The following is a 144179-nucleotide window of genomic DNA, read 5'->3' as shown; positions in this document are numbered from 1 at the left end:
CCAGTTGCCTGTGAGTCCTGCTCCTCTGCAACTGAGCCTGAGCCTGTCCTGGGAACACAAATACAGTTGAAGTTAAGACTTTGGAGTGGCCTAGTCAAAGTTCTGACCTTAATCTGATTGAGATGCTGTGACATGGCCTTAAAAATGTGGTTTATGCTCGGAAACCCTCCAATATGGCTGAATTACAACAATTTTGCATAGATGGGTGGGCCAAAATTGCTCCAGAGCGTTGTAAAAGACTCATTGCCAATTATCGCAAACGCTTGATTGCAGTTGTTTCTGCTACGGGCAGCCCAACCAGTTATTAGGTTTAGAGAGCAATCACTTTTTCACACAGAGCCCTGTAGGTTTGGATTTCTTTTTCCCTTAATAATAAAGACCTTCATTTAAAAACTGTATTTTGTGATTACTTGTGTTATCTTTGTCTAATATTAAAATTTGTTTTGTGATGTGAAACATTTAAGTGTGACAAACTTTCAAAAGAATAAGAAATCAGGAAAGGGGCAAACACTTTTTCACACCACTGTACTCCTGACCTCCCTGTACAGCTCACCAAATGTGGGACTGACCCACTGGATCCGAGCACGGTTAGGAGCTATGCATATGTACTGTTTATGATTGAAATGTTGTCCGTTAGGGACATGCCCTATATAAGGAAGGGCATTTTTTCTAGCACAATAGGCATCAATGTAATCCTTACAAACTCCTTTTTTCAATAAGGGTTCATTGAAAGGCTAACGTGGTGAGGAACATAAATGTACTTCTGGGCGGGCCTGTAGGCAGGATCTTTCCTTGGTGCTCTAGGCCAGATCAGCAAAATAAGACCTGCCCAGAGGTCCGCCCTGAGGCAAAAGTATGTTCCTCATCATACAGACAGCCAGAGACAGATAGGGGTGGGCCTGTGGGCAGATCTTATCTTGCTGATCTGGCCTAGACCACCAAGGAAAGACCTTGCCTACAGTCCCACCCCAGAGCACGGGCATATCATTAACTCAAAACTGCAAGCACTGATTACACAAGAGCCGCAAGATGGATTTCTTCACCTCAGGTATCATGTTAATCAGTGCAGCAGCCCCAACATGACAGTGCCTGTAGTTTACTTAGCAAAATCCCGCTGACAGGTTTGCTTTAACAGCTTTTTCCACCTATTAGCTCTTTCAATTCCAAAGAAACAAAAAAAATCAAAACCACTCTGATGTACTTGAACAAAATGCTTGGCTGCACCAGAAGGAAGCTTGCCCTTGATTATGTCGGCAACATGTTCAGAAATACATGATTTTAGCTTTCTAATGATGCATTCTCATTTATAGTGCCAGTGCCAGTTTACACAAAATTCTGAGTCTTTGCTATACACAGTAGTGTCAAAAAAGAAGCCCTCAAAAATGATAGTGGTAGCAGAATGTACCCATTTAACCAGTGTTGTTGTTAAGCAATGAAGTGGTTATTGCGCACACCTTACTTCATCTTTACATTGTCATCCTAGGTAATGTCTTGTTTATTCACAAACCCGTTGGTGAACAAACAAACCATACTTTTTCGCGATAGCTACACACCTTTCCTCTGGAATAATGTCTGGCAATATACTATGACTACTACCCACAAGAGAACAAAGCCTTTCCACCATTATAGCAGTGTGTGCACATGCGGTATGTGACGCTGAGTCACTTTTCACAGCCAGGCCGTGAGACGGGATAGTCAGGGAGTCCGAAGTCAATGCCAGGAGGGTACATCATAAACAGAGGGAAGAGGCACAGGCGTAGTGAGGTTACGCACAGTTGGTCAGAATTCCAGGAGGACAGCAGATGAGAGCAGAAGGGGTTAAACAGACGGATGGACAGAACAAGGTCAGGCAGCAGAAGATCAATAAACAGAATGCAAGGCACAGAGAACAAACCACACACACTAGCTGAATGTACGTCTGGCAGAGATCTGGGACAAACAGTTCAGTTATCCTGGCATTCACCTGGGATAATGAACACCTGAAGATATCCAGTGCTTCCCAGTCTCAGATTGGACAACTGAGCTGTCTATCACTACACTGAAAGCTATTGCACGCCCCTGTACCAGATTGGATGGTCGAGCTGTCAATCACAGTACTGACAGCTCCAGCACGCCCCTGTACAAGATTGGATGGCTGAGCTGTCAGCAACTGCGTCCCAGACACAGTGAAGGGTGGAACCGTGACAGGTATGCAAGCTTCCAGTGAACCCAGTTTTACCACAACATCTTTAGTGTTTTTGTGCAGCATTATCTCTGTTTATTGTTGCTGTATTACAATATCACTATTTATTTTCCTAGTTGTAAAATATGAGGAGCTGGACATGTGCACCTGCTTACCAAACAGCCACACAGAGGATGTCAAGCAAAGCATTGCCTCATCAGAGAGCAAGAGGGCTTCAATTCTAATGTTACCTACTGAATGTAGCAACCCCAAAAAAGTCATTATCAAATAATGAGCCTTGCCAAATGGCTTAGGATAAAGTGATTTTAGAATAAAATACCGTTTATACAGTACATAAATATGTACATACAGTGGGTGAAAGAAGTATTGATACGTCACCAATTTTCTCAGTAAATATTGTGACATGCAGAAGTAGTGCTGTTGCTTCAAAAGCATCCAGCAACTGTTACAAATAACACAAGCACAGGAAACTGGAAGTGTGCTCCAGAGGCATCCAGCAACTAAATGAGTTAACACAGTCACAGGAGACAGGGAGTGTTTTAGCAGAGCCCCAGGGGGATTGTGGGGAACTTGTTATTGTAGTCTGGCTGAAGCCAAAGAGAAAGGTGGTGTGTTATCTGGATCTGAGAGAACGCTACTGAGCAGAATTCAGATCAGGAGAGAAACTAAACACAGGTCAGATAAACTCCCTGAACTAACAGTGCCGAGTATTATCGGGCAGGAAGATAAGGACTGGAAGGAATTGTGTCACAGGGATCATGTCCCTCATCAAACCCCCCCCTCCATCTCCATGCAGGATAAAGAATGCTGTGTACTATTGTGTCCTTGTGAAGGAAAAGCCTGTGGTTGTGTATGCATAGAAGTGTGCTGCTAAGAGATCTAATCTATACTGAATTGTGCTACTGAAGAGACTGTAATACTGTGCCTTGTGAAGAAACTACTGTATTGTTACTGGAGCCGGTTGCTCATGAAACTCAGACTGTACTGAAATGAAGATTGTTGCTGTAATATCCCTGAATTGCACTGGCCATGCTTTAGATTAAATTCCACTGTTAAACTGTTGAAAAAGACTGTTGTCAGATGTGTCTGGTCAGCAACTGAATCTATCGTGTGCCTGATAGAAGCTGCAGCATATGGTCGCCCTGAGTAACTGTTCCCCCAGGATTCCAAAGAATTAATGAAACCCGTCTCGCCCTATCTGAACCTAGCGGCATGCATGTAACATTGATGGCCCGTACGGGGAATCCTGAGCGGGAATTAGCTCGTAGAAGGAGCAGAGGAAAAGTGTCTGGAAAAACACAGCAGCGCATCACCTCAATTCAACTCTGCTACACCAGTTAAAGAAACCAGCCCTAAAGAAAACTCACTAGCAGCAATGGATGTGGAAATACAAATGACAGAATTAGTGAGCTGCTTCTTCAGTTAACCTGTGAAGAATTGAGAACAGTAGCAGAACATATAAAGATGTCAGAAGAACAGATTTCTAAAGCACACAACCGCAGGCAACTGTTAGCTGCCATTAATGCAAAAATGGATGAGCTGGGGGAGAAAGAAGCTGAAGATGTCATGGGCACATTCCTCCAGGAGCTAACACAGTTTCTAACCAGGTTGAAGTTGGGGGATGGAGGGGCGGCACCAATTACCAAAAGCGGGAATCTCCATCCTCAGATAGAACTGCAGGAATTGAAAGAACAATTCAAAGCCCTGACAACAACAGCCCTGCAGGAATCGACCAAAACCTCTGAACGGGTGACCGACTCAGACAGAACCTTTACCCTGCTCAGGTTAGATAAATCAGGGAGACAGTCCTCTCTAATACCACAAATCACCATAAGGAAAGAATTCAAGATCCCTGGACAGATTGGAGAGTGTGAGCAGAAAGAGAAACTGTCTTATATGAACTTGTTGCACCAGATCAGTGCAGGATTACAGAAAGGCTACCAGCCAGATGAGATCATTGAGGGGGTGGTGAAAGCGATCAGCCCAGAACTGAACCTCCGTAGTATGCTAGAAATGAAAAGTCAATTGACCTTGCCACAACTGAAGATGATTTTAAAAGGGCACGATAAAGAAGAGAGTACTTCAGAATTGTTCCACCGACTCATTAACCTCTCACAGAAAAATAATGAATCACCCCAAAGTTTCTTGTTCAGAGCAATTGAACTGAAGAATAGACTGTTGTTTGCATCCAGAGATGTAGAAGCGGAGGAGAAGTTTGATGTTGGACTAGTCCAGAAGAAGTTCTTGAGATCATTGGGAACATCGGCCAAGACATCAAGTTACAGCTGAAACAGTACCTAGAAGATCCTGGCATTCCAGACGAAGTCCTAATTGAAAAAATAAATGAGGCAGCTAGTTTGGAGTCAGAGAGCAAACAGAAGTTAAAGAAAGGCTCTGCTTCTAAAATCACCAAAATGAGTCAGCTGAAGTTGGAGACCCCCGGTGGCCAGTCCGAAGATCATCATGGAGACCCTCCAGTTCCACCTCCGAGAGGGAACCTTAAATCACCAACAAAAGAGAGGACCACCAGCGCTGACTGGGAGGAAGTAATAGGAGAACTGCAAGCCGAGTTGATTGAGGTGAAAAAGTTGATTTGTTCCAGGCCAGAACCTGTATCCCTCAGACCCAGGAGTGGGTTCCAAAACAGAAAATACCTGGCTTGTGAAACGTGCCGTTCATCAAATCAGAGTACGGTGTGTGTCCACTGTCTAAGATGTGGTGAGGAAAACCATTATGCCAAGGAATGCCAATGGTCACGGGAATTTGGGTTAAAAGACAGGAGGTTGCCAGTGCAGGGCGACTGGTAACCGCGACACATGAGGAGGCCCCAGAAGCAAATCCAAATCTCACTAAACCCCAGAACGGCACATGAGGTAAAACGGCTGCGTCAGTACTATCCCCAAGTGTGTTCCCGTCTACAACAGCTGCAAGAGAGCCAGGGGCATCAGTTACTTAATGCCCAGTGCGGAGGTCAAACAATTTACTCCTGGGAGGAGGATTCCTCGGTCAGTAAAGATAGCCTCATCAGCCTAATCGGTGAAAGGTGCTTTATACAGTGGCAGCTAAATGGACTCCTGGTAAAAGCACTGTGGGACACAGGAACCCAAGCGAGCCTTTTAAATGAAGAATGGAGAAGGCGCTACCTGCCACATACCTGCCTTCGGTCGCTAAAAGAGCTCTTAGGACCAGTGGAAGTCCACGGCAAAGCTGTCAGCTAGACCGAAATCCCTTTCATAGGCTGGGTGGAAGTGATTTTCCAACTGAGGGCCACGAAAAACAGCAACACCATTGAGCTTTTGGTACCTTTTCTCGTGACCAGTGATTAGAACGTGGCAGAGGATTCTATCCTGGGTTATAATGTAATCAGTGAGGTCATCACGAAACACAAGTCAGGGACGCTGGTGGTGGATGCAATTGCCACATCACTTGCCATACCCAAAGCCGTGGCGGAAAATGTGATTCATAGAGTAAAGAAAGCGCAGAATACAATGGACCTAAAAGAAGTCAAGGTAGGCTGGTGCCCAACCATCATCCCTGCAAACCAAATGATGGGGGTGAGGTGTGGAGTCCGGGTAGAACCGGGAAGAAAAGTCCAGAAAAGACTGTTCGTGCCAAAAGACTCCTCAGAACTTCCGGAAGCCCTAGTTCAAGGTAAGACTGTGCTTACAATTCCTACTGGTGGGTTTGCTCGAGTGACAGTACCGGTGATGAATACTACGAAACACGAAATTAGACTGGATCCAAAGACTGTGTTAGGTCACATTGAAACAGTTAAAATGGTGTATCCAGCCAGTGTGAGACCCGCCCAGGGGTCTACCATGAATTAAGTCTCCCCACCAAGGAACAGGAGTTGATCAGGGGAGGAAATTGCACGACCCACCTCAGGGTCCTGGGATCCCCCAGTATCCCTGGATCACATGTATGCTGAAGATCAAGCGGTAGCAAAACAGATGCTGAGAGAAGAGTGTCATGCATTCTCTAAAGATGACTCTGATATAGCCTGTATCCCGTCGTTGCAATTGAAAACCAATTTGAAAGACACGACCCCAGTAACCAGAAGTTACATGTCTGTGCCGAAACCATTACACCGTGAAGTGAAAGAGTATTTACAAGATCTAATCAACAGATGTTGAGTCCCAAAATCGAAGTCGTCTTATTCCTCTCCTATTGTTTGTGTTAGGAAGAAGGACGGTACGTTGAGACTCTGCTGTGATTACCGGGAACTAAACCAAACGTCAGTACCTGATCGGTACCCGATATCAAAGATTCAAGATATGCTGGATAGCCTATCAAGAAGTACCTGGTTCTCTGTCCTCGATCAGGGTAGAGCATACCATCAAGAGTTTGTTGAAGAGTCCAGTTGACAGCATTCTTCACACCGTGGGGGTTATATGAGTGGATCCGCATACCGTTTGGGCTCAGTTCAGTTCCAGCAGAATTTTAGAGGAGCATGGAGACCTGTTTGGAAGGTTTGAGGGACGATATCTGCCAGCAGTACTTGGATGACAATGTGGTACACAGCAAAATCTTCCAGGAGCATGTTGAATACGTGAGGACCGTATAACAGCGGTAACAACAACACAGAGTTAAGTTGATCCCAAAAAAGTGTAAACTGTTCAAAAGGCAAGTCCGATTTCTAGGGAAAATTGTGTCCGGAGAAGGATATACCATAGACCCAGCAGAAATCGTTCCGGTACTGGCCTTAAAAGACAAGCGGCCCTCTACTGTCTGGGAGTTGAGGCAGATCTTAGGATTCCTCTCCTACTATCGTACTTACGTTCGGAACTCCTCCTGGATTGCCGCCCCGCTATACCTCCTCTTGGGGGGAACGACAGAGTCAACAACACACACGGAGAAAAAGAAGAACGTGGGTAGGACCGGGCTTAAAAGAAACAACGCCGTTTCGTCCCAACAGCCCATTCTCTGGACAGCAGACCACCAGGAGGTATTGGAAGAACGAAGTAGACTACCTGGTAAAACCACCCATCTTGGGATATCCTGATTTCAACTTACCATTTGTTCTTCATTGTGACGCTTCTCAAGTTGGACTGTGAGCTGCCCTGTATCAGCATCAAGATAGAAAATTGAGAGTCATCGGTTACGGTTCTAGAGCGTCGGCAGACGCCAAGAAGAATTACTATCTACATTCTGGAAAATTGGAGTTCCTGGCATTGAAATGGGCTATCTGTGAACGATTTAGAGATTATCTCTTCTACAGCAAAGAGTTTGAGGTATACACTGACAACAACCTTTTGACCTATGTCCTTACTACAGCCAAACTGAATGCAACGGGTCAGAGATGGGTCGCTGAACTAGCTGACTTCAATTTCAGCATCAAGTACAGGCCAGGAAAATGCAATGTGGATGCTGATGAATGGTCAAGAATGCCACTACAGCCTGAGGATTTCATGGAAGAATGCTCGGAGGAAGTCAGTCTGGAAGCAATTGAGAGCACTATCCAAGCAGTGCAAGCTTATCAAGAGGAAGACACACCATTGTGGGGTCCGTTGACGGTGGAAACCACCGTAAAAGCAAGAGAACAAAATCACCCCCTGTCCATTCAACAACTACCAAAAGGAAAAATCCGTAGAGCACAACGGGAAGATCAGATAATTGGTAGAATACTACTTTATGTGGACCAAAATCGGTTTCCAAGTAAGCGGGAGAGAGATAAATGAGTCACCAGCAGTATCTGTTTTAGTTAAAGAATGGACGAAGCTCTACCTCAGTGAAGACGGCATCCTGTATCGTAAAGGAGGACAAAACCGGCAGTTTGTACTACCCAGAGTATTCCGTAGGTTGGTCTACAAAGAACTCCATGACAACATGGGACACCTGGGAGTGGAAAGGACAAACAGCTTGATCCGTGAACGTCTCTTTTGGCCATACATGCAGAGAGATATTGAGAGGTACGTGATCAGGGAGTGTGGGTGTCTGAAAGATAAATGTCCCAACACATCAACCCGGGCACCTATGGGCAACATCCAAACTACGTATGCGTTTGAGATGGTCTCAATTAATTTTCTACATCTCGATACGTGCAAGGGTGGTTGTGAATACATATTGGTGGTGATGGACCATTTTACTTGATTTGCCCAAGCATATGCCACCACCAATAAAGCTGGTCGAACAGCGGCAGAGAAGATCTTCAATGATTTTGCTTTGAGGTTTGGGTTCCCTAGGAAGTTACACCACAACCAAGGAAGTGAATTTGAGAACCAGCTCTTTGGCAAGCTAGGAAAGTACTGTAGAATTCAGAGATCCCACACAACGCCCTATCACCCAGAGGGTAATGGACAAGTGGAATGTTTTAACCGGACATTATTGTCGATGTTGCGCACTTTAACAGCTGATGAGAAGAAAGACTGGAAGAGTTCTCTGTCAAAAGTGGTGCATGCAAGTGTGTACAAAGAGCGATGCAACGGGTTACTCACCCTTCTTTCTATTGTATGGACGATCGCCAAGACTGCCAATCGACATCATGTTCAATACGCCGGTGTCAAAGACTTGCAGAACGTATCCGGAGTACGTTCGGAAATGGAAGAAACGGATGGCAGAGGCATACAACATAGCGTCCAAAGTGGTTACGCAAGGACAGAGCAAGAGTAAGGAGTACTATGATCGAAAATGTTATGGAGCAGAATTGGCACTGGGAAGCCGGGTGCTAGTCAAGAACGTACGTGAGAAAGGCGGTCCAGGAAAACTTAGTTCGTACTGGGAAGACAAGGTGTATGTGGTCATAAGGAAGAAAGCTGATGACAGCCCAGTGTATGAAATCCGATTGGAAATGGGAGACAAGAAAACCAGAATAGTCCATCAGAATTTACTACTACTTTGTGATTATCTCCCACCACAACAAGATTTCCCAGAAGTAGACTGACATCATCCGAGATCGACTAAGGGACCACCACAGACTGAAGCTCCGGAGGTGGATAGTGACCTTGAAAGTTCCGATGATGAAGAACACACCGTTGTATTTCTCGGACTTGCAAGGAGAGGGATGTACCATCCTCAGGAGTGTGAACTAAGTTCCAAGGCTCCAGAGTTTTTACCAAGGAGTACAGATGAAGTCCAATTCAGATCTGATGATCGAACACCTTTCCCTGAAGAGACGGATCGACACTCAGGAGGAGCGGAATTACCAGACCGCGCGGAATCAGGCGATTCAGGTGAAGTACAGAAACTTACAGAGGCAACTCCAAGAGCATCTGTGGAAGCACGGGAAATGAGTGCGGCGGAAGAAACTCCTGTGACTGAAGAACCTGTCGTATCTGAGGAACAACCCACCAGGAGGATGTCGACTCGAGAAGTGAAGAGGCCCGTGATGCTGACGTATGATACACTTGGTGAACCGAGTCAAGTGCCAAGGACTTTTACTGGAGAGACTTGTTTTCATGGTTTGATTTTCCTTAAAAGAACTGTTAAAGCCTAGTGAGAGAGAGCTGGTTGAAGACGTACGAAAAGCTCCAGCTGAAGAGATGCTGATTGTTTTAATTTTGTTCATTGTTTATTTCTTACAGGCGTCCTACAAGTAAAAGGTCGTAAGAATAGGTTGTTATCAATGTTTATGAACATTATACCAATTTGACAATGCCAATCTGTATCTGAAGTTATTCAACTTTCACCACTGTCTCAGAATTGGTCAGATTGACCAATTAAGACAAATGTCGAGGACAACATTCAAAAAGGAGGGAAGAGTGTGACATGCAAAAGTAGTGCTGTTGCTTCAAAAGCATCCAGCAACTGTTACAAATAACACAAGCACAGGAGACAGGGAATGTGCTCCAGAAGCATCCAGCAACTAGAGGAGTTAACACAGTCACAGGAGACAGGGAGTGTTTTAGTAGAGCCACAGGGGTATTGTGGGTTACTTGTTATTGTAGTCTGGCTGTAACCGAAGAGAAAGGTGGTGTGTTATCTGGATCTGACAAAAAGGCAACTGAACAGGATTCAGATCAGGAGAGAAAGACAGGTCAGATAAACTCCCTGAACTAACAGTGCAGAGTATTATCAGGCAGGAAGATAAGGACTGGAAGTGAGAGTGCATGCAGACCATAAAGCTTGAGTGAATTACTTATTGTTTTCTTTGAAACGATTGTACCTGCTGATTGCAAGTCTTTCTGTAGCACTCCTTGACTCTTATACAAGACAATTCTTCTGATAATTCTTTTCACTCATCTGTCTGAAATATTGCGGGGAGCACCTGGTTAAGGCCAGCATATGGTGAAATGATGTTCTTTCCACTTCTGGAAGATGGCCCTAACAGCGCTTACTGGAACTTTCAGTAGTTTAGAAATTCTTCTGTTACCAATGACATCAATATGTTTCGGAACAATAAGGTTGCGTAGGTCTTGAGACAGCTTACTGGTTTTACCCATCATGAGATGTTTCTTGCATGGCATATTGGTAATGAGACACATTTTTATAGGCCATTAGTTGAACCAGCTGATATTATTTTTCATTTAGTGGCACGATTGCTTTCTAATTACTGTTAGATTTCAGCTGGTATCATGTCGTTTCAAGGCTTTTTGGACCTCTCTTTCTTTATGTGTTCAATACTTATTTCACCCGCTGTAAGTGAAAGGGTAATTTGTATAATTGAAGGAAAATTAGGCACAGTAGGCACTGGGCCTGGTTTGCCAGATATTGACACTGGCCAAGCATGAGCTATGTTATAAACGTCAAAGGCGTAGTCATGGGTTTAGCACTCATTAGCAGAGTTTACAGCAAAGATAAATTTGACTTCTCACATTTCCAGTTCCGTCTCATCTATTCCCAACCTCACATACAGTAATAATGGCCGGTGACTTTATCCACGCCCTTTAGTCAAACCAAATACAGTAATATTGACCTCTTAAGCATGATTTAACCCCTTCCTGATAGGGTGATTGTCTGTTTTTGCGTTCTCTTTTTTTCCTCTTCTTCATCCAATAGGCATAACTTTTTATTTTTTTCTGTTGGCATAGCCATATGAGACCTTGTTTTTTGTGAACAAGTTGTACTTTTGAATGACACCTATTTTTTTCATATGATGTAGTTGAAAGAAGGAAAAAAAATTCCAAGTGCTGGGAAAAATACACAATTCTGCTATTGGTTTTTGGATTTTGTTTTTACAGTGTTTATTATATGGTAAAAATGAGCTCACAATGTGATTCTCTAGGTCAGTAAGATTACAGTAATACCAAACCTGAATTTGTTTGTCACCATTTTCCAAGACTTTTTTCAATTTTTGGTCGATGGGTTGTGTGACGGCTTGTTTTTTACATTTTAAGTTAACGTTTTTATTTAAACCATGATGTTTTGATCGCTTCTTAAAGCATTTTTTTGCAGTGTTGCAGTGGCTGGAAAACCACAGTTTGATTCAAACTTTTATCGTTTTTTTTTATTAATTTTTTTATTTACAATTATTTTACTTTGAACACGTATTCATGTGATCGCTTGTGCTGTATACAGCAATTCCCAGTATTGCTGTATGTAAGAAAAATCACATTCTTCTATGAACGCCAGCCACACGCTTTCAGAGGAGCACCATCAAGACATACACAGGGGTCTTCATTGGACCCTTCACTGCCCTCATGGCAACCTATCAGCACCGATGGGCAATTAGAATAGCACAACCTCCCTAGGTGTGTACTGTAAATGCCACTGTCACAGATTGACAGTGGTGTCCAACAAGTTAACAGCCGCGAGCAGAGCTCCACTCACAGCCGTTAGAGGCACATGATGGCTGAATAACATAGCCATCATCTGTCGGCAAAGATGTGGACTCAGCTCCTAAACCCACATCAAAGAAAGGGAGCTAAATATGACATGCCATTGCATCATGTATCAGTAATGGGTTAAAGAGTAACTAAACCTTTGAAATGTTTTTTAACATTTTATTACCCTAATAACGATAAGCAGATCAGTGAGGGTCCATGTCCACAGACCCACACTTATCCTTCAAAAACCCGTGAGAAGTGCGCAGCTCAGGAGACAGGAGCGCACACCTCCTGGTTGACATCACACACACACAGTGAATACAGATGCAATGGAAAGCTTAGGCTTCGTAGCTTATGCTTTCTATTGAATCCATACTCCAGGCTTTGTGCTCTCTTAGGCAGTCGTGTTCTTCTGAGCTGCGCACCTTTTGGGAGGAATTTAAGTGAACAGTGGGGGTCTCAGGACTTGGACTCCCACTGATTTGCCTGTAATTATTAGAGAATTTAAATGTGACAAAAAAACATTTCAAAGGTTTAGTTACTCTTTAACCCCTTAAGCCCCGCGGGTGGTTTGCACGTTAATGACCGGGCCAATTTTTACAATTCTGACCACTGTCACTTTATGAGGTAATTACTCTGGAACGCTTCAACGGATCCCCCTGATTCTGAGACTGTTTTTTCGTGACATATTGTACTTCATGATTGTGGAAAAATTTCTTCGATATCACTTGCGTTTATTTGTGAAAAAAACGGAAATTTGGCGAAAATTTTGAAAATTTTGCAATTTTCAGAATTTGAATTTTTAAGCCCTGAAATCAGAGCGATATATCACACAAAAGAGTTAATAAATAACATTTCCCACATGTCTACTTTACATCAGCACAATTTTGGAACCAAAATTTTTTTTTGTTAGGGAGCTATAAGGGTTAAAAGTTGACCAGCGATTTCTCATTTTTCCAACAAAATTTACAAAACCATTTTTTTAGGGACCACATCACATTTGAAGTCACTTTGAGAGGTCTGTATGACAGAAAATACCCAAAAGTGACACCATTCTAAAAACTGCACCCCTCAAGGTGCTCAAAACCACATTCAAGAACTTTAGTAACCCTTCAGGTGCTTCACAGGAATTTTTTGAATGTGGAAGAAAAAAATGAACATTTAACTTTTTAAACAAAAATGTTACTTTAGACCCAATTTTTTTTATTTTCACAGGGGTAACAAGAAAAAATGGACCCCAAAATTTGTTGTGCAATTTCCCCTGGGCACGCAGATACCCAATATTTGGGGAAAAAACACTGTTTAGGCACACGGCAGGGCTTGGAAGGGAAGGAGCGCCATTTGACTTTTTGATTGTAAAATTTGCTTGAATAATTAGCGGACGCCATGTTGTGTTTGGAGAGCCCATGTGTGCCCAAACTTTGGAGCTCCCCCACAAGTGACCCCATTTTGGAAACTAGACCCCCCAAGGCACCTTTCTAGATGCATAGTGAGCACTTGGAACCCCCAGGTGCTTCACAAATTGATTCTTAACAATGAAAAAGTGAAAAAAAAAAACACTTTTTCATTTTTATGAATCAATTTGTGAAGCACCTGAGGGTTCCAAGTGCTCACAATGCATCTAGATAGGTGCCTTGGGGGGTCTAGTTTCCAAAATGGGTCACTTGTGGGGGAGCTCCAATGTTTGGGCACACAGCGGCTCTCCAAACGCAACATGGTGTCACTAACAATTTGAGCCGATTTTCCGTTAAATTTGTTAGAGGACACCATGTTGCATTTAGAGAGTCCCTGTGTGCCCAAACATTGGAGCTCCCCCACAAGTGACCCCATTTTGGAAACTAGACCCCCCAAGGCACCTATCTAGATGCATAGTGAGCACTTGGAACCCCCAGGTGCTTCACAAATTGATTCGTAACAATGAAAAAGTGAAAAAAAAAACACTTTTTCATTTTTATGAATCAATTTGTGAAGCACCTGAGGGTTCCAAGTGCTCACTATGCATCTAGATAGGTGCCTTGGGTGGTCTAGTTTCCAAAATGGGGTCACTTGTGGGGGAGCTCCAATATTTGGGCACACAGCGGCTCTCTAAATGCAACATGGTATCCGCTAACAAATTGAATGGAAAATCGGCTCAAATTGTTAGCGGACACCACATTGCGTTTGGAGAGCCCATCTGTGCCCAAACTTTGGAGCTCCCCCACAAGTGACCCCATTTTGGAAACTAGACCCCCCAAGGCACCTTTCTAGATGCATAGTGAGCACTTGGAACCCCCAGGTGCTTCACAAATTGATTCGTAACAATGAAAAAGTGAAAAAAAAAAAACACTTTTACATTTTTATGAATCAATTTGTGAAGCACCTGGGGTTCCAAGTGCTCACTATGCATCTAGAAAGGTGCCTTGGGGGGTCTAGTTTCCAAAATGGGGTCACTTGTGGGGGAGCTCCAATGTTTGGGCACACAGGGACTCTCCAAATGCAACATGATATCCGCTAACAATTTGAGCCAACAATTTGTTAGCGGATATCATGTTGCATTTGGAGAGTCCCTGTGTGCCCAAACATTGGAGCTCCCCCACAAGTGACCCCATTTTGGAAACTAGACCCCCCAAGGCACCTATCTAGATTCATAGTGAGCACTTGGAACCCCAGGTGCTTCACAAATTGATTCATAAAAATGAAAAAGTGTTTTTTTTTTCACTTTTTCATTTTTACGAATCAATTTGTGAAGCACCTGGGGGTTCCAAGTGCTCACTATGCATCTAGATAGGTGCCTTGGGGGGTCTAGTTTCCAAAATGGGGTCACTTGTGGGGGAGCTCCAATGTTTGGGCACACAGGGACTCTCCAAATGCAACATGATATCCGCTAACAATTTGAGCCAACAATTTGTTAGCGGATATCATGTTGCGTTTGGAGAGTCCCTGTGTGCCCAAACATTGGAGCTCCCCCACAAGTGACCCCATTTTGGAAACTAAACCCCCCAAGGCACCTATCTAGATTCATAGTGAGCACTTGGAACCCCAGGTGCTTCACAAATTGATTCATAAAAATGAAAAAGTATTTTTTTTTTCACTTTTTCATTTTTACGAATCAATTTGTGAAGCACCTGGGGGTTCCAAGTGCTCACTATGCATCTAGAAAGGTGCCTTGGGGGGTCTAGTTTCCAAAATGGGGTCACTTGTGGGGGAGCTCCAAAGTTTGGGCACAGAGGGGCTCTCCAAACGCAATGTGGTGTCCGCTAACAATTTGAGCCGATTTTCCATTCAATTTGTTAGCGGACACCATGTCGCGTTTGGAGAGCCCGTGATGTGCCTAAACAGTGGAGCTCCCCCACAAGTGTCCCCATTTTGGAAACTATACCCCTCAAGGATTTTATTAAGGTGTATAGTGAACATTTTGAACCCAGAGGTACGGCACATTATTTGTTTACATTAGGTCATCATATTGAATAAGTTGTCATTATTCTTGAGCGCAAGTGCTCGCTACTTGAGTTTGCATCGGGTACTCAGGTATGCACCATGTACAGCGTGTGCTCGAGTGACATGCTCGAGTCCCTGCTCCGCATGTTTCACGGTTATTAGACACCCAAAAAAAAACATGCGGGGATCGCTCGTGCATGGCAGGCAATCCCCGTAAAGTTTTTTGGCCGCGAAGCATATGGGGCAGAGACTCGAGCATGTCACTCAAATACCCACGATACTCAATGCATACCAGAGCACCCGATGCAAACTCAAGTAGTGAGCACTTGCTCTCAACACTAGTCGCCATATCATCATCTTTTTTTCTTACTTTTGAAAAAAATCCCAACCCCAGCCCTAACCCTAGCACAACCCTAGCCCCAGCACAACCCTAGCCCCAGCACAACCCTAGCCCCAGCACAACCCTAGCCCCAAACCCAGCCCTAACCCTAGCCCAATCCTAACCCTAGCCCAATCCTAACCCAAGAGTTTATTTTTGACGCCGTTCCTTGTGCGGTATAAGTGATTAGACGACTTTATTCTTCGGGTCGGTGTGATTACAGCAATGCCAGAATCATATGGGGTTTTTATGACTGACAGCTGTCACACACTAAAAGACGCATTTTTTGTAAAATCTAATTTTTGCATCGCCATATTTTGAGAGCTATAATTTTTCAAGATTTTGGCAGACAGTCATGTGACGGCTCGTTTTTTGCGGGATGACTTGACGTTGTTATTGGTGCCATTTTCAGGCACGTGACATTTTTTGATCGCTTTCTATTCCGATTTTTGGGAGGCAGAATAAACAAAAACCAACAATTCAGGAATTGTTTTTTTTTTTTTTTTTTTATTCTGTTCCGCGTGTGGTAAAATTGATGAGGTAGCTTTATTCTTCGGGTCAGTACGTTTACAGCGGTACCACATTTGTATCATTTTTCTATGTTTTGGCGCTTATACACAATAAAAGCTATTTTATAGAAAAAAATATTTTTTAGTATCGCTTTATTCTGAGAGCTATAACTTTTTTATTTTTCGGCTGATGGAGCTGTATGGTGGCTTGTTTTTTGCGGGACGAGATGACGTTTTCAGCGGTATCATTTTTATTTATATGCGTCATTTTGATCGCGTGTTATTCCACTTTTTGTTTGGCGGTATGGTGATAAAGCATTGTTTTTTGCTTCGTTTTTTTTTTTTTTTTTTTACCGTGTTCACTGAAGGGGTTAACTAGTGGGACAGTTTTATAGGTCAGGTTGTTCCGGACGCGGCGATACCAAATATGTGTACTTTTATTGTTTTTTTTTAATTTTTTTTATAATAATATTTATTGATGGGTACATTATATTTTTATTTTTGGTGTATTATTTTTTTTATTTTTTTATAATATTTTTGCACATTTTTTTTTTTTTCCACTTTCACACAGTTTATACACTTTATTACTTTGTCCCACTCTGGGACTTTCACTTTTTTTTTTCTGATCGCCTGCATGGCACAGGAATGAAGCACCATCCCTATGCCATGAAGGCTGTCAGAAGTGCACAGTGTGAAGATTGCTTGGAGATGCACTGCGCATGTCCAAGCAATCTTCCTGCTCTCTGGTGACCCGGATGTTGTCATGACGACATCGGGTCGTCATGGCAACACCCGGGAAGCCTTTGCAGACTGCGCTGGAAGCCGGAAGAGGAGGTGAGTATCGCCGATCACCTCCCCTTGCCCCCGCAATGCCGCGATCGACTTCGATCGACTTCGATCGCAGCATCGCGGGGGTTAATGTGCTGGGAGCGGTGCAGGACCGCTCCCTGCACATAGTACCGGGTGTCAGCTGTGACAATCAGCTGACACCCGGCGGCGATCGCGCCCGCACAGCCTGTGTGCGCGCGATTGCCATGACGTACTAATACGGGTCTGGGTATTAAGTCCCAGGGCACAGACGCGTATTAGTACGTCAGATGTCAGTAAGGGTGTTATGCACACGCCCGGGCTAAGCGGCGTGTGCGAGTGATTGGTAGTGATTCCACTGGACCGTGCCGGAGAGTGAATGCCTGGAGGGGCGTGACTAGGTATTCACCCGATCCGACCAGGGTCGCACGACGGCATACGACGCCAGTGCACCAAGGAGGAACCGAGCAGAGGGACCAGGTGCTACTCCAGGACAGACCCCGGACACGGCTGTTGACCCACACAGGGGAATACAGGAACAGGCTGGTAGGCTGGCACACAGACTGGTGGGTATAGGCAGGCACGACTGGTATGCAGGCAGGCGGGTATGCAGGCAGGGGGGTAAAGACAAGCACAGCTAGAGTGCAGACAGGGAGGCACTAGCAGGTAGGAACACAGGCGGGATAGGACCCAGTACACACCGGGACTCAGGAACAATACAGGCAGAGGGTTACAGGCAAGCACAGCTAGAGTGCAGACAAGGCTGAGCAGGGAGGACAGGGCTCTGTTCACACGGAACAGACAGGAAGGGAAAGACAGAGCCAGATACTCACACAGTACTTGCAGAGACAACAAGCAGGAGTTAGGTACGAGTTCAGACTCTGCAGAAAAAGGAAGGGAACGGACATAGAGGCAAAACAGGTAAAGGACAGGAAAGAGTTCAGACTGGAACTGAGTGTACGGAGGAGACCGACACTGCAGAGGGATACAGGAGCGGGTCTGGGAATACGGCCCCCAGAGAGGCGGAACGAACAGGCAAGGAGCGTGTTCAGACAGGACAGACCAGACACAGGAGCGGGTCTAGGAAATCGGCCACTAGAAGGCGGAACGAACAGGCAAGGAGCGTGTTCAGACAGGACAGACAAGATACAGGAACGGGTCTAGGTAATCGGCCCCTAGAAGGCAGGAGGAACAGGCTAGGAGCGTGTTCAGACAGGACAGACAAGAGAACACAGAAAGGACTCAGTTCAGACACGGGAGCTGATACCGCAAAGCAGGAGACATACAGGACTCAGTTCAGACACGGGAACTGATAAAAAGCAGGAGACAAGAGACGGGACCTGGCACCTTCAGAGTGCAAGCACACACTGAAGGAAACACTATGCTCAGGCAGGGATAGAAGGGAGCTGCTGAGCTATATACCAAGTGACAGACAGCAATAGGCTGAGGACGCACAAGGGGTGTGACCCACAGCAGGTACAAAAGGCAGGAAGTGATCGGGCGCCGCCCTTAAGCAGCAGAAACAGACACAAACAGACAGCATGGAGGGAAGCCAGAGAGACATTCTGGACAGGAGATCAAGTGCGCCCTCTTGCACAGTGGGAGATGGACCACCATGCAAGGACGCCGCCAGGTATGTTACAGTACCTCCCCCCTTACGCCCCCTCTTCTTCAGGCCTGCCAGAATCTTCCGCAGGGAATTCGAGGGCCAGTCGTTCACTGGGTTGGAGGGGGACAGAGACTTAAGGGTAATCTCTGCTTCGAGGTACATCTTGTCAAGCTCACAGGAAGAAATAGACGGGTTATCAGGTACATAATGAGGAAAAGTCACTGTCTCTTTGTTATCTGGTGATATCCCGGAGGATTCAGGAAACAACTGGAGGTCCTCCGCCGGGTCAGAAGAGTGCAGAGGCTCAGAGAAAACAACTGCTTCAGAGTACACTAGGTCGGACTCACTGGAGGAAGCAGGCGAGGTATCGGGTACCGAGTATAGGAAAGTCTCTGTCCATTCACCACCAGGTGGCACCCCGAAGGGTTCTGGAGACAGCTGGCGGTCCTCCGCCTGGTCAGAGGGGTGTAGAGACTCACGGGTAACCTCTGCTTCAGAGTACACTAGGTCGGACTCACTGGAGGAAGCAGGCGAGGTATCGGGTACCGAGTATAGGGAAGTCTCTGTCCATTCACCACCAGGTGGCACCCCGAAGGGTTCTGGAGACAGCTGGCGGTCCTCCGCCTGGTCAGAGGGGTGTAGAGACTCACGGGTAACCTCTGCTTCAGAGTACACTAGGTCGGACTCACTGGAGGAAGCAGGCGAGGTATCGGGTACCGAGTATAGGGAAGTCTCTGTCCATTCACCACCAGGTGGCACCCCGAAGGGTTCTGGAGACAGCTGGCGGTCCTCCGCCTGGTCAGAGGGGTGTAGAGACTCACGGGTAACCTCTGCTTCAGAGTACACTAGGTCGGACTCACTGGACGAAGCAAGCGAGGTATCAGATCCAGGATATAGGAAAGTCTCTGTCCATTCACCACCAGGTGGCACCCCGAAGGATTCTGAACACAACTGGAGGTCCTCCGCCTGGTCGGAGGGGTGTAGAGACTCAGGAGTAACCTCTGCTTCGGAGTACACTAAGTTGGACTCACTGGACGAAGCGAGCAAGGTATCAGGTACAGAGTATAGGAGAGTCTCTGTCCTTTCGCTACCAGGTAGCACCCCGAAGGGTTCAGGAGACAACTGGAGATCCTCCGCCTGGTCGGAGGGGTGCACAGACTCTGAGGTAACCACAGCTTTGGAGCATCCTTGGACATGCACACCGGTTAAAGAGAAAGAAGCATCTGATGCCGGGTGCAGGAAGTTCTCTTGTGTGGAGTCTGGATGGGCAGAAGTCTCTTCGGCCAGGAGAACTGGTGCACTACCCACGCACATTACCCATTGGGGTTTCTCCGGGATACAGGGAGATGAAGCTTCAGTAGGGACTCCAAGGCTGGGGTCAGGAGGTCTCAGGGAGGACAGACCCTGGCGTGACGGCTTGCCTCTAAGTCTAGCACGTCTGGACTGCCTCTTGAGGTTGAGAGAAGTATTCCGGAAAGCGTAGTCACCCTGTGAGGATTCTGGGTGGGCAGTAGTCTCATTGGGCTGGAGGACTATTGCGCTACCCACACACATTACCCGTCGGGGCTGCTCCGGGATATTGGGAAGTGAAGCTTCAGCAGGGGCTTCAGAGTTAGGGTCCTCGAAGACCATACGAAAGGCCACCAGGAAGGCCTGCAGGTCAAGGATGACAGGATCCCATGCTTCCCATAGGGGGGTGACCCATTTCAAGGCATCACCCGCTAGGTAGTCAATCATAAAGGCCACTTTAGCCCAATCGGAAGGAAAATAGAGAGGGTAGGCCTTAAAGTGTAGCATGCATTGCTCCACAAATGCACGACACTGTCTTGGATCCCCATAGTAACGTGGCGGATCCGCAGGAACGAGAGCTGATAGATCCATCTGGACGGGTGCGTAATTCGCCTGGAACTCAGCTAAAGGGGGAAAAAAATTTATTTATTTATTTTAATGCATGTATTCGCTGGAAAAACTTCTCAAAGAGCGAAGGCCGTGGGGCTCAACGGGAACCATGGCCTGAGCATGCTGTTATGCACACGCCCGGGCTAAGCGGCGTGTGCGAGTGATTGGTAGTGATTCCACTGGACCGTGCCGGAGAGTGAATGCCTGGAGGGGCGTGACTAGGTATTCACCCGATCCGACCAGGGTCGCACGACGGCATACGACGCCAGTGCACCAAGGAGGAACCGAGCAGAGGGACCAGGTGCTACTCCAGGACAGACCCCGGACACGGCTGTTGACCCACACAGGGGAATACAGGAACAGGCTGGTAGGCTGGCACACAGACTGGTGGGTATAGGCAGGCACGACTGGTATGCAGGCAGGCGGGTATGCAGGCAGGGGGGTAAAGACAAGCACAGCTAGAGTGCAGACAGGGAGGCACTAGCAGGTAGGAACACAGGCGGGATAGGACCCAGTACACACCGGGACTCAGGAACAATACAGGCAGAGGGTTACAGGCAAGCACAGCTAGAGTGCAGACAAGGCTGAGCAGGGAGGACAGGGCTCTGTTCACACGGAACAGACAGGAAGGGAAAGACAGAGCCAGATACTCACACAGTACTTGCAGAGACAACAAGCAGGAGTTAGGTACGAGTTCAGACTCTGCAGAAAAAGGAAGGGAACGGACATAGAGGCAAAACAGGTAAAGGACAGGAAAGAGTTCAGACTGGAACTGAGTGTACGGAGGAGACCGACACTGCAGAGGGATACAGGAGCGGGTCTGGGAATACGGCCCCCAGAGAGGCGGAACGAACAGGCAAGGAGCGTGTTCAGACAGGACAGACCAGACACAGGAGCGGGTCTAGGAAATCGGCCACTAGAAGGCGGAACGAACAGGCAAGGAGCGTGTTCAGACAGGACAGACAAGATACAGGAACGGGTCTAGGTAATCGGCCCCTAGAAGGCAGGAGGAACAGGCTAGGAGCGTGTTCAGACAGGACAGACAAGAGAACACAGAAAGGACTCAGTTCAGACACGGGAGCTGATACCGCAAAGCAGGAGACATACAGGACTCAGTTCAGACACGGGAACTGATAAAAAGCAGGAGACAAGAGACGGGACCTGGCACCTTCAGAGTGCAAGCACACACTGAAGGAAACACTATGCTCAGGCAGGGATAGAAGGGAGCTGCTGAGCTATATACCAAGTGACAGACAGCAATAGGCTGAGGACGCACAAGGGGTGTGACCCACAGCAGGTACAAAAGGCAGGAAGTGATCGGGCGCCGCCCTTAAGCAGCAGAAACAGACACAAACAGACAGCATGGAGGGAAGCCAGAGAGACATTCTGGACAGGAGATCAAGTGCGCCCTCTTGCACAGTGGGAGATGGACCACCATGCAAGGACGCCGCCAGGTATGTTACAAAGGGGTTAAAGAGAATTTGTCACCAGGTTTTTGTTATGTAATCCGAGAGCAGCACAATGTAGGGGCTGAGACTTTGATTTCCACAATGTGTCACTTACTAGGCTGGGTGTTGTTGATTATCACTACAGGACTAGGTGTCTCTTGCCTCCTAGTCCTCCTGCTCTGTGTAACCCCGCTCCCACTACTTGTTTAGCATCTTTTTGTGAATGTACAGTGTACACAGAAATCTGCCAATCAGTGGTGTTGGTGGAGTTATACAGGGCTTAATTAAGAGCACTGCTACATCTGCAGCAGTGAAAACTGTGATTTTATCACAACTGATGCACCCAGTAAACTAAGTGATACATCGCTGGAGTCAGGGTCTCTGCACCCTACATCATGCTGCCTTCAGATATTCAGATGAGGTAGCAAAAACTTGGTGACATTCCTTTTAAAGCATTTTCACAAATTATATATTCTGGACCAAATTCCCTGTAGAATCCTCAATAAATGTAATCAATCAATCAAGTGATGCCACTAATCTAAATTCCCTGCAGTTAGTCTCACACTTACCACCCGCTGTCTTCATCTGCTCTTGGCGCCGCTCCTTTCAGTCTCCAGCAGTTTGTGACCTGCTGGATTGCTGCAGTGTTGCTCGGTGAGCCGGAGGACACATCTAAGGCCATGGCCCCACTATCAGTATTTGGTCAGTATTCGGTCAGTATTTTTTCTCAGGAGTGGGAGCCAAAACCAGATGAGGAAGAATCAGAGAAAAGGTATAATAGAAACAAGTCACCAATTCTGCATTTATCACGCACTCCTGGTTTTGGCTCCCACTCCTGACCGAATACTGACCAAATACTGATAGTGGGGCCGTGGCCTAAGTCTAAGAACCAGAACGAGGCTCAACAAGACTTACATTGAGAACTTGTGACCGTTACTTCTGACTTCTGGTCAGTCAGAAGTTGCGGTCACAAGACGATGTCCTAGTAACATGCTCCAAAAAAAACGAAAGTTATATAATAACATGTATTGTAATCCATAGCCGGTTCATTATTCATGCAAATTCTGTGCTGAAATGTCATGGCTTAGTTCCATTAAACTTCAGTGGAGCTAATCTGAATGCAAATCTGAAAAAGAATTCCAAGTTTAAGGCAGGTTTAACACATCCTTGAAACACGGACCGTTATCAGATTGGAAAACCTCCGGGTCTCCCTACCTAACCTGTTTCATAGTTAGCTCAGGTCAGGAAGGGTCTTCTGATGCAAGAACAATGTTTCAAGGATGTGTGAAACCAGCATAATGGTATGTAAACAGAACGTCTTTAAGACGCCAGCGGACCCAGCGAGTTTTCTTAGTCAAAGCAGCTTCAGGATAAAGCCGAAAGTTTTAGTGTGTATTTTCTTCTTCCTCGTTGTACTTTCCAATGAATAGGTGTACTGTTGGGAAGTATAGGTTATGTATTACTTTAATGTTTACTTCTCGGCTGTTCCTGCCTGTGGTTTTCATTTTTTGCTTATTACGGTATGTATTAAACAGTTGTTTTTTCTACCTAAATTTAAGGTATATCACTTTACCTTATGTTTATGTGTATATGTCTATATAGCTGTATAGGTGATATTTTAATACTAAGCTTCTGTCATCTCTATTTGGAGGAGAGCACTTTTCTGTTCCCCTTCTAGGTTATGTATTGTGCTCAGGCCCAGTATGTCTGAAGGTTCAGGCACATACCAACTTGCATGGCAGCATTGTGGCTTAGTAGTTAGCACTGTTACTTGCATTGCTGGGGTCCTGCATTCAGATCCCAATATGAGGGTTAGACTTTGTTGGTTCTCCCTGTTTGCATTAGGTTCCTCTAGATCCCATGCCTGCATTGCTGTTCTACAGACAGATTACATTTTTACTGCACATGTTCTGTTCTGATATTGTCCAAACATGGTTACGGGGTGGTCGGTGCTGATGCTGTACTTGCATTACTGACATTCTGTAGGCAAAATTTTCACTCAAATGGTGGAATTTTCAGCAGATATCCATTCTGCCAAGCTATTTTATTTTTTCACTTTCAAATAATATGTATTGAATTATTTTTGGTGTATGGTCACACTGAGTTTTTTATTTTGATTTTGAAGTGGATCGGCTACAAAATCCAAGTCGAATAGTATTTGAAGCTGCTGTAGATGTAGATTTTGAACTGGATCCTCTTCAAAATCAATGTTAAAAAACTTTGTAAATATACCTTTGAAGTATTTTTTCCCCAGTGTTTTGGAGCCTTTCGTCTTAAGATTTTCAACTTTTGAGCCCATTCCAGGATGAATCCACCTCACAGAAGTGACTTTTCACTTCTTTTTTTCTGTTGCCAGGTATTAAACATTTTGTTGGAAAAACTCTAAAAAAAATGGTATTGAAGGTAATATCTATTATGTACTATGCACTCACTAGGAGTTTATGACAATCCTACCTTTTGGTATGTTTTGACCACTAAGCGGCTAACTTGGGGCAGCTGTTACATTGTAATTCATGTACACTATTGGTCATTTATTACAGGATGCACTGACTATAAATTCACATGTACTATGATATTTATATATATTGTGACAAAATCACTGACAAAGTACTGGAGGGAAGATGTGTAGCAGTGAGATTGTTAGCTCAAGTAAAATAAACAGAAAAAGTGTTCCAGCACACGAAGTATAGAAAGGGGTTAATCAGCCATCTATAGTGCTAGGGTGATTCAACAACTGTAGAAAGGGAGTGGCTAGGCCACTTCAGGACCTTGAAATGCTTTTTATGGAGCCACTCCTTAGTTGCCCTGGCTGTGTGTTTAGGGTCATTATCATGCTGGAAGACACAACCACGATTCATTTTCAATGCTTTTACTGAAGGATGGAGGTTGTTGGCCAAAATCTCGCGATACATGACCCCATACATTGTGCCTTCAATACGGTGCAGTCGTCCTATCACCTTTGCAGAAAACCACCCCCAAAGTATGATTTTTCCTCCACCATGCTTCACGGTTAACACTTATTTGGGGATTGTACTCATCCTTCTTCTTCATCCAAACACAGCGAGTGGAGTTGATACCAAAAAGTTCTATTTTTGTCTTATCTGACCACATGACCTTCTCCCATGCCTCCTCTGGATCATCCAGATGGTCATTGGCAAACTTCAAATAGGCCTGGACATGTGCTGACATGAACAGAGGGTGCTTGCCTGCACTGCAGGATTTTGATCCATGACGGCGTAGTGTGTTCCTTACGGTAATGTTTGAGACTGTGGTCTCAGCTCTCTTCAGGTCATTGACCAGGTACTCCCGTGTAGTTCTGGACTGATTACTGACCTTTCTCAGGATCATCCTTACACCACGAGGCGAAAGCTTGCATGGAGCCCCAGACCAAGAAAGATTGACAGTCATCTTGTGTTTTTTCCATTTTCTAATAATTGTGGCCTTTAGCCCATCCCAGTCTTGTTTAGATCTACAATTTTGTCCTTGGTGTCCTTAGACAGTTCTTTCGTCTTGAGCATGGTGGACAGGTTGGAGTGGGATTGAGTGAGTGTGTGGACAGGTGTCTTTTATACAGGTAATGAGTTCAAACAGATGCAATTAATACAGGTAATGAGTGCAGAGTAGGAGGGCTTCTTAAAGAAAAACTAACAGGTCTGTGAGAGCCAGAATTCTTGCTGGTTGGTAGGTGATCAAATACTTATTTTATGCAGTAAAATTTATTATTTAAAAATCATGTAATGTGATTTTGTGTTTTTTTATTTTTAGATTCTGTCTCTCACAGTTGAAGTGTACCTACGATAAAAATTACAGACCTCTCCATTCCTTGTAGGTGGGAAAACTTGCAAAATCGGCAGAGTATCAAATGCTTATACTCTCCAATATATATATATATATATATATATATATATATATATATATATATATTACTTACCCGGGCGGTGCTGCGTGTTTGCAGTCCACGAGCTGGAAGTCCGTGGTCACTTGCTGAATCGGGGGTGGGTCCAGGACGTCATGCGCCACTTTGCATTGATGCTAGGTTGCTCGGCCCTCCTCGTTATGTCTTGTGAGTAGATACTAGGATCCCATTGACTACCAATGTATATTTAATTAGGACAGCGCCCTCTATGCCACATTCCCCCTGAAGAAGTGGTTGGCATGAAACGCGCTTTGGGGCTGTGAGACAGGAGACCGCACCATACACAGGACGTGCACCATTGTTCCACACATTAATATGTAAGTACCCACATGATTTTTGTTTGATGCTTTCTCCTCAGCATTTTGTTCTCATGGCATATGTACTGGGCTTTACATTGCACTAAGAGAAGGTATCATTGCATCTACAGAACATTCTAGCCTATTTTGCTTGGTAATTACTAGGGTATTTTTTGAGAGCAATATAGGCTAATAATTAATTTATTATTGAGAATATGCTCATAGCATCTTGAGAATATGCTCATGGTTTATATTTTGTGTGGACATGCATATATATAATTAGTAGAGATGAGCGTTGTTCTACTCGAACTGTTCGCCAATCTCAAATTCGAGCTGTTTTGGGCGGTGTTCGAGCCGTTCGGCGAACACGAACAATTTGAGAAAAATTCGGCTGTTCGAGGTTATGTTCGATAACTGTTCGTGCACCAAAATCATAACTGGATTTTTTCTCAGTAATGATGAAAATTAATGTTAATACGCAGTTTGAGTGTACAGCGGGGAGGGGGGAGGGGCAGGGGATGGATCTCTGCAGGAACAATGAAGATCTCCATTTTTTTTTCTCTTTCCCGCATTTGCAGTGGGGAGGTGCAATCTGTCAGCCTATCAGCAGCGCACACACGGAGCGAAGTGCTTTTTTTCACACAAGCAAGGGCATGTGTCATTGGCAGTGTATGTCACATGTCCTTGCCCTATAAGACCAAGCCATTTTCCCCGTCGCCACCATTTTCTCACTGCTGCAGCTGCGTGTTAGACGGCACCGCTGTTGCTGTGTGCGCTATACCTTGTTAATTTCAAGCCAATTTTCGCACAAATATACAGATAGCTTGGGAGTAGGGAATAGTTGTGATTGCAGTCCTTTTAAGGACTAGGTTACAGCATTTCCTACGACTTTTATCAGGGAGGTCTGTGCTCTTAAATAGATAGGTTGTGGGAGTAAAGACTAATTGTAATTGGAGTCCTTTTCAGGACTAGGTTACATCAGTTCCTATCAGTTTTTGCCAGGCAGGTCTGTGCCAGTGCTGTGCAAGTTTTTTTCACAGCATTTGGCTGAATCTAGCAAAGCTAATCCTTTTTGGCCTATTGCAGAGTGTGTTAGTCAGTGGAGTAGCCTATCTGTGTTGCAAGATATACCACCTGTGTATAGAATACCAATTTTTTTACTGCACCTAGTGAAGTAAAATCTTTTGGGCATAGCATCATTCTATTAGTCCATCTATACTGACCTCCATCAGGTTGCAAATTAAAACTAATTTTTATCTGCATCTACAGTACCTCTGAAAAAATATTTGGGCTTCTACCTGTGTGTGGGACTTGTTGTATTAGTCCATCTATACTGACCTCCATCAGGTTGCAAACTGAATATATTTTTTTCCTGCATCTACCTCTGAAAAAATATTGGGCTTCTAGCTGTGTGTGGGTCTTGTTCTATTAATCCATCTATACTGACCTCCATCAGGTTGCAAACTGAATATAATTTTTTTCTGCATCTAGCTCTGAAAAAATATTTGGCCTTCTAGTAGTGTGTCGGACTTTCTCTATTAGTCCATCTATACTGACCTCCATCAGGTTGCAAATTAAAACTAATTTTTATCTGCATCTACAGTACCTCTGAAAAAATATTTGGGCTTCTAGCTGTGTGTGGGACTTGTTGTATTAGTCCATCTATACTGACCTCCATCAGGTTGCAAACTGAATATATTTTTTTCTGCATCTACCTCTGAAAAAATATTGGGCTTCTAGCTGTGTGTGGGACTTGTTGTATTAGTCCATCTATACTGACCTCCATCAGGTTGCAAACTGAATATATTTTTTTCTGCATCTACCTCTGAAAAAATATTGGGCTTCTAGCTGTGTGTGGGTCTTGTTCTATTAATCCATCTATACTGACCTCCATCAGGTTGCAAACTGAATATAATTTTTTTCTGCATCTAGCTCTGAAAAAATATTTGGCCTTCTAGTAGTGTGTCGGACTTTCTCTATTAGTCCATCTATACTGACCTCCATCAGGTTGCAAATTAAAACTAATTTTTATCTGCATCTACAGTACCTCTGAAAAAATATTTGGGCTTCTAGCTGTGTGTGGGACTTGTTGTATTAGTCCATCTATACTGACCTCCATCAGGTTGCAAACTGAATATATTTTTTTCTGCATCTACCTCTGAAAAAATATTGGGCTTCTAGCTGTGTGTGGGTCTTGTTCTATTAATCCATCTATACTGACCTCCATCAGGTTGCAAACTGAATATAATTTTTTTCTGCATCTAGCTCTGAAAAAATATTTGGCCTTCTAGTAGTGTGTCGGACTTTCTCTATTAGTCCATCTATACTGACCTCCGTCAGGTTGCAAACTGAATATAATTTTTTTCTGCATCTAGCTCTGAAAAAATATTTGGCCTTCTAGTAGTGTGTCGGACTTTCTCTATTAGTCCATCTATACTGACCTCCATCAGGTTGCAAATTAAAACTAATTTTTATCTGCATCTACAGTACCTCTGAAAAAATATTTGGGCTTCTAGCTGTGTGTGGGACTTGTTGTATTAGTCCATCTATACTGACCTCCATCAGGTTGCAAACTGAATATATTTTTTTCTGCATCTACCTCTGAAAAAATATTGGGCTTCTAGCTGTGTGTGGGACTTGTTGTATTAGTCCATCTATACTGACCTCCATCAGGTTGCAAACTGAATATATTTTTTTCTGCATCTACCTCTGAAAAAATATTGGGCTTCTAGCTGTGTGTGGGTCTTGTTCTATTAATCCATCTATACTGACCTCCATCAGGTTGCAAACTGAATATAATTTTTTTCTGCATCTAGCTCTGAAAAAATATTTGGCCTTCTAGTAGTGTGTCGGACTTTCTCTATTAGTCCATCTATACTGACCTCCATCAGGTTGCAAACTGAATATAATTTTTTTCTGCATCTAGCTCTGAAAAAATATTTGGCCTTCTAGTAGTGTGTCGGACTTTCTCTATTAGTCCATCTATACTGACCTCCATCAGGTTGCAAATTAAAACTAATTTTTTTCTGCATCTACAGTACCTCTGAAAAAATATTTGGGCTTCTAGCTGTGTGTGGGACTTGTTGTATTAGTCCATCTATACTGACCTCCATCAGGTTGCAAACTGAATATATTTTTTTCTGCATCTACCTCTGAAAAAATATTGGGCTTCTAGCTGTGTGTGGGACTTGTTGTATTAGTCCATCTATACTGACCTCCATCAGGTTGCAAACTGAATATATTTTTTTCTGCATCTACCTCTGAAAAAATATTGGGCTTCTAGCTGTGTGTGGGTCTTGTTCTATTAATCCATCTATACTGACCTCCATCAGGTTGCAAACTGAATATAATTTTTTTCTGCATCTAGCTCTGAAAAAATATTTGGCCTTCTAGTAGTGTGTCGGACTTTCTCTATTAGTCCATCTATACTGACCTCCATCAGGTTGCAAACTGAATATATTTTTTTCTGCATCTACCTCTGAAAAAATATTTGGCCTTCTAGTAGTGTGTCGGACTTTCTCTATTAGTCCATCTATACTGACCTCCATCAGGTTGCAAATTAAAACTAATTTTTATCTGCATCTACAGTACCTCTGAAAAAATATTTGGGCTTCTAGCTGTGTGTGGGACTTGTTGTATTAGTCCATCTATACTGACCTCCATCAGGTTGCAAACTGAATATATTTTTTTCCTGCATCTACCTCTGAAAAAATATTGGGCTTCTAGCTGTGTGTGGGTCTTGTTCTATTAATCCATCTATACTGACCTCCATCAGGTTGCAAATTCAAAATAATTTTTTTCTGCATCTAACCCAGCCAATAGTTTTGGCCTAATACCACAGTTTGGCCACTCAGCTCTGCTCGGTTACCATCCATTGTTTTTTTGTGCAAACAACTCCAGAGTTGTGAATTAGTTAACCACCAAAATGAGTGGAAAAAGGCCTGCTGCTGGTGGAAAGGGGAATAGGCGTGTTGGGAAGGGGAAAAAAGGTTGTGTCCGTGGGGTAGGTGTTAAAGCAACAGTAACATCTGCAGAAGAAAGACCATCTTCCAGCCAAACTAAAATGTCTACTTCTTTTAGCGGACAATGTGATAAGATCCCTTTCTTACGGCCACGCCAATCGCTACAAATTCCAGATGAGGCACAAAAACAGCAGGTGCTTCAACGGATATCAAGTGCTCCTTTAAGTGGGCTCTCCTCCACATCAACTTCAACATCACAAATACTCCAGTCCTCAAAGGTGTCACCCAAATCGCACTTGCTTCCTCACAGCTCCCAAATCTCCAGCTGCCCGTCTGAGTATGAGGTAGAACAGATGGTTGAGTCTGCAGAGCTGTTTACTCATACTATAGCCTGGGAATCAGAGGTCGACTCCAGCGCTTCTGTGAATCCAGACGAGGAAATGATCTGCACTGATGCCCAGAATCTTTATGAGTCGGATCCAGGACCAGACGCAGAAGGTTCTGACCATAATGTAGACCCTCATTCCCAAACTGTAACTCCTGTTGGTGGAGACAATGAGGAAGACGATGATAAGACTCAAATACCTGATTGGAGCGACAACTTTAGTTTTTTGTCAGGGCAGGAACAGGTTGGCTCTGAGGACGACGGGTGTGATAACGCACAGGGTGATGATGATGAGGTCGGAGATCTCACTTACTGTCAACCCACAGTCAGCCAAGAGATGAGGTCAGCAGAGGAGGTGGAGGAAGATGCTAGTGACGACGAGGTCAGGTTGCGCCTTCCTGGACAGAGACGTAGTACTGGAAGCACGTCAACAACTGCATCCTCAAACACAACTCTGCCTCTCACCACAAGTCGTGGTGGCTCTTCAGGTCGCATGGGTGCTAAGCCTTGCATAGCCTGGGCATTTTTTCAGATCGATAAAGATGACCCAACTCGTGTTATCTGTAACATTTGTCAGCAAAAGCTAAGTAGAGGCCAAAAAATACATAGTTTGAGTACTTCATGCATGAACCGGCACATGGACATGAAGCATAAGTTGCAGTGGGAAGCTCAGTGTGCTACAATGCGGCCTAGCCGGCCGGGCCAACCACCGTCTGCCATATCTTGTGCATCCGCGGCCTCTTCATCCTCTGTGACTGGGGGGACAGCAGTCACACCTGTTTTGGGGCGCAGACCTGCCACCTCTTTACCCGCAACAGCCAGCGTGATTGGCAGGTCATCATTTTCTTTGGAGGTGGTAACACCAGCTGGTGTTGAGCGCTGTCCGACATCGATAGCACCACCTTTGGATCAAGGCAACCTAACATGTCCGCCTGCATCTTCCTCACAGACCGGCAGTTTGCCGGGGACACCCTTATCAACCCCGTCTAAGCACAATAGCCAGCCCTCGGTCCCTCAGATGTGGACAAGTAAAAGACCATTTCCTCCTAGCCATGAGAAAGCTAAGAGGTTGAATTTCACCATCTGCAAGCTCTTGGCTACAGAAATGCTGCCTTTCCGCCTGGTGGACACAGAGGATTTTCGAGACCTTATGTCCGTCGCAGTGCCCCAGTACCAGATGCCCAGTCGGCACTACTTCTCAAAGAAAGGTGTGCCTGCGCTCCACCAGCATGTCGCACATAACATCACCGCTTCTTTGAGAAACTCTTTGTGTGACAGGGTGCATTTCACCACAGACACTTGGACGAGTAGGCATGGACAGGGGCGTTACATGTCGCTGACTGGGCACTGGGTAACTATGGTGACAGCAGGACAAGGGGCTGCTGTCCAAGTCTTGCCGTCCCCACGAGTTGTGCGTCAATCCTCTTTATGTCAAAGTTCCTCCACTGCTTCTGCCTCCTCAACCTCCTCTCGGTCTTCCACCTGCACCCAAAGCCTGTCTGGTCATGCCACAAGCTTTCTAACTGCGCAGAAGGGATCCTGCACACCTCCTTACTATGCTGGCAGTAGGGCTCAACGTTATCAGGCGGTTTTTACATTGAAATGTCTGGGAAATGTGAGTCACACAGCTGAGGAGTTGTGGTCAGCTCTGGAGAACCAATTTCATGAATGGTTGTCTCCACTGGACCTGAAACCAGGGAAAGCCGTGTGCGACAATGCTGCAAACCTGGGTGCGGCCCTTCGCCGGGGCAATGTCACACACGTTCCTTGTATGGCTCACGTGTTGAACCTGGTTGTCCAGCAATTTTTAGCCCACTATCCCAGACTAGATGGCCTTCTGCAGAGGGCACGGTCGCTGTGTGCTCACTTCCGCCGTTCGCATCCCGCAGCTCAGCGACTTACATCTCTACAGAAGTCGTTGGGCCTGCCACTTCACCGGCTAAAATGCGATGTGCCTACCCGGTGGAATTCAACTCTGCACATGTTGCAGCGACTGTGGCAGCACCGACAAGCCCTGGTGCAATACGTTCTGACGTATAGCCTGGGCCAACGAGATTCAGAGGTGGGGCAAATCACGCTGGAGGAGTGGTCTCAGATCAGGGACCTATGCACCCTTCTGCACAGTTTTGAAATGGCGACGAAGATGTTTAGTGCTGACGATGCCATTATCAGCATGACTATTCCGGTGATTTACATGCTGGAGCACATGTTAAACAGAATTCGGAGTCAGGTGGTGGCACAAGAGGAGGTGGAGGAAGTAGAGGAGGAGGAGTTGTATGCGGAAGGGCTAACATCTGCAAGGTCCAGACGGTCGGCAGCACCAAGGCGGCAGGCATGTGAGGGTGGGGGAGATGGTTTTACCAGGGCGCATGGTAGCAGCCAAACTAGTGAGGAAGGTGCAGGAGCCCAGGAAGAAGTGGAGGACGAACTGATGGAAGACTCATCAGATGAGGGAGACCTTGATCACATTTCTGTTGTGCGAGGTTGGGGGGGGAGGACAGAGGAAGGAAGCATGATTGTTACCTCGCCACCAACACAACAGGGACTTGGTGCTCCTGGATGCGCAACACACATGAGTGCCTTCTTGCTGCACTACCTGCAACATGACCCTCGAATTGTGAGAATTAGAAATAATCCTGACTACTGGGTTGCCACACTGTTAGATCCCCGGTACAAAAGTAAATTTGCAGAAATTATTCCTGCCATAGAAAGGGATGCACGCATGCAGGAGTATCAGCAGAGACTGTTGCAGAATCTTACATGTGCTTTTCCACAAAATACCAGTGGTGCACGTAGTGAATCTCACAGTTCCAACTTGCCAACCGTGGGACCGTCAAGTGTTCAGCACTCAAACCGTAACAGAACCACAGTATCTGCTGGTAACATCAATTTTGCAGAATCATTTCACCACTTTTTTAGCCCATCCTTTGCAAGGCCACAGGAGACAAGAAGTCTGACACATAGTCAACGCCTAGAGACGATGGTACAGGAGTATCTCCAAGTAAACATTGAAGCCACGACTGTGTCACTGGACCCTTGCTCTTTTGGGCTTCCAATCTGGATAAATGGCCGGAGCTAGCCACTTACGCCTTGGAGATCTTGTCATGCCCCGCAGCCAGCGTTCTGTCTGAACGTGTGTTCAGCGCTGCTGGTGGTGTGCTGACAGATAAGCGCACGCGGCTCTCCACTGATAATGTAGACAGACTCACGTTCATAAAGATGAACAAATCATGGATCCGAAACGACTTTTCTACCCCTGTGTCATCCTGGGGAGAGTAAAAGCTTGATGATTGGTTAAAATCACCCTACCAACCGTTTTAAGCTTTCAAATTACTAATCATGTTTATCTGTATCTTGACTGGAAAATAATTTGGGCTTTGTAGCAGTGTGCAGCACTGATCCTATTAGGCCATCTATACTAAAGCTTCACCAGATTTAAATTTTTAGCTGCATCTAGCCCGGAAAATAATTTTGGGGCTCCGAGATGCGCAAGGCACATAAGTGCCTTCTTGCTGCACTACCTGCAGCATGACCCTCATATTGTCAGAATTCGAAGTAATCATGACTACTGGGTTGCCACACTCTTAGATCCCCCAAACTTTTCGATCAACCTTTTCATTTTAATAAAGACCAAAAAAATGGTCATTTTTGAAATTATAAGCATTAGCAGGTTGTTAGAAACTGAAATCAAACAGTTTTCAACTCAAAACTTTATTCTAGGTGATGTTACATTTTCACATAGGACCCCTTGTTCGAAAGGAGCTTCTGAACTCTCTCGTCCATTGAATTTGTCAGGTTTTGGATGGTTTATGCTTCAATTGTTTTGCATGAGAACAGAATACCCTCCCAGAGCTGTTGCTTAGATGTGAACTGCCTCCCGCCATCATAGACACTCCTTTTAATGATGCTCCAAAGTTTCTGAATGGGGTAGATGTAAGGGGAGCATGGGGGTCACACCATAAGTTTGTCCCCTTTTATGCCCATATCAGCCAGAGATGCAGATGTTTTATGTGCAGCATGAGATGGTGCATTATCATGCAGAAAAATGATCTTGCTGTGAAATACACGGTTCTTCTTCTTGAACCATGGCAGGAAGTGCTGTTTGAGAAAATCCACATACATTATGGAGTTCATCTTTAGCGCCTTCAGGGATCCTAAAGGGGCCGACAATCTCTCTCCCCATGATTCCAGCCCAAAACATTACTCCACCTCCTCCTTGTTGGCGCTGTAGCCGTGTTTGCGTGGGGTGTCCATCAACCAGTCATCCTCCACTCCATCCATCTGGACCATCGAGCGCTGCACGGCACTCATCCGTGAACAAAACAGTTTTGAAATCAGTCTTCATGTAATGTTTGGCCCACTGGAGCCGTTTCTGCTTGTGTGAAGTGGATAGAGGAGGTCGACAGGATGGCACATGCACAGCTGCAAACCTCTGAAGGACCCTGCATCTTGTTGTTCGGGGGACGTTGGAGGCACAAGCAGCTTCAAAAACTTGTCTGCTGCTATGACAAGGCTTTTTTGCCGCTGCTCTTTCAACCTGACGTAATTGCCTGTAGGAAAGAGTCCTCAATTTGCCCTTATCAGCACGCACACGTGTGTACTGTGAATCAGCTACATACTTCTTGATTGCCAAGACACTTCATCCTGATCATCGCACAATGTTGATTGTAGTCATGCCTTGACCTAAACACTCCACAATTTGTTGCTTCTCAGCAGCCGACACATCCTTTTTCTTTCCCATTTTGGCAGAAAATGTAGGCTGCTTAATAATGTGAGAGAGCCTTCTTAAGTAGTCTTGCCTTTCATTGGACACACCTGCCAAACTAATTAGCACAGGTGTCTGCAATTGCTTACAGTGATATAAAGAGCCCTGACACACATCACCATCAATGAGTTTAACTGACAAACAAACAAATTCTTCCCTTATCACTCCTAAACACTTTTTGCATAATAATTTGGAACGCAGTGTACATGTGCTTTTCCACAAAACACCAGTGGTTCACGTAGTGAATCTTACAGTTCTAACTTGCCAACCGTGGTCTGTATGGAGTTGTTCAATAAAGGGCCCAAAATTAAGATAACATAGATGGGAGAGGTCTCTATGAATAGGAATTCCTAAGTATTTGATACCCTGTGAGGGCCAGGCAAAGGGAAAGTTGGACTGGATGGAATCCTATATGGATTTGGGGAGGGAGACATCGAGGGCCTCAGACTTCGCTGCATTGATTTTAAAATTTTACCATGTAACAAAGTGATCTATTTCAGCCATAACAGCATGGATGGATATATGTGATTGAGTGATATATACTAGGACATCATCAGCAAATAGAGAGCACTTGTACTCGGTGCCTCCCACCTCAATCCACCTAATATTGGGGTTATGGCGAATTGATGAGAGCAGGTGCTCCGTCACTAGGATGTATAAGAGAGGGGACAGAGGACATCACTGCCTTGTCCCATTGGTGATTGTGAAAGGTGATGAAAATGTTCTGACGCACCCCCTGGGCCTTGGGACACCCGGAGCCGGACCCTTTTTGGTGGATGCTGGTGGTTGTAGTCTTCGTGGCGGCGACCCGGTTCCGTGGCTCAGGGCGGTCAAACCAGTGGCGGAACTATTTATGTGGTTTTGATGTTTAAATGTCCGACTACGCCACCCGTGGATTGCGGTCAGAGTGAACCGCCGCTACAGTGCAGACCGCTGAGACTGGTGTTGTGGGTGCAGCAGAGCGTAGCATAACTCCCCACGGGAGGAGTATAGCCTCAGGGCAGTGTATGCGGAGGATGGGGGTGATGGTGCAGGGCAGCAGCAGTAACGACACGGAGTCAGTGATGTAGTTCAGGGCCTTTACTCACAGTTCTTATTATCCAGACCACGTCTGCAGGTAACGGCTGCCCACGTCGTACTGTGCTCACCAGGTGAGGGGCTCAGACAACTCCCAGATAACTTTGGAGCACTTCACAGGACCCCCTTTGTGTGTCCTTTGTCTGGCCTTTCTTACCAACACTTCTGTCCGGCTGCCTCGGGCCTCCTCTTGGTAAACTTGGCGCCAGTTTCCCTGACCCTATGTGGTGCCTTCCTAGCGGGTGTAGCGAGGGGCTGCGCCACATAAAATGTCAGAGCCTCCGGTTTCTAGCTGAGGGTCGTTTCCTGCCTCCACTATTTCGGGGACCGGTCTCCCCCTTTGGCCTGACCCCTCCACGCAGGTGGATTCGGGCGTGCGGTGGCGACTCGCCCGTCCGCACCCCTGGGATCCCTTCATTCCTCGTTCCTGGAGCCTTCTCCGCTCCTCTTCCTTCCTTCTCCCTCTTCCAGGCCTGGGCCTCTGTTACTAGGCCCGCCTCCGGAGCAGAGCTCATGCAGAGCCCCTGCTCCCTGCCACGTCTGCTCAGACTCCTCTGCACTGAACTAAGATGGTGCCCACCTTTTATACTCCCTTCTCAATGCACCCAGGAACTGCTTCCTCCCTGCTCCTGCACTACAGGGTTCCCCTTCCTCAGTGTTCCCTCCCCCCACTCCAGCCAGGGACAGGGACTGTCGTGCCCATCTCAGGGGCATATTGGTCGCCCTGCCCCACGGCAATGTGGTGTAATGCATGCAGGTGTCGGGTCCTGATCCACACTCCATCCTTACCTGAGAGTGAGATATCACACCTCTGGGTGAGGTGCAATACGTCTGTAGCAACCGAGCCCTCAGGGTGCTACAGTTCCATTTATCTTCAGCCTAGGTGATGTATTGCGATACAGGGCCGTGATTTTGGCTATAAAAGGGTCCCCTAGACCCCTACCCCAAGCTTTTTAAGAGAATCATATATGGCGTGCCAGGAGACTCTATGGAATGCTTTCTCAGCATCCAACGAGAGTATCTAATTACAAATTTTTAACTGCATCTAGCCCAGGAAATACTTTGTGCCTAGTAGCAGTGTCTGCTAGTCAGCGGATTATCCCGGCTGTTAAGCAAGCTGCACCACCTGTAGTTTAGACACTTAATTTTTTCAAAGGAAATGCTTCGGGACCATGGGATACTTAGTGAAGAGCATCAGGAGGCACCCCAAGGCATAGGGGCTGGGACTGGCAGTAGGATGCCTTGCGGTGGACAGCCGAGCTCGATCCTTATAAAAGCTTTTTAACTGCAGCAGCTTTAGTGGACGCTACTGGAGCTGAAATTACCGCGGCTGCTGGCATGAGACTTGCCCTCCAATAGATCCTTGTAAATGGATTTAAACTGTATTCATTCAAATTAGAGAGACAATTTAAATTAAAAAGCTTAGAGCTGCCTCCACCACAGGGGGGCTCGCTCGACCCACCAGCGGACAGGCACCAGTATTGGGAGAGGGGGGCTGGCCGTCAGGGTTCACCGCGGCTCTGGCACAAACCCGGCGACACGGAGGTGGCACGGGTAAAAGCGGACTGGCCGTGTCGGCTTCTCACTTTTTGGATTTTAGAAGGGCATGACATGCCTATATCTGTGTCTCCCCCTCCTTTTACTCCTCCACCTCTTTTATTTTCGCATGACTATATGTACTTGTCACTTTTCCATGTGTTAGTTATGTCTTCTGAGCAGTTTGTCAGCTTTTGGACACCTTTGAAGGTGTTTTCTATGTGTTTCTATGTGTTTTTGTTTGCCTGCCATTGGTTTTAACGGTGTTCGAAGGTGTTCGACGAACAGTTCGGCGAACACACGGGTGTTCGACGAACCGAACCGAACTCGAACACTACGGGGGTGGCTCAACACTAATAATTAGGTCTTTTTTGGGTCTTTTTGAGGTACCTTTTTGTATGTGATTTTAATATATGTTTTGTATAAAGAAATTGTTATTTTATTATATGAGCTTTCATTTGTTATATCTCATATTTTGACAGAGGTATAGTTTGATTTTGTCTTTCTTATGGAATGCCATCTATTGGTATATGAAAAGTTAGGACACCCCTTTTTGATCCATTCTTTATATAAACTGATGAAAATCCTCAAAAAAATCAATGAAATTCCAGGTTGTGAGGTAGCAAACCACGAAAAATGCCAAGGAGGGTGAATATTTTCACAAGACACTGTGTGTATATATACAGTGGGTACGGAAAGTATTCAGACCCCTTTAAATTTTTCACTCTTTCTTTCATTGCAGCCATTTGGTAAATTCTAAAAAGTTCATATTTTTTTCTCATTAAACCCTTTACCCCCGAGGGTGGTTTGCACGTTAATGACCAGGCCAATTTTTACAATTCTGACCACTGTCACTTTAAGAGGTAATTACTCTGGAACGCTTCAACGGATCCCCCTGATTCTGAGATTTTTTTTTCGTGACATATTGTACTTCATGATTGTGGTAAAATTTCTTCGATATCACTTGCGTTTATTTGTGAAAAAAATGGAAATTTGGTGAAAATTTTGAAAATTTTGCAATTTTCAAAATTTGAATTTTTATGCCCTTAAATCAGAGAGATATGTCACACAAAAGAGTTAATAAATAACATTTCCCACATGTCTACTTTACATCAGCACAAATTTGGAACCAAAATTTTTTTTTGTTAGGGAGCTATAAGGGTTAAAAGTTGACCAGCGATTTCTCATTTTTCCAACAAAATTTACAAAACCATTTTTTTAGGGACCACATCACATTTGAAGTCACTTTGAGACGTCTTTATGACAGAAAATACCCAAAAGTGACACCATTCTAAAAACTGCACCCCTCAAGGTGCTCAAAACCACATTCAAGAACTTTATTAACCCTTCAGGTGCTTCACAGGAATTTTTGGAATGTGGAAGAAAAAAATGAACATTTAACTTTTTTCACAAAAATGTTACTTTAGACTCAATTTTTTTTATTTTCACAGGGGTAACAAGAAAAAATGGACCCCAAAATTTGTTGTGCAATTTCCCCTGGGCACGCAGATACCCAACATGTGGGGAAAAAACACTGTTTGGGCGCACGGCAGGGCTCGGAAGGGAAGGAGCGCCATTTGACTTTTTGATTGTAAAATTTGCTTGAATAATTAGCGGACGCCATGTTGCGTTTGGAGAGCCCCTGTGTGCCCAAACTTTGGAGCTCCCCCACAAGTGACCCCATTTTGGAAACTAGACCCCCCAAGGCACCTATCTAGATGCATAGTGAGCACTTGGAACCGACAGGTGCTTCACAAATTGATTCGTAAAAATGAAAAAGTGTTTTTTTTTTCACTTTTTCATTTTTACGAATCAATTTGTGAAGCACCTAGGGGTTCCAAGTGCTCACTATGCATCTAGATAGGTGCCTTGGGGGGTCTAGTTTCCAAAATGGGGTCATTTGTGGGGGAGCTCCAATGTTTGGGCACACAGGGACTCTCCAAATGCAACATGGTATCCGCTAACAAATTGAATGGAAAATCGGCTCAAATTGTTAGAGGACATAATGTTGCGTTTGGAGAGCCCCTGTGTGCCCAAACATTGGAGCTCCCCCACAATTGACCCCATTTTGGAAACTAGACCCCCCAAGGCACCTATCTAGATGCATAGTGAGCACTTGGAACCCCCAGGTGCTTCACAAATTGATTCGTAAAAATGAAAAAGTGTTGTTTTTTTTCACTTTTTCATTTTTATGAATCAATTTGTGAAGCACCTGGGGGTTCCAAGTGCTCACTATGCATCTAGATAGGTGCCTTGGGGGGTCTAGTTTTCAAAATGACGTCACTTGTGGGGGAGCTCCAATGTTTGGGCACACAGGGACTCTCCAACTGCAACATGGTATCCACTAACAAATTGTCGGCTCAAATTGTTAGCTTTGTTTCTTTGTAGCGCTTGATGGTTTTTGTAACTGCACTTGGGGACACTTTCAAAGTTTTCCCAATTTTTCGGACTAACTGACCTTCATTTCTTAAAGTAATGATGGCCACTCTTTTTTCTTTACTTAGCTGCTTTTTTCTTGCCATAATACAAATTCTAACAGTCTATTCAGTAGGACTATCAGCTGTGTATCCACCAGACTTCTGCACAACACAACTGATGGTCCCAACCCCATTTATAATGCAAGAAATCCCACTTATTAAACCTGACAGGGCACACCTGTGAAGTGAAAACCATTTCCGGTGACTACCTATTGAAGCTCATCAAGAGAATGCCAAGAGTGTGCAAAGCACTTTGAAGAACCTAGAATATAAGACATACTTTCAGTTGTTTCACACTTTTTTTGTTAAGTATATAATTCCACATGTGTTAATTCATAGTTTTGATGCCTTCAGTGTGAATGTACACATTTCATAGTCATGAAAATACAGAAAAATCTTTAAATGATAAGGTGTGTCCAAACTTTTGGTCTGTACTGTATATATATACACATATACATATTAGTACATGTATCTATAAAAAGGTATTTGACTTTTAATGTTGTGTTGAGACTTGGTCATCCATTAATTCTGAATGCTATAGGTGTTATTTTTATTATTCAGCCATGCTCTTCAGTTACTTACCATAGTTTGGTCCCATTACATTCTTGTTACATATTTTCTGTTATTGATTGTCATTCATCTTTTTTCTGCGTTGTATCTATGCACCCAACTTCTTTGGCATTTTTCCATGATGTTATATCACCCATTATAACGAATCCTTCATCTTATATACTTTTATCTTGTGTTTCACTCTAATAAAGTTACTGTTTTTAACATATTTGCAGTTATTTTTGTAGGTTCTGTGATTACATGGTTTTCTTGACTGCAATAATCTTGACCTTTGTTTATATTAGCTGACTGGCTAGCTGCAAACATTTGTAGGTTATTTATAATAAATACATAAATGCAATAAAAAAGAAAACCACATTGATGGAGCTATAATATGTGTTGTTTTTATTTTACGCATTTAGTGCACAAAACACAAACATTTTAAAACGGGCGTTAGCATAAAGTGTAAAACATTATTATTACTACTGTGATGTAAGCAGAGAATGTCTAACAAACTATAACCCGCACGCACCACATTAACTAAAACTTGTATTTGTAAATTTGTACTTTTTTTTTCAGAAATCCCGCAGATAAAATAAAGAATCACTGTGTCTGAGATACATGTTCATTCATGCGCAAGGAATACTGATAATCGTGAAGGAAGGCGGTCATTGTAAAAAGGTGTAATAATGGCAATTTTCCTATGTGAGGGTTTTTCGTGCCAATCATATTCAGCACAGCTTAGCAGGTTATGTCATTATGCCAAATTCATCATCTGTCAATCTTTAAAGGAAGTACTTAAATTATTTTATGAGTGTTGAACAAGAACCTGTATTATGTATGTACAAGTAGTCATTTTGATGAAATAACATCAATTAAAGTGGACATGCGGCTCTAAATATACATATATTTTTTTAATCTGCCATCCAGTTTTAGAGATATGGGCCTTTTTATTTAGTACCCATTTTATGGTCTTTACCAAGCAGGCGTGACTCACAGTATTCTCTGGGGGTGTGACTTTAGGCTGCTTCGGATTATTACCCTGTCAGCAACACCCCCTTGGTAAAGAACATAAAAATTTGCACCGAATTAAAAGGCCAATATCACTGGAACCATATGGCAGATTTAAAAAAAAAAATCTCAGTGTAGCAGCAGGAATAAAATAAACGCGAAAACGATTCATTTTTGGCCAGGTGATAGGTTCTCTCTAAGTAGGTAGAATAAAAAAGTAAGGTATCTGATAAAAATAATCCTCACATAGTGTAAAATGAAATTATTATATCAGCCGTATATGATTTCTGCCAAAACAAAGATAAACAGCATTTTGATGACAGATGCTCTTTTCTTAGGATAACATATGGGTCAAGTGACCCTTTAAGGACAGAACTAAGGAGACATTCTCTTGACTTATATTTCAGCCACATGACAGTTTAGAAGAAGAAGAAAAGAGCACACTGCCCTTTATTACAAAAACATTTGCAAAACCAAAGGTAAAACTGTAATTTTGCTGAAAAAAAAATCAGTGTTAGCTTAAAACTGATTATGCAAAGTGGTATTTCTATGTGTTTAGTCTCTTTTCCACTGTCTTATGACTCTTGTTGTTTTTTTTCATTTCGAGAAATGTTGGAAGCCTAAAAGGATGCCATTGTTGGATTTAATACGTGTTACTCACAAAGACAACCCTTTCTCTGAAAACTGTTGATTCTTACGAGTCAGGTCAGAAATGGAAAAACCTTGATCCAGGCAAAAATGCCTCCAGTGTGGCTATTTTTTAAAAAAGGTATTAGCTTAAAAGGATTCACCAGGAATAGAAAAAGAAGCATAACTAAAGAAAATGTCATAAAAAAATTCCTAAATAACATTATTTAGCCAATCATGCTCGCTTTGTCCAGGGAAGTAATCACTGCAGAATTAAAAAGGTCAATGTCTTGTTACACTGACAGAAGCCTGTCCTAAAATGGTAATAGTTCAGGTGCCTGTCAGCATGTGTAGTAGGATGCTTCTCTGGAGATAACCTATACCAGGTACTGTCAAGTTATATCCATGTCACAGCGGCCACTCCAAAGTCAAGAAGAGGGCGGACAGCAGTGTGAGCAGCCTCTTCTTACTTCAGCACATCTGGTATCTCCAGTATTAGATCAGAAATACAGGGCGGACAGCAGTGTGAGCAGCCTCTTTTTACTTCAGCACACCTGGTATCTCCAGTATTGGGTCAGAAAGGGTGGACAGCAGTGTGAGCAGCCTCTTCTTACTTCAGCACACCTGGTATCTCTATCATTACATAAGAATGACAGGGTGGTCAGCAGTGTGAGCGGGCTCTTCTTACCTCAGCACCCCTGGTATCTCAAGCATTACATCAGAAGGACAGGGTGAACAGTAGTGTGAGCAGCCTCTTCTTACTTCAGCACACCTGATATCTCTCTAGATCAGAAAGGGTGGACAGCAGTATTAGCAGTCTCTTCTTACTTCAGCGCCTCTAGTATCTCCAGTGTTAGATCAGAATATCCACTGATAGCACATTTTCCCACACATTAAGTGTAAGGTGGCATAGTTTCTTACTGCACATGCTCATATGCATCTGTCCTATTAACATTCTAGGACAGGTTACTGTCAGTGTAACAAGACGGTGGCTATTTTAATTCTTTAGTGATTACCTCCCTAGACAATACAAGTATGATTTGCTAATTAAAATGATTTAAGAACTTGTGTATAATTACACTTTTTAGTTATTTTTTTCTATTTATAGAGAACCTTTTTAAAGTTTAATACATTTAAAAACTAATCTTTCAGTTTGTACAATAAGGTGTTTTTGAAATTCTCCAAGTTTATATTACTTACAATAAAGGCAGCATTTTAGCTATAATTTGTGATAATTTGGCCCTTGTCATAACTCAACACCTATAATTAGCATAAATGAATGGTAATTAACTATAGTGCAAAGTATATCTCCAGTCTAGAATTTATTTTTTTTTGCATGCTAGGAAGATTTCACATGTTTGGAAATTTAGACTTCAGATTGTCAGTGCACCTGTAAAATGTTATGTCTGCTGTTGGTTTAAAGGTTTCAACCACTAAATACAGGAATGACTCTTGAGTCTTACTGATTCCTGGTGTCATATTATTTCTCTCCACATGACAATAACATCCAATTCCTGGCTAGATTTGTTAATAATGGTGAGGGTAAATATTAATACATTATTGACCTGATTAATCAAACAGTTTGCACCACAAGTCTGGCAAAAACTGTTTGAGATATTACAAAAATTTTAGGTGTTTTTATGCCAGTTTAGGGAATTTTTTTTAGGATTGTGCAGAGCTAAGCAAGGTCAGGATGTGGCTAAGCACTGCTGACAAATTCATCATAATTTATGCCAGAAAAGTTACTGGAATACATTTTTTATGCTGGCACACAGCAGCTGAAAGACATGTCTTATTTATTGAGAGGCTTGCACTTCTTAACCAATTTGGTGCACATTATTCCTGCAAACCCTTTATTTAGATTGAACCCTCAGTTTAAAAAAAACACATTAAAGTCAAAACCCCCTTAAATTAGATTATGAGCATGGAACTCAAGGCACGGTGGTGAAGTAAGATCCTATGCCTTGAAGCAATAGGAAAAGAAACTTGGCACTCAAAATGTTGCTTATGTCTTCTTTTATTTTTCACTGCAATCCACATAATTTCTATTAAGTTTCGGTCAAAGTTAATCTTCGTCAGGTACACTGTGTAAGAGTTCGCCATAATAAAGTAAAAAAGAACAAAGCCTATGCGTCATTATAATTATACAGAATTCTGTATGCATCTATAATTATCATGACAGATTTTGAAGGTTACTGTCTGAAGAGTAATACGAATTGTCTGGACTGCAGTGGGAAAAAAAAGAGCACAAGCAACATTTTGAGTGCCATGTTTTGTTTCTGCCCTATATTTTCATATAGAGCTAAGGGACAGAAAATAATATATTTTCCTTGTTATATCCAAATTATGGATACACATTTTTGGTTCTGACCTTTGACCCCATATGTAAAGATCTATCAATTCCATCCAAAATATTTCTCTACTTATTCTTTTGACGATGTTTATCACAACTGAGGATCCCATTGGCAAGATAAGTCAAAACTCCTGCAAGTGTCTCTTTCCTAGTAAGTAAAAAGAGTAGTATTGTGTAGTAGTAAAGCATGTATGTTGTACTCTGAAATGCTGCTGCGTTCCAGAGAAATAGCTCATTGAAAGCTTGGAAGGAGATAAGGTGACTAGTCCAAGAGGTAGGTCCCCATCGTCTTGTCCCGCATGCTTAGCAGACTGACAGATCTCTCCCTATACACACATAGCAGGTGGGAAGAAGCCAGCTAGGCCATACCTCTTAGACTATTCACTTCATCGCTCCCTATGTATGTAGTGCAGGAACTGGTCTCTGATTCATGCTGCTCGTGGTTCAGTCAGCATGAATCTTGTTACAGCTTCCCCTTAAATTAATATAAAAAATAATTTTAATATTCATTTACAATCCCCCAAAAATATGCGTGGTTACATTAGTGTAATAAAATAAGAGCTTTCAGAGAGCTGTAGCAAATCCAATACGGTTATTACGACGATCAAATACAGTGTAATACTGTCCAATGAATGTAGCCCCCAAAATCCAAAGAGGTCCTGTTGGCGGAGGGATATCCAGACCAGAGAATGCAACATTGCAGACCTCTTCTCCAAACTGTAATTGCTGAAATAGAAAATACATTAAAACAGTGTATATTGTTGCATTTTTGCTTTATTTTTTTATTTTTATTATTTTTAGTTATTTTTAGTTATATTTAACAGCTTCTCTTACCCTAGAGGAAATAGGAGCAGAATACTAGCATGGTTAAGCAGCCTGGATTCTGTCAGTATAACGCTATAGTATTGAGGACCATCAGGGAATGAGCACAGGTGAGGTTTTTCCAAATGTGTGACTGTAACTTAAAGAAGCACTGCCTACAAACATTTTATTCCTTAAACCGTTCTAAGTATGGTTGTATGTCTGTAATGTACTGTAATTCTATGAAAATACTTGCCAAGTGCTGACTTCTCCTCTTTCGAGCGTCAGTGCATTTTTTCAGCGTTTTTTTATGCAAATTTTCAGCTGTGTTTTACAGTACCAGCAAAGTCTATGAGATTCCAGAAATCTCATGCACACATTGGTTTTTGTTTGATCAGTATTTTGTGCTTTGCGTGTTTTTTTTACACAATAGAGCATTTCACTTCTTTCAGCATTTTTTTCAGCGTTTTTCATCCATTGGAAGTAATAGGTGGTGAAAAAACGCTGAAAATACGCACCAAAAACGCAGGTGTCAGATTTTTCAGCATTTTTTGTGCCAAAACCCTGAATGAGATTTTTTTTCACTGAACTTTATGTACATGCATAAAGAGACAAAAGGACAGTGAAAAAAACGCTGAAAAAAATGCACCAAAAAAGCATCAAAAAGGCAAAAAAAAAAAACGCTGAAAAAACTCAATGTGTGAACATAGCCAAAAATATTTTAATATAAATACACTAAATGACATACAGTTTTTTCCCCCAAGCATTTCTAAATATGTATCTGGAGTTCCCCTTACACTGGCTCTGCAACATCAGTAAGCAACAAAGGAGAAAACTAGGTCAGGAGAGTCATCTAATAACTCTTTCACCTACAAAAAATAAGTAGTAAAGTGGATAAAAAAGCGTCAGACACTCTTGGCCCCATAAGGGGGCATGTGATAGTATGAGCTGCATTGTAAATGTTTTTATAGGGTGCCATATTTTCTATATTTTATCCTGTGGACAACTGAATTACATTTCCATAGCTGCCCAGTGCCCTGCATACAATATATGATAATATATATATACTGTATATGAATATATATCTTTTGTAAATAAATTCAAGCTATGTTAATGTATTAGAATCATTATGTAGTATAACCATATTTCCTTTTATAGTCTGATCTTTACTATAAAGCTATGTTCACACCTCATTTTATGGCCTCCTTTTAATGTATACGGCAGGTAAAGCTCCCAGTATGTATGTTGCATGGAGGCAATGACTAGTGCCTAATTGATTTCCAATTAAAAAACGGATCTGCTTTATGGATATGTATTTTTTACTGGATCCTGCTGGATGTGAAAGTGTAGTCTACACTATTCTATACCTTTTTTGCGATATAGTGATGTATACCAGGCAGATAGAAGCCGAAAAGTCATATTTTTGGCCTCTGTCTGTCAGTACAGTCCGATTGATGCATTAATGTATACGTCAATAGCTTTTCTGGTGTACACGTTAAAGGTAAGGCAAAAACACTGTGTGAACATAGCCTAAGCAACACATTGTGAGGTACAGTATGTATTTATGTGGCAATAACTCTGCAATGTTTCAACAAATCCCAGTGATTTTGAGTCTGTTTTTTTGTGACACATTATATTTTATGAGAATGGTAAATATATGTTGATATGTTTTGCGTTTATTTAAATATAAAACATATGCGAAAAAAAAAAATGAGATGCTGTACGGTTGATCCGTATGGGATCCAATTTTTTTTTTTTTGCAGACTCATAGACTTGTATAGGAGAGTTTCATCCATAAAATGAAAGCGATTAGTTCAATCTGCAATTCTTGTTCACATGGACCTTTGGTACGTGTAATAAATGGTCATCTGAACAACACTGTTGAATAACATTGGTACGAGTGCTGTCAGTGGAATGTTAGTTTCTGCCACGGAATAGCACTCGTACTAAAAATATGGTTCAATGAAAGTAGCCTAAAACAGAGGATAAATAAGTTGACTACTTACTTAGTGGCAAGTTACTTATGAGTAGTAAGACGTATTATGTGTGTGGTTAGTAACAGATGTTGCTGACATTATAACACTAGGAGGTATTGTATAGTCATATTTTTGATTATTTAAAGGGAATCTGTCAGCAGGTTTTTACTATGTAATCTGAGAGCAGCATGAATATAGGGGCTGAGAGCCTGATTCCAGCGATGTATCACTTATTGTTCTGCTTGGTGCGGTTTTGATAATATCCCTGTTTAAAGGCCCCGCCACACTAAGCGACGCTACAGCGATCCTGACAAAGATACGACCTGTCAGGGATCGTTGCTGCGTCGCTATGTGGTCGCTGGTGAGCTGTCAAACAGGCAGATCTTCCCAACGACGCAGCAACGATGCAGCGACCCGTAACGATCTGTATAACGATGCACGCCTATGTGTTTCTGTGTCTGAGTCGTCCACAAGATCGTTAGTAAGGTGTCAAACACACCGATGCATGCTACCCAGCGGGGCCTCAACGATCAAAGAAATCTCCAGACCATTCCGACTAGCGAGATCGCTGCTGAGTCACGGTTTTGGTGACGCAACAGCGACCTCACCAGCGATGTCGCTGTTAGAACCTTGCTCTTAGGTTTTTTCCTTTGCTGGTCACATGACCTTGTTGGCCTATTTAATCCTGCTCCGCCCTTCTGGCTTTGCTGGACTTCATTGTATAACTACTTTCTAGCTAGCCTGTGCTCTGTATCTAACTCTGTTAGTTTGCTTGGTCTACGGACCTCTGTGTTCTTTATATTTTGTTTGTTCGTCTGTCTGCTACTATTTCTGTTAGGAGGTGTCCCATTTTTCCTCCCAGTCCTTAGTACTTGTAGGGATTCCTTCCCCACATCTATAGGTCTCCGTACAGACTAGCTTAGGACTTTAGCAGGTCTGATCGCAGGATCAGGTCCCCTGTTACATCGCAGGGATTAAGCTGAGTTCTATCGTAGGGACAGATCTCCTCTCTTTCCTTAGCTCTGGTAGCAGAACATAACAGTAAGTCCAGCCAGCAAATTCTCTAAGGAAAGATTTTTCTGTTCCATCATGGTGTCGGTTCAGGATTTGGCTCATCGCCTGCAGGGACTCTCTCTGGAGGTGGCCGAGCTCCGTCAGCACGTGAGTAACTGTCCTGGAGCACATTTCTTGGAGCCTATGGTATGTTTGCCGGATTTATTTTTTGGTGAACACCGAGAATTTCTTTCATTTAAAAATGCTTGCTTATTGTATTTTCGTTTGAGACCCAGGTCCTCTGGGGATGAATCCCAGCGCGTAGGGTTCATAATGTCACTTTTGCGCAAAGAGCCTCAGGAGTGGGCCTTTTCTTTGCAACCTAGTGATACATGCTTCAGATCAGTGGATAGTTTTTTTTCTGCTTTGGGGCTATTATATGATGATCCTGACCGTGTCTCATCAGCTGAGACTGAGTTAAGACGTTTGAGACAGGGATCAGGTAATGTGGAAAAATATTGTACTCATTTCCGTCGTTGGTCTACTCAAACAGGGTGGAACGATTCTGCTCTGAAAAGTCTATTTCTTGCTGGGCTCAATGAAAGGGTTAAAGACCTGCTAATTGCTTATCCTACACCTGAAGATTTGCAACAGGCTATGCAATTAGCTATACGGGTGGATAGGAGACTGCGTGCAAGGGTTAATGAGAGCAAATCCTCTGCTATGTCAGTTTCTGGTTATGAGAATGTGTGTACTAACAGTGGTGAACCGATGGAGATTGGATCGGTGGCACCTCGCTCTCAAGAAAAAGACCGTAGATTTTCTGAAGGCTTGTGTTTCTATTGCGGAAAATCTGGTCATTTGATTAAAGGCTGTGAGCTTCGTATGAAGAAAGAAAAAAAAATGGTCAGTCATGCCCGTATTGCCTGTTTAAATTCCAAGGGTATATTTTTAGCTGCTTCCACCATTGCTCAGGAAAAATTAATGGAATTTCGGGTGTTTGTTGATTGTGGGTCTACTCTGAATGTAATTGATGGGGGATTCTTGGAAAGACTCAATTTAAAACCCGAACCTTTATCATCCCCCATTGCTGTGGTTTCCGTGGATGGTTCTCCTTTGAAGAATATTACTCTCAAGGTCTGTGAATTTCCTCTCACTATTAATGGTGTTCACCATGAGAAATTGGATTTGGTAGTTTTGAATAACTTGCCTTCTCCAGTAATATTGGGATTGCCCTGGTTAAAATTTCACAATCCTGTACTGGATTGGTCTACCAGTGAAATTAAATCCTGGAGCCATAAATGTTATGACAAGTGTTGTAACGGGCGTATTGCAGCTTTGGATAGGGGAGAATTGCCTGTTCCTATTCAGGATTTTTGGAGAGTTTTTTCTGAGAAGGAATCGCAGGTTTTGCCTCCCCATAGAGACTATGATTGTTCTATTGAATTTGTCCCTGGAGCGACTCTTCCTAAAAGTCGTTTATTTAACCTTACTATTCCTGAGAGGAAGGCTTTGGAGGAATACATACAGACAAGTTTGGCCGCCGGTCACATTAGGCCCTCTAAGTCTCCTGTGGCGGTTGGATTTTTTTTTGTAAAAAAAAAGGACGGCGGTTTACGTCCTTGTCTGGATTTTCGTGAGATTAACAAAATTACTGTACGCAATCCTTACCCACTGCCATTGATTCCTGATCTGTTTAACCAGTTAATGGGGGCCAAGTGGTTCTCTAAAATTGACCTTAAGGGGGCATACAATCTGTTGCGCATGAAGGAGGGTGACGAATGGAAGACTGCTTTTAACACTCCTGTGGGTCATTTTGAGAATCTGGTTATGCCTTTTGGTCTTACTAATGCTCCTGCATTTTTTCAGAATCTTATTAATGACATCCTTAGACCTTTGATCGGCAAAAATGTGGTTGTGTATTTGGATGACATTTTGATTTATTCGCCGGATCTGGAGTCTCATTGGCGGAGCGTACGTGAGGTATTACAGTTATTAATGGACAATTCGCTTTTTGCTAAGCTGGAGAAGTGTGAGTTCGCTGTACAGAGAATTAGTTTTTTGGGTTACATTATCTCCAGCGAAGGTTTTGAGATGGACCCGGTTAAAGTTCAAGCTGTACAGGAATGGCCTAGGCCTATTGGTTTGAAATCGATACAGAGGTTTTTAGGTTTCGCCAATTATTACAGAAAATTCATAAAAAATTTTTCTAGTATTGTCAAACCTCTGACCGATCTCACCAGGAAAGGTGCTGATGTGGTTCAGTGGTCTTCTGAGGCCATTGAAGCTTTTGTGTATCTCAAGGAGAGGTTCACCTCTGCTCCCATCCTTATGCAGCCTGATGCGACTAAGCCGTTTTTGGTTGAGGTTGATGCTTCCTCTGTGGGGGTTGGCGCAGTATTGTCTCAGGATAACGGGGATGGATTACATCCCTGTGCCTTTTTTTAAAAAAAATTTTCGGAGACTGAACTGAATTACGATATTGGTAATCGGGAATTATTGGCTATTAAACTCGCATTTGGAAGGTGCGGAATTTCCCATTCAGGTTCTTACGGATCATAAAAATCTGATATATCTTGATGCTGCCAAGCGCCTGAATGCCCGTCAGGCTAGGTGGGCACTGTTTTTCTCGCGGTTTAATTTCTCCGTTACTTACATCCCTGGTACTAAGAATGTTAAGGCGGATGCCTTGTCTCGCAGTTTTTCTCCCATAGTCGGTGCTGAGAAAGAGGAAAACATTTTACAAGAAGGTGTTGTGATAGCTGCTTTGGACTCCGTTTTGGAAGATGAGATTCTTAAAGCACAGGAGAATGCCCCATCTAACACTCCTCATGGGAGGTTGTTTGTGCCTGGGACCTTTAGGAGAGATTTGTTTGTTGAGTGTCACGAATCTCGGTTGGCAGGTCATCCCGGAATCTCTGAGACCAAGAGACTGGTGGGTCGCAGTTTTTGGTGGCCTGGATGGCAGAAGGAAGTCATTAAGTGGGTGCGTCAATGTACTATATGTGCGAGATCTAAGTCCTCACATACTCCTGCTGCGGGGTTGCTTTGTCCTTTGGAGGTTCCCAGTGCTCCTTGGACACATTTGGCTATGGACTTTATAACTGACCTTCCCCCCTCTGAGGGTTTTACTGTCATCTGGGTGGTCGTGGACCGTTTTAGCAAGATGTGTCACTTGGTTCCCTTCATCAAACTGCCCTGCGCTAAAACTCTCGCTAAGGCCTTTGTCAAGGAAATTGTCAGACTTCATGGCGTTCCTACTGACATTGTTTCTGATAGGGGTCCTCAGTTCGTGGCTCGTTCTTGGCGTGCCTTTTGTGACAGGTTGGGAGTTCATTTGTCGTTCTCGTCCGGATATCATCCTGAATCTAATGGCCAGACAGAAAGGAAAAACCAGGATGTTGAGCAGTTCTTGCGTTGTTTTGTGGCAGACAATCAAGAGGGGTGGTCTGAGTTTCTGCCACTTGCTGAATTTGCTCTGAACAATCATACATCTTCTTCTGCTGGTTGTTCGCCTTTTTTTTGTTGTTCTGGGAGACATCCGTCGTTTGGGTCGTTCTCCAAGTTGGGATCTGCCGTGCCTGAGGAGGAGAATTTTTCCGGTGATTTGGAGAGAGTTTGGACGGATGTGCGTGGTAATCTTCAGGAGGCCAACAGAAAATCTAAAGACTACTTTGATAGGAAACGACAGGAGGTTTTGTTCGCTGTTGGTGACATGGTTTGGTTGTCCTCTAGGAATCTGCGGTTGAGGATTCCTTCTAAGAAATTGGGTCCCAAGTTTGTAGGGCCCTTTAAGGTGCTTCAGGTTGTCAACCAATCTGCTGTTAGGTTGGAGGTTCCTACCTCCTGGAGAATTAATCCGGTATTTCATGTCTCTCTGTTGAAAAAAGCTGTTGTATCGGATTGTGACGCCTCTGCCTCTGTTCCTCCGGTGGTGGAGGACGGGGAATATCAAATTTCTCGCATCCTTTAACTCTAGACGGTATAGAGGTAGTTTGCAGTATCTTGTGGCCTGGAAAGGTTTCGGACCCGAGGATAACTCTTGGGTGAGGTCGGATGATGTTTCCGCGTCCAGACTTATCAGAGCGTTTCACAGGAGATTTCCTGATAAGCCTGGTCCTAGGGGATCCGGAGGATCCTCTTAGAAGGGGGGGTACTGTTAGAACCTTGCTCTTAGGTTTTTTCCTTTGCTGGTCACATGACCTTGTTGGCCTATTTAATCCTGCTCCGCCCTTCTGGCTTTGCTGGACTTCATTGTATAACTACTTTCTAGCTAGCCTGTGCTCTGTATCTAACTCTGTTAGTTTGCTTGGTCTACGGACCTCTGTGTTCTTTATATTTTGTTTGTTCGTCTGTCTGCTACTATTTCTGTTAGGAGGTGTCCCATTTTTCCTCCCAGTCCTTAGTACTTGTAGGGATTCCTTCCCCACATCTATAGGTCTCCGTACAGACTAGCTTAGGACTTTAGCAGGTCTGATCGCAGGATCAGGTCCCCTGTTACATCGTAGGGATTAAGCTGAGTTCTATCGTAGGGACAGATCTCCTCTCTTTCCTTAGCTCTGGTAGCAGAACATAACAGTCGCTATCTGTGACACTTTGCAGCGATCAGGCCCCTGCTGTGAGGTCGCTGATCGCTGCAAAATGTCCTGGACCATTTTTTGGTCTTTGCCCTCCTGCTGGTCAGCACACATCGCTGTGTGTGACCAGCGAGACCAGCGATCAGGCTGGTAACCATGATAAACAGCGCGTTACTAGGGGCACACGCGCACCTAGCAACCCGCTGTTTATCATGGTAACCTCCTGCTCACCGTAGCAGAGTGGTAACCATGATAAACAACGGGTTACTAGGTGAGCGTGTGCCCCTAGTAACGCGCTGTTTAACATGGTTACCAGCCTGCTCCTGCTTCAGCAGGCTGGTAACCAGGAGCAGGACATTGTGGAAAGATTCTTTCCACGATGTCGCTGCTCCCCTGATCGCTGGTGAGCCTGCCTGTTTGACAGCTCACCAGCGATCACATAGCGACGCAGCAATGATCCTTGACAGGTCGTATCGTTGTCGGGATCGCTGTAGCGTCGCTATGTGTGACGGGGCCTCTAGTCCTGCAGTGATAATTTCCTCCTGATAAAACACTGATTGTATTGAAAGTACAGCAAGCTGCTGAACAAGTGATACATCCCTTGAATCAGGCTCTCTGTCCCTACATTATGCTGCTCTCAGATTAAATAGCAAGAATCTACTGACAGATTTCCTTTAAAGTTGCACAGTAAAAACATAACTGTAGTGCTTAGCCTGTTATGTGTTGATGCTATTTTGGATCTGAAGTATGATTTATAATGGAGACTGTCATGGTTTTTATCATCCTGCGTACTGTGCTCCGTTTACCATTAAATTAAAAAAAAATCATCCTATTGACCTACCCGTAGGACATACGCTTGTCCTTTTAGCGTGTACTCATTTCCCCCCATATGAAAGGAGATGTCAGGAAGCTCGGAGATTTTGTCACATTCCACGATATACTATAGAGAAAACAAGCATTACAATTACATAAGACACTGACATTATAAACGAAGGTATTAAATCAAGAAAACAACATGGTTTCCTATCATGACAACTTTCTCTAACGATTCCCCATACACATCAATGCTCAGCCTTCATGTGTTTTGTATGGGGAGAGTGAAGTAAGACGCTGCAAGACTCATCTGACTGGGACTTACCTACCTTCAGGACAAAGAAGCTAAAAAATTAAAACCGCTCGATCCATAACCCCCATCATGATGTGGCGGAGAGATGGCATGATGGCCATCCGCCCTCTCCCAAATTGGTGGGTTCAGATGACTTTTATCTAATGTGTATGGAGCAATACCCCTATTCTGTTTGCATCATTTTGTTATATCTGTGTGGGCAGCTGAATTGGTTGTATGTTTTCTGGCCATTTTTTCTACTTTAGAGATAATAAATAGAAAATAAGAAAATATGTCTATTATATTTTTATTACCTCTCCTTCGAATTCCTGTGTGGCTCCTATTGCTTTCATCAGGACAGATACTGAACCAGCAGGGCCGGTGATGTAAGCTGCTCCTGTGTCTATTGCCACTGTGCAACCTTCTTTGCAGAAAAGGACCTCCGCACCAACAGATACCCTGGAGGCCATTACATTACGTTAGTTGAGACAAATTTTGTGAAGTTCTGTAATGTCAATTCTACTGTAGAAAACTTTGTTACTAAATAACAGCCAAAATGTTATGCAATTAATAAGTGACCATAATTGTAATATAACATTTTCGTCGGTAGGGTTCTCCCCTACAGGACCACCTGTAATCTCTAAGATATCTCCTCATCGGTTCTCCTGCACAGAAGCCACCTCACCAACCACTGTGCATGGCAATGAATAGGTTTTTTTTTTTTTAATAGTTCCTGCACGGCTGTATCCAAAAGCATTGGCATGTAAGGAAAATCTGTAAGGGAGTGGCTGCGCTTAACTGCTTCATAACAGGTGATAGCTGTCTGATAAATGGGGGTGCCACCACTGACACCTCCACTGATCACACGACTGTAGGTTCTGTGTCACGCATGTCCACTCCATTTAAAAGGAATCTGTCGGCAGGATTTCACTCCCCAAACTAGCCCAGCAATATCTTTACATGGCCAGTTCCTTGCTTCTTTACTGCGAAATTAGGGTATCAATTGTTATGCAAATGAGACTGAGGGACTATTTGTAGATCTAAAACTTCTGTCACTCCAGCTCTATTCCTTACCCAGTGCTGCCTCCTTTGCTTGACTAACAGCCTCTATGCTGAGTGACCTCAAGAAAAGGAGCTGTCAGTTAAGCAGGAGGAGACGGCGATGGGGTGGGAACAGGGCTGGAGTAACAGATGCTTTAGATCTACAATAGCCCTTCAGCCTTATTTGCATTACAATTCACACCCTGATTTTTCAGTAACAGAAGAACGGACTAGTCATGTAAAGGTATTGCTAGACTTGTCCCTGAAAAAGCTACATGTGCATATAAATAGTTTGGGCTGCTGACAGATTCCCTTTAAAGTTTGTACTAATATGTAAGTTGATTGTGGATCCTTAACTAGCACTATGGATCTTTAGGATCATGCAGTGGCAGCTGGAACTCCATCAATTAGGAATTCATGGAAAATCTTGGCATGCTTTAACATTGTAACAATGGAATCCCACTTTATTCAGCACCTCTATTTTGTAGGTTTTGATTGAACTCTATTGACCTACCCAAGTAAGCAATGCTATATACACTGCCCAAAAAATAAAGTGAACACTTAAACAACAGAATATAACTCCAAGTAAATCAAGCTTTTAGGAAATCAAACTGTCCACTTAGGAAGCAACACTGATTGACAATCAATTTCACATGCTGTTGTGCAAATGGAATAGACAATAGATGGAAATTATTGGCAATTATCAAGACACACTCAATAAAGGAGTGGTTCTGCAGGTGGTTGACCACAGACCACATCTCAGTACCAATGCTTTCTGGCTGATGTTTTGGTCACTTTTGAATGTTGGTTGTGCTTTCACACTAGTTGTAGCATGAGATGGACTCTACAATCCACAGAAGTTGCTCAGGTAGTGCAGCTCATCCAGGATGGCACCTCAATGCAAGCTGTGGCAAGAAGGTTGTTGTGTCTGTCAGCGTAGTGTCCAGAGGCTGGAGGCGCTACCAGGAGACAGGCCAGTACACCAGGAGATGTGGAGGGGGGGCCGTAGGAGGGCAACAACCCAGCAGCAGGACCGTTACCTCCGCCTTTGTGCAAGGAGGAACAGGAGGAGCACTGCCAGAGCCCTGCAAAATGACCTCCAGCTGGCCACAAATGTGCATGTGTCTGCACAAACGGTTAGAAACCGACTCCATGAGGATGGTATGAGGGCCCGCCGTCCACAGATGTGTGTTGTGCTCACAGCCCAACACCGTGCAGGACGCTTGGCATTTGCCACAAAACACCGGGATTGGCAAAGTCGCCACTGGTGCCCTGTGAAGCAGATTCGCACTGAGAACATGTGACAGACGTGACAGAGTCTGGAGATGCCGTGGAGAGCGATCTGCAGCCTGCAACATCCTTCAGCATGACCGGTTTGGCAGTGGGTCAGTAATGGTATGGAGTGGCACAGCCCTCCATGTGCTCGCCAGAGGTAGCCTGACTGCCATTAGATACCGAGATGAGATCCTAAGACCCCTTGTGAGACCATATGCTGGTGCGGTTGGCCCTGGGTTCCTCCTCATGCAGGACAATGCCAGACCTCATGTGGCTGGAGTGTGTCAGCAGTTCCTGCAAGATGAAGGCATTGAAGCTATGGATTGGCCCGCCCGTTCCCCAGACCTGAATCCGATTGAGCACATCTGGGACATCATGTCTCGCTCCATCCACCAATGTTACTTTGCACCACAGACTGTGCAGGAGTTGGCTCATGCTTTAGTTCAGGTCTGGGAGGAGATCCCACAGGAGACCATCCGCAACCTCATCAGGAGCATGCCCAGGCGTTGTAGGGAGGTCATACAGGCACGTGGAGGCCACACACAATACTGAGACTCATTTTGACTTGTTTTAAGGACATTACATCAAAGTTAAATCAGCCTGTAGTGTTTTTCCACTTTAATTTTGGGGGTGACTCCAAATCCAGGCCTCCATTGGTTAATAAATTTGAATTCCATTGATGATTTTTGTGTGATTTTGTTGACAAAAAAGTGTGAAACAACTGAAAATATGTCTTATATTCTAGGTTCTTCAAAGTAGCCACCTTTTGCTTTGATGACTGCTTTGCACACTCTAGGCATTCTCTTGATGAGCTTCAAGAGGTAGTCACCGGAAATGGTTTTCACTTCACAGGTGTGCCCTGTCAGGTTTAATAAATGGGATTTCTTGCCTTATAAATGGGGTTGGGACCATCAGTTGTGTTGTGCAGAAGTCTGGTGGATACACAGCTGATAGTCCTACTGAATAGACTGTTAGAATTTCTATTATGGCAAGAAAAAAGCAGCTAAGTAAAGAAAAATGAGTGGCCATCATTACTTTAAGAAATGAAGGTCAGTCAGTCCGAAAAATTGGGAAAACTTTGAAAGTGTCCCCAAGTGCCGTTGCAAAAACCATCAAGCGCTGCAAAGAAACTGGCTCACATGAGGACCGCCCCAGGAAAGGAAGACCAAGAGTCACCTCTGCTTCTGAGGATAAGTTTATCCGAGTCACCAGCCTCAGAAATCGCAGGTTAACAGCAGCTCTGATTAGAGACCCGGTCAATGCCACACAGAGTTCTAGCAGCAGACACATCTCTTCAACAACTGTTAAGAGGAGACTTTGTGCAGCAGACCTTCATGGTAAAATAGCTGCTAGGAAACCACTGCTAAGGACAGGCAACAAGCAGAAGAGACTTGTTTGGGCTAAAGAACACAAGGAATGGACATTAGACCAGTGGAAATCTGTGCTTTGGTCTGATGAGTCCAAATTTGAGATCTTTGGTTCCAACCACCGTGTCTTTGTGCGACGCAGAAAAGGTGAACGGATGGACTCTACATGCCTGGTTCCCACTGTGAAGCATGGAAGAGGAGGTGTGATGGTGTGGGGGTGCTTTGCTGGTGACACTGTTGGGGGTTTATTCAAAATTGAAGGCATACTGAACCAGCATGGCTACCAGAGCATCTTGCAGCTGCATGCTATTCCATCCAGTTTGCGTTTAGTTGGATCATCATTTATTTTTCAACAGGACAATGACCCCAAACACACCTCTAGGCTGTGTAAGGGCTATTTGACCAAGGAGGAGAGTGATGGGGTGCTACTCCAGATGACCTGGCCTCCACAGTCACCAGACCTGAACCCAATCGAGATGGTTTGGGGTGAGCTGGACCGCAGAGTGTAGACAAAAGGGCCAACAAGTGCTAAGCATCTCTGGGAACTCCTTCAAGATTGTTGGAAGACCATTTCCGGTGACTACCTCTTGAAGCTCATCAAGAGAATGCCAAGAGTGTGCAAAGCAGTCATCAAAGCAAAAGGTGGCTACTTTGAAGAACCTAGAATATAAGACATATTTTCAGTTGTTTCACACTTTTTTGTTAAGCATATAATTCCACATGTGTTAATTCATAGTTATGATGCCTTCAAGTGTGAATGTACAATTTTCATAGTCATAAAAATACAGAAAAATCTGTAAATGAGAAGGTGTGTCCAAACTTTTGGTCTGTACTGTATATATATATATATGTATATATATTTATATATATATATATATATATATATATATATATACATATATATGTATGTATAATTTTATTGAACGGCTGCTCATTTGCAGTTTAATAATATGCGACCTGATTATCCCTTCTTTCCTTACCCTTTCATGTTAACATGCCAGAATCCATGCTTTTTAAGGTTGAGATATTGAAAACTTCCCGTGTAGTAAGAATGATCAGAACCACCAAACATAATTTCACCTCCGGGGTTTAGATGGGAATCCCTGTAGCAAGATACAAGTAACACTGCATAAGTGGTTTTAAATACCGTACATATTAAAATAAATAATTAATTTAAAACCTTTGCATCAGGGGCTTACCAATCGGAGCATACCCTCTGCGACCGTGACCGAACCCGTTCGGGAGGAGAGTCGGCTGGCGCCAGCATCTATTTCAGCTGGATGTGTCTCTGAGGATGCACATTCAGCTAAAATGTATTGCGGCACAGAGACCCGCCAGGTCCCTGCACCATGAAACACGATGCTGGCCAATCAAAGGCTGGCAGCTGACGTCGGTGTGCAGGCGGCCCATAGCAGTGATGTCATGCGTCACACATAGCAGGCATGCCAAAGTCTGCTGCCAGCCTCGATGCCGGCTCTAGAAGAGGACACTGTGCGTTGTGGGAGTGTGGGAAGGTGAGAATAATATATTTTTTAATGTGTTAGAAAACAACTGCATTCTTACAGGATGGGCTCAAGAGATGGGACATTAAAGCAGGAAGGAACCCAGGATGGGGGACATATATTACTGGAAGGGGCCAGGATGGGGACATTACACCAGGATGGGGGGATATACATTACTGGAAGGGCGCAGGATGGGGGACATTACTCCAGAATGGGGGCCATATATTACGGGAAGGGGCCCAGGATGGGATACATATATTACTGGAAGGGGCCATGATAAGGACATTACACCAGGATGGGGGACATATATTACTTCCAGGGGCCCAGGATGGGGAACATACATTACTGCAAGAGCCCAGGATGGGGGACATATATTACTTGAAGGGTCCATGATAAGGACATTACACATCGATGGGCCCAGGATAAGGATATTATTACAGGAAGGGGCTCAGGATGGGGGACAATATAGCAGGAAGGGGTCCAGGATGTTGGACATTGTTACTGGAAGGGGCCCAGGATGGGGAACATTCTTACTGGAAGGTGCACACGATGTTGGAAATTATTACTGCAAGGGGACCAGGATGGGGGACATTATTACTGGAAAGGGCCTAGGATATGGGACATTATACCAGGATGGGTGACGTTAGTACAAGATGAGGAATATTATTACATTATGGGGGCAACATGTATGTCGATATAGGATTTAGAACACTACGAGGGCTAATACATCTGACCAACATGTAGTTCGGGGCCCAGATCCTAATTTTGCATTGGGGCCCATTGGACTCTAGTTACGCCACTGCCCTGCATCAATGACAAAAGGGATTGTAGAAGAATCTGATGTTATATTAGAGAACAGATACTATTAACAGTATTCCCAAATGACAATGTATAATGACCTGATATATTGTTTTCTGTGTTATTATAGTGTGAACCTGTTTCTGATTGATTGATATTTTTACTGCTCTGTTTTTGAACAGAGACAAAGGACAGTGGTAGGTGCAAATATATAAAGAGCATTACAGAAACTTGCCAAAATGGTTGTCTTTAAAGGTTTTCCCAATATAAAGTATTGCTAACCCTTTAAGGCCTCTTTACCAGTATTCTAGTAAGCTGTATGCAAATCCACTCTGGGTAGCACAAAAAATACCTTTTATTATCATCCCATATGGTGCGGTCCGGTCCGATGGGCATTGCTGGTCTTGTTTCGATGCCTCCTCCTCTTTCGTAGCAATCGCCATCCTCCTATCCTGCTTCATGTGGATAATACGTCCTACATCATCCACATACTATCCCCCAATCGCCCTCCTGTGCAGGCGTACTTTTCTCTGCGCTGCTGAGGTCAGAGCACAGTATTGTAATGTGCATGCGCTGGAAGAGGCCAAAGAGCTCAGAAGACCCCGAAGCAGAGCCGGCGCATGCTCACTACAGTACTTTGCTCTGACCTCAGCAGGGCAGGGAGAAATACGCCTGAGCCGGAAAGTGATGGAGAACACCGTGTCGATGACGACGTAAGACACTTCATCCATATGAAGCAAGCAGGAGGACGACGATTGCGACGAGAGAGGAGGCGCTGAAGTAAGATCATCCACCCTTCGGACAGCACCGTAAGGGGTATAATAAATGGTATTTTTTAGTACCATGCAGAGGGGGATTGGGGACTTATGTACAGGTTACTTCAATACTGTAAAAGAGACCTTAACCACTTCGCGCCAGAGCCTGTTTTTGCCTTCGTGACCGGGCCAGTTTTTTCATTTCTGACCACTGTCACTTTATGAAGTAATTACTCTGGAACGCTTCAACGGATTCCCCTGATTCTGAGACTGTTTTTTCGTGACATATTGTACTTCATGATAGTGGTAAAATTTCTTCGATATCACTTGCGTTTATTTGTGAAAAAATCGGAAATTTGGCAAATTTTGCAATTTTCAAACTTTGAATTTTCATGCCCTTAAATCAGAGAGATATGTCACACAAAATAGTTAATAAATAACATTTCCCACATGTCTACTTTACATCAGCACAATTTTGGAACCAAATTTTTTTTTTGTTAGGGAGCTATAAGGATTAAAAGTTGACCAGCGATTTCTCATTTTTCCAACAAAATTTACAAAAACATTTTTTCAGGGACCACATCTTATTTGAAGTGACTTTGAGGGGCCTTTATGACAGAAAATACCCAAAAGTGACACCATTCTAAAACTGCACCCCTCAAGGTGCTCAAAACCACATTCAAAAACATTATTAACCCTTCAGGTGTTTCAAGGGAATTTTTGGAATGTGGAAGAAAACAATGAACATTTAACTGTTTTTCACAAAAATGTTACTTTAGACCCAATTTTTTTATTTTCACAAGGGTAACAGGAAAAAATGGACTACACAATTTGTAGTGCAATTTCTCCTGAACACGCCGATACCCCATATGTGGAGGTAAACCACTGTTTGGGCGCACGGCAGGGTTTGGAACGGAAGGAGTGCCATTTGACTTTTTGAATGTAAAATTTGCTTGAATAATTAGCGGACGCCATGTTGCATTTGGGGAGCCCCTGATGCGCCTGAAAAGTGGAAACCCCCCACAAGTGACACCATTTTGGAAACTAGACCCCTTAGGGAACTTATCTAGATGTGTGGTGAGCACCTTGCACCCCCAGGTGCTTCACAGAAGTTTATAATATTGAGCCGTAAAAATAAAATTTTCACATTTTTCCCACAAAAAATGTTTTTCATTCACTAATTTTGCATTATCATAAGGATAACAGGAGAAATTGCACCATGAAATTTGTTGTGCAATTTCTCCTGAGTACGCCGATACCCCATATGTGGAGGAAAACCACTGCTTTGGTATACGGCAGGGTTCGGAAGAGAAAGGAGCGCTATGTTGGCTGGGATAGGTTGCAGACACCATGTCACATTTGAAGAATCGCTGACATGCCAAAACAGCAGAAACCCCCACAAGTGACCCCATTTTGTAAACTACACCTCTCAAGGAATTCATCTAGGGAAGTAGTGAGTATTTTTTAATTTTTAAATTTATACCATTGGGCAGTGAAAAAAAACATAATTATATTTTTACCACAAAAAAATGTTTTACCCTCAGGTTTTACATTTGAGCGCTATTTGACAATTGGAGAACAAATTATTGTAGAATAGGCCTTTGGATTTGGGAGCACAAAATTTTCTGAATTTCTTTTGGGGGGCAAGGGCCATTTCGCTTTTCCAGAACCTTTCTGCTACCAGTAACTTGGAATATTTTTAACAGATGACGGACCTGAGTGGGGACTAGCTTTTGTTGAGGACTGAGTTGAAGCTTTTATTGGGAACATTTTACGTAACATTTATCCGGCGCTCGAGGCTGAGCACTTACATCGGGGTTTCCATCTAAATTTCCAAGTGATCTAATTCAGATGAAACCCCTGCGGGATCCATTCACTGTAGTGAGGCAGCAGAGTTACTCTGGACTCCGTCTGGCCTCTGTTTAGCGGTGTCCTTTTTTTCAGAAGTGCACAAAACTGTGGCCAACCGCACTTTTATGCACACCTAAAAAAACTGACACCGTGGGATCATAGGCCAGATGGTATCCACAGTGGCCTATATCTGCCTCATTACAGGGAATCTTCCGTCATGGGTTCCGTCTGAATCACGTATTTCAGAGATTTACACGGAAACTCTGGGGTAAGTGCTCAGCGCAGAGCGCAGGATAAATGTGAGCAGAGCCTTACTGCGATATTTGGGAAACATAATAAACAAATCAGTAGCTGGTGAAGAATTGGTTTTATTTATTATTTACGCCGTTCCTCGTGCGGTATAAGTGATGAGATTACTTTATTCTTCGGGTCGGTGTGATTACAGAGATACCAGATTTATATCGGGTTTTTATGATTGACAGCTGTCACACACTAAGACGCTTTTTTTTTGCAAAATCTAGTTTTTGCATCGCCATATTTTGAGAGCTATAATTTTTCCATATTTCGGCCGACAGTCATGTGACGGCTTGTTTTTTGCGGGACGAGTTGACATTTTTATTGGTACCATTTTTGGGTACGTGACATTTTTTGATTGCTTTCTATTCCGTTTTTTGGGAGGTAAAATTAACAAAAACAAACAATTCAGGAATTGTTTTTTGAGGTTTTTTTTATGCTGTTCTGCGTGTGGTAAAAGTGATAAGGCAGCATTCTGCGGGTCAGTACGTTTACAGCGATACTACACTTACTGTGTTTTTTTTATGTTTTGGCGCTTTTACACAATAAAACAATTTTATAGAAAAAATATTTTTTTTGCATCGCTATATTCTGGGAGCTATAACTTATTTTTCGGCTGATGGAGCTGTTTTTTTGCGGAACAAGATGACGTTTTCAGCGGTACCATTTTTATTTCCATTTTGCTTTTTGATCACATTTTTTTTCCACTTTTTGTTTGGCGATATGATGAAAAAGCATAGTTTTTTGCTCCGTTTTTTAAATTTTTTGTTACGGTGTGCACAGCAGTAGTTAATTAGTTGACAGTTTTATAGATCGGGTTGTTTCAGACGCGGCAATACCAAATATGTGTACTTTTTTTGTTTTTGCCTAAATATACGGATTTATTGGTTTTAATATTTTATTTATTTTTATTTATTTTGTGATTTTTTTTTTAACAGTTTGAAAACATTTTTTTTTACATAGTCCCTGTATGGGACATTAATTTTTATTTTTCTAATCACTGATCTCATACAATGCAATAGACATGTATTGTTTGCATGACACCTTTGCTGACTGTTTCACAGTCAGTGTCTCCTGCTGGACTCAGCTGCAGGCTGAGCCTAGCAGGCCACCATATATGGCAGATCCGGAGGCGGTCATGTGACCTCCGGCTGTCATAACAACGGCAGGTCCTGGAAGACATCAGGGGGCCGTCAGAGAGCTAAGTTGATGACCCCTCTCCTCTCACTATCTTCTATATGCCGCGATCACTATAGATCGCGGCATATAGAAGATAGCAAAGGGTTAACATCATTGGGACCTGATCCAATCAGGTCCCGATGATGTCCCCTGTCAGAGCTATCGCTCTGCACCGGAACCGCAGCGCTTGCGGGACCCTGGGGGTCCTGAGCGCTGCGGGACCACCCGCCGTTTTTAAACGTAGGCGCTGCACAGAGCCCAGGCAGCGCCGACGTTTATGTACAGTGGGCGGTCCTGAACCGGTTAAAGGTGGTGGCCGTACTGTATATTGGGAAAACCTGGTGACAGATTACCTTTAATTAGGTGGTGGTGCGACATCCAGCACCCCTGCCGATCAGCTGTTCTTGGTGCTGGCGGGCGCCAGATGTGCTCATTTGTGGGGCAGAACTACACAGATCCATCAACAGTATAGTGGTCACAGCGGGATACTGCAGATTCACCCATATTTCTAGTCAATCGGTGTGGATGTATAGTAGCCAGGCGCAGCCACTATACACTTGATGGAGCTGAGTAGTTCCGTTCTACACAGCACATCCGGTCGCCGCCAGCAACGATACTAGCTAATTGGCGGAGTGCCAGGTGTTAGACCTCCATCATTCTGATATTGATGACCTATCCTAAGGATAGGCCATCAATATAAAGTACTGGACAATCCCTTTAATAGTAAGTGAAAATACATCTGTCATAACATCATAGTATATTGCAGTGAAATCATTCTTTTTAACAGCTTTTCCTAGAGAACAGCGACATCTAGTGGACAGTATTTAAACTTAATGTACCAGTTATTAGTGCACATATTTAAAGGGAAACTGTCATCAAATTCATGCTGCCTGAGAAAGCATGCTTTAAAAACCCAGCTGCGTGGGAACTATTTGTCTCTGTTGATCATACCTCCCAACTTTTGAAGACCAGAAAGAGGGACAAATAAAGTGGTGCACATAGCACAACGTTGAAAATATTTACCATGCCCCTGGCCACACCCCAAGCCCCACCGATTTACCATGTCTTTCTGTCCTGGCAGGATGAGATATCAGAGGGGCGGTGGCAGTGAGGGACTGCAGGGCATAGACCCAAAATTCGGGACTGGCAATGTATCCAGGACATTAGGGGCTAGAGATGAGTAATTAGATTCACGAGACTTCAGTCCAGCATCCAAGTTAGAGGCCCGAAAACCTCATATCTTCCGGCATCCCCCACACAGCTTTTGATTAGCTCATCTCTAGTTGTCATGCTCTGTATGTCATGCTCATCTCTAGTTGGGACCTATGGATTTATTTTTTGTTCATTCATTCTTTCATAGTGGTAGCAGCCAGAACTTTCTCTTTTTATGTAGCTTCACTATATGTCATCTGGCTTTTTTGTATCTGTAAAGCTGTGTTCACATGTTGCATAAATACTGCGTCTTTTGTTTTCTGCAGGTGTCCACACTAAACTGCGCAATAACAATTTACTCTGAATATTGCATTTTTGCTACATTTTTCAATGCCTTTTCCCCCTTATTTGAAGCGTTTTTGATGCAGATGTGAAGCGCGTTTTGAAAGTGTTTTTAAAGTATTTTTAAGATCAGAATCAAAGTTTTTCTGCACTATAAAAAAAGCGTTAAACAAGTGGCTTCTCGTCTGCACTAAAAACACATCAAATAAGGGGGGAAATGCATAAAAGAAAAGCAGCAAACATGCAATAATCAGAGAAAATTGTTATTGTGTTGTGCGGTGCGGACGCCTGTAGAAAACGTGCAGACAGAAAGCAGTACACAAAAGACATAATTTATGCTACATGTGAACACAGTGTCTGCGTTACATTTTTATTACATTTTTTAATGGTTTAATAGAGAAAAAAATCAATAAAGCATTTTTTTAGGTCATTTACCAATCTCTGTAAATAATCTAATCGCTGCTTTGTGCATGTTGTTACGATGTCCATGCTATTTGCTGATTTGTAATGTTTATTATTTTTTTAAAAAGAGCATGAAAAATAACATTATTGTAATTGTTTTTCATTATTTTTTTAGTAATTTTACAGGAAGAAAAAAATCTGACTTTTATTCTCCCTCTAGAATACAGGGACATAGAAATACACTTGTATGTACATTCTATCTCTAGGTAACTGTATAATCTGTCTGTGGGTTTTGAGGCTGTATTGCATCTTCAAGTACACAAAATTCTGCTAGTGATGTCACTGGAGCATGTGGCTAATAGCTGTTGCCTGCAATTATACATGTTGTGGGTTAGATTCTTGTGAAACTCACAAAAAAAGATAAAATTACATTTTTGTAATTGTTTTTCATTATTTTTAGTGGTTTTATAGGAATGAAAAAATCTGACTTTTTCTTCACCTCTAGAATACAGGTACATAGAAATACACAGGTACAGATGCATCTCTATATACCAGTTTTCACATAGGAAGAGACCTGTCAGTCAACTGAAGGAGGGTGAAGAGAAGCCATCCTGCCTCAGTCAGCATGAATCTAATGACAAGTTCCCTTTAAAGAATGGACGACTCTGCAAGTTCTTTATCTTAATAAAAAAAAGGAGCGGAAAATGATTTAAACATATTGTAAAACAGAAAGGTGGCAGTCTACAGTAAAATGGAGAGTTGGCAGTCATTGGTGGATATTCACTAAGCAAAACACATTAGAAGTTTTGTACAAATTACAGCAGAAACTTTCATTTTAATTACAGTGACTTAAAAAGTATTCATACTCTGTGACCTTTTCCACATGTTTTCATGTTACATCCACTAACTTAAATGTATTTTATTGGGATTTTATGTGATTTACCAGCACTACATAGCAAGTATTTGTGAAGTGTAAAGGAAATGATACAGGATTTTCTGAATATTTTAAAAATACAAATCTGAAAATCGTGACGTGCATTTGTATTCAACCCACCTGAGTCAATACTTTGTAAGACCACCTTTGTCTGTAATTACTGCTACAAGTCTTTTGGTCTATGTCTCTACCAGCTTATCACATCTAGAGACTGACATTTTTGCTCGTTCTTCTTTGCAAACTAGCTCTAGCTCAGTGAGACTGGATGAAGAACGTCTGTGAACATCAATTTTCAAGTCTTGCCACAGATTTTCAATGGGATTTATGATTTAGCATGAATATGCTTAGATCTAAACCATTCCATTGTAGCTCTAGCAGTATGTTTAGGGTCGTTATTCTGCTGCAAGGTGAACCTACGCCCCATTCTCAAGTCTTTTGCAGCTTTTAACCGGTTTTCCCCCAGGATTGCTGTGTATTTAGGTCCATCCATCTTACCATCAACTGCGACCAGCTTCCCTGGCCCTGCTGAAGAAACGCATGCCCAAAGCATGATGCTGCCTCCACCATGTTTGATGGTGGGGATGGTGTTTTCAGGATGAGGGGCAGTGTTAGTTTTCTGCCACACATAGCGTTTTGCATCTAGCCCAAAAAGTTCTACTTTGGTCTGATCTGACCAGAGCCCCTTCTTAAACATGCTAACTGTGTCCCCTACATAGCATGTGGAAAAATCATGTATCATTACCATAGAAAACCATGCATCATTTCCTTTACACTTCAGTCTAAGGTGTAACACTTATCCTTGTAAAGAGTGACAAGATAGGCCTGGCATGTCAGAGTGAGGAGACTTATAAGCCATACATGCTCCTCTGGGAAATAAAATATGCATATTGTTCCAATAGGTGATTTTACACTTCACAAATACTTGCTATGTTGTGTTGGTATATCACATAAAATCCCAATAAAATACATTTAAATTTGTGGGTGTAAGGTGAAAAATGTGGAAAAGTTCATGGGGTATGAATACTTTTTCAAGGCACTGTACATGTTAGCACAAACCAACTAAACATTAGGTCTACAGTGCCATCTAATGGTCAATTTTTAGTGAATGTGTTTTTATATTTTAATGCAGCAGCATACATGTGTAAATTATTTTTAGAATTATTGTTTTGTTCATGCACAAAATTAAAGGCTATTTATCTATTGATTTCATTCTAACTCATCTATATAAAAAAATCTGTATTTTGGAAAGGTTATTCTCTTTGTTTCCTGATAGGGCATATGCTGTGCTCCTTACAAGGAAGACTCTGAGTAGAAGATGTGAAGCAAAAAGAGTCATTTAAAATGTAGCTCTTGGGCACAGGGGATAGTTTGTTACCACTTGGGAAACCATGTTAGTGTGAGGGACATCGATAGGAAGGGGATGGGAACTTATCTTCTCACTTGTATTGTCTGCAAAGAAAGGAGATTCTGGTTAACAAAGCAACTGGGGTATTTTATCAAAGTGTTAATAGTGGGAGAAGACAGTGAGAATAAATGGATAAAAGAAAGGTGAAAATTTTGACAACATAACTGTGTTAGGCAGTGACTCTGATCACATCTGTTATTGGACGCCATGACGAAAACCAGATGAACCACATTATAGTCCATTTGATGAGACTGATGTCCGTCATGCAGGTTCTGTGCCTATAATGAACTATACACACGTGGTCAAAATTGTTGGTACCCCTCGTCTAATGAAAGAAAAACCCACAATGGTCACAGAAATAACTTGAATCTGACAAAAGTAATAATAAATTAAAAATCTATGAAAATGAACAAATGAAAGTCAGACATTGCTTTTCAACCCTGCTTCCACAGAATTTTTAAAAAAACTAAACTCATGAAATAGGCCTGGACAGAAATGATGGTACCCCTGAAAATTATGTGACAAAGGGGACATGTTAAATCAAGTTGTGTCCACTAATTAGCATCACAGGTGTCTACAATCTTGTAATCAGTCAGTGGGCCTGTATATAGGGCTACAGATACTCACTGTGCTGTTTGGTGACATGGTGTGTACCACACTCAACATGGACCAGAGGAAGCGAAGGAAAGAGTTGTCTCAGGAGATTAGAAAGAAAATTATAGACAAGCATGTTAAAGGTAAAGGTTATAAGACCATCTCCAAGCAGCTTGATGTTCCTGTGACTACAGTTGCACATATTATTTAGAAATTTAAGATCCATGGGACTGCAGCCAACTTCCCTGGATGTGGCCACAGGAGGAAAACTGATGACACATCAAAGAGATGGATAATACGAATGGTAACAAAAGAGCCCAGGATAACTTCTAAAGAGATTAAAGGTGAACTTCAAGCTCAAGAAACATCAGTGTCAGATCGCACCATCCGTCGTTGTTTGATCCAAAGTGGACTTCATGGGAGATGACCAAAGAGAACACCAGTGTTGAAAAAAAAACATAAAAAAGCCAGACTGGAATTTGCCAAACTAAATGTTGACAAGCCACAAAGCTTCTGGGAGAATGTCCTATGGACAGCTGAGACAAAAATGGAAGTTTTTGGCAAGGCACATCAGCTCTATGTTCACAGATGGAAAAATTAAGTATATCAAGAAAAGAACACTGTCCCTACTGTGAAACATGGAGGTGGCTCTGATATGTTCTGGGGCTGCTTTGCTGCATCTGGCACAGGGTGTCTTGAATCTGTGCAGGGTACAATGAAATCTCAAGACTATCAAGGGATTCTAGAGAGAAATGTGCTGCCCAGTGTCAGAAAGCTAGGTCTCAGTCGCAGGTCATGGGTCTTGCAACAGGATAATGACCCAACACACACAGCTAAAAACACCCAAGAGGAAAACATTGGACTATTCTGAAGTGGCCTTCTATGAGCCCTGACCTAAATCCTATTGAGCATCTTTGGAAAGAGCTGAAACATGCCGTCTGGAAAAGGCAACCTTCAAACACGAGACAACTGGAGCAGTTTGCTCATGAGGAGTGGGCCAAAATACCTGTCGAGAGGTGCAGAAGTCTCATTGACAGTAACAGGATTCGTTTGAATGCAGCGATTGCCTCAAAGGCTTGTTCAACAAAATATTAAGTTAAGGGCACCATCATTTCTTTCCAGGCCTATTTCATGAGTTTAATGTTTTTAAAAATTCTGTGGAAGCAGGGTTGAAAAGCAATGTCTGACTTTCATTTGTTGATTTTCATAGATTTTTAATTTATTATTACTTTTGTCAGATTCAAGTTATTTCTGTGACCATTGTGGGTTTTTCTTTCATTAAACGAGGGGTACCAACAATTTTGACCACGTGTGTAAATACAGGAATTTCCAATGCAGATGTAAACAGAACCCTAGGTATTATAATGAATTATTATAGCATGCAGGCATATGAATATAACTAAACTTTACAGATACAATTCAGGAGGTCAGTATAGGTTACATCCCACTAACGCAATTCTAATTTATGATATGGATTCTAGAATAATATTTTTGAAGCAAATTTGCCCTTATCCCTCTCACCGGCTGTAATACACTGAGAAGACTTCTTCCTCCAGGACTTTCTGAGACAGAATTCGGTCAAAGACAGGCGTAATGTCATCAATTGCTTGCGTCGGGAATCCCATTCCCAATACTCCATCAAAGCGGGCAAAGATGAAAGGAAATGCAGGTAGTTCTGTAGCTTCTGCAAAAACCTGGAAGACAGGAATATCTGCAACCTGGAAAGAAAGAAATAAAGAAAGAGTGAGAAAGAACTATGGAAAGAAAGAGTGAGAAAGAAATAAAGAAAGAAAGTGAAAATTAAAGAAAAAGGAAGAGAAAGAAAGCGTAAGAAAGAAAGAAAAAAAGAGAGATAGAAACAACAGAAAAAAGTGAAGATTAAAGAAAAAGGAAGAGAAAGAAAAAAGTGAGAACCAAAGAAAAAAGGTAAAAAAAGAGAAAGAAAGGATGAAAGAGAAGGAAAGTGAGAAAGAAAGTGAAAATAAAAGCGAAAGATTGTGAGAACGAAAGAAAAAGGTAAAGAGAGAGTGACAACAAAGGAGAAACAAAGTGAGAATGAAAGAAAGAAAAAGAGAGAAAGTTGAAAATATGTTGCTGTGGAGTCTTGTAAGATAATATGTGCATATACAGTGTGTAAAGTATACAAAAAAAAAAGACAACAGTAAAGCGACAGAATGGAAAGTGGGTGAAATCCTTGTAAAACTGTTGAGTCAATGTCCCATATAATATATAATGTAATTCTTTTTGGATTATAAAGTACACTGTTCAAAAAAATAAAGGGAACACTTAAACAACAGAATATAACTCCAAGTAAATCAAACTTCTGTGAAATCAAACTGTCCACTTAGGAAGCAACACTGATTGACAACCAATTTCACATGCTGTTGTGCAAATGGAATAGACAATAGATGGAAATTATTGGCAATTATCAAGACACCCTCAATAAAGGAGTGGTTCTGCAGGTGGGGACCACAGACCACATCTCAGTACCAATGCTTTCTGGCTGATGTTTTGGTCACTTTTGAATGTTGGTTGGGCTTTCACACTCGTGGTAGCATGAGACGGACTCTACAACCCACAGAAGTTGCTCAGGTAGTGCAGCTCATCCAGGATGGCACATCAATGCGAGCTGTGGCAAGAAGGTTTGTTGTGTCTGTCAGCGTAGTGTCCAGAGGCTGGAGGCTCTACCAGGAGACAGGCCAGTACACTAGGAGACGTGGAGGGGGCTGTAGGAGGGCAACAACCCAGCAGCAGGACCGCTACCTCCGCCTTTGTGCAAGGAGGAACAGGAGGAGCACTGCCAGAGCCCTGCAAAATGACCTCCAGCAGGCCACAAATGTGCATGTGTCTGCACAAACGGTTAGAAACCGACTCCATGAGGGTAGTATGAGGGCCCGACGTCCACAGATGGGGGTTGTGCTCACAGCCCAACACCATGCAGGACGCTTGGCGTTTGCCACAGAACACCAGGATTGGCAAAGTTGCCACTGGCGCCATGTGCTCTTCACAGATGAAAGCCGGTTCACACTGAGCACATGTGACAGACGTGACAGAGTCTGGAGACGCCGTGGAGAGCGATCTGCTGCCTGCAACGTCCTTCAGCATGACCGGTTTGGCAGTGGGTCAGTAATGGTGTGGGATGGCATTTCTTTGGAGGGCCGCACAGCCCTCCATGTGTTCGTCAGAGGTAGCCTGACTGCCATTAGGTACCGAGATGAGATAGTTAGACACCTTGTGAGACCATATGCTGGTGCGGTTGGCCCTGGGTTCCTCCTAATGCAGGACAATGCCAGACCTCATGTGGTTAGAGTGTGTCAGCAGTTCCTGCAAGATGAAGGCATTGAAGCTATGGACTGGCCCGCCCGTTCCCCAGACCTGAATCCGATTGAGCACATCTGGGACATCATGTCTCGCTCCATCCACAGACTGTCCAGGATAGCTAATCCACAATTCATTTCACTATGTGATATTTACATTTCCCATTCAACTTTTTAACCCAATGCAAAATATGTAACCTAGATAACTGGAATAGTGCAGGGTGCAACAGGAAAATAATATTTTTCAGCTTTTAATGTTGTTTGCTGCCTAAAACATGGACTTCATTGCACAGTTAAAGAGCTTTTACATTGATGGCCTATCCTTAATATAGGTCATCAATATCTGTTCGACACCCCCGCCGATCAGCTGTTCCCAGTTCCAGTAGTGCCCGCAAGTGCTAAGTTGCGAAGCTGCACGGCTCCATCAATTGTATAGTGGCCACGGTTGGGTACTGCACTGTGGGAGGCGGATGGGGCGTGGGACGGATATGGAGCACCCAGCCACGGCCACTATATATTTTACATAGCTGTGCTGTGCAGTTCCACCACTCAGCACTTTCAACAGACACTGGGAACAGCTAATCAATGGGAATGTTTCACCCCCACTGATAGGAGATTGATGGCCTATCCTAAAGGGAAACTGTCAGCAGGATTTGCTATGTAATCTGAGAGAAGCATGATGCCGAAAGCACCTGAGAACTTGATTCCAGAAATGTGTCACTTACTAGGCTGTGTTGCTGTTTCAATAAAATCAGTGTTTTACTAGCAGATCAATACTACAGGATGAGGTGTCTCCTGCCTCCTAGTCATCTTCTCTGTATAACCCCACCACCGATTAGCAGCCAGTCAGCAGTATGGGTTGGGTTATACAGGGCTCAGCATTCTGAGCACTGCTAGAATTGCAGCATAGAAAACAGTGATTACATCAAAATGACAGCAAGCAAAACAGCAAGTGACACATCACTGGAATCAAGGTCTAAGCCCCTACATTATGCTGTGACAAAAAATCTGGTGACAGATTTCCTTTAATATTTCTGTTCTCAGCTAGTTTTATTGTTTTAAAGGGAAAATGTTCATTAGATTCTATATACTGGATTTTTGTAACCTGAATTGCAATTTTCCCTCAATATTTTTTCATTAGGAAAGTATAGAATATTGATTTTTTTATGTTTAAGTTTTGATATTTTGTAGTGTAAGATAAACAAATAATCATGAAGATATTCTGTAAAGCAAGTAATGATTGCAAAACTCACAGTAACAAGGTCTTTGCTTAGGAAACCTCTGACTCCTCCAGATTCATATTGTATTGAGAAACCTGTTCCATTCTTAGTGTAGGTTTGAGATTTAGATGAATCATATCGACTGTGAGATGCTGTGATGCAAAGATAATATGTTACCAGCAAAACCAATGAAATATGAAACTATATATTTTTTATTAGTTATGCTCTAGTTATTGAGTATGTAAGTATATGAAATAGTTTTTGAAATTATACACTAAAGGGTGCAGTATAGCTAAGCGCAACATCAGCGACACCATTCTCTAAAATTCTGATACAATGCAATGACAGTAAGCAGAGATCTTCAAATAATGAGGAATTTAACCCCCTTACCAACATATGACATAATGGTACATCATATGTTGGGTCTTCTTCTTTTATGCGGGCTTAGGAACTAAGCCTGCATCATTCATGGCAGATGATGACTGTGTTATTCAGCCATCATCTGCCTCTAACAGCTGCGGGTGCAGCAGAGCAGATGTCAATCTCTGACATCGGCATTTACAGCACACAGCCTGAGGGTCCGCTATTGCGTTGTGCCGATGGGTTGCTGTGATTTTTTATATATTCAGCGATACTGTGGCCAATCGCTAGTTCAAGTCCCCTAAGGGGACTATAAAATATAAAAAAAAATTAAAGTAAATATGAAAATTCAAATGCACTCCTTCCCTCCCCATTAAAAATAAATAAAAAATACATATGTAGTAGCGCTACATCCATAAAACTCTGATTCACCGGATTCTCTGGTGTCCGGTGCCCCAGTACGACCCTGGATGAGACACAGGCGGCATCACAAATAAACATTTACATCAGGTTACATTATAAGTGACATCTTCTCTGACTAGAGTAATTCTCATCCCTTTTGTCTCCATGTAGCTCAGATGTCATGATGAGATTTCATGCCAGAGTTTCTCTGTCCAGACTTGCCTCTTCTTTGTCTTCAGCAGCACATCTAGACACGGTGCCCTTAAAATGAAAGTGTCATTACAATGCCTCATGAATAAAAATATCTCCCATGCTCTGCCCCCCAAATAAATAATTTCTACTCGCTGTGCTTCCTGCACAAATACCATCAACACTGCCCCTTTCCAAAATATCCCATCCACACTGCCCCTCTCTATAATACCCCTCCACTGCCCCTCTCCAAAATACCCCCCACACACTGCCCCTCTCCAAAATACTCCACCACACTGCCCCTCTCCAAAATACTCCACCACACTGACCCTCTCCAAAATACTCCACCACACTGACCCTCTCCAAAATACTCCCCCACACTGCCCCTCTATAAAATGCTTCCCCACACACACTGCCCATCTCCAAATTATCCCCCCACTCTGCCCATCTGTATAATATCCCGCCACACTATCCCTCTCCAAAATATCCCCCACACTGCCCCTTTGTATAATATCCCCCCACACTGCCCCTCTGTATAATATCCCTACCACACTGCCCCTCTCCAAAATATCCCCTCACATTGCCCGTTTATATATCTTCCCCACATAATATCCTCCACACAACCCCTCTCCATAATGTTTCCCCACATACTGCTCCTTTCCATATCTCCCCCATACTTCTCCTTTTCAAGTCCCCCCCACTCAACTGCCCCTCGCTATACTATGCCCCTTTCACAATCCCCCCTAATTGTGCCATAATGCCCCCCTTAATGTCCCAAATTGCTCCACAATGTCCCCCATAATGTCCTAAATTGTCCCATAATGTCCCCCATAATGTTCCAAACTACCCCATAATGTCCCAAATTGCCCCATAATGTCCCCCATAATGTCCCCAGTTGCCTCATAATGTCCCTAATTACCACATTATGTGCCCTCGCAGTAACACTACCCTTTCCTCCCCTTATCTAAAATAACATAACATTTAATTTTCCGCTCCTTCAATGAGCCCTTACTAGTGCCCGACATCTCCTCTGCCTGTGCGGCGCTGGCAGCAGTGTGATGAGGTCAGCTGCGTGCTGACCTCATCATGCTGCTGCACGTCAGAGTGGGGGCTGTTGAGTGCTTTCTTTGCCCCTGTCCCGGTGTTGCAGTGTTCAAATGACAAGAATACATTTGAATATGGCAAGAAGGAGCAGCGTTTCCCGGACATCTCCGCGGTCTGCACTATATCATTTGGCGGGCTGCATACAGCCCAAGATCTGGGTGGGCACATGGGCCACAGGTGTCAGTGCAGCAAGTGGGTGAGGATAGCAGACAGGAGACCTATAACAGAGAGTTACTAGAGACCGCAGACAGATTTCAGAGTTACTGAACACCACAGGCAGAGTGCAGAGTTACTGAAGACTGCAGGCGGATTGTAGAGTTACTGAAGACTGCAGTCGGATTGCAGAGCTACTTAAAACCACAGGCAGATTGCAGAGTTACTGAAAACCGCAGTCACATTGCAGAGTTACTGAAGACCGCAGGCAGATTGCAGAGTTACTGAAGACCGCAGGCTGAGTGCAGAGTTACTGAAGACTGCTGGTGGATTGCAGAGCTATTGAAAACCACAGGCAGATTGCAGTTACTGAAAACCGCAGTCAAATTGCAGAGTTACTGAAGACCTCAGCAAGATTGCAGAGTTACTGAAAACCACTGGAGACTTAAGGACTGGAAGCCGCAGGCAGAAAGGAGACAACATTGAGACTGCAGACAGGTAGCAGACAAACCTCCGGAGTAACAAGAAAGTCTAAATACTATGGAAGCTGCAGGGGGCTGGGAGACGTCCTGGAAACCACCAGACACACAGCAGAGGTCCTAGAAGACCAGGAACAGGTAGCAGACAGAACTCCATAATAATTACAAAGTCTGAAAACCATGGAAGCCGCAGGCAGATAGGAGATGTCCAGGAGAATCTAGCCAGTTAACAGTGGTACAGACATGTAACTTAGGGACTGGAAACCGCAGGCATCTTGAAGACTGTGCACAGGAACTGTGCACAGATAAACTAAAAATCATACTAGAAAGTCTTAATACCAAGACCCAGGTGTGTGTCTTTGGAGGCTTTAAATAGGCCTAAGAATAGGCCTAAGAAATAAACACATGGAAGCACGCCGGGCTACTTGCAAAGCCTGACTTTGAGTACAAGAAATTCTAGTGGACCGGGTTGAGGGAAGTGTGGCACCCCAGGGGTCCGGTTGCCACAGTGGCATTGCCTCCCTCAAAATAGGTAATGCTATGCCTGGAAGCAAGCAGGGATTACCTAGTCAAGTATACTAAACATGCAACACTTTCCTGGCTCCAGACCAGCAAGGGGAGTCACTTCCTTGGCAACTGAGATCTGGGGGCGGGGTTAGTTAGTCTTAGTGTGAGGAGTTGAAGCGAGGACATCGAGGAGAGAGAAGACTTGGAGACTGGAGCTGTGCGGCAGCTCACCCCAGAATTACCAGCACAGAAGAACCGGACACCGGAGTCCGAGGCTGTGGGGCACCGAAGGCCCAGCAGTAGAAACCGGAGGATAGGAGATTGCAGGTCTCCTGGCCCCATCAGACGCCTGGAGGCTCAGCTGCACCGCAGGGCCCAGCACCGCCACGTGGGAGCGACGCACCAGCAAGGCCCGAGCTGCCTGCCATACGGGTGAGCACAGAAACATTGCACTCAGGGACGAGGGCCACCGCACAGCTACAAGCAGCAGGGCCAAAGAGTTTAGTGGAAAGGGAAGGCCTCCAACTTCACCTGGCAAGGAGGATTCTTTACTTGCTTCCAGGCTGCCCGGACTTCCACTTCTAGCCAGTACCCTATTCCCGGCTTGTCTAATCACCACCAGTAAAGATAAGAGGAAACCGCCATTAAGTTGTGGACTGATTATTGCTGCCCCATCAACCCCTGCACTACAACGCCCAGCATAACCCATAACATCTACACTGCCCTGGAGCTAAGCTCTACCTGTGGAGAGCCACACCATCCCTGCTGCAGTAACAGAAGCTCCAGAGGACTGCTCCGCAGCGGCAGCTCCCTTGCCTGCATACCACAGGTGGCGTCACAAACTTTATACAATCACTATAAATCCCCTATCAATAACCCCTTTTTATTGACCGCCCTGGGTCACGGACCGGGTCACCGCCACTGTGAAATCCCCCAGCATCTATCGGCCCGGCACCGGGTACCCCACGGCCCAGGGGGCGCGTCATAAGCAAAGGCAGGTGTTTAACTGGAGGAAAAACATAAGCGTAAAAATGGAAAATAATCTGATCAGGAAGGGGTTAAACTCTACTTATGCAAGAAAAGTTGTATAAATGTTCACATGCTGTCCCTATCCTAGGAATACTGAGAGACCTTGATTTTTCATAGTCATTTATAGCAGTATGTTCTTTATGTAGCAATATACAGACACAAGATGTAAAATAGTAATTTCTATAACTTTACGGGCCTATCTTTGAAATATACAGTATCTGGTGGTTAATACTGCAATCCTGATAATAAGGTCATGATTGTACGACTACACATCATTCCAGATTTAAGCAATAGATTTATAAATTTGGTAATAATCGAGGTGTAGGGATTCACTCATTCTGGTAGGCATTAGGTAGTGTTCACACAGGCAATGCAGTTTTGGTCCAAATACGTGCAGTTTTTATTGATTTCCACAGGTTGAACAGCAGCAAAACAACCAAATCACAACCATAAATTCCAAGCCTTGTCCAGGTGCTAACTAAACAGTGTAGATCCTGACTACTTCAGACACAAGACACGTTCACACTTGAAAACTGTGGCAGAACATAGAGCAGTTGGCTCCCTGCTCCACCATTACTCTGGCAAGACACAGGCTAATATTCGCATGACCTGCCATACATTAGAAGCACAGGAGGAAATCAATTTCAAGATGAAGTGATGTCATTGTGCTGCCTCCACAGTGCTGCAGGCTATAGGAAGATGAGGCAGAACTCCCTCCATCATCGTAGGAGCAAGGGGAGCGGAGTTTCAATTACTTTATTTTTTATAGCACAGTCATAAATGTGGTGTCAAAGGACTATAAGGGGAGACATTACTGTTATGCAGGGGCACAAAGGGGGACACAATTACATCATAGGGGCTTAAAGGAGTACTGTATTACTCGTGGGGAAACAAGAGGGGGGGTACTGTTACTGCTTAGGAAAGGGGATTATTACTGTCTAGTGCACTATGAATAGCTGTAGCACTATGGGGTTTTAGAAAAGTAATCAGGGGACTATACTGTATGTCCTCAGAGACGAGACATGGCAATCTTCATGATGGTCTGGACCAGTTGGAGAAGGGAAGATGAATGACTACACCTGTCTCGAATGACATCACAGTCTGCAAAACTAGTATCTACAACTATATGGTCACTGTATGGGTGTAATATTTGACTTAGTTCAATGTTATTTGTTTATTATATCTATGATTTTTAGCATATGGACTTTTCTGACAGTACTATTAAACCCTTATACAGTGGGGAAAAAAGTATTTAGTCAGCCAACAATTGTGCAAGTTCTCTCACTTAAAAATATGAGACATGCCTGTAATTGACATCATAGGTAGACCTCAACTATGAGAGACTAAATGAGAAAACAAATCCTGAAAATCACATTGTCTGATTGTCAAATTTTGGTGGAAAATAAGTATTTGGTCATTTACAAACAAGCAAGATTTCTGGCTCTCACAGACCAGTAACTTCTTTAAGAGGCTCCTCTGTCCTCCGCTCGTTACCTGTAGTACTGGCACCTGTTTGAACTTGTTATCAGTATAAAAGACACCAATCCGCAACCTCAAACAGTCACACTCCAAACTCCACTATGGTGAAGACCAAAGAGCTGTCGAAGGACACCAGAAACAAAATTGTAGCCCTGCACCAGGCTGGGAAGACTGAATATGCAATAGACAAGCAGCTTGGTGTGAAGAAATCAACTGTGGAAGAAATAATTAGAAAATGCAAGACATACAAGACCACTGATAATCTCCCTCGATCTTGGGCTGTACACAAGATCTCACTCCATGGGGTCAAAATGATCTCAAGAACGGTGAGCAAAAATACCAGAACCACACGGGGGGACTTAGTGAATGACATGCAGAGAGCTGGGACCAATGTTACACAGGCTACCATCAGTAACACACTACGCCACCAGGGACTCAGATCCTGCAGTGCCACACGTGCCCCCTTGCTTAAGCTATTACATGTCCGGGCCCGTCTGAAGTTTGCTAGAGAGTATTTGGATGATCCAGAAGAGTATTGGGAGAATGTCATATGGTCAGATGAAACCAAAGTAGAACTGTTTGGTAGAAACACAACTCGTCGTGTTTGGAGGAGAAAGAATGTTGAGTTGCATCCAAAGAACACCATACCTACTGTGAAGCATGGGGGAGGCAACATCATGCTTTGGGGCTGTTTCTCTGCCAAGGGACCAGGACGATTGATCCGTGTACTGTACATGAAAGAATAAATGGGGCCTTGTATCGTGAGATTTTGAGTGCAGACCTCCTTCCATCAGCAAGGGCATTGAAGATGAAACGTGGATGGGTCTTTCAGCATGACAATGATCCCAAGCACACCACCAGGGCAACGAAGGAGTGGCTTCGTAAGAAGCATTTCAAGGTCCTGGAGTGGCCTAGCCAGTCTCCAGATCTAAACCCTATAGAAAACCTGAAGGAAGTTGAAAGTCCGTGTTGCCCAGGGACAGCCCCAAAGCATCACTGCTCTAGAGGAGATCTGCATGGAGGAATGGGCCAACATGCCAGCAACAGTGTGTGCCAACCTTGTGAAGACTTACAGAAAACGTTTGACCTTTGTCATTGCCAACAAAGGATATATAACAAAGTATTGAGATGAACATTTGTAATTGACCCAATACTTATTTTCCACCAAAATTGAAAAAAAATGTGATTTTCAGGATTTGTTTTCTCATTTTGTCTCTCATAGTTGAGGTCTACCTATGATGTCAATTACAGGCCTCTCTCATCTTTTTAAGTGGGAGAACTTGTACAATTGGTGGCTGACTAAATACTTTTTTCCCCACTGTATAGTGGTATTATTGGTAATATTGGCCTTGGTATACTAAGTTTTGTTCGGTGACAGTATGATGGTATTATTCAGTCATTACTATATTTGCTGGTAACATGGGATGGGATCATGTGGTAGTATTATTTGTCCCTTCGATAGTGGTATTATTGGTAATATTGACCTTGGTATACTAGGTTTTTTTCATTGACTGGCTGGTGGTATTAGTCATTTATTTGCTGGTTATTTAGGGCTATGGTAGTGTCTTATATCTCTTGTCTACTGGTATTATTGGTAATGTTGGTATTGGAATACTAGGTTTTGTTATGTAGTTGAATTGTGATAATAATTGCTCCTTGTATAGTGTTATTTGGTAACCAAATGTCTCTTATTTAAAAGTGTATTATATATATAAAAAAAAAACCATTATAACCTATTTTGTCTTTCATTTTTTCTTTTATCATACATACAGATATATGTGTGTAACTTGCCCTGGGTATAATAGAGATGCATCACAGGCTATAAGATATGATATACACATATTACATTGTGATGTATGCATGCACTGAAATGGATGTAACATATGAATGAAATCAGAGAAGCTTCGCGGATGAAAATAAAATATCTTTTTATAAGCCGTGTTTCCCAGAAACTTCATTCTTACTGATATTTTATTTCCAAGTTGATAGACTGTTGCAGCCATGAAAATTACTGATATGACGATGCTGCTCCCACCCCCCTACCACCTTGACTGAGCTCTTGCTGTTGATAACTTTCAAGCTCACAATGGCTTACCACAGGCACTGTACAGCGGGGAACATTGGCTGGATGGCACCCACAGGTTGGCAGATCCAGTGTCAAAAACAACCTTGAATGCTTGGGGAGGATAACCGATACTGATCTCACCAAAATACTGGGTCTGCAAAGGTAAACCACAAAAAAATACTGTTACACAGGGACATATAAGCGGCACTGGCACACAGACCCTAACAGCCTACCCCCCAACCACAATCAATAAACTGCAACATGCTCCTTGGCATCATTTCCATGAGTAGTCAGCAGGTATCATTCACCTGTCCTTTTTATTACGTTGCATATACTATGTCATCCACACAAGGTAGTTATACTTAATCAGTAAGATCCTTCCAGGCAAAGATTTCAAAGCTGATTGCGGTTTCAAAATATGTTCTTCAAGCTCTTTTGAAGACTCACCAAGAAATGTGTAACCCTCAGGACCATATACACAATTTGTGAGCCAAGGAAAATTAATGCAGCAGGTGAAAGACACATACAACTTACTTCCCTTCAAAATTGGTAGATGCCCAGCAATGCCATCAGCTCTACGGTATATACTGCATACACACTTATATATCTTACTAGCTATTGAACCCGTTCTACACCCGGGTGGCGAGCATTTTTATTGGTATATGGTCTCCCATGCTGGTATGTGCTGCCCCCCATCCTGGTATTTGTGATGCCCCCATCCTGTCACTCCGTCCTATCCTGGTATGCATGGCACCCCTCATCCCTATCCTGGTATGCCTGGCACCCCTCATCCCTATCCTGGTATGCATGGCACCCCTCATCCCTATCCTGGTATGCATGGCACCCCTCATCCCCATCCTGGTATGCATAGCACCCCTCATCCCCATCATGGTATGCATGGCACCCTTCACCCCCAATCCTGGTATGCATGGCACCCCTCATCCCCAATCCTGGTATGCATGGCACCCCTCACCCCCAATCCTGGTATGCATGGCGCCCCTCACCCCCATCCTGGTATGCATGGTACCCCATTCCTCATCCCTATCCTGGTATGTATGGTACCGCTCATCCTGGTATGGATGGTACCCCTCATCCTTATCCTGGTATGCATGGCACCCCATCCCTCATCCTGGTATGCATGGTACCCCTCATCCCTATCCTGGTATGCATGGTACCCCTCATCCCTATCTTGGTATGCATGGCCGCCTCATCCCCAATCCTGGTATGCATGGCACCTCTCATCCCCAATCCTGGTATGCATGGCACTCCTCATCCCCAATCCTGGTATGCATGGCACCCCTCATCCCCAATCCTGGTATGCATGGCACCCCTCATCCCCAATCCTGGTATGCATGGCACCCCTCATCCCCAATCCTGGTATGCATAGCACCCCTCATCCCCAATCCTGGTATGCATGGCACCCCTCATTGCAAATCTGGTATACATTGCACCCCACATCCCAAACCTGGTATGCATGGCACCCCATCTCTCATCCTGGTATAAATGGCACCCCTCATCCCCCAATATTGGTATGTATGGTACCCAATCTCTCATCCTGGTATGCATGGCACCACTCCTCCCCCAATCCTAGTATGCATGGCACCCCATCCCTCATCCTGGTATGCATGGTGCCCCTCATCCCTATTCTGGTATGTATGGTACCCCTCATCCTGGTATACATGGCACCTCTCATCCCCCAATCCTGGTATGTATGGCCTCCTCATCCCCCAATCCTGGTATGCATGGCACCCCATCCCTCATCCTCGTATAAATGGCACCCCTCATCCCTATCCCGGTATGTATGGTACCCCTCATCCTGGTATGCATGGCACCCCATCCCTCATCCTGGTATGCATGGTATCCCAGATCCCTATTCTGGTATGTATGGTTTCCCCTCATCCTGGTATACATGGCACCCCTCATCCCAATTCTGGTATGTATGGCTTCCTCATCCTCCAATCCTGGTATGCATGGCACCCAATCCCTCATCCTGGTATGCATGGCTCCCTCATGCCCAATCCTGGTATGCATGGCCCCCTTATCCCTATCCTGGTATGCATGGCCCACTCATCCCCAATCCTGGTATGCATGGCCCCCTCATACCTATCCTGGTATGCATGGCACTCCTCATCCCCCAATCCTGGTATGCATGGCACCCCATCCCTTATCCTGGTATGCATGGTACCCCTCATCTCTATTCTGGTATGCATGGCATCCCTCATCCCCAATGCTGGTATGCATGGCACCCCTCATCCCCAATGCTGGAATGCATAGCACCCCTCACCCCTCAATCCTGGTATGTATGGTACCCTTCATCCCCAATCCTGGTATGCAAGGTCCCCTCACCCCCCAATCCTGGTATGCATGGTACCCCTCATCCCCCAATCCTGGTATGCATGATACCCCTCATCCCTATTCTGGTATGCATAGTCACCTCACCCCCCCAATCCTGGTATGTATGGTACCCCTCACCCCTCAATCCTGGTATGTATGGTACCCTTCATCCCCCAATCCTGGTATGTGTGGCCCCCTCAGTCCCAATCTTGGTATGTGCGGCCCCCTCACCCTCCAATCCTGGTATGTATGGCACCCCTCATCCCTTTCACGCTGCACACATGCAAAAAAATAAACACTTATACTCACCTTTCTTTCCTGTGCTCCAGCGCTGCTGTGTCTTGTTCTGCCGGAGGCTGGGGGAGGAGTGTGGTGCTGGAGTACACGCGTGTCCTTACCGCGCTGTCCAGCGCCATTTTGCTGAAGACGCACTGCAAATGTGTCTTCAGTAAAATGGCGCCGGATAGCGCTATGCGCATGCGCAGGTTCCGACGCTTTCACTCCTGCCCCGGTCTCCGGCGAGAAGAGAGGCGCGGCGGCAACGCTCCTCCCGGTCAGGTAAGTATGTAAGTATGGCGCTGGAGATCGCGGTATGCGTTCAGTGTCTACGCATTCCACGATTTCCGGCGCCATACACACTCCTCTTACCTGTAACGGCTCCATGCGTTCGTCTGTCTGGAGCCAGACTACGCAGGCGTTTTGTGCTTCCGCAGTCTATACAGGCTTCAGACAGAGGGACGCTTGTAGCGTTATATTATAGATATACACGTTATTATAAACGTTATATACTATATACATATAAACAAATTATATACACACTATTATGTACATTATATACCACATAAAAACTTATACATTATATATTAAATACACAGTTTTATTATATACACTATTATTATACACTATATACCACATACACACTTATATATACTATATACACAGTATTATATGCACTACATGCTACATACACACTTACAGTGCCTACAAGTAGTATTCAACCCCCTGCAGATTTAGCTGGTTTGATAAGATGCAAATAAGTTAGAGCCTTCAAACTGCAAACAAGAGTAGGTTTTATGAACAGAAGCATAAATCTTACAAAACAAAAAGTTATGTTGCTCAGTTGAATTTTATTAAATTTTAAACATAAAAGTGTGGGTCAATTATTATACAACCCCTATGTTTAATATTTTGTGGAATAACCCTTGTTTGCAATTACAGCTAATAATCGTCTTTTATAAGACCTGATCAGGCCGGCACATGTCTGTGGAGTTATCTTGGCCCACTCCTCCATGCAGATCTTCTCCAAGTTATCTAGGTTCTTTGGGTGTCTCATGTGGACTTTATTCTTGAGCTCCTTCCACAAGTTTTCAATTGGGTTAAGGTCAGGAGACTGACTAGGCCACTCCAACACCTTGACTTTTTCCCTCTTGAACCAGGCCTTGGTTTTCTTGGCTGTGTGCTTTGGGTCATTGTCTTGTTGGAAGATGAAATTACGACTCATCTTAAGATCCTTGATGGAGGAGCGGAGGTTCTTGGCCAAAATCTCCAGGTAGGCCGTGCTATCCATCTTCCCATGGATGCGGACCAGATGGCCAGGCCCCTTGGCTGAGAAACAGCCCCACAGCATGATGCTGCCACCACCATGCTTGACTGTAGGGATGGTATTGTTGGGGTCGTATGCAGTGCCATCCAGTCTCCAAACGTCACGTGTGTGGTTGGCACCAAAGATCTCGATCTTGGTCTCATCAGACCATAGAACCTTGAACCAGTCTGTCTCAGAGTCCTCCAAGTGATCATGAGCAAACTGTAGACGAGCCTTGACATGACGCTTTGAAAGTAAAGGTCCCTTACGGGCTCGTCTGGAACGGAGACCATTGTGGTGGAGTACGTTACTTATGGTATTGACTGAAACCAATGTCCCCACTGCCATGAGATCTTCCCGGAGCTCCTTCCTTGTTGTCCTTGGGTTAGCCTTGACTCTTCGGACAAGCCTGGCCTCAGCACGGGAGGACACTTTCAAAGGCTGTCCAGGCCGTGGAAGGCTAACAGTAGTTCCATAAGCCTTCCACTTACGGATGATGCTCCCAACAGTGGAGACAGGTAGGCCCAACTCCTTGGAAAGGGTTTTGTACCCATTGCCAGCCTTGTGACCCTCCACGATCTTGTCTCTGATGGCCTTGGAATGCTCCTTTGTCTTTCCCATGTTGACCATGTCTGAGTGCTGTTCACAAGTTTGGGAAGGGTCTTAAATAGTCAGAAAAGGCTGGCAAAAGAGATCTTTAATCCACACATGTGAAGCTCATTATTCTTGGTGCCTGAACTACTTCTTAATACTTTAGGGGACCAAACAGAATTCTTGTGGTTTGAGGGGTTGAATAATAAATGACACTCTGAATTAACTTTTAACGTTTTTAAAAAAAAAAACAAAAACAAAATTTGCTGCAGTGCATTTCCCACTTCCAGGCTGATCTACAGTACAAATGTCACAATGCCAAGTTAATTCCGCATGTGTCAACCAGCTAAATCTGCAGGGGGTTGAATACTACTTGTAGGCACTGTATATATACTACAGTGTATATTCACAGTATTATAGAGTATATACTACATAACACATACACACTTATATATACTATTTACTATGTACACTCTTATGTACACTATATACACATTATTATATATACTACATACATATTTATATACACTATATACTACATACACACTTACAGTCAAGTGTTGGTACCCTTGAAAATATTCCAGAAATTACACGTTTTTTTATACACATGTTTATTTCCTTTGTGTGTATTGGAACAACACAAAAAAAAAGAAAAAAAAAAGAAAATTGGAAATAATTTCACGTCAAACCCCCAAAATGGGATGTAGACGGCAGAGAAAAATTGATGAAAGGTTGCAACACAGGATAGTCCGAATGGCCCCAATCAAGTTCCAAAGAAATTCAAGCTGTCCTGCAGACTCAGCGTGCATCAGTGTCAACACGAACTATCTGTCGACATTTGAATGAAATGAAACGGTATGGCAGGAGACCCAAGAGGACCCCACTGGTGACACAGAGACATAAAAAAGCTAGCAGTTTGCCAAAATGTACCTGAGTAAGCTTTTCCTTCTGGAAAAGTGTATTGTGGACAGATGAGACCAAAATAGAGCTTTTTGTTAAAGCACATCATTCTACTGTTTACAGAAAATGGAATGAGGCCTATATAAGAAAAGAACACAGTACCTACAGTCAAATATGGTGGAGGTTCATATATGTTTTGGGATTGTTTTGCTGCCTCTGACACATGGGTGCTTTGACTGTGAAGAAGCACCCAGAAATGGTTGGAAACAAAGAGCTTGAGAGGTGTAAGAAGCTTGTTGATGATTATAGTAAACAATTGATTGCAGTTATTTATTTCAAAGGGTGTGCAATCAAATACTAAGTTGAGGGTGTCAACAATTTTGTCCGGTACATTTTTGGGGTTTAGTGTGAAATGATGTCCAATTTGCCTTTTTTTCACAGTCTTTTTTGTGCTGTTCCAATACCCACAAAGGAAAGAAACGTGTGTATAACAAAACATGTGTAATTGCAATAATATTCTGGGAGAAATATTTCAGTTTCTGGAACAATTTCAAGGGTGCCAACACTTTCAGCCATGACTGTATATTCATTAACTACACTATATATCATTATATACAGTTAGGTCCAGAAATATTTGGACAGTGACACAAGTTTTGTCATTTTAGCTGTTCACCAAAATATATTCAAAATACAGTTACAGTGAAGGAAATAAGTATTTGATCCCTTGCTGTTTTGTAAGTTTGCCCACTGACAAAGACATGAACAGTCTATAATTTTAAGGGTAGGTTAATTTTAACATTGAGAGATAGAGTATTCAAAAAAAAATCAAGAAAATCACATTATATAAATTAGATGATTTTTTTGCATTTCGCAGTGAGAAATAAGTATTTGATCCCCTACAAACCATTATGAGTTCTGGCTCCTACAGACCAGTTAGACACTCTCAATCAACTCGTTACCTGCATTAAAGGGAATCTGTCACCACTTTGGAGTTATCAGACCTCTACTATGAGCATACAGGGTATAGAAAAGTAAATCAATACATGCCTGTATGGCCCATAGTAGAGGTTTCGTTGCAGAGAAAAGCGCTTTAATCAATTCTATTTTGTACAGGCTTGGCGTCCGGGGAACGCCAAGCAATCCCCCTGCCTATGTGCTTATTATTCCCCCAAATCCACGCCTATATGCTTAATTATCATACCCCCCACCCTCTCCTGCACGTCACAGGGCCCTGTGACAGGCCCTGTGACGTGCACTGTGCTTCCTGACTTCCCGGGCATGCGCAAAGCGCCGCTCACATAGAGCGCGCTTTGCTTCATCCTGGCCCCCGTCTGCCTGTGCACTGCGCTGCAGGGTTCTATTGCGCAGGCGCTGGGAAGTGACAGTGACTTTCGGCACCTGCACAATAGATTCCTGCAGCGCAGTGCATGGAGAGACGGGACCCAGGATGAAGCAAAGCGTGCTCTATGTGAGCGGCGCTTTGCGCATGCCCGGGAAGTCAGGGAGCACAGTGCTCATCACAGGGCCTGTCACAGGACCCTGTGACGTGCAGGGGAGGGGGGATTATAATAATTAAGCATATAGGTGGTGATTTGATGGAATAATAAGCACACAGGCGGGGACTGCTTGGCGTCCCCCGGACGCCAAGCCTGTACAAAATAGAATTGATTAAAGCGCTTTTCCCTGCAATCAAACCTCTACTATGGGCCAAACAGGTATGTATAGATTTACTTTTCTATACCCTGTATGGCAATAGTTGAGGTCTGATAACTCCAAAATGGTGGCAGACTCCCTTTAAAGACAGCTGACTTACATAGTCACCTGTATAAAAGACTCCTGTCCACAGACTCAATTAATCAGTCAGACTCTAGCCTCTACACCATGGGCAAGACCAAAGAGCTTTCTAAGGGACAAGATCATAGACCCGCATAAAGCTGGAATGGGCTACAAAACTATGATTAAGACGCTGGATGAGAAGGAGACAACTGTTGGTGCAATAGTAAGAAAATGGAAGAAATACAAAATGACTGTCAATCGACATTGATCTGGGGCACCATGCAAAATCTCACCTCGTGGGGTATCCTTGATCATGAGGAAGGTGAGAGATCAGCCTAAAACTACACGGGGGTACTTTGTTAATGATCTCAAGGCAGCTGGGACCACAGTCACCAAGAAAACCATTGGTAACACATGATGCCTTAAAGGTTTAAAATCCTGTAGTGCCCGCAAGGTCCCCCTGCTCAAGAAGGCACTTGTGCAGGCCGGTCTGAAGTTTGCCAATGAACACTTGGATGATTCTGTGAGTTATTGGGAGAAGGTGCTGTGGTCAGGTGAGACAAAAATGTAGCTATTTGGCATTAATCCAACTCGCCATGTTTGGAGGAAGAAGAAGGATGAGTACAACCGTAAGAACATCGTCGCAACCGTGAAGCATGGTGGGGGAAACATTATACATGGGGGTGCTTTTCTGCAAAGGGGACATGACGACTGCACCGTACTGAAGGGAAGATAGATGGTGTCATGTATTGCTAGATTTTGGCCAACAACCTCCTTCCCTCAGTAAGAGCATTGAAGATAGGTCGTGGCTGGGTCTTCCAGCAAGACAATGACCCAAAACATACAGCCAAGGCAACAAAGGAGTGGCTCAAAAAGAAGCACAGTAAGGTCATGGAAGGGCCTAGCCAGTCTCGAGACCTTAATCCCATAGAAAACTTATGGAGGGAGTTGAATCTCCAAGTTGCCAAGCGACATCCTCAAAATCTGAATGATTTAGAGATGATCTGAAAAGAGGAGTGGACCAAAATTCCTCCTGACATGTGCGCAAACCTCATCATCAACTACAAACAACGTCTGACTGCTGCTGTGCTTGACATCAAGGGTTTTGCCACTAAATATTAAGTGTTGTTTGCCAGAGGGATCAAATACTTATTTCTCACTGCAAAATGCAAAAAAATTTATCTAATTTATACAATGTGATTTTCTTGATTTTTTTGGGGATATTCTATCTCTCAATGTTAAAATGAATCTACCCTTAAAATTATAGACTGTTCATGTCTTTGTCAGTGGGCAAACTTACAAAAACAGCAAGGGATCAAATACTTATTTCCTTCACTGTATATAACCAATATGTGGTTAAAGTGCAGACTCTCAGCATTAATTGGAGGGTATTCACATCCTAATTGGATTAAGGGTTTCGGAAGTACAGCTCTTTAATATGTAGCTGCCACTTTTGAAAGGGACCAAAATAAATTGGACAATTATCTCAAATACTCTTTAGTGGGCTGCATGTACTATTCTTTCATTAATCCATCATCAATTAAGCAAGTAAAAGGTCTTGAGCTGATTCCAGGTGTGGCATTTGCATTTGGAAGCTTCTGTGAACCCACAACATGCGGTCAAAGGAGCTCTCAATGGAAGAGAAACAGACTATCATTAGGCTGAAAAAAAGAAGAAATCAATCATAGAGATAGCAGAAATGTTAGGAGTGGCCAAATTAGCAGCTTGTCACATTCTGCAAAAAAAGAGCATACTAGTGAGCTTGGGAACTCAAAAAGGTCTGGATGTTCACAGAAGACAACACTAATGGATGATTGCAGAATCCTTTCCATGGTGAAGAAAAACCCCTTCACGATATCCACCCATGTGAAGAACACTCTACAGGACGTACAGTAGTTGTTTCAGTATCTTAAGTCTACCATAAAGAGAAGACTTAATGAGAGGAAATACAGAGGGTTCACCACAAGGTGCAAACCATTAATCAGCCTTAACAATAGAAAGGCTAGATTAGACTTTGCCAAAAAAAAACATCAAAGAAGGCAGACCAGTTCTGGAAAGCCATTCTTTTGACAGATGAAACTAAGATCAACATGTACCACAATGATGGGTGGAAGAGAGCATGGAGAAGGATTTGAACAACTCTAGATCCAGAGCACACTACATCCTCTGTAAATCTTGGTGGAGGCAGTGTGATGGCATGAGCATGCATGGCTTCCAATGGCACTGGGTCACTAGTGTTTATTGATTATGTGACTGAAGTCAGAAGCAGTCGGATGAATTCTGAAGTGTACAAGACTATACTTTCTGCTGAGATTCAACAAATGCAGCAAGATTGATTGGATGGCGCTTCACAGTACAGATGGACAATGACCCAAAACATACTGCAAAAGCAACCCAGAATTTTTTGAGCCAAAGGAGTGGAATATTCTGCATTGGCTGAGTCAATCCCCAGATCTCAACCCCATCAAGCATGCATTTCTCATGCTTAAAGAGAACCTGTCACCAGAAAAATGCTATTAACCTGCAGATATGGGGTTAATCTCCAGGTTAATAGCTGTTACGCTCGTGCCCGGACTGACTGGCGTGAGCGTGATTAGTGATCCCACTGTACCATGAACCGAGGAGTGCCTGGAGGGGCGTAACTAAGTATCAACCCGATCCGACCAAGGTCGCACGGTGGCTCAGTCTACTCCGTGAACCAAGGAGGAACCGAGCAGAGGGACCAGGTGTTACTCCAGGTCAGACCCCGGTCACAGCTGTTGACCCACACTGGGGAATGCAGGAACAGGCAGGTTAGACTGGCATGTAGACAGGTGGGTACTGGCAAACACGGCTGGTATGCAGACAGGTGGATATTGACAGACACAGCTGGTATGCAGACAGGTGGGCACTGGCAGGCACGGCTGGCGTGCAGACAGGTGGGCACAGGCAGGCACGGCTGAGATGCAGAGAGGCGGGTACTGGCAGGTAGAAACGCAAGCAGCATAGGGACCTGTACAGACTGGGACACAGGAACGGAGCCGCAGGTGCGGTAGACAAGCAGAGCAAAACCCGCAGATGCGGTAGACAAGCAGAGCAGAGCAAAACTCGCAGATGTGGTAGACAAGCAGAGCAAAACCCGCAGATGCGGTAGACAAGCAGAGCAGAGCAAAACCCACAGATGCGGTAGACAAGGAGAGCAGAGCAAAACCCGCAGATGCGGTAGACAAGCTGAGCAGAGCAAAACCCACAGATGCGGTAGACAAGCAGAGCAGAGCAAAACCCGCAGTTGCGGTAGATAAGCAGAGCTGAGCAAAACCCGCAGATGCGGTAGACAAGCAGAGCTGAGCAAAACCCGCAGATGCGGTAGACAAGCAGAGCAGAGCAAAACCCGCAGATGCGGTAGACAAGCAGAGCAGAAGGTGAAGGCAGACAGGACAGGGCTCTGTTCACATGGAACAGACTGGAAAATACAGGAAGATGGTTAAAATACAGGAGGTAGATACGGAGGCAGGGAAAGGGGACAAGCAGAACCAGATACACACAAGGTACTTACAATGAAGTAGCGAGTGGACACAAAACTCACAAACAGAAGTACTGAGACAACAAGATGGAGTTAGGTGCAAGTTCAGACACTGCAGGCAAAGGGAAGGTACGGACATAGGGAGAAACAAGTAACGGGCTAGGACACTGTTCAGACAGGAACTGAACCGGGAATAAGATACAGGAACGAGCCTGGGAACTCAGCCCCCAAGGTGGCAGAAACAGACTAGAAGTCAGAGATACAGGTTGCGGACCTGGGTACTCGGCCCCCAGGGTGGCGGAAACAGACTAAAAGTCACAGGTGCAGGAAAAGGGCCTGGATACTCAGCCCCCAGGGTGGCGGACAGACTAGAATCAGGACAGGACGTGGCACCTCAGTTGAAAAAGACAAACTGAGTGAAAGTGTTGCTCAGGCACCTCCTACTGGGTGGAGGGGGTTTAAGTATCCAGTGACTCACAGCAATAGGCTGGGGACGCATTAGGACTGTGCACACGGTAGCTATAAGAAACAAGCAGAAAGCCGCGCCAACGCCCTAAACAATCAGACAAGAGACTTGGACACAGCAGGAACTGAAACAAAGAGTGCAGCATGGACTGACAGGTAAGATTGCGGTCTTGCATGGTGGGAAGTGGTGCACCATGCAAGCACGCTGCCAGGAATGTTACAGTAGCGTTATTAACCTGTCCAGCGCCTGTACTTAGCCAAACACTGTCGGGAGAAAATGAACATTATTACCCCCAGCAGCGTTCTGGTTTCAGTCACAGGGGCTGCGCTGCCGGGGGTTGAGTCTGAGTATACAGAGCTGTAATCGTGCCCCCCACACTGACAGCTCCCCCCAGTGCAGAGCCAGTGCCAATCAGGGCCGGGGGCGCGGTTACTGCTGCTGCTCTCTGTACTCAGTGATTGACAGCGTTCCCGTGGCTAAAACTGGAATGCTGTTGGTGGTAATAAAGCTCAATTGCTCCCAGCAGCGTTTGGCTAAGTGTAGGCACTGGGCAAGTTAATAATGCTATTAACCTGCAGATTAACCTGGTGACAGGTTCCCTTTAAGACAAGGCTTAAGGCAGAAAGACCCACAAACAAGCAACAACTGAAGTCAACTGCAGTAACGGCCTTGGAAAAACATCACAAAGGAGGAAACCCAGGGTTTGGTGACGTCCATGGCTTCCAGACTTCAGGCAGTCATTGCGTGTAAAGGATTCTCTACAAAGTATTAAAAATTAACATTTTATTTCAGGTTAAGTTAATTTGTCCAACATATAATAATAATAATAAAAAACATATATTATTATATAAAAATAATGTCCAACTTAAAGAAAAGGGAGGTCACTATCTTATTTGCATATAGTGCAAAAAGCCTAAAACGAAATAAATGAACTGGAATATAAGTTGGTGTGCATGCAACGTGTAGGCGCATGTTCACAACTCCCATTAAACAGATAAAACCTAAGATAAAAATAAAGTAAATAAATAGCAATAGTGCATGAAAATACAATAGGCTTCTTAGTATATACACACACTTATACACACCAAAGACTACATACCCACTTATACAGACTATTTTGTGTTTTTTTTGCACACTGCAGAAAGTTGTACATTTTTAAAATAAACCTAATTTGCAAAGTGGGGTTGAATAATTTTTATTGCAACTGTATATACTTTGTATAGGCATACTGTATATATGTACACATGTGGTCAAAATTGTTGGTACCCCTCGTTTAATGAAAGAAAAACCCACAATGGTCACAGAAATAACTTGAATCTGACAAAAGTAATAATAAATTAAAAATCTATGAAAATGAACAAATGAAAGTCAGACATTGCTTTTCAACCCTGATTCCACAGAATTTAAAAAAAAATTAAACTTATGGAATAGGCCTGGACAAAATGATGTTGCCCCTGAAAATAATGTGACAAAAGGGACATGTTAAATCAAGTTGTGTCCACTAATTAGCATCACAGGTGTCTACAATCTTGTAATCAGTCAGTGGGCCTGTATATAGGGCTACAGATACTCACTGTGCTGTTTGGTGACATGGTGTGTACCACACTCAACATGGACCAGAGGAAGCAAAGGAAAGAGTTGTCTCAGGAGATTAGAAAGAAAATTATAGACAAGCATGTGAAAGGTAAAGGTTATAAGACCATCTCCAAGCAGCTTGTTGTTCCTGTGACTACAGTTGCACATGTTATTCAGAAATTTAAGATCCATGGGACTGTAGCCAACCTCCCTGGACGTGGCCGCAGGAGGAAAATTGATGACAAATCAAAGAGACGGATAATACGAATGGTAACAAAAGAGCCCAGGAAAACTTCTAAAGAGATTAAAGGTGAACTTCATGCTCAAGGAACATCAGAGTTTCAGAGTCCACCGACTCCTTTATCAGGACAACCATACATAACAACCATTGTTGTTAACAACCATTGTTATGTATGGTTGTCCTGAGGAAGGAGTCGGTGGACTCTGAAACGCGTAGACAATAAACCTACATTTTTATACATACTAATGGTTTTTCGTGACTCCAGAGAGCGCAGAAACAACTTCCTTTCCCAGCACATATCTCTGACATATCCATAGGAAGCTGCAGCATTTGGAGTCCAGGCTTTATAGGTGTTGTGTCCCACACAATCCTACTTTTATGTAACATTAATTAGATAAGACTCTATTGCGCTCTTGCATTTTTCCATATCATTTTTGTCCAGGCCTATTTCATGAGTTTAATTTTTTTTTTTAATTCTGTGGAATCAGGGTTGAAAAGCAATGTCTGACTTTCATTTGTTCATTTTCATAGATTTTTAATTTATTATTACTTTTGTCAGATTCAAGTTATTTCTGTGACCATTGTGGGTTTTTCTTTCATTAAACGAGGGGTACCAACAATTGACCACGTGTGTAAATTCTGTATATGAGAGTATGTATTGTGTTGCTTACATCTAAGTAGTTGGTAAGAAATGTTGGAGCCGTTCCATTATTAGAATTTCCAGATCCTGTCATCTTTAGTTGTGGGAATACATCAGCAACTTTTACCCCCATGGATCTCAGGGTCTGGCGAATTGATGGCATTGTTTTGAGTGGAATCCTATGATAGAAACGACAGAAGGATCAATAAAGTATAAATAGCATTTTCCAATATATTGTTTACTTAAAACATTTTGTACATTAAGACATGGTAATGTAATTGTGGGTGCTTACTACAGGCTATTCAAGCAACCTTAATTTATAACCAGGGCTTGTTAATACTAATACATTGGCCCATTTTTGTTCTTTACAAGTCCATTTCTAGTTTGGCAGAAAAAAACACAGTAAAAATGTACTAAACTTCTGTGTATATAATGGCCTAAAGAGATGCTTCAGAGACCCTGGAAGTTAAAGATGTGCTCTAGGGGATATAATGTTTTAAATAGTTTATAATATTAAATTATACTCACACATCCTGATCGGCCGCAGCTTTTGTTCTGGTGCTTACCCTTTCCCTGCTCATCTGACCATCCTGGTTCATACCCTGAAATGCTCAAAATGTGGGTCACTGCTATGGGGAACATTATCTGTATTGGATCGGGAAGGGTGAGTATAATTTCTTCTATTATTTTTATCCAGTATAAAGCATTTTAAAATAATTATCTTCACAGTTAGCACTTTTGCAGCAAGTCAATACCCTAGTCGAAGGCAGAGTTAGCCCACAGCCCCACTATCAGTATTTGATCAGTATTTTTTCTCAGGAGTGGGAGCCAAAACCAGGTGAGGAACAATCAGAGAAAAGGTATAATAGAAACAAGTCACCAATTCTGCATTTATCACCCACTCCTGGTTTTGGCTCCCACTCCTGAGAAAAAATACTGACCGATTACTGACCAAATACTGATAGCGGGGCTGTGGCCTTATGCTGATAATAGGACGAAGGCAAGTGTACGTGTTCTGTCCTGCCTAAAGCACTTCCAGCTTCATTTCAATATCACTTCTAAAGTGTATAGCAAAGCAACAGAACAGTGTTTTTGTTTAATAAAGGTTTGGATCCACTTGTGTTCTTATAACCTATACATACATGTAATCGGTTTGTGGGGGTATAATGAGGTGACAAATTCTCTTTAAAAGTGTCATTGAAGATCAGAAAAAAGTAAAGCTGTGCTATTGTTGTCTATGGGTTGTGTGTGGATACAACAGTAGATAAAGCCCATGAACAAGGCTAGTGTTGTTTCTACATTGCAGTGAGTTGCAGTCTGTATTGCAGCTAATGGTGCTTTGACATTGAGTTTCGGTACCCGTTCGGTGGCCCCTTCGGGGCTTACATCCGAACCCCCGCAAAACAGGATTCGAGTATATGCACTCATAGACTATAATGGTGCTGACAAAGTGAATGTGCGCTCTACTGTGCATCATTTTCGAGCATGTACGCCTACTGGAGGTGGACACTAAGACGTAGTAGACTGTGTCTGGTTGTCTGCCTCCGGTAGGCGTATTCGCCTGAAAATGATGCACGGTAGAACGTTGCCAGAAGCATTGTAGTCTATGGCCATGAAAACGTATTATTTTGTGATCACTATTACTCAAATGACCCCCAAGCTGAATATTTGATATGCGGTCCAGCCTATTGGTCAATATTAGGTCTAGAAGTACCCTTCTTCTTGTTGGGTCCTGATCCAGTTATAAAAGGTAGTTGACAAAGAAAGTAAAAATAATCCAAAAATATTCTTCAACTATATAAACAGTAAGAAACTGGAAAAGGAACCTGTCAGGTCCACTGTGCCCCCAGAACCAGCAGCAGTTGTGTGTACATATATAAATGCCCTGCCTAACAGTCCCTGTATTACATTACATACATAAACAGATCTTTATAAAAGGTATTTCTAAAGTTTATTTATGATATGTAAATGAGGGCTTTGACTAGTCGTGGGGGCGTTAGTGTCCCCAGACTAGTCGGCCCACTTAGCATGTTATCATGCCCCTGTGGACGTGATAACATAACATGCAAGCGCGGCGTCATGGCAAGCGCTATACTTACCTCGCGCATGCGCTCGGCTCCTTCCCTTCTTGTCATTGATCCTCTGAAGCCCGGTGTATGGGTCCCAGCTTCAGAGAGACGCACTGCGCATGACCAGAAGTTCCGGTCATTTGCAGTGCGAATCTCTGAAGCCGGGATGAGTACAATGACACAAGGGGAAGACTTACATGGGAGATAAGTATAGTGCTTGATGTCGTGCTTGCAAGTTATGTTATCACGTCCACAGGGGAGATACTATACTAGAGTATATGAAGAAGAATAACCTCTTGACCCAGCATCAACATAATCCTGTCAAGCTAATCTTATCAGCTGCTTTGAAGAGGTAAGTTCCAGACTGGACCAGGGAATTGCAGTGGATGTTGCCTATATGAGCTTTTCAAAGGCATTTGATGCGGTGCCACACAATAGGTTGGTACATAAAATGAGAATAATGGGAAAATACAGAGGGTGAAATAAGTATTGAACATATCACCAATTTTCTAAGTAAATATATTTGTAAAGTTGCTATAAACATGAAATTCTCACCAGATGTCCATAATAACAAATCCAATCCACATAGGCAAAGAGGCAAAGAAATCAAACCATAGATGTCCATAAATTAAGTTATGTGTAATAATGAGAAATGACACAGGAAAAAAGTATTGAGCACATGAAGAAAGAAAAGTACAAAAAGCCATAGAAAGTCATGGCACCATCTGAAATCTATCAGTAATTAGAACGCTATCCTGCCACTTAGTGAAAAATAATATCAGCTAGTTCAACTGATGGCCTATATGATGATGTCAATGATGTCTCATTGCCAAGGTATCACAGAAGATGGGTAAAACAAGTGAGTTGTCTCAAGACCCTTAAAGCTTATTGTTGTAAAACATACTGATGGCATTGGTTATACAAGAATTTCTAAATTACTGAAAGTTCCAGTGAGCACTATTGGGGCCATAATCCGAAAGTGGAAAGAACATCATTTCACTATAAACTGGCCACGACCAGGAGCTTCTTGCAAGATTTAGGACAGAGGAGTGAAAAGAATTATCAGAAGAGTTGTCCAAGAACCAAGGAACACCTGTGGAAAGCTACAGAAAGACCTGGAATCAAGTGGTAGAATTGAATGTACGCTCACCACGCAAGACTCCATAGCTGAATAAAAAGCATGCTCAGCAACATTTAGACAAGCCTGTGAAATACTGTGAAATTGAACTCTTTGGATGCCATAATACACACCATGTTTAGAGGCCAAAAGGCACTGCATACCACCCCAGAAACAACATAACAACAGTGAACTTTGGAGGTGGGAACATCATGGTGTGGGGCTGTTTTATAGTATATGGTACATGCAAACTTCATGTAATTGAAGGAAGGATGAATGGACAAATGTACTTGATAAAAATCTGCTGCCATGTACAAGGATGATGAATATGAAACGAGGGTGGACATTTCAGCAAGACAATGATCCTATTACGCCCACGCCCGGACTGTTTGGCGTGAGCGTGGTTGGTGGTCCCACTGGGCCACGAACCGAGGAGTGCCTGGAGGGGCATGACTAGGGGCCTCGCCAGATCCGACCACGGACGCATGGCGGCTTAATCAACTCCGTGGTCCGAGGAGGGACGGTGGAGGTAGCCCAGGTGCTTCTTGGAGTATAAATTCTTCTTGAAGTCGGGGGCAACCAGAACCGGTTGGCTACACAGAGCCACTTTCATTTCTTGAAAGGCCGTCTCTGCCTCTGTAGTCCACATGGCCATGGCTGATTTTGTCCCCTTGAGGAGGTCAGTCAGGGGTGCGGCTATCATGGCGAAGTTTGGGATGAACCTCCTGTAGTATCTCACGATTCCCAGAAAGGCTCTAGCTTGCTTCTTCAACAGCGGTCTAAGCCAAGTCTGGATTGCTTCGACTTTAGTGATTTGAGGTTTGATCTCGCCTCTAGCCACTACATATCCCAAGTATTTGGCTTCTTCCTTCCCCATGGCACATTTTTTTGGATTTATTGAAAACCCCGCCTTTCTTAGTGCATCGAACACCGCCTGGACTTTTTCCAGATGACTTTCCCAGGCTGGGCTGAAGATAACAATATTGTCCAGGTATGCCGCGGCATATTTCTTATGGGGCGCAATGATTCGATCCATGGCCCTCTGGAAGGTGGCAGGGGCCCCCTGCAGTCCAAACGGCATCCGAACATACTGGAAGCATCCGTCCGGCGTAGAAAACGCAGTCTTCTCCTTGGATCCCTGTGACATGGGGATCTGCCAATATCCCTTCGTCAAATCCAAGGTAGTTGTGTACCTTGCTGGCCCAAGTCCTTGATCAGCTCATCGACACGTGGTATCGGATATACGTTGAATTTGGAGACCTCATTTAACTTCCGATAGTCATTACAGAATCTTCATTCGTCATCGGGTTTTGGGACCAGGACAATTGGGCTCGATCAACCGCTCTTGGATTCTTCAATGACCCCAGGTTTCAGCAAATGACTCATTTCTTTGGAGATCAACTCTCATCAGACCTCAGGAATCTGATAGGGCTTCAAGTTCACCCGCACTTGTGGCTCCGTCAGAACCTCGTGTTCTATGACCTTTGTGCACCCCAGCAATTCCAAGAACAGATCCCTGTTCTTCTGCAGAAACTCCCGACACTGCTGATTTTGGGACTTTGTCAGCATCTCCACTATTGTGACTCCTCCAACCTCGCCTTCTGGTTTGACCGGCAAGCATGGAGCTTCAACAGTCTCTCTGTCTTGCCACGGCTTGAAGAGATTGACGAGGTATATCTGATATTACTTACGTCGTCCTGGTTGATGAATCTTATAATTCACTTCACCAATCTTTCCTACCACCTCATACGGCCCGTGCCTTGGGAACTTACTTTCCACTGTAGGAATCAGTACGAGGACTCTGTCACCAGGACTGAACTGCCGCACTCTGGCTGACCGGTGGTAAACCCTGGTCTGCGCCTCTTGTGTCTGGAGATGTTATTTTATGATGGGCATCACCTTCGCAATCCTCTCCTGCATCAGGGCGACGTGCTTGATGACGCTCCTGTGGGGCGTGACCTTGTTTTCCTAGGTTTCCTTTGCTACATCCAGGAGACCCCACGGATGTCGGCCATACAGGAGTCCAAAGGGCGAGAACCCAGTAGAGGCTTGTGGAACCTCTCGGATAGAGAACAACAGATACGGCAGGAGACAGTCCAAGCCTCTGCCGTCCTTTACTATGACCTTCCTCAGCATACTCTTCAGAGTTTTGTTGAACCTCTCCACGAGACCATCTGTCTGAGGATGCTATACTGTTGTTCTCAGTTGGGAGATTTGCAGGACCTTACACAATTCCCTCATCACCTTACTCATAAAGGATGTTCCCTGTTCGGTCAGGATCTTCCCTGGTAACCCTGTCCGGGAGAAAACATGGACTAACTCGCGAGCTATACTCTTGGCTGAGGAGTTTCTCAGAGGGATCGCTTCAGGATAGTGGTTGGCATAGTCCAAGCTGACCAATATATATTGATGCCCACGAGCAGATTTAACCAGGGGACCGACCAAGTCCATAGCAATTCTCTCGAATGGTACTTCAATGATGGGCAATGGCACTAGGGGACTTCGAAAGTGATAGGTGGGGACGGTTAACTGGCACGTAGGGCAGGACCTGCAATACTTTAATATTTCCCGGTGACATCCAGGCCGATAGAACCTCTGCACGATCCGTTCCTGCATTTTTTCCACTCCCAGATGTCCTCCCAAGATATGTGAATGGGCCATGTCCAACACCCTCCGGCTATAGGGCACCGGCACCAATAACTGTTTCACAAGCTCCTCCCTCACTTTTGTAACACGGTACAACAACTCCCCACTCATCATAAAATAGGGAAATCTTGTGTCAGCCCCTTGCTCCTGTGCAATCCCATTTATGACTGTGACATTGTTAAAGGCTTCCCTCACAGTTAGGTCCCTATGTTGGGCAGACCCAAAATTCTCGCTGGTCACCCTTAACTCCGGAATGTCAGACTCTGGGGACACTACCTCCTCATTCCCCACAAGAACACAAGAGGGAAACCCGTCCGACTCTGGGTGTGGTGATACCTCTTCAGGGTTAACTGGTTTCTTAACCGAGCCAGCGAACCCTGAACCCTTCCGCCACAGATCCCAAAACAAACAAAAGTCTCGGTCTATAATAATGGGATGCAACAAGTCCTGGACAACGCCGTCTTCGTAGGACTCAGTACCGTGGGCCGTTTCAATATTCACTCTGGCCATGGGGTAGTCCTTAGCATCACCATGAATGCATCGTATGCCAACCTTTTTTTCCTGTGATCAGTTGGAGAGGAAGTGTGGCCCTCACAAGGGTCACCAGACTCCTGGAGTCTAGCAGTCTCATTACCTGCCAACTGTTCACCTTCACGGGACATACTTGTGGCCCCTCGCTGGGTGGACAGTTCACACTGCAGGCCGGATACGCATAGTATGAACAGCAGCGTCCTATGCAGAAGTCCAACTGCTCGGGGGTCAGGGGACAATGGGCAGATATATGCATCGCACCTGACATCACCCGTAGGGACCTTGGGCATTACCTCTCCCGCTCTTTTGTCCCTTCACCCCCTTTTGGGCCTTCTCCCATTGTTGGGACCCCCAGTATGACGTGGGCTGCCTTCCCAAGGAACCCTCAAGCCCCTGGTATCTCTCAACCAGTCCAATCAGTTCATCGGCATTCCGCGGATCACCCTGGGCAACCCTAGTCTGTATTGGCCTCGGCAGGGAATGCACAAACCTATCCATCACCACTCGCTCTACCATCTGCGCAGGCATAGAGGACTCTGGCTGCAGCCACTTCTGGACCAGGTGCAAAAGGTCAAACATTTGGGAGCGAGGGGGTTTGTCCTGGTGATACGCCGAGCGGTGGGCTCGCAGTGCAGACATAGTCACCCCCCAAGCACGCCAGAATCTTGGTTTTTAGCTTGCCATACTCTTTGGCGTCCTGCAAAGCTAAATCATAGTAAGCCTTCTGGGGCTCCCCCTTCAAGTATGGCGCCAGCACTTCTGCCCAGTGCTCTGGTGGAAGTTTCTCCCTCTCGGCGACCCTTTCAAACACAGTCAGGAAGGCCTCTATGTCATCCCCTGGGGTCATTTTCTGCAGGGCTCTCCTTACCGTCTTTCAGATGGAAAACTCGTCCACTGACCTTGTCGGAGCTGTCGCCATGCCACGGACCGCCTCTGCAAGCAACTCGATCTACTGCTGCTGTTGTAATTAAAATACTTCCCCCTTCACTTGCACGTCACAGTGCCGGCGAGCCACTCTGACTTCTCGGCGCCTGCGCACAAGATCTCTGCTCTACAATGATACATAGACGGCCGGAAGAAATGCACCTTCCAGAAAAAGGTGAAGTGCGAAGGCATGGGATCTGACCATAAAGATGCCCTGTGACGTGCAGGGGAGGGAGGGAATATTTTAATTACAACAGTAGGCGAGATTTCTTCCCGTCCCCCGGACGGGAACACATCATAAGCCAGAAGAAATAAAAAACAATTTCACACCAACAAAACCTCTGATATGAGGCATACAGGTAAGTATAGATTCACATTTCTATCACCTGTATGCCCATATTAGAGGTCAGAAAAGTGGCAGGGTGTGACATATTCCCTTTAACTTCAGGAGAGGATTCCCTCTATGGCCACATAATTTTCAATATACTGTATGGAGCACTATATGGGGCTCATTATACTGTATGGAGCAATATATGGGACCATTTATTCTGTATGGATCATTATATGGGGCACATTATTGTGTATAAAGCATTATAATGAGCCCATTATTCTGTATGGAGCATTATATGGGGTCCATTGTGTATAAAGCATTATATGGAGCCCATTATTCTCTATGTAGCATTATATGAGGCTCCGGATACGTTCTGTAAGTCTCTGACACCGGAGTATCAAACATGATGTCGATTGGCAGTCTTGGCGATCGTCCATACAATAGGAAAAAGGGTGAGTAACCCGTTGCATCGCTCTTTGTACAGTTATAGGCATGTACCACTTTTGACAGAGAACTCTTCAAGTCTTTCTTCTTGTCAGCTGTTAAAGTGCGCAACATCGACAATAATGTCCGGTTAAAACGTTCCACTTGTCCATTACCCTCTGGGTGATAGGGCGTTGTGTGGGATCTCTGAATTCTACAGTACTTTCCTAGCTTGGCAAAGAACTGGTTCTCAAATTCTCTTCCTTGGTCATGGTGTAACCTCGTAGGGATCTCAAACCTCAAAGCAAAATCATTGAAGATCTTCTCTGCCGCTGTTCGACCTGATTTATTGGTGGTGGCATATGCTTGCGCAAATAGAGTGAAATGGTCCATCACCACCAAGATGTATTCGTAACCACCCTTGCACGTCTCGAGATGTAGAAAGTCTATTGAGATCATTTCAAACGAATACGTAGTTTGGATGTTGCCCATAGGTGCCCGGGTTGATATGTTGGGACGTTTATCTTTCAGAAACCCACACTCCCTAGTAACATACCTCCCAATATCTCTCTGCATGTATGGCCAGAAGAAACGTTCACGGATCAAGTTGGTTGTCCTTTCCACCCCCTTTCCATGTTTTCATGGAATTCTTTGAAGATCAACCTACGGAACACTCTGGGTAGTACCAAGTGCCGGTTTTGTCTTTCTCCTTTACGATACAGGATACCGTCTTCACTGAGGTAGAGTTTTGTCCATTCTTTAATTAAAACAGATACTGCTGGTGACTCATTGTCCCTCTCATGTACTTGGAAACCGATTTTGGTCCACATAAAGTAGTATTCTACCAATTACCTTATCTTCCCGTTGTGCTCTACGGATTTTCCCTTTTGGTAGTTATTGAATAGACCGGGGATGATCTTGTTCTCTCGCTTTTATGGTGGTTTCCACTGTCAACGGACACCACAGTGGTGTGTCTTCCTCCTGATAAGCTTGTATTGCATGGGTAGTGCTCTCAATTGCTTCCAGACTAACTTCCTCAGAGCATTTTTGCATGAACTCCTCAGGGTCTAGTGGCATTCTTGACAATCCGTCAGCATCCGCATTGCATTTTCCTGGCCTGTACTTGATGCTGAAATTGAAGTCAGCTAGTTCAGCGACCCATCTCTGACCCGTTGCATTCAGTTTGGCTGTAGTAAGGACATAGGTCAAAGGGTTGTTGTAAGTGTATACCTCAAAATCTTTGCTGTAGTAGAGATAATCTCTAAATCGTTCACAGATAGCCCATTTCAATGCCAGGAACTCCAATTTTCCAGAATGTAGATGGTAATTCTTCTCGGCGTCTGTCAACGTTCTAGAACTGTAACCGATGACTCTCATTTTTCCATCTTGATGCTGATACAGGGCAGCTCCCAGTCCAACTTGAGAAGCATCACAATGAAGAACAAATGGTAAATTAAAATCAGGATATCCCAATATGGGTGGTTTTACCAGGTAGTCTACTAGTTCTTCCAATGCCTCCTGGTGGTCTACTGTCCAGAGAATGGGCTGTAGGGACGAAATGGCATTGTTTCTTTTAAGCCTGGTCCTACCCGCGTTCTTCTTTTTTTCCGTGGGTGTTGTTGTCTCTGTCATTCCCCCCAGAGGATGTATAGTGGGGCGGCAATCCTGGAGAAGTTCCGAACGTAAGTACAATAGTAGGAGAGGAATCCTAATATCTGCCTCAACTCCCCGATGGTAGAGGGTCGCTTGTTTTTTAAGGCCAGTAGCAGAGCGATTTCTGCTGGGTCCATGGTATATCCTTCTCCGGGCACAATTTTCTCTAGAAATTGGACTCCCCTTTTGAACAGTTCACACTTCTTTGGGGTCAACTTAACTCCATGTTGTTGATATTGGTGTAATACGGTCCTCATGTGTTCAACATGCTCCCGGAAGGTTTTGCTGTGTAACACATTATCATCCAAGTACGGCTGGCAGATGTTGTCCCTCAATCCTTCTAAACATGTCTCCATGCTCCTCTGGAATTCTGGTAATAGGAAAGACGATGATCCAGCTGCACAGACTCCAATAATAAAAACAAATGTCTTTTATTTAGAATTTTTTTAAAATATCCAGATAGCGATAATGTAACTCCAGCTGGTGGAAGAACAATAATAGAAGAGAAAACACAGGGGCACCAAGGAGGGGTGCACTACCAATTCTTCTGGAATTCTGCTGGAGCTGAACTGAGCCCAAACGGTATGCAGATCCACTCATATAATCCCCACAGTGTGATGAATGCTGTCAAGGGTCTACTGGACTCTTCGACAAACCCTTGGTGGTATGCCTTAACCTGATCAAGGACAGAGAACCAGGTACTTCCTGATAGGCTATCCAGCATATCTTGGATCTTTGGTATTGGGTGCCAATCAGGTACTGACTTTCAGTTTAGTTCCCTGTAATCACAGCAGAGTCTCAACGTACCGTCCTTCTTACTAACACAAACAAAAGGAGAGGAATAAGACAACTTTGACTTTTGAATCCAACCTCTGTTGATTAGGTCTTGTAAATACTCTTTCACTTCACTGTGTAATGGTTTCGGCACAGACATGTAACTTCTGGTTACTGGGGTTGTGTCTTTCAAATTGATTTTCAACTGCAACAATGGGACACAGCCTATATCAGAGTGATCTTTGGAGAATGCATGACACTCTTCTCTCAGCATCTGTTTTGCTACAGCTCAATCTTCAGCACACAAGTGTTCCAGGGGTACTGGGGGATCCCAGGACTCCGAGGTGGGTCATGCAATTTATTTGCCTGGGCAACTCCTGTTCCCTAGTGGGGAGACTGAATTCACTGTAGACCCCTGGGCTGGTCTCACACTGGCTGGATATACCGTTTTAATGGTTTCAATCTGACCTAACACAGTCTTTGGATCCAGTCTAATTTTGTGTTTCGTAGTATTCATCACCGATACTGTCACTCGAGCAAACCCACCAGTAGGGATCGTAAGCACATTATCACCTTGAATTAGGCCTTCCGGAAGTTCTGAGGAGTCTTTTGGCATGAACAGTCTTTTCTGGACTTTACTTCCCGGTTCTACCCAGACTCCATATCTCACCCCCACCATTTGGTTTGCAGGGATGATGATTGGGCGCAAGCCTACCTTGACTTCTTTTAGGTCCATTGTATTCTGTGCTTTCTTTACTCTGTGAATCATGTTTTCCGCCACGGCGTTGGGTATGGCGAGCGATGTGGCAATTGCATCCACCACCATCGCCCCTGCCTTGTGTTTTGTGATGACCTCACTGATTACATTATAACCCAAGATAGGATCCTCTGCCACGTTCTGATCACTGGTCACGAGAAAAGGTACCAAAAGCACGATGGTGTTGCTGTTTTTCGTGGCCCTGAGTTGGAAAGTCACTTCCACCCAGCCTATGAAAGGGATTTCGGTCTGGTTGACGGCTTTGCCGTGGAGTTCCACTGGTCCCAAGAGTTCTTTTAGTGACCGAATGCAAGTGTGTGGCAGGTAGCGCCTTCTCCGTTCTTAATTTAAAGGGCTCGCTTGGGCTTCTGTGTCTCACAGTGCTTTTACTAGGAGTCCATCTAGCTGGCACTGTATAAAGCACCTTTCACCGATTAGGCTGATGAGGCTATCTTTACTGACCGAGGAATCCTCCTCCCAGGAGTACATCTTTTGACCTCTGCACTGGGCATTAAGTAACTGATGCCCCTGTCTCCCTTGCAGCTGTTGTAGACGGGAACACACTTGGGGATAGTACTGACGCAGCCGTTTTACCTCATGCACCATTCTGGGGTTTGGTGTGATTTGGATTTGCTTCTGAGGCCTCCTCCGTGTCGCGGTTACCAGTCACCCCGCACTGGTAACCTCCTGTCTTTTAACCCAAACTACCGTGACCATTGGCATTCCTTGCCATAATGTCCTTCCTCACCACATCTTAGACAGTGGACACACACAGTACTCTGATTTGATGAACAGCACGCTTTACAAGCCGGGTATCTTCTGTTTTCGAACCCACTCCTGGGTCTGAGGGATACCGGTTCTGGCCTGGAACAAATCAACTTTTTCATCTCAATCAACTCGGCTCACAGTTCTCCTATTACTTCCTCCCAGGCAGCGCTGGTGGTGCTCTCTTTTGTTGGTGATTTAAAGTTCCCTCTCGGAGGTGGCACTGGAGGGTCTCTATGATGATCTTTGGACTGGCCCCCAGGGGTCTCCAACTTCAGCTGACTCATTTTGGTGATTTTAGGAGCAGAGCTTTTCTTTAACTTCTGTTCGCTCTCTGACTCCAAACTAGCAGCCTCATTCATTTTTTCAATTAGGACTCCGTCCAAAATGCCAGGATCTTCTAGGTACTGTTTCAGCTGCAACTTGATATCTTGATTAATCCCGTTCCCAATGATCTCAAGAACTTCTTCTGGAGTAGTCTAGCATCAAACTTCTCTTCTGCTTCTACATTTCTGGATGCAAACAACAATCTATCCTTTAGTCCAATTGCTCTGAACAAGAAACTTTGGGGTGATTCATTATTTTTCTGTGAGAGGTTATTGAGTCGGTGGAACAATTCTGAAGTACTCTCTTCTTTATAGTGCCCTTTTAAAATCATCTTCAGCTGTTGCAAGGTCAATTGACTTTTCATTTCTAGCATACTACGGAGGTTTAGTCCTGGGCTGATAGCTTTCACCACCCCCTCAATGATCTCATCTGGCTGGTAGCCTTTCTGCATCGATCTGGTGCAACAAGTTCCTATGAGACAGTCTCTCTTTCTGTTCACTCTCTCCAATCTGTCCCAGGATCTTGAATTCTTTCCTTGTGGTAATTTGTGGTATTAGAGAGGACTGTCTCCCTGATTTAGCTAACCCGAGCAGGTTAAAGGTCCTGTCTGAGTCTGTCACCCGTTCAAAGGTTTTGGTCGATTCCTGCAGGGCTGTTGTTAGGGCCTTGAATTGTTCTTTCAATTCATGTAGTTCAATCTGTGGAGGGAGATTCACGCTTTTGGCAATTGGTGCCGCCCCTCCATCCTCCAACTTTAACCTGGTTAGAAACTGTGTTAGTTCCTGGAGGAATGTCCCCATGACGTCTTCAGCTTCTTTCTTCCCCAGCTCATCCATTTTTGCATTAATGGCAGCTAACAGTTGCCTGCGGTTGTGTGCTTTAGAAATCTGTTCTTCTGACATCTTTGTATGTTCTGCTACTGTTCTCAATTCTTCACAGGTTAACTGAAGAAGCAGCTCACTATTTCGGTCCATTTGTATTTCCACATCTATTGCTGCTAGTGAGTTTTCTTTAGGGCTGGTCTCCTTTAACTGGTGTAGCAGAGTTGAGTTGAGGTGCTGTGCTGCTGTATTTTTTCAGACACTTTTCCTCTTCTCCCTCTACACACTAATTCCTGCTCAGGACTCCTCGTACGGACCATCAATGTAACACGCATGCCATTAGGTTCAGATAGGGGCGAGACAGGTTACTTGAATTCTTTGGAATCCTGGGGGAACCGTTATTCAGGGCGATCATAGACCATGTGCTGCAGCTTCTCTCAGGCACACAAGGGTATTGACCCTCAGGCACAGACACGTAGGTTGTTTCACTTGCTGACCAGACATACTTGACAAGAGTCCTCACAAACCGTAGAACAGTAGCATTTAACATAAAGCCGCACAGCCAGTACAAGTTAAGTCTTATGAGCAACAGGCTCAAGTGACAAAAAGTACAGTTTCCTTAGCAGCACATCGGTGCACAGTCTTCCCAGTAGTAGAGCACAGCAGAGTTCTAATGCAAAGGCACATCAATGAACACAGCATTCTTTACAGCACAGTGAGATGGAGGGGGGGGGGGGGTTTGCTGAGGGAGATAATCCCTGTGACACCATTTCTTACAGACCTTATCTTTCTGCTTGACAACATTCTGCACTGCTAGTTCAGGAACTCTACCTGACATGTGCTTAGCTTCACTCCTGACTTGAATCCTTTTCACTTGCAGGGGCGCTTCTGTGAGATACAGAACACACACACCACCTTTCACTTCGGCTCCTGACAGACCATAAACAACTTCCCCACAATTTCCCTGGGGCTCTGCTAAAACACTCCCCTTCTCCTGTGACTGTGTTAACCCCTCTAGTTGCTGGATGCTTCTGGAGCACAACACTTCCTGTCTCATGTGCTTGTGTTACTGCTAATAGTTGTTGAATGTTTTTAAAGCAACAGCACTACTTCTGCATGTCACACTCTGCAACAGCACTACTTCTGTATGTCACATATACCTATATTTCTCTGCCGTATCAGTACATCGTGAATCGTGGTATGTGTCAAAGGGGCCCACTGAGACTTTTTCGCCTGGGGCCCATGAAAACCTGGAGCCGGCCTTGCCACAATCCAACAGTTATACCTTACTTGGCCATGTTAGGGTCATGCCTGGTATCCAAACAGCCATTTCTTCAGTCCAGTTACTTTTATTCTACCACTGTTTCTCTTACACATACTGTACAACCTAGACTATCACATGCTCCATATGGGCTCCACACTGAACACTTGAACATTTACTGCACTAAATCAACACATAGGTTTCTATATATAGACTAAACCACTTCCCCTGTTCCAGATTCTTCTTTATACACAATTAATGCCCAGTCATACTTTAAATACCTATAAACACCAGTAGATGGTGCCAAAACCTCTTTCTACAGTGCCCAGCATAGGAAACATGCACTACAATTGCGTTCTACTGTATATTACATTCAACATGAAGTCATAATAAATGTACCAGTATAAAAGATTAGATACTTAACACAATGCATATCAACAAGTAACAGCCTTTCAAGCTTCAGGGGGTGACAGGGAATGTCATTATTTTTTCTTCACTGCCCAATGGTATAAAATTACGTGACACACCTGTGGTGTCAATATGATCACTGCACCTTTAGATGAATTCATTGAGAGATGTAATTTGTAAAATGGGGTCACTCATGGGGGGTTTCTGATGTTCTGGCACCTCAGGGGCTCTGCCAAAGTGACATAGCACCCTCAAACCATTTAAGCAAAATCTGAACTCCAATATTGTGCTTCTTCCCTTCTGAGCTTTACACTGTTCTTCAAAAGTAGTTTTTACCACATATGGAGTAATGGCATACTTAGGAGAAATTGCGTAACAAACTGTACTGTCCATTTTCTCTCATTATCCCTTTTAAAAATTGAAAACATGGAGACAAAGCAAAAATTTAGTGGAAAAAAATGGTAATTTTCCAATGACTAAGCCTATTGTTAAACAATTCTGTGAATTATTGCGCCATTTATTCCATGACTCTTTACATGTGAAAAAGGGGGTATTCATAGCAGAAACAATTACAATAATCTTGAACAGATATAAAGATATTAAAGTTGTCAACAAATGTACACTTGCATACAGACCTGCATGAACATATATGCGATTTGCGTGTTTGATCTTACTGACAGACTCTTTAAAACTGATCAAGACCACTTTTACAATTCAACTAATTAATCAATACAGCATCATCTGGTGGAGAGTTCCATATTCTCAATGCTCTTACATAAAAAAAACTGAAAATCCACAATTTTGGTAATTAGCTTGGGTACTGCAGATTACATTCTATTACCTACGGCGGTTTCCTGCATCTGATCCCTCCTAGTTCTTTCTGGTACACTGGTGTCCAAAACTGCACACAACACTCCATAGATGATATAACTATTTTCGATAGGCATCTAGGACTATTTTGAAGCATCCAATGATCTTATTTGCCTTAATATCAGGTGCCTGACACTAGTTTGTACTTTTCTATTTAACACACACTAATATTGTTGTAGACGTGCCTGTGTCTAATGGGACAACTGATGGAATGCTCCATGTTATTTTCACTTCCGGCAGAATCCAATGGTCTTTGGTATATGACGGAACCAGAGGTTATTGTTAGTTCTTTGGTTGCCATTGCAACCCATCGGCACCCTACGTTCGGTTGTGGAGCAATAGACTGACAGACAGAGAACTCTCCCTCTCTCAAACTTCTCAGATGTTGCAGTCGCTATTGACCACAGCATATTTATTTATTTTACTCACTTATATAGCGCCAGTAATTCCACAGTGCTTCACAGACAGTATCGGCACTGTCCCCATCGGGACCCACAATCTACATTCCCTATCAGTATGTCTTTGGAGTGTGAAAGGAAACCGGAGAACCTGAAGGAAACCCACGCAAAAACGGGGAGAACATACAAACTCCTTGCAGATGTTGTCCTTGATTTGAACCCAGGACCCCAGAGCTGCAAGGCTGCAGTGCTAACCACTGAGCCACCGTGCTGCCCATATGAGGAGTTAATCCATGGTGGGAGCTCAACTATGGCTTCTTATGTAGATAACATGGACACAACTCGTGTGCCCAGTTAAATTTCATCATGATGTCTATGCATGTGATTTTGCTTTGATGGGTTAAACTTTGTGTACTTCACTTGAATTCATACCTGAAATAATTTTAAGAGTGTTATGCCAAATCTATAGCTAATCTTAAGGGTCGGCCATACATTTTACAGGCCTGGATAACCCTTAAATCCTTGAAAAAATCTTGATGGACAATGTGCACTAACTCACCTCGGCCCAGTCCAAAAATTACCTGCTTATGTAAGATCAGATTAGTTTGAAATGTGAAATGATCTTTAAAAAACATTGACAATCTCCCCTCTAACCTAATTACTTTAAGTCAGTTAGATACTCTATGATCTTGAGTTCTATGGTTTTATTTCCTCCTAACTGAGTGCTGGTTATGTGAGTTGCAAATTCCTCCCATGGTGGTGTAGGGATGTGGACTGTATTACCATGTTCCTGCCCCTGAAGACAACAGACCTGCTATGTGAATACTGTCGTGGGGTTTTGGTGAATACCGTCTTGAACTGGAAGTAGCCCTACCCAGGAAGAGACGGAACCATGACGGGCCCCAGGAGCTGGAAGAGATTCCGCTATTCGTGGGTAGTGAGTTGGCAAAGGAACAGCAGGAGGGGCAATGGCGGAGTTGAGCAAGGCCTCCAAGGGTGCGACCGGAGGAATAGCAGAACCGGAGCAAGTTAGATTGGCTGCAGAGGGAAAATTAGCCTGCATCCCGGAACCATCCAACTTCCCTGAGCAAAGAAGCTCGAATCCAGGACATAGCCTTCACTGCCGGGTTTTCTGAGGACGGAAGTTGGAAGAGCCAGGATCCTGCAACTGGTGAGCGACTTGAGGAGCCTGGGCTGGTCGGAGAGAGGAGGCGATGAGCCAGAACCAGGGCTGGGGACATGCTCATGCTAGCACCAGGCTAGCAAAACAGTCAAACAAACACTGAAGTCCAGCACAGCCAGAAGGGCGGAGCTGGAATATAAAGGCAGATGGTCACGTGACCACAAAACACAAGATAGAAAAAACTAACAGGAGTGTTCTAACACTGCACTTCTGTGATGTGTGCACTGTAGTTGTGTGATATGTGCACTGTACTCGCATGATGTGTACACTGCACTCATGTGATGCTTATGATGTGTGAACTTTACTTGTGTGATGTATGCGCTGTGCTTGCCTGACATCTCTCATGCCTGCGCCGTGCACCCCACACCTTACAACACACTGGGACACCCCTTGTCTGTAAAGTGCCAGAGCGCAACCAGACAGCAGCTCTGTCGCGACTACCGCTCTTGGCCACTTTACAGTGGGAGGAGCATGTTGAAAGTAGAAGGACCTATGGCCCTAATGTTAGCAGACCATAATCAGATATCATGTTCTGAGGTAACCATGGACTAAGTGGCAAAAAGATTCCTTATCTCAGTCAAGTCAGGCCTAAAGCAAACGTTATCTATACTAGCTAAGAATCGAAAATGTAGTCAGACCTGAGGGTCATAGAGGAGAAGATAACCAGGCTCGGACACGAGTTCTACAAATAACGAAAGATGCAGTGGGTCACCAAGGAATGTATGGCCCACATCAAATGGACTTTGAGAATAATAATGAGTCGTAGCAACGCTCCTCAGCCTGCGAGGTCCCCACACAAAGGGAAGATGGAAATTCCTATAATTGTTTGCTGGACTTATGTAACATGTAATGGAAATAATGTACCACCACGTGTAATCGTGAAGTTTCTGCTTCTGGATTGTGCAGAAGATGTATTCTTTAAGTGTTGTGCTTGCTATCTGATGTATATACTTCTTACTAGTTTGTTCAGTAAAGAAAAGTTTATTTTTGGACTCTGGTCTCCCTCATTCATCTCTACCTCATTGGGTCCAGTCCTGGCATTTCAAGCTTCAGCATGCAGTCTGCAGTGGCATATCACTAAGGTAAAAGTACACAAACCCAGCCAGGATCCCCATTTTCCTTTTGCGTGGCGCTGATGCGACCCTTGGCAATGGCTGACCCATACAGCAGTATGCAACCTCAAGTGATTGTTCAAGGATCTTAATTGATCAAATGCCTGAACACTTGTTCTCATTGAAGGTCATACAAAACATAGGCTGTTGTCAACCTTTCCTGGTAATGTTTTGGCCAGATAATCAGGACATATGTACAGTTGTGCTCAAAAGTTTACATACCCCAGCAGAATTTTTCCTTTCTCGGCCTTGTTTCAGAGAATATGAATGATAACAAAAAATCTTTTTCTCCACTCATGGTTATTGGTTGGGTGAAGCCATTTATTGTCAAACTACTGTGTTTTCTCTTTTTAAATCTTAATGGCAACCAATAACATCCAAATGACCCTGATTAAAAGTCCATACCCTGGTGATTTTGGCCTGATAACATGCAAAGAATTTGACACAAATGTGTTTGAATTGCTACTAAAGGTAACATCCTCACCTGTGACCTGTTTGCTTGTAATCAGTGTGTGTGCATAAAAGCTGAGTGAGTTTCTGGGATCCAGACAGACTCTTGCATCTTTCATCCAGCTACTGACATTTCTGGATTGTGAGTCATGGGGAAAGCAAAAGAATTGTCAACGGATCTACAGGAAAAGGTAGTTGAACGGTATAACACAGGAAAGGGATGCAAAAAGATATCCAAGGAATTGATAATGCCAGTCAGCAGCGTTCAAACTGTGATTAACAAATGGAAAATCAGAGGCTCTGTAAAAACCAAACCACAGTCAGGTAGATCAACAAAAATTTTGGCCACAACTGCCAGGAAAATTGTTCGGGATGCAAATAAAAACCCACAAATAGCATCAGCTGAGATTCAGGACTCTCTGAAAACTAGCGGTGTGGCTGTTTCAAGATGCTCAATAAGGAGGCACTTGAATAAAAATAGGCTGCATGGCCGAGTCGCCAGAAGACAGCCACTACTCCGCAAATGCCACAAAGTATCTCGCCTACAATATGCCAAACAGCACATAGTCAAGTCTCAAAACTTCTGGCACAAGGTAATTTGGAGTGATGAGACTAAACTTGAACTTTTTGGCCATAACCATAAGGCTATGTGCCCACGATGCAGAAATGAAGCAGAAAATTTCTGCAGCATTTCTGCATCTCCCTGGCAGAAAAAACGCATGCAGATTGTACATGCGTTTTTCCTGCAGAATACATGCGGATCCACATGCGGATTCACATGCGTTTCCGCATGCAGATTGACAAGCGCTTTCCAGGCGATAGCATCACTTGGAAAGTGCTTGACAACTAGGTCACACTATATAAATCCATGCAAACAGCATGGATTTATACAGTGTGTACCGTAAAAATTAAAACAAATAAAGCTATACTCACCCCCGAGGCCCCGGTGTGTGCAGCAGCGCTCGTTCCTGTCTGGTTCCCGGCTGCCGGCATATCGCGAGACAGAGCGGTGAAGGGCCTGCGGTCACATGACTGTGACGTCACCACAGGTCCTCAAGCGATGCCGGCATTCAGAGAGAAGACGCCGGACAGGTGAATATAACTTTATTTGTTATTTTATTCTTTTTTTTACAGGTACAATGGTACCCAGGTCTGGATGAGAGTCTCCTCTCCTCCAGAACTGGGTACCATCCGCACATAGAGACGCATAGAAGTCGCTTGTAGAAATGTACAGTCGCGGTTTCTATGCGTTTCAATGCAAGTCAATGGCGGGAGTTCCGCTGCGCTACCGCAAAATTAAATGACATGCTGCGGATTTTTGTACGCAGCATAAATGCTGCGGAAAAATCCGCAGCATGTGCATAGAACATGCGGAATCCCCTTGGGGACCATGGGGTGCGGATTACCTAGCGTTTAACAAGCGTTTACGCTGCGGAAATTCCGCAGCATAAACGCTTGAAAAACGCTACGTGGGCACGCAGCCTCAACGTTACATTTGGAGAGAGGTCAACAAGGCCTATGATGAAAGGAACACCATTCCTACTGTAAAGCACGGAGGTGGACCGCTGATGTTTTGGGGATGTGTGAGCTACAAAGGCACAGGAAACTTGGTAAAAGTTGAAGGAAAGATAAATGCAGCACGTTATCAGCAAATACTGGAGGCAAATTTGCACTCATCAGCCTGGAAGCTGCGCATGGGACGTACTTGGATGTTCCAGCATGACAACGATCCAAAACACAAGGCCAAGTCGACCTGCTACAGCAGAACAAAGTGAAGGTTCTGGAGCGGTCATCTCAGTCTCCTGACCTCAATATCATTGAGCCACTCTGGGGAGATCTCATGTGCGCAGTTCATGCTAGACTGCCCAGGAATTTTCAGGAACTGGAGTCTTTTTGCCAAGAAGAATGGGCAGCTTTACCATCTGAGAAAATAAAGAACCTCATCCACAACTACCACAAAAGACTTCAAGCTGTCATGAAGGGGGCAATACACAGTATTAAGAACTGGGGTATGTGAACTTTTGATCAGGGTAATTTGGATGTTTTTGGTTGTCATTAAGATTTAAAAAGAGAAAACACAATAGTCTGACAATAAATGGCTTCACCCAACCAATAACCATGAGTGAAGAAAAAGTTTTTTTGTTATTAATCATATTCTCTTAAACAAGGCCAAGAAAGGAAAAATTCTGCCAGGGTATGTAAACTTTTGAGCACAACTGTATATACATTTGAAATAAACAATGAAAGTTCCTATTATGACAGCAAGAAGAGATCTTAAAAACCACAAGAAATGTATGCAAAAAAGTGTATTAGAAAAATGTATACCTTGTCATTATTTATTTGCTGAAACATCAATTCCCCTCTAAATATTATGTTTCAAAGTAATACAAATGTCCCTATTTTGTATTTTTTTGTCTTATGTGTTGGCATATGGTGCTGACTTGCGTAATTCAATAATATTGTTTATTTGGAAAGAAATGTAACTATCCAAATTTTTTGCCTTATACTTTGAAGAATCAAGTCTCTCTGCTTCTGTATTTTGCTATGTCTATTTTTATAAATACAGCAGCATAGCGGTGCGAGATCTGTTTTCTTTCCACTAAGTCAATGTTACCATTCAGTTCAGAGATATATACTGTATATATTCCTCGCTATGTACATAGTGTGTTCTTTCCAGAAGTTCCATAACACAAAAGAGTCTACTTTGTCCAGTCAAAAAATTCAGATACTTTATCCTAAAGATCAATATCTAGAATAAGACAGGATAGCAAAAAGCTAAGGGTTTTATATGGCTGTTTGATGTACTATTATCACACTTAGTTTTAAGTTGTGTTCTCACCCACATATAAAAAAAAATGTTGTTTTTCATTCAGAAAAAAAGAAAAAAATTATTAATTTTCATCTGTATTGTCATTCATATGACATCTATTTTTATACAAGAATAGTGTCTGTCAGGTGACTTTTGCGTACCCCACTAATAGAATCCTGAAATGGGGCTTGGACAGTCCTATCAAGATATGTAACATTTATTGCTGTATGTTTCCCCGTTGTCTTGCTGTAAGCTCTGGAAAATTCATAGTCGCGTGCCGGCTAGTCAAATGTATGTAAATCCAAAGTGAATATTCATCCCTACTCCCACCCATAATCCCACACACTCCTCTGAGCCGGAGTCAGTAATAGTAACTAGTCAAGTGTCAAGTAACTAGTTAAAGAAGTTGTCCAGTACTTTATATTACCCCCCCAATGTATCCCCCCCCCCCCGGGGCCCCTAATGATTTTTGTAAATACCTTCCGTTGCAGATACTGCCTGTGAGCAGCGCCATCCTTGGCCGCTCACAGACATCACGTGACCCCGCGCTGACCTTACGACAAGTGAAGCGTTACTCAGCGCTGAGGTCCCCGCGGTGGCTACTGAGTTGTGGGCGGGGTTACCCCCCGTCACACCCAGCATCTACCACGCGCTTTCCTAATGAATACGTAGAGGAATAGCGCGTGGTGGATGCTGGGTGTGACGGGGGGTAACCCCGCCCACAGTCTGGCATCCACCGTGGAACGCAGAAGACAGAGACCCCCGGCTGCTGCCAGCACTTGTCGTGGCTTCAGCGGATGTCAGAGCCGGCTGCAGCCGGGGGTCACGTGATGCCTGTGAGCGGCCAGTGATAGCGTCGCTCACAGGCAGTATCTGCAACATAAGGTAATTACAAAAATCCTTAGGAGCCCCGGGGGGATACATTGGGGGGTAATATAAAGTACTGGACAACCCCTTTAAGCACGTATTTCTATGCAGCTGTCATGCTCAAGTCAAGAGAGCCGCCGGCCAGTCTGAGGATTGCGATGTGAACCTTGCCTGAGTAATACAGCAGTCTGACTGCACCCAATCACTGAAACAGAAAAAAAAGAAAAAAACTGACCGTCACTTCCAAAACAAGAAATAGGTGTGAACAGGTGCTTACTAGAAGCAGCTACCTCCATATCTTATGTTTGTTAGTTGTACCCAATCACTGACGTTGTCGCACAGGGGAGAGCGGGATTATGGGCGGGGGTAGGGGTTAATATTCACTTTAGATTTATATACAGTTAACTATGCGACTATGAATTTTCCGGAGCTTACAGCAACATAACGGCCGGGGCAATGTACAGCAGTAAACGTTACATATTCTGAAAGGGCTGCCCAAGCCCTATTTCAGGATACTATTAGTAGGGTAAGTAAAATTGACTTGACAGATTCCCTCTAATGGTCTTCCATTTTCATCTTTTTTTGTGCTCATTGACTTGCACTAGGGAAAAAATAATAAAATTAGAATTACTCATTTTCACCTGGTCCAGTGATGTCTCTGCTGTTGTTCCGTCTATGTTTACAAGCAGCAGTGGTAATGTCACACTTGACCACTTTAGCCAATCACATTGTCCCGTCTACCTTGGCATCACTGCTGAGCTTAGTGATTAGCTCCAGCAGTCACATGTTTTAGTTATGACATTACGGCTGCAGCCTGAAAACAAAGACCAGAGCAATAGTAAAAAGGAATTGCTGGCCCCGAGGAGGATGAGTAACCCTGATTTTATTGTTTCTCCCTAGCGTAAGCCTATGGGAATTAAAATAATTAAAACAGAAATTCCCTTTAAGTAACTTTATTTCATACAACAAAAACATGTTGCACACACATCAGAAAATCACAATGCACATGTCATAAGTACAAAGCACACTGCACACAGGTCACATCAGTACTGCGCACACATTCTACACATCACACAAGCACAGCGCACACATTCTACACATCACACAAGCACAGTGCACACATTCTACACATCACACAAGCACAGTGCACATATTCTACACATCACACAAGCACAGTGCACATATTCTACACATCATACAAGCACAGCACACACATTCTACACATCACACAAGCACAGTGCACACATTCTACACATCACACAAGCACAGCGCACATATTCTACACATCATACAAGCACAGCACACACATTCTACACATCATGCAAGTACAGTGTACACATTCTACATGTTACACAAGCACAGCATACACATTCTACACATCATGCAAGTACAGTGCACACATTCTACACGTCACACAAGCACGGCGCAGGCATGAGAGATGTCAGGCAAGCACAGCGCATACATCACACAAGTAAAGTTCACACATCATAAGCATCACATGAGTGCAGTGTACACATCACGCGAGTACAGTGCACATATCACACAACTACAGTGCACACATCACAGAAGTGCAGTGTTAGAACACTCCTGTTAGTTTTTTCTATCTTGTGTTTTGTGGTCACGTGACCATCTGCCTTTATATTCCAGCTCCGCCCTTCTGGCTGTGCTGGACTTCAGTGTTGTTTGACTGTTTTGCTAGCCTGGTGCTTCGGTGCCTATCTCTGTCAGTTTCTTGGTCCTCTTGGACCTCTAGTACTTTTTGTCAGTTTGTCTTTGTGTTCTGCATCAACTTCTGTTTAGGAGGTGTCCCATTTTTGTCCCAGTCCTTAGTACTCTTAGGGACCCCTCCCTTAATTCTATAGGTCTTCGTTCAGACTAGCCAAGGACTAAGGCGGGTCTGTTCACAAGGAACAGGCAGCCCGCTACATCGTAGGGATTCAGCTTAGTCTTACTGTAGGGACAGCTTTCCCCTATCTTTCCTTAGTACTTGTTGCAGATCATAACATGCAGGACATACAATGAACACATACATTAGACAAGCACAAACAGACACAGCATGTGTATAATTATTACTGCAAAAACTACATTATAAACAAGTCATTCACACTGCTAAGAATATTTATCACAGGCAAATATACAAATAACATACCAAATATGCAGGCACATACACACATACCATATACACACATACACAGACACATACACACACACCAGATATACAGGAACATATATGTAGCGCCCCGAGGGTTCGGTCGCTACAGGGGTATTGCACCTCAACTAGAGGTGTGATATCCCACTCCCGGGTAAGGATGGTGTGTGGACCAGGGCTCGGTTAGCTGCATGCATCACATACACCCCATTTCCGGGGGACAGCTCAACGGTGCTCCCATTAGTACAGTAATGCAGGCACGACAGAACATGTCCCTGGCTGGAGTGGGGAGGGGGAAGGAAAACCCAGTGAAGTAGGAGCAGGAGGGGACGGTTTCTGGGCATAGGTAGGAGCCCATTGGTTGCAAGTCACCTGGGCTCATACACAGAGAGGGAGGTATATAAGGTGGGCACCATCTTAGATCAGTGTTCAGTCTGAGAGAGGAAGTGACAGAGCAGGGCCTCTGTGGAGCTCTGCTCCGGAGGCGGGCCTAGCCTGTGAGGCCCAGCCAGCACTGAAAGAGAAGAAGTCAGTGCAGAGAGTTGGAGAAGAGAAGGAGTTCAGCCAGAGAGGGCTGACAGGGAGCTGTGGCTCAGTCTGGGCCCAGCTCCACGAGGCAGGCCTGGAGTGGAGGCCAGAGCCAGAGGAGAGGAACGGAAACAGAAAGGAACAGAAAGGAAAGTAAGAAGGAACAGAACACCAAGAGGGGCCCAGAGACACGAAGGCAGAAGGAACCCTAAGGACCCAGGAGATTGCGGGTGACGGCTTGGCAGAACAGGGTACCGGATCCCAAGTTGGTGGAGGCGACTAATCCTCAGCCAAGGACCGGCGGTCGTGACCATTTACTGGTGCGACCCCTCACTACACCTATTAGAAAGGCACACCACATAGGGTCAGGGAAGTGGACACCCAGCCTCCCAAGAGAAGACCCGAGGCAGCTGGACAGAAGTAATGTCACTGGTGGGGCACGGCTGACGAAAGGATAGAAGGGAGTCCTGTGCCACACTCCGGAATTACCTGGGGGTTGATCGAGCCCCCTGCCTGGTGGACGCAGCACGGCTCGGGTGGTCCTATCGGTGCACAAGTGACCTGGATGAGAACTGTGAGTAAAGAACTTGAACTGCAACACCTTGTCTCTGTGCTTTCTCACCGCATACAGCACTACTAGTGCTGGGACGCCCGCACCATCACCCCTACCATCTACTACACTGCCCTGGGGCTGCACTCTACCTCAGCTGCATACACCATCAGCCCCAGCGGTCGGCCTTGCAGCGGCGGTCCGCACTGACCGTAATCCATGGGTGGCGTAGTCGGACATAAAACCACAAAAACCTCATAAATTGACTGCCACTGGTTTGACCACCCTGAGCCACAGGACTGGGTCGCCGCCATGGAGACTACAACCCCCAGAGACCCGGCTCCGGGTATCCCACACACGTGCACACACGGCCCAGGGGGCGCGTCATATACACATACTAGTGTGACAGAGTCACTGGTTTTATATGCGAGGGAAGGTATGTGTCACTCAGGATGCTCTCCTGTGTGAACTAAGACCTAAGGAATTTCTGCCAGCATGTTATATGCTGGGGGTTACCTCTTTAAAAGGATATGGTTTTATGGGAATGACTTAGAGATGGGAGGGAAGTCATTTCCCATACCTTCCCCTCAGGGTGTGGCTGAACAGGGTTTAAATGTTCAGTCAGTTTGTTTTCCTGTGTGGAGTGTGTGGTCTGGAGATTGAAGTCTCCAGGCTGTGTGTGGCTGATTCCAGAGAGCAACACCGGAGGACTGGTGTTGCTGAAACTTCACAGGACTATCTGCAGCCGGCAAAGGCCTTGCTGGCTAGAGGACTGTTATATTTCATCTTTTGTTTTCCCATTAACCCCAAGAGGGACTGTTTATTTTTATGGGACGCTGCTGGAGATTATGTTGCACAATAAACCCGCAGGAAGTTTTCCGAAACCGTGTGTCCTGTGTCTGCGTCCAGAGAACCGAGCAAGTCGCTTTACCACACCAGATATACAGGCGCATACACACATACCAGAAATACAGGTGGGGCGCCCCTGCGGGTTCAGTCGCCACAGAGGTACTGCATCTCACCCAAAGGTGTGGTATCTCACTCTCAGGTAAGGATAGAGTGCTGCCCGGGACCCTAACACCTGCATCCAACACATTCCACTTCAGTGGGGGCAGGGCGAGATTGCTCCTGAGGGAGAGCACAGTCCCTGGTCCCTAGATAAAGGGTGGAACTATGTAGTGGGTGTGGGTGGAGGACGTAGTTCAGGGGAGCACAGGAAAGGAAGTGATATAAAAGAGGGAACCATCTTGGAAAGACAGGTCAGTCAGAGATGGAGACTGTGTGGAGCAGGAGCTCTGCTCAGGGAGGAGGGCCTAGTGAGAGGCCCATGAGGTGAGACCAACTGAGGAGAGGAGCAGGAAAGAAAGCTCCAGGAGGAACGAGGGGATCCTAGGGGTACGGGCAGTGCTGGAGGCCACCCGTACGCCCGAATCTACCAGGACGTGGAAGGATCAAGCCACAGAGGGGACCGGCTCCTAACTAGTGAGAATTGCAACGTTCGGCTAGAAACTGGAGGCTTCTGTACTTTTAGGGTGCAGTTGCCACAGCCACAATTACATCGCCGAAAAGGTGAGGAGCAGGGCAGGAGGGTGAAAGCCAGCGCAGGAAGACGACTGAGAAAGGCACACAGAAGGGGGTCCCGTTAAGTACTCTTGAATTACCTGAGGGATTGCTGAACCCCTCCCTGAGTAAGCACAGGACGACGTGGAAAGTTACACCGGTACCTGTAACTTGGATTGCAACAACTGTGAGTAAACTCTGAAGACTGCACCCCACTGTCTCCGTGAATTACTGCTGCGCCATCACCCCTGCACTACATCGCAACCTCCATAACAACTCAGCACAGCCCTGGAGCTAAGCTCTACCTGTGGAGAGCTAAACCAACTCTGCTGCATTTACACCAGCTCCAGAGGACCTGCTCTGCAGCGGCGGCTCCCTTTAGCCGCATACCACAGGTGGCGTCACGAACTGTATATAAAAACTATAAATCCCCTGTAAAAATCCCCTTTTATTGATCGCCCTGGGTCACGGACCGGGTCACCACCACTGTGACATCTCCCCTAGCAACGAACGGCCCGGCACCAAGTACCCCACGGCCCAGGGGGTGCGTCACAGGCACATACACATATATACAGGCAGATACACACATATATTGGGGAAAATAAGTACCGCATTTTTCGGACTATAAGACGCACCGGACCATAAGACTCACCCCAAATTTTAGGGTGGAAAATAGGAAAAAAAATATTTTTTATAAGATGGGGGTCTGTCTTATAGTCTGAATAGGTATCTTACCTGGGGGGGGGGGGCCGGTGGAACTGGGGTCACAGGAGGCAGGGTCCTTCATTAAGCTGGCGGAAGTGGAGGCATGCTGGTACCTGGTGGCTGGGGGCCGGGCGCTGGGGGTCTGGTGCCCTGGTACCTGGGGTGCTGGTGCTGGGGGCCTGGGGTGCTGGTGCGGGGGACTGGGGTGCTGGTGCCTGGCCTGGGGAGTTGGTGCCTGGCCTGGGATGCGGGTGCCTGGATTGGGGTGCTGGTGCCTGGCCTGGGGTGCTGGTGCCTGGCCTGGGGTGCTGGTGCAAACTCCGCTCACAGCAATACACCAGCCCCGGTACCCGGCCAGGCCCGGCCCCCAGCCAGATACCTGCCCTCCTCACCTCTTATTCCGCCGCCGCCCTGCAATCCCGCTCCACCACCACCGGTAAATTGCGCTCGGACCATAAGACGCACCCCCATTTTCCTCCCCAATTTGGGGAAAAAAAAGTGCGTCTTATGATCCGAAAAATACGGTATTTGATAAACTGACGATTTTTGCAAGTTTTCCCACCTACAAAGAATGGAGAGGTGTGTTATTTTTATCGTAGGTACACTTCACCTGTGAGAGACAGAATCTAAAAATAAAAAACAGAAAATCACATTGCATGATTTTTAAATAATTAAATTGCATTTTATTGCATGAAATTAGTATTTGATCACCAACCAACCAGCAAGAATTCTAGCTCTCACAGACCTGTTAGTTTTTTTAAGAAGCCCTCCTACTCTGTACTCATTACCTGTATTAATTGCACCTATTTGAACTCGTTACCTATATAAAAGACACCTGTCCACACACTCCATCACACTCCAACCTCTCCATCATAGCCAAGACCAAAGAGCTGTCTAAGGACACCAGACAAATATACCATATAAAGTATGCAGGTACATGCACACTTATACACTTATATACAGGCACATACACACACCGCATATACAGTATACAGACATATAGGAGAACATACACACAAATGTGTGTACAGTACAGACCAAAAGTTTGGACACACCTTCTCATTTAAAGATTTTTCTGTATTTTCATGACTTTGAAAATTGTACATTCACACTGAAGGCATCAAAACTATGAATTAACACATGTGGAATTATATACTTAACAAAAAAGTGTGAAACAACTGAAAATATGTCTTATATTCTAGTTTCTTCAAAGTAGCCACCTTTTGCTTTGATGAAAGTGTGAAGGGAGGACAGGGGAGCGGCACCGCCGCCGGTCGGGATACTTCGGCTTCGAGCAGCCGGTCATCTCCCTGCTGCTCGCAGTCGAAGTACCCGCACATGCAGCGCTGCTCCCCAGTCCTCACTAATACGATTCACTGATCGGCCGCGACTAATCAGCGATTTTGGCGCCAAATTTAAACACGCTCTCTGGTCCTCAATAACACGGTTCGCTGATTGGTCGCGGATGCCGGCCACGACCAATCAGCGATATTGGCGCCAAATTTAAACGCCGCTCTGCTGATTGCACCCGGTCGGCCGCATACATATTCTAGAATACCCGATGCGTTAGAATCGGGCCACCATCTAGTTCTATAATACTTTGCAGATCTGTCCAGGAAATAAATTCTGGATCATTAGAGTTTGTAGTTTATTTGATGCTGGATTATTGAAATTTTATTGGGTTACATTTTATATATTATGCTAAGTATTTTCTAAATGAATTTATGTTCTTTCCTTAAAGGGAATCTGTCAGTAGATTCCTGCTGCTCAGACCATGGGCAGCATGAATCGGAGCCAGTCAATCCAATTGTAGCCAGATATGTCTTTCTCTGAAACACTAGGGACTATTTAGCGAGAACTGAATATTCCGGTGCGGACCCAGACTGCTTTTTGCTGCCCCATTCGAGTTGATTGACAGGTGTCTCCTATGTGTAAACATAGCTAAAACCTGTCAATCAACTGGAGTGAGGCAGGGAGAAACCGACGGGTGCCCACTGGACTAGTCAGGTCTCTCCCTGTAATCCCCGGCAGTCATGCTGCCCTGCTCTGATTCATTCTGTCCGTGGTTTGGCCACAATGAATCACTGCCAGATTCCCTTTAAGCAGCCATAATAATTTTCATAACATTACTGTGGTATTAGACATTGTGTACAGTTGTTTCACTTTACAGATAAATGTACATCAGTATGTGTATTATTTTATTTTCAGCAAAACACATAACAAGTGTTAAATTAAGGCTCTATTCACATTGCGTTTGGCATATTACAGAAGGAAAATCTTCCAACATATAAGAAAACATATTTATGAACTTTTAAGGACCTGACATTTACAGTGATCTTTGTCTTTTTGGCATATGTTCAACTGCAAATGTTAGGGATCCCAGAAAAAATATTCCCCAAACATTGTGTGATTTATCACAATGGGATATAATGTGCAGCATCTGCAATTGTATGATATACTGTTACATTTGTCCAGGCCAAGTTACATAGGTTGAATTAAGACTTAGGTCCATCAAGTTCAACCCTCCTCCCCCAATTGTACATTTTGTCAAGTGTTTTAGGTGCATTCACTGGATGTACAATGCATATTTGTAAATGCAGAACAATATCTTTCAAAATGACAAGAAACCCAAAAGAAAATTATGACCAAATGGTCTTACCTTCTGAGTCCTGCACAGGATGCCATGAAGAAAGCAAATACCAATACTTGCATGGTAATGGATGGCATTGCTCTCAGATCTTCCAGAAATTCTTCTAGTCCTGGAAAAACTTGTATATCTTAGCTGTAGAGTTTTCTTAGCCTTCTGCTTCCGTGCCCTCTCTTCTGGCTGTGCTATCTATTCTATGTACTGTATCTCACTGAGCTTTTCTCCCTTGGCCTGTCACATTTATTCCTGTCTCCTTACATGTATGTCTTTCTCTCTAACCTCTGCTATTTGGATTTTCTGTCCACGCCGCTCTCTTATATACAAGTGACTGGCTTTAACCAACTGCATGGGATTGGTGGGATTTGGCCGTTCCTGCTTCTCATCCAATCTTGGGTTTTTAGAGCTGGCCTTTGACCAATTTAAAAACATAACGTCAAAATATCACACTCCTGGGAATATACAGAAAAAAGGTCAACAGTAGTAGAGGAAACGTCATTTGCAACCAAACAGTAATGGGTTGAGGGAAACCCCAGTAGCCCCGTTTATCATCATCATTGCCAATGAAGGACGCAAGAAAACATTGCCGAAATGAAAAATATCATGTTTTATGCAACAGGATTTTCATATAAAAACAAATATATCAGCAACTAGATATTTTAGTGGAGACATATTATACTGATCAATCATACTTATCAATCATTTACAGTACAGTTTTCGAGACCACAGTTTTGATAGCCTGTCTTTAGGATTAGTTGTTAATATCAGTTGAGGGTGTAAATGTTAACAGCCTATCTATTTCAATGTTTACCAGGTACAGTTCCATACTTTTCATACTAGTTGTGCCATATACAATGGCATGTAAAAGTTTGGGCACCCCTGGTCAAAATTACTGTTATTGTGAACAGTTAAGCAAGTTGAAGATGAAATAATCTCTAAAAGGCCTAAAGTTAAAGATGACACATTTCCTTTTTATTTTAGACAAATTATATATACAGGGTGGGCCATTTATATGGATACTCCTAAATAAAATGGGAATGGTTGGTGATATCAACTTCCTGTTTGTGGCACATTAGTATATGGGAGGGGGAAAAATTTTCCAGATGGGTGGTGACCATTGTGGCCATTTTGAACTCGGCCATTTTGGATCCAACTTTATTTTTTTCAATGGGAAGAGGGTCATGTGACACATCAAACGTATTGAGAATTTCATAAGAAAAACAGTGGTGTGCTTGGTTTTAAGGTAACTTTATTATTTCATGAGGTTTTTTACAAGTTTATGACCACTTATAAAATGTGTTCAAAGTGCTGCCAACTGTGTTGGATTGTCAATGCAATCCTCTTCCCTCACTCTTGACACGCTGATAGCAACACCGCAGAAGAAATGCTAGGACAGGCTTCCAGTATCCGTTGTTTCAGATGCTGCACATCTCGTATCTTCACAGCATAGACAATTGCCTTCAGATGACCCCAAAGATAAAAGTCTAAGGGGGTCAGATCGGGAGACCTTGGTGGCCATTCAACTGGCTCACGATGACCAATCCACTTTCCTGGAAACTGTTCATGTAGGAATGCTCGGACCTGAAACCCATAATGAGGTGGTGCACCATCTTGTTGGAAAAACTCAGGGAACATGCCATCTTCAGTGCATAAAGAGGGCAACACATCATCATGTAGCAATTTCAGATATCCATTGACATTGAGGTTTCGATTGATGAAGAATGGCCCTACTATCTGTGCACCCCATATACCACACCATGCCATCAATTTTTGTGTTCCAACAGTCTTGGAGGGATCTATTCACTGTGGATTAGTGTCAGACCAATAGCGGTGGTTTTGTTTGTTAACTTCAGCATTCACAAAAAAATTTGCCTCATCACTGAACATAATGTTCTGTGTGAACTGAGGGTCCTGTTCCAATTTTTGTTTTGCCTACTCTGCAAATTCAGTGCTCTGATCTGGATCATCCTCGTTGAGATGCTGCAGCAGCTGGATTTTGTAAGTGTGCCAGTTGTGAGTAGCTTCTATCCGCCAAAGGGATGTTCGACTGATGCCACTCTCCAGTGACATGTGGTGAATGCTACACTGTGGGCTCTTACTGAATGAAGCTAGGACAGCCACTGATGTTTCTTCATTAGTGACAGTTTTCTTGCATCCACATTTTGGCAAATCCAACACTGAACCTGTTTCACGAAATTTGGCAAGCAGTTTGCTAACTGTAGCATGGGAGATGGGTGGTCTCGTAGGGTGTCTTGCATTGAAATCTGCTGCAGTGGTCTCATTGGGTGTCTTGCATTGAAATCTACTGCAATGACCCAGGTACTGCGTTCACCAGACATCAACACAATTTCTGTCCTCTCCTCACGTGTTAACCTCCGTGACATGTTGATGGATGTAAACAAAGAGAAGCTTGTAAATAACTCATGAAAGAATAAAGTTACATTAAAATCAGGCACACCATTGTTTTTCTTATGAAATTCTCAATAAGTTTGATGTGTCACATGACCCTCTTCCCATTGAAAAAAATAAAGTTGCAAAAGTGCCAACTTCAAAATGGCCACCATGATCACCACCCATTTGGAAAAGTTTTCCCCTCCCATATACTAATGTGCCACAAACAGGAAGTTGATATCACCAACCATTCCCATTTTATTTAGGTGTATCCATATAAATGGCCCACCCTGTATATTTGCCTTGGAAAATTCTTCCAGTTCTGTGAGATTCCTGGGTTGTCTTACATGCACTGCTATTTTGAGGTCTATCCACAGATTTTCAATGATGTTCAGATCGGGGGAATGTGAGGGCCATTTTAAACCTTCAGCTTGCACCTTTTGATGTAGTCTATTGTGGATTTTGACATGAGATCATTATCCATTGTAGAGGCCATCCTCTTTTCAACTTCAGCTTTTTTTTCAGATGGCGTTATGTTTGCATCAAGAATTTATTGAAATTTCATTGCATCCATTCTTCCCTCTACCTGTAAAATGTTCCCCGTGCCATTGGCTTCAACACACCCCCAAAGCATGATTGATCCACCCCCATGCTTAATCATTGGTGAGATGTTCTTTCCCTTTTTTTTCCACACAAACGTTTGATCATTGTGGCCAAAGAGTTCTATTTTTACTTCATCAGTCCACAGGACTTGTTTCCAAAATGCATCAGGCTTGTTTAGATGTTCTTTTGCACACTTCTGATGCTGAATTTTATGTCGAGGAAGCAGGAGAGGTTTTCTTCTGATGACTCTTCCATGATGGCCATATTTGTGTAGGTGTCTTTGAACAGTAGAACATTGTACCACAACTCCAGAGTCAACTACATCTTTCTGAAGGTCTTTCTGAAGGTCTTTTGCAGTCAAGCGGGGGTTCATATTTGCCTCTCTAGCAGTCCTACAAGCAACTCTCACTGAAATTTTGCTTGATCTTCCAGACCTTATCTTGACCTCCACTGTTCCTTTTAACTTCCATTTCTTAATTACATTTCAAACTAAGGAAAGGGCAAATTGAAAACGCTTTGCTATCTTCTTGTAGCCTTCTCTTGCTTTTTGGGCCTCCACCATTTTCATTTTCAGAGTGCTACGCAGCTGCTTAGAAGAACCCATGGCTGCTGTTTTTTGGCACAAAGTTAGAGGAGGCTGGGTTTTCATAAAGCTGGGAAATTTGCATCACCTGGCCTTTCCTAACAATGAGTGTAGGGAGTACAATTGGGGGAGAAAGGTTGAACTTGATGAAACTAGGTCTTTATTCAACCTACGTTACTAGGTATAGTGATCAAGCCATAACCCTTACAGGCTGATTAAGGTCTGAATGCTTGGTCAAAGTTATCTGAGCAAACATATCTCCAAGGGAGCCCAAACTTTTGCATCTGCCCAGTTTTCATTTTGTGATTTTAAAATGAAAAAAGACAATATTTTTTTTGCCTAAAATACAAAGGAAATGTGTCATCTTTAACTTTAGGCCTTTTAGAGATCATTTCATATACATGCCACTGTATTACAGCTTAGTTCCATTTCCAGCTATTCAACAGTGGTGCCAGATGTCAGACCGCCGCCAATCAGATATTGTAGGCAAAAAAGGAAGAGAAGAGCTGACACTTCTATGGGTAATTTTAAAACTTGATTTTCTTTATTGGTTATTTCATTAAAAGTTACCGGTGTTGTACTAATATGAACATCTATGACGCGTTTCAGTCCTCGTCCACACCCTTAGTAATAAATTGACCTGGAAGCAACTCCCTCTCTGGCACTTGAAACCAGCGTTTCCATTTATGCCTCTATACAAGTGTACACATCTGTATATGACACTAGTGTACCATTGCTGTGGAACAACCAAAACTTATTAAGACTGCTGTTTATCAAGTCTGAAGGAAGTGTTTTGGGGTCATGGAGACGTTTTGGGAAGCTTTGACAACACAGTATTCATTATGTCTAATTAATAAATACATTGCTATGTAACAACACCATACCAGTACTTTATGTACAATAGCCAGGACCGGACTATTCATCTGACGATTCTGGTAAATGCTACCATGGGAATTACTGGCATTGAGCAAAATGAGAACAAGAGGCGAATGGAGACCTGCATCACTTTAAACAAGTATCTGTGTCCAAAAACTGTTGCAAAGTTAGATAAAGCGAAAAACTGTTTTATGTCATCACTTCAATGATGTCAAGTCATCACGCCGCCTATGCTGAGATTACAGGGAAGAAAAAGAAGCAGTCACCACTCATCATTGACGCGGTGTAAGTTTTTGTCTAATTTTTTGCTTGTTTTTATTGCTAGGGAATGGGAGTACTCAAAGGGTGTGGATGACTTTACTATTATACAGTATATCACAAAAGTGAGTACACCGCTCACATTTTTGTAAATAATTTATTATATCTTTTCATGTGACAACGCTAAAGATATGACACTTTGATACAATGTGAAGTAGTCAGTGTCCAGCTTTTATAACAGTGTAAGTTTGCTGTGCCTTCTAAATAACTCAACCCACAGCCATTAATGTCTAAATCGCTGGCAACAACAGTGAGTACACCCCTAAGTGAAAATGGCCAAATTGTGCCCAAATAGCTATTTTCCCTCCTCCCAGGTGTCATGTAACTCATTAGTGTTACAAGGTCTCTCATATTGGTCACTGGAAGTTCAACATGGCACCTCATGGCAAAGAACGCTCTGAGGATCTGCAAAAAACAATTGTTGTTTTACATAAAGATGGCCTAGGCTATTATTACCCAGGTGAGTATTTTGACCATATCATCATTTTTATGCTGATTTTCCAACTCCAAACTGTATAAACTGGAAAGCTTATTGGTTGAAGCAGATCAAGTGATGTGTTTTTGTGTAATAAGGGAGGCTGAGGCCTAAAGATATCAGCATCCTTTATCAAGCTGTGCAAAATTATTGGTTTTATTAGGCAAAATGGGCCAAAAAAAAGATTCAATTGACTCAGAAGAGTAAGAAAAATTCATACAAGTCTTACAGAGGGATGCTACACTCTTGAAATTGCTAGGATATTGGGGAGTGATAACAGAAACATCAAAAGTTTTGTTGCAAATAGTGAACAGGGTTGCAAAAACGTGTGGAGGGGAAAAGACGCATGTTAACTACCAAAGATTCAAGAAGAATCAAACATGAATCGACCAGGAACCCATTATCCTCCAGCGCCGTCATATTCCACATCTGCAACTGTCATATTCCACAACAAAGTGTTCACTGCTCAATGACCTGGCCAAGGTAATGAAGGATGAAGACAGATTTTTTAAAAGTTTTATGAACTGATGAAATGAGAGTGACTCTTGACAGATCAGATGGATGGGCCAGAGGCTGGATCAGTAACAGCACATACCTCTACTTCCACTCAGACGCCAGCAAGGTGGAGGTGGGGTACTGCTATGGGCTAGTATTATTAAAGATGAGCTATTGCTATTTGGACATTTTTTGGGGTTGAAATTGGACTCAAAATGAACTTCCAATCTACTATCAGTTTTTAGAAGTCAGTTTCTTCAAGCAGTGGTACAGGAAAAAGTTGGCATCTTTCAAGAAAAACATTTTTTTTTTGCAGGAGAATGCTCCATCGCATGCATTGAATTCTCCACTGCTTGTTTAGCCAGTAAAAGCCTTAAAGAAAATGAAGGAAAACAGTACTCCTCTCTGAACAGTATTTGGGAGACTACCTGTCTCAATAAGCATGTTTGCAACAGTAAAATACCAACACATATACGGTGTCGGCACTCTCCCGGAACTAGCATGAGATTGTTATGTCAGGCAAGCCCTACACCAGTCAGCACTGGCTTCACGATTCCCGCCTTCGGCCATATCAGACATCAAGAGGAAGTGAGTGGCCAGTCGCAGCTCTGACTTCCTCTTGATGTCTGATTCCTCCGATGGAGGGGAGTAAAGCGGCCGCTGACTGGTTTCAGGGCTCGCCTGACATAACCATCTCACACAAGTTCCGGAGAGCGAGTGTCGACACTGCTGGAACAGCACCAGAGGTGAGTATAAGTGTTAACATTTTACTGGTGAAAACATGCTAATTAAGACAGGGATGTCCGAGTAGGGGACAACCCCTTTATATATTGAGATGTCAAGTTTATTAGTTTTTTGGATTGACTGACAGCACTGTAGTCGTTCAACAATAAAATTATTCAAAAATACAAATTGCCTAATAATTGTGCATACAGTGTAAGTAAACAAGTGTTGCATGTTATATTACGAGCTGCAGTTTTAGGCCACGGCCCCACTATCAGTATTTGGTCAGTATTTTTTCTCATGAGTGGGAGCCAAAACCACGTGAGGAAGAATCAGAGAAAAGGTATAATAGAAACAAGTCACCAATTCTGCATTTATCATCCACTCCTGGTTTTGGCTCCCACTCCTGAGAAAAATTACTGACCAAATACTGATAGTGGGGCCGTGGCCTTATTCTGACTATTGGCCAGTGTGAAGGTAGAACTGACTTGATGTCTCTGTGAAGTTAACATTGACCAAACTGGAGTTAAAGTTGATTTGTAAGGACGGCTGCAGTTGCGTTCTATTAAGTTCAAAGTTTTGCTTTCAGTCCTGCAAGTATGACCTGCACACCGAGATTATGGAATTATGAATCCTGCAAGCCAATGTTATATCAAGTGGTGAAGCACATTGAATTGAGCAGCATAGCCAAAATCCTTTTTTTCTTTACTTTATGAATCAACTATATAGAGCTTATTGTAACCATCAAGTTTATTGTGCCTTTTATTGTGAATACAAGCGCACTGTGCCATTGTTATGCAATTATTTGAATTAAACAATAAAAATCCTTTTACTGGATTTTTTTATTTAACCCCTTAAGGACGAAGCCAATTATGTCCTTAATGATCATGCCAAATTTTACAATTCTGACCAGTGTCACTTTATGAGGTAACAGTGATGAGCGAGTATGTTCGGTTAACCCTTTCGGCGAGTATGCTGTTTGACAGCTTTAATACATGTGAAGAATGCTTGTTTCTTAAGCATTTCTCACATGTATTAAAGCTGTCAAACAGTTGCAAATCATGCACACAGGAGTGATTCAAACATATCACCGAGTACGCTGAAGATACTCGGTGCTCGCCCGAGCCTACTCGCTGAAAGGGTTAACCGAACATACTCGCTCATCACTACTCAGGAACGCTTCCATGGATCCCACTGATTTTGAGATATTTTTTTCGTGACATATTGTACTTCATGGTAGTGGTAAAATTTCTTCGATATCACTTGCGTTTATCTGAATCTGAAATTTGGCAAAAATTTATGAAAATTTAGCAATTTTCAAACTTTGAATTCTTATGCCCTTAAATCAGAGAGATATGTCACACAAAATAGTTAATAAATAACATTTCTCACATGTCTACTTTACATCAGCACAATTTTTGAAGCAAAATTCTTTTTTGTTGGAAGTTATAAGGGTTAAAAATTGACCAGCGATTTCTAATTTTTCCAACAAAATTTACAAAACCATTTTTCTAGGGACCACATCATATTTGATGTCACTTTGAGGGGTCTATATGACAGAAAATACCCAAAAGTGACACCATTCTAAAAACTGCACACCTCAAGGTGCTTAAACCTCATTCAAGAAGTTTATTAACCCTTCACATGCTTCACTGGAACTGAAGCAACGTGGAAGGAAAAAATGAACATTTAACTTTTTTTCACAAAATGTTTACTTCAGACCGAATTTTTTGAATTTCACAAGGGTAACGAGAAAAAACGGCTTGGAAAAGAAGGAGTGACGTTTGGAACGCAGACTTTGATGGAATGGTCTGCAGATGTTATGTCGTGTTTGGACAGCCTCTGATATGCCTAAATAGTGGAAAACCCGACAAGTTACCCCATTTTGGAAACTACACCCCTCAAAGATTTTATACAGGGGTATAGTGAGCATTTTGAACCCACAGGTACTACACAGAATTTGATAACATTAGGTCGTCATATTGAAAGTTTTCATTTTTTTCATGAAAATGTAGTTTTAGTCCCAAATTTGTAATTTTTACAATGGTTAATAGGAGAAAATGGACCTCATAATTTGTTATGCTATTTCTCCCGAACGCAATGATACCCCATATGTCGTCAGAAATTACTGTTAGACCACACGTCAGGGCTGAGAAGAAAGGAGCGCTATTTGGCTTTTAGAGCATAGATTTTGTTAGAATAGTTTGTGGGTGACATTTGCACAGCCCATAAGGTGCCAGAACAGCAGAAAAACTCCAAGAGTGCCCCCATAAAGTGTAGTTCCCCAATATATTATAGCGCCCCCATACATTTCTCCTGGTGACACACACCTCATAAATTGTTAAGTGCTCTCCCTGCTACAATAATGCCAAACATGTGGTCGCTTTCTGCGGTTTAGGCACAGTGGAGGTCAAAAGGAGGGGCTTTTCCAGAGTCTTTGTTCTACCAGTAACGTGTGACCCACCCCCCCCATAATCCCAGTGACAGATGACGGACCTTAGAGGGGGCTGGTTTTGTGTGGGATAAATTAGGGGTTTTATTGGTAACATTTTGGGTTACATAATTTTTGATTGCTTCCAGAGTAAGACTGGATCGCCAGTCTACGCTGAGCACTTACGACGGGGTTTCTGTGTAAATTCCACAAAAATGCGATTCAGACGAAACCCCCAACGAAACCATTCACCATAATGAGGCAGATGGAGACACTTTGGAGTCTGTTTGACGTCTGCTCCGCTGGTCTCCATCTTTTCTAGGCGAGCACAGATCTGTGGTCGCCCACACTTGTGCACTAAAAAAAAGGCTAAAATGATGGGACGCCGCCAGAACAGATACCAGTCCAAAGTGACTCCTTCAGCCTCATAAGTGAGTGACTGCATCTGGGGTTTTGTCTGAATTGAGGTTTTGGTGAATATACACGGAAACCCCAACGTAAGCGCTCAGCGGAGAGCGCAATATAAATGTGAGCCGAGCCTTATTCCGATTTTTTTGGAGGTAGAATAAACAAATAGACAGCAGTACAAGAATAGTCCTTATTTTTATTTTTCCATCGTTCACCGTGCGGTATAAGTGTTTCGGCGGATTTATTCTTTGGTTCGGTGCGATTACAGCAATACCAGATTTATATGTTTTTTTTAGGTTTTGCTGGTGTCACAGTAAAAATGCTTTCTTTTAGCAAAAGTAGTTTTTTTCGTCACCATATTCTGAGAGCTGTAACTTTTTTACTTTTTGGCGAATAGAGCTCTATGAGGGCTTATTTTTTGCTGGACGAGTTGTAGATTTATTTGGTACCATTTTTCGGCACATAGTAATTTTTGATCACTTTTTATTCAGATTTTTCAGACACAGAATGAACAAAAACCAGCAATTCAGTTATTGTTTTTATTTTTTATTTTCTGCGCCGTTCAGCGTGCGGTAAGAGTGATAAGACTGATTTGTCCACCGGGTCGGTACGATTACAGTGATAACAAATTGATATATTTTTTATGATTTGCTATTTTTACACACTAAAAACAGTATTTTACAAAAAAGAATTTGATTTTGCATCGTCACATTATGAGTGCTGTAACTTTTTTGCCGAATGAGCTATATTATGGCATATTTTTTGCCGGACGATTTGGCGTTTTTATTTATAATTTTTTTTTACATACGACTTTTTGATCGCTTTTCATTCAGATTTTTATGAGTTAGTATGATGAAAAAGCGTAATTTTTGGCGTGTTATATATTTATTTATTTTTATGGCGTTCGCCAAACGGAATAAATAACATGACCGTTTTATAGAGCGGGTCGTTCCGGACTGGTGATACCAATTATGTGTACTTTTTTTGTTTATTTTTTTTATCACAAAATGCTCCATTTTGGGCGGCGAAACGGATTTTGGTGATTTGTGTGCACTTTTTTTGTGATTTTTTTAAACTTTTTTACATATTTTATTTCACTTTTTTACTAAGTCCCACTGGGACATGTGTAATTTTCAGTATGATCGCTGGTCTCATACACTGCAGTACTCCTGTACTGCAGTGTATGAGACCTGTCAGTGAGTCACTGACTCAGCCTGACTCTGCCTGTGAGACCCAGCTTATTGCTGGATCTCACAGGCCACCGTAACCTGGGATCATCACATGATCTCAGGGTACCATGGTTACCTTGGTAACATCTTGCGATCCCCTTGTAACCACTTAAATGGTGCTGTCACAATTTATAGCGGTATTTAAGGGGTTAATTGCCCCCGATCGGCATAGAGACCGGCCAGGGCCGAGAGTGCAGCATGTCAGCTGTCATATACAGCTTACACCCATGGGAATCGCCGCTGCCGGGCGGTGTTATTCACTTGTGCCTCAGCACTATGAAAGACAAGCTCTGAGGCATAAGTACCCTTAATGACTGCCGTGAAAATGCGTTACAGCAGTTATTAAGGGGTTAAACTGAGTACCTCCTCTAATTGTCACTGCTCCACTGATTCTGGAACAGTTTTTCTTTTTCTTCTGTGCCCCTCCATTCCAAAGTTATCCCCCCCTGGTAATGATGGTGCAATTTTTCACTTCAACAAACCTGGCATATAGCACCGAACTTCCCTGTGGGCATTTGCTTTGTCTCCTTTGATGCTGAGCCATCAAAACATGGTAATAAAAACAGAAGAGTCTGGTACAGGCAGCGATGGTCAGGCTGGGGCACTTTTATACCCCTTAGAATAGAGACCTTGGTAGCCCCAAATTTAATTAATTTAGCAGCGGTCGAGCATAGACACTGTCACTTCCTTTTAATGGGGATAAAACTTTCCTGTTCTCCTGATCAGTGCCTGTCCCAGCTGTCGAACCTTCACCGATCTAAAGTTATCACCTATCTTGTGGATAGGTGGACACGTATCTTCACTGGACGTCCCCTTTAAAACATAAAGTATATAAAGATTATTCATGAAGAAGCATTCTTTCTGTACATACAATATCTATCTGTTCAGCTGGCTTTACAGCTTTGGCACAGAATAGCTCTCTTTCAACTTGTAGTCTCTGGCCTCTTTTTGTGATTTGCATCCTGTGTGAAACCGTTTAGTCTTGAAGACCTGTCTGCACCCTTATGTCCGCTCCTTCCCATCACTGCTTGATCACTGCAGATTTAGGAGTCTAAACTTCATGTCAAGAGGCTAGGGCTGCTTCTCACTGGCTGAAAGATACTTTCCCACACTGTGCCCCTGCTTGGTTCTCAGTATGAACGTAAAAAGAACTGTTCCCAAACTTTGGCCAGGACAGGAGCTGTGATGCTGAGCATAAGGGGGTAAAGGTCAGAGTTGGCTAAAAGGCAATATGTAATGTGAGAATCGTGTGAGATTCATTATCGTTTTGCTCTGCTCTAATATCTAGAATTATTAAATCCATCTCACTTTGAATCTTTAAATCAAAAAAGTTATTTTTTTATTAGAGGGAACCTTTCAGTCAATTCATGCTGCTCAAACCATGGTCAGCATGAATTAGAGCCTGACTGTTTGATTGCAGACAGGTACGTTTTTCTCTGAAACACTCCAGCATTTCAGAGAAAAGATAGTTTGAATAGTTGGCGGGGGCCATAGGGAGAGATAAGACTATTCTGCTGCGGCACCAGCTGGCTCCTCCCTGCTCCGGATGATTGACAGGTCTATACCAATGGGACAGACCTGTCAATCACCTGGAGCCAAGTCGAGAGAAGCCGGCCAGGGGCAGCACCAGGATAGTCTTATCTTTCCCTATAGTCTCCGGCCAGCTCCTCAAACTGTTTTCTCTGAAACCCCAGAGCATTTTAGAGAGAAATATACCTGGCTGCAATCATGTAGACAGACTCTGATCAATGTTTCCCATGTTTCAGACAAATTAATCGACTTACAGGTTCCCTTTAAACGAGTTGTCCGGTCCATATTGATAAGTCTGCAGTCACTCTGTGTGACTGCAGACTTATGAATCCTCCCAGCACCCGCACTGTGCACTGTGGGGATTCGCCGGTTACTGACCCGGGACCGGAGGGTATGTATGAGTTATACATACTCCCGGCCAGTGGGCATGGCCATCGCTCTCCATACACTTGTATGGAGCAAGGCCACTCCCTTTAGTAGGCCACGCCCACTGCACGGCCTCCTCCCTGGACAGGGCGCCGCCTCGCTCTTTACAACTGTATGGAGCAATGCTACGCCCACTAGACAGGCCCTGGCTGGAAGTATGTATAAAGCAAACTTACCCTCCAGCCCTGGCACAGAAACCGGCAAATCCCTGCAGTGCACAGTGCAGAGTGACTGCAGACTTATCGATTTGGACCGATTTGTCACACTTAAAAGTTTCAGATCACAAAACAAATTTAAATATTAGACAAAGATAACACAAGTAAATACAGAATGCAGTTTTTAAATGAAGGTCTTTATTATTAAAGGAAAAAGAAATTCAAACCTACAAGGTCCTGTGTGAAAAAGCGATCACTTTTTCACACAGGGCCCTGTAGGTTTGGATTTCTTTTTCCCTTAATAATAAAGACCTTTATTTAAAAACTGCATCTTGTGTTTACTTGTGTTATCTTTGTCAAATATTTAAATTTGTTTTGTGATCTGAAACATTTAAGTGTGACAAACTTGCAAAAAAAATAATAAATCAGGAAGGGGCAAACACTTTTTCACACCACTGTACGTGTTAAAATAATGTATATAGTGATTTAGTCTTTTAGCAGTTTCACCTCTGCCCTAATTGTTCAAATGGGGTATCCATCTTTTCAGACAGTTGTTCTGGGCACATGGAGACTCTGCTTGTTAGGTGGTTGCTGGACCTGGAATTGGGTCAGAATCATCTGTGGTTTCCCATGCTGGTCCAGCCAGGGCAGGTGCTGCTTAGCATTGCCATTGGTCCCAATGCCTAGCCAGTGCACGAGAAGTACAGGCTGTCTCTTGGGTCCTTGTTCCTAGTAGTGTTAAGCATAGGTTGCGGAGGGGAACAAGGGCTGCTACAGCCTAAGTCCAGGATGCACTGCACTGAGCATGCCCGTGACATGGCGGACCATGATTGGTGCTTTGGTGTCAGCTGATCCGGTGACCTGCACCGCCTGATTGGCCGCGGGTGACGTCATCAGTAGTGCTGCTCTAGCTTCGGACAGGCAGGTTTAGCTGGGGATAGGCAGTCTTAGCTGGAGGGAGGCAGGTAGTTCCGTTTGACAGTCTGGCTCCGACAAGGGGGTCGCTATACACCCCGAGCAGACTGCGGACTCCGTATTCCTGGCACCGCCTGTTAGCCACGTGAAGAGTTACTCCGCAGTCCGGTCGCACACCGGCTGGGAGCACGTATACGCCGGCGTGAGTCACACGCACTTCTTAGCGTCTGCTGCGTAGCCTCTGTGCAGTTAACAGGGCTCCGTTATTTGACGCACATCTCTCGTGCAGTTAATGGAGATAGTGCGAATCCCTTTTCCCGTCTCGGTGTGCAGTAACACTGGAGGGAGTTATATATTAGTTGGTTGTTTTACCTTCTTACCCAGAAGGTGTTCGGCCGCAGTCCTCCAGGCTGCATTGCGGACCCCGGGTTCTTTTGCTTTCCATTATTAATAAAGTTGTTTGCAACCGTCCCCATAACACTGCTGAAGGGGTGTTTCCCTTTCTTACGCATGAGCCCTGTACTCTCTGAACAGATAAAATAGAAGTTACATATGTGAGGCACATCATGAGTGGCTTTAATTAAATTAATGCACACTGGATCTGGTTGTGATTTCAATTTTTTTTTATTTACTTGCTTTTTGGGGTAATTTGGCATCTAGCCCTCAACTGCTTGCTAATTTTGGTTTCCATTTAATGTTGAAACATCATTTTGTTTGCAATAAATTATACAATTTATATCTGTGCCGTATTTGGCGTTCATGCTGCCCTATGAAATTTAAGTGGTCAACCCACTAATGATAAGTATGACTAAGGATATATGCACACAATGTGTATTTGGCCACGGCCCCACTATCAGTATTTGGTCAGTATTTGGTCAGTATTTTTTCCCAGGAGTGGGAGCCAAAACCAGATGAGGAACCGGAGAAAAGGTATAATAGAAACAAGTCACCAATTCTGCATTTATCACCCACTCCTGGTTTTGGCTCCCACTCCTGAGAAAAAATACTGACCAAATACTGATAGTGGGGCCGTGGCCTTTCAGGTGGATCTGCTCTGTAACCTCCCTTAAAAAGCACTAAATAAACGCTAGTAAGAATGTGCATATGCACTGCAGTATGAAAAACTCAAAAAGGAAGGATAAATACTCATGAGGGTAGAAATTTTATTAATTATCATAAGTTAGTGCTGGGGAAATTCCCTGCTACCACCACATGTGTACCCTGGACTAGTTAGAGACTCATCAGAGAAAATGCAGAAATTCGGAAGAAACGTCAACAAAAGGAGTCCATAGTGGGTGTAAGTCCTAAAAATATTACTTTATTGATCAAATATTAAAAATAGAAGGGTGGGAAAAGCAACCAAATAGAAACGCGGATGCAATTCCAAGTGACAGTATTTAGAGATAAATATCAATACATACAGATATGTGGCTAGATTGAGTACAATGATAATACAGGGTGAAAATAACAAATTCAAATACAGAAATAAATATGAGTGTCCGTAAATAAATTTATTATATATTTATATATAATATATGTAATATATTAACAGACACATATTTATTTCTTTATTTGAATTTGTTATTTTCACCCTGTATTATCATTGTACTCAATCTAGCCACATATCTGTATGTATTGATATTTATCTCTAAATACTGGAATTGCATCCGCTTTTCTATTTGGTTGATTTTCCCACCCTTCTATTTTTAATATTTGATCAATAAAGTAATATTTTTAGTACTTACACCCACTATAGACTCCTTTTGACTGCGTTCTTCCGAATATATGCACTGCAGTGTAAAAACGACTTGCTGTGCATAAATTCAGTCTTTTGAGCTTCTTTTAACCGCTTCAGGTTTTCAGAGATGACTAGCAGTTATAAGTGACCTAACCATTTTTCATGCGGTTGCTGCTCACTACTATTTAACCCCTTAACGACATCCACCGTATATGTACAGCACAAGTCGGTAGCAGGTATATGGAGTGGGCTCACGGGGTGAGCTGCCCCATACTTGGCAGATAATAGCTGTGCGTTACAGCCAGAACCTGCCTCTAACAATTGCAGGGGGCGCAAAGCACAACCCGCAATTGTTAAAGTGTTAAATGCCACTTTCAAGCAGCATTAACAGCATGTCGGCACGGGGGAGCGTAATTCTATGCGCCCATAAGCACGCCCAAGACGTGATATCGGGGCAGCTTAGGGTCTGTTGAAGACCTTTGTGCTTGTCACTACTGAGCTCCTTTGAAACCTTGCCTGTGGCTAGGCTCCAAAGAAGATCGATATTTTTACTATACTGTGGTATTGCTGTATATAGCACAAGCGATCAGACGATTGCAGGTTCAAGTCCCCTAAGGGGACTAATAAATATATTGAAAAGTAAAAAAAATGTTTTATAAAAAAACATAAAAGTTCAAATCACCCACCTTTTCCCCAATTAAAAATAAAGGAAATAAAAATGTTAAAAAAATACATCTGTGATATTGCTGCGATCAGTAAAGTTCAATCTATCAAAATCTAAAAATAATTAACACGTTTCTTAAACACTGTAAACAGAAAAAAATTCAAAAACATAAAAATTGTGGGGTTTTTTGGTCGCTTCAATACAGCAAAAAATTCTATGACAAGCGATCAAAATGTCATATCTATACTAAAATGGTATTAATAAAAACGTTGTCTCGCCAAACAAAGAATAAGCCCGCACACAGCTTCATCAAACTAAAAAAAAAACATTAGAGGTCTCAGAAAATGTCGACATAAAAATTTTTATTTTTAAAACTTCAGATTTTTTTTTCACCACTAAAACAATAAAAAAAATAGACATGTTTGATATCGCCATAATTGTATTGCTTAGTAAAATCATATTCTGAGGTCATTTTTACCACACAATGTATACAGTAAAAACAATTTCCAAAATACTTTGTCAGAATTGTGTTTTGTTCACAATTTCACCTTACTTGGAATTTTTTTCCAGTTTTACAGTATGCTATGTAGTAAAATTAGTGTCATTCAAAAGTACAACTTGTTTTGCAAAAAATAAGCCCTCATATGTCTATTTGAACAGAAAAAAAGTTAGAGCTCTGGTAAGAAGGGAAGGAAAAAATGAAAGTGCAAAAATGTAAATTGACCATATCAGGAAGAGGTTAATACAATTTAAATGCAAAAATCGGTGGCCAAAAGATTTCAGAAAAGATGATTGAAAAGAAGCTAAAAAAAGTCACTTCAAGACAAAAAATACACAGATGTGTCCTGAATCGTCTTCCACCTGAAAACTCGTAGGGTTCGCAGATGTCTAACAGATATCATGAGCACAGAAGTTAAGGCACCCATACACAATAGACTAAAGTGGATGGAACGCAGACTGGCTGAAAGTCTATTGTGTATTGGTGCCCTAGCCTTGACTAATGAATGTCAAGAGAGATAAGGATTAGACATGTCTGATTTTGGACTGTTGATCCTTTTGTTCTTTTAGAGGTAAGCCATCACCAGAGATGTCTGTCTGCGACTCTCTCATAGAGTACACAGGAGCGCTAGGTAGAGTGAGTGCTCCTGTGTAAGAGAAAGTTGGTTGAGAGCTGCTGGCAGAATGTTCGGACAGCTGTGTATTGTTTATGGGGGTTTTAGTCGCATACTTGTTTGGCTGACATACAGTCCTGCTCATTGTTATTGGCACCCGTGAAGTTTAAGTACATAATGTGGAATATCTCCTGAAAAAAATTAAACAATTGAAAGTTTTTTTGTATAGAGCACTCTTGCTAAATACAAAAGAGCAAATGATAAACAATAATTTAAAACAAAAAACAATAGGAGGGAAAAATAAAAAAAAACTAAAGCTTGATGTGTTTCTGGTATTGGCACCCTTTACATTAACTTAGTATGGAAACACATTTTCACTTGCCTGTGGTAAATCGCAATCGAAAATGTTTTGTGGACAAAATGAAGCTTATAAGGAAAAGAACACCTTACCAACAGTTAAGCATGGTGTAGGATTCATAATGCTGGTTTTATGCGTCTCGTACTGGAGGCCTTGACCATATCTCAGGAATCATGAAATCAGAGTATTATCAAGAGATTTTATAGCATAATGTCCTACCAAGTGTAACTTTGTTTTAGTCCGAAGATCATGGGTCCTCCAGCAAGACAATGACCCAAAGCACACATCCAAAAGTACACAGGAATGGTTGAAAAAGAAAAAATGGACTATTTTAAAATGGCCAGCAATGAGTTTTGACCTCAATCCCACTGAAAATCTTTGGGGTGAGCTGGAATCTGCCATTGGGAAATAAACCCTGCAAGCATTCAAGAGCTTGAACAAACTGCAAAGGAAGAGTGGGAGAAAATTCCTACCTCTTGAAGCTCATCAAGAGAATGCCAAGAGTGTGCAAAGCAGTCATCAAAGCAAAAGGTGGCTACTTTGAAGAACCTAGAATAAAAGACATTTTCAGTTGTTTCACACTTTTTTTGTTAAGTATATAATTCCACATGTGTTAATTCATAGTTTTGATGCCTTCAGTGTGAATGTACAATTTTCAAAGTCATGAAAATACAGAAAAATCTTTAAATTAGAAGGTGTGTCCAAACTTTTGGTCTGTACTGTATATTAATCTAACATTTGAAACATTATGTAAATAGTCAATTTAAAAAAGAAATGGAAAGGAAAAAGAAGAAGAAAAAATAAATAAAAACTGTTTTTGTGTGTGTTTTTTGGGGATTTTTTTATGCTAATAAGCAGTTGTCCATTGATGTCATATCCTGCATAGTCACTATATAAAACAACCCCAGTGAATGAGGGCACTATGCTATACTATAATTAAGAACATTCAGATTGAAAC

General features: G+C 43.5%; 1 protein-coding gene across 1 annotated transcript; it reads right to left on the bottom strand.

Annotated features, from left to right (window-relative positions):
• Window positions 1–41503: 41503 nt before the first annotated feature.
• REN (renin) lies at window positions 41504–126078 on the bottom strand. Its single transcript, XM_073670698.1, has 10 exons — window positions 125807–126078; window positions 95191–95338; window positions 81583–81706; window positions 73819–73937; window positions 70770–70966; window positions 68690–68698; window positions 59021–59143; window positions 54672–54816; window positions 54094–54192; window positions 41504–45631 (listed from the first exon to the last, which is right to left on the bottom strand). Exons 1-10 carry the CDS (start codon window positions 125872–125874, stop codon window positions 45470–45472), a joined length of 1194 nt encoding a protein of 397 aa, XP_073526799.1. The 5' UTR covers window positions 125875–126078; the 3' UTR covers window positions 41504–45469.
• Window positions 126079–144179: the final 18101 nt, after the last annotated feature.

This window comes from Phyllobates terribilis, unplaced genomic scaffold (genome assembly GCF_046119375.1).
Source record: "Phyllobates terribilis strain yellow unplaced genomic scaffold, ASM4611937v1 Scaffold_2__4_contigs__length_985480577, whole genome shotgun sequence".
NCBI classification, from domain to species: Eukaryota; Metazoa; Chordata; class Amphibia; order Anura; family Dendrobatidae; genus Phyllobates; species Phyllobates terribilis.
Note: the sequence above shows the minus strand (reverse complement) of the source record. Positions and strands in the feature narration are given on the sequence as shown.

What these genes read in the sequence shown, in the direction of transcription:
- REN (XM_073670698.1), bottom strand. Translation starts at nt 125,874, where the DNA reads ATGCCATCCATTACCATGCAAGTATTGGTATTTGCTTTCTTCATGGCA. An exon ending in TCCTGTGCAGGACTCAGAAG is followed by an intron (nt 95,339 to 125,806) that starts GTAAGACCATTT and finishes TTTCTATCATAG; the next exon opens with GATTCCACTCAAAACAATGC. An exon ending in CACAGGAATTCGAAGGAGAG is followed by an intron (nt 54,193 to 54,671) that starts GTAATAAAAATA and finishes TTTTCTCTATAG; the next exon opens with TATATCGTGGAATGTGACAA.